The 144,179-nt window shown below is 45.6% G+C and overlaps 1 protein-coding gene across 1 annotated transcript; it reads right to left on the reverse strand.

The window, feature by feature from the left end:
• Nucleotides 1-15,806: 15,806 nt before the first annotated feature.
• CREG2 (cellular repressor of E1A stimulated genes 2) lies at nucleotides 15,807-84,743 on the reverse strand. The gene is made up of 4 exons (XM_078658036.1): nucleotides 84,255-84,743; nucleotides 81,902-82,065; nucleotides 52,648-52,761; nucleotides 15,807-16,724 (listed from the first exon to the last, which is right to left on the reverse strand). The coding sequence occupies exons 1-4, from the start codon at nucleotides 84,720-84,722 to the stop codon at nucleotides 16,577-16,579; spliced, it is 894 nt and encodes a 297-aa protein (XP_078514162.1). The 5' UTR covers nucleotides 84,723-84,743; the 3' UTR covers nucleotides 15,807-16,576.
• Between the last annotated feature and the right edge of the window lie 59,436 nt (nucleotides 84,744-144,179).

Here is a 144,179-nt window from a genome sequence, read left to right on the forward strand (position 1 = left end):
ATTGTAGTGGCATAGAGTGGGGTGGTGTAGAGTGGAGCGGCATAGAGTGTAGAGCAGAGGTCTTCAAACTCTCAGATGCAGAGACCCCCCCTGTCAAAAATATTTAGGCTAAGGGACCCCCTACAGACAAAATTTTCTAGAACTTCATTGACAACTATCGACAACCATAAATGCCCCCAATTCATTTAAAGGCGGGGCTAAAAACAAAGGGCCTCATTTACGAGGAATTGGCATAGGTCAACGCCGCAAGTCTTCTTGCTGCGCTACCCTACACCAATGTGAAAGGGCAGAAATGCACCTTATTTATTAAATATGGTGCTTTCCTGTCCTTTCCCCCTGCTTTGGAGCACAAATTGCTGTCTAACGCCAATGTAGGCAGAATTGTTTTTTTGCAGGAAGGGGCACCTTACCGCACAAAAACAATCCAGAGAGGGGGTTTCCTCTTTCCATGTGTACTGCAGAATGCAGCACACATGAAAAGAGGAAATAACGTGGAGAAATAAAAAAGTTCTCCTAATTTCGCATGCTATGGGGAAGAGTAAGGTTTTGCCGCTGCCCCAGGTTTACATGGTTTCGTAAATCTGAGGCAGCGTCAAAATCCAAATGAGTTGTGTGGCAACACCGATCGCAAAGCCCATGGAATGCCAGCTTGACATAGAGTAAGGCAACATGTTGAGTTACTCCATATCTATGAGGCCATGCAAAGCCATGCAGAGTGACTTTGCGCTGCCTCATAGGTATGATTGAGACGCTTGTGCTGCAGGAGGCAAAAACAAAATGTGACGCTCCGGCTGCGCAAGCCTCTCATAAATCAGCCCCAAAATATTTTGTAAGTTCTTTAGGTCTTTCACCGTCAGGTATCTACATATAATATAATGGGTAGCTTAAATGAAAAATACATTTAAAAAGTTGTTGCTCAGAGGGAAATGCACTGTACAACATTATGAAACCTCTATTAGTTAATGCACTGTAGAGGTCTGTGTATAACCAGCGCACCACTGAATTAAATTTGGTCGGTGCAGAGAATAGTGACTTGTGTATTTTTAGTGCTACTAGGTCACAGCCTGTGACAGAAAGCACTTTGAATGTCTGAGTCAATATTTTATGCTTGCAATAGACACATTATAAGGTAGACTGCAACACATTGTGCAAATAGTTTTAGGATAAAATGGAGCTTCCAAAATGTGGATTTTAGTAACACATGACCATAAGTAATGCATTTGTATTTGGCATAACTATCCCTTCAACACCTCCTCAGGGGTACTAAGCGCTGTGTAAATATAATTATGGTTAAAAGCATGCACTTCACAGCCCAGTTGTAAAACTCTTAGTACTAACACTCAAAAAAATAACTGAAGCTGAAGCATTTTAAAGATCAGAATGAAGCATCCCAGACCGTGAGCACATGTTCTGGATTCCAGGCAGAAACAAGGCCTTGAAATTCTCGACCCCCTTCCCAAGACTCCACGGCCCCCTTGGGGGTCCCGACCCACAGTTTGAATACCTCTAGTGTAGAGGTGTGTCATAAAGTGGAGCTGTGTGTGGTATGCTGGAGTGGCATGTTGTAGGGTGGAGTGTCGTAGAGTGGAGTTGTGTGGCATGTCACACAGTAGAGTGGACGGTCGTAGAGTAAACTGGTGTGTTGTACAGTGGATTGGTATACAGAGGAGTGGTGGGTCATAAAGTGGTGTGTGGTACAGTGTCTTAGAGTGGCGGGACATACAGTAGAGTGTTTAAAGTGAACAAGGAAGTTGCAGAGCAGTGTGGAGTAGAGTCGGGTAGCATACAGTGGAACACCGTAGAGCGAAGGGGCATTAGTAGAGTGGAGCAGAGTGACGTAGAGTACAGAGGATTGTAGTAGAGTGGAATAGCATAGATTGGAGTGGAGTACAATGGAGTGGCATAGAATGGAATATCATCAAGTGGCATAGAGTGTGGCGTAGAGTGGAGTGGCCATAGCGAAGTGGAGTGGTATAGAGTGGAAAGGAGTGGAGTGGCATGTCTTAGAGTAGAGTGGAGTGTTATACAGTGGAGTGGCATAGAATAGAATAGCGTACAGTGGAGTGCATAGAATGGAATAGTGTAGAGTGGCGTAGAGTGAAGTGGCATGTTGTAGAGTGGAGTTCCTTGTGGTAGAGCAAAGTGGCATTGTAACATTTAGTGGTGTGGAGTGTCCAAGTGGACTGGACTGTTTTAAAGTGGAGTGGGGTGTCATAGAGTGGAGCCACATGTCAGAGTAGAGTGCGGTGTTATACAGTGGAGTGGCGTGTCGTACAGTATTGTTTAAAGAGTGGCAGTATGAAAATAGCAGAATGATTGTAGATGAAATGTGTTAGAAATATAGCTTGAAAGTTATAGTGACTGATTCACAAAGGTAAACTTACAGTTTTGTGTAAGAGTACGATTGTTTAAACACAACTAAAGTGTCATTAAAACATGGCGGCCTTTAACTTTTGTATTTAGCCAATCACATAATGCCTTGGCAACAACATGTACTGCAGTAGGTTCGCAAAATTTCACAAAACTATAGCAGCCTGATATATCACTAAGTTTAAACCCATATAACTTTAAAAATGCTTACCCTACTTACCTGTACTACTACAAATGATCATCTGCACACCATAATCTATAAACCTGCTAAATTTCATGAAACTTCAACTGGCCATTTGGCTGCTACACATGAGAACAAAGTCTCTGGAAAATGCATTGGGGGAAAAATGTGTTTTGGGGCCTTTTTATTTCACTAAACAGGGATGGTAAACAAGCATACAGAAAGACCGGCAATACAGCACCCCACCCTAGCCCCCACACACTCCCCACCTCCCCCACCCATATGCTCCAAGCCCCGACATGCGACTCCCCCTTTTTAGTCCCCAGGGGAATCATCAGGCGTAACCGGGGAGTCCAACCACAACCCCCTATAATCCGCCCACCTCTTCCATATTTTGTAGTGTTTGCGTGGGCAGCCTCGGGCCACGAAGATGGGCTGTTCTAACCCCATCTTGAAATCAAGGCCATTTTTCCAGGCAGGCAACGGTGGGGCCCGGGCATCCTTCCATCCCCTGGCAATATCCCGTTTTGTCAAGGTAAGCGCCAGGAGCAACAGATGGCGCTTGTAGGCATTGCCTCCAATCCCATCCATCACATGTAAAAGAGCGAGCTGTGGTGTGCGTGGGAGTGTCCACCCCAAAACTTCCCATAGACACGAAAATACCCCCCGCCAGAAACGATCTAAGGCGGAGCAGGACCATACCGTATGCAAAAATGTGCCCTCCTCCCGGCCCCACCGAAGGCACTCCGGGGAGGCAACCAGACCCGCCCTCCACAGCCGGACCCGCATGAAATAGACTCGATGTAAATATTTAAATTGAATGAGCCGGAGACGCATGGCTATTGCTGCCCCCCGCGGAGCAGCCAGGGCCTCCCTCCAGTCCTCCTCCTCAAGAGCGCCCACTTCCTCAAGTTTTCAACTTTTTAAGTTCTTGTTTTGAGAGGTGAAATCAAACAAGCTGTAACAAATGCAGTTCTTCACTCATTTTATTCTGAAAGGTGCATCACTTCTGAATAACTTTAAAAAAACCCTGTCATTAACAAGTTCTGTATAGGCAGTATCAATGGCATGAGAACATCTGACATGTTGATCAATGGGCGTCATTTATGTGATTCAGTGCCAATGCCACAGCTGTAAAAAACAATATGCAGGCCAAACTGTTAATGACATCTGAACATGCTTCAGGAATCTCAAATTAGCAATACTTAATTAGAAACTTGAACCTCGTGGTAGAAAGTGGCTGTAGCTGCCACCCATCTAGAAATTCCTTGTTTTGATACTGGAGAACCTTTACATGAATTAGAAAATAGCACAATAAACTGATTACATTCTCTAAAGTCTTTTCTGCTTTCTAGATAAACTTAAAACGTATTTGTATGTCGGATGAGTGTAGTGCTCTTTCTGCTACACCTGAGGGGTTCTGGAAGAAAGTCTTGACAATTATTGACTCTTTAGTGTAAAAGTCTGTCAGGACCTTAAAAATGAATCATGGATTATTAAGTAAGATGACCTTGTCCTTGGTTAACTGAAGGTTAAGGCTGGTATCTCACTAACTCTTCTCACATAGGTGATGCACAGTAGTAGAGCTGTTTTCCGTAAAAGCGATTTGAGGAGCTTTTTCGATTGGCTCATGTGGCCTTCTCTTTAATTGGGATAATTTCCACAACGCCTCTGCCAAAGGCCTCCCAAGCTCCTCCACCAAACCAACCCAACCCTTAAGCATAGTTACCAGCATCTCATCCTGTATAGCATGATATAGATTAGAAATATGTTGTTTAGGGGATATAGCAGACCATATTTTATGTCGTTGTTATGGTAAATTGATTTGTATAGAGCACTAATCCCCTGCAAGGGTATCCAAGCACTTGGGCAGGTGTCTAGGTTTGTGGTCCCCAGGGTGCTTATTCGAAGAGCCAGGTCTTCAGCTTCCGCGGAACTTAAGAAGTGAGGAGGAGGCCTTGATGTGTTGAGAGAGGTCATTCCATGTCTTGGGTGCAACGTAATAGAATGAGCGACTCCAGTTTTGCTTTTGCAGAGGTGGGGAAAGTGTGAGAGGCAGAGCTTAAGTGTCTGGTGGGTTGGCGCAAGTGTATGCAGTGGTATTCTGGTCCTGTGAGGAGTAGGGCTTTTTATGTGTGCGCAAGAAGTTTGAAGTGGCTGCACTTGTAAATGGGAAGTCAGTGAAGCTTACTGAGGTGTAGTGTAATGTAGGTGTGGAATAGAAGTCGAGTACGAGTCTTGCAGCAGTGTTCTAAGTGGTCTGGAGTCTGTGTAGGAGTTGTTTAGAGATTCTGGCATACAGAGTGTTGCCTTATTCCAGCCTGCTGGTGATGAATGCTTGTGTGGCAGTCCCTTTGGTATTCTGAGAAAAACATTTGAAGATTTTTTGCATCATGCATAGGATGTGGAAGCAGGAGGTGCACACTGCGTTTACTTGAGTCGTCATGTTCAACATGTCGTCTAGGAGGATCCCTAGAGCTCTTGCGTGGTCTGTGGGAGTGGGCACCTGATGGAGTTCCATCTTGTTGGAGAGGAGCTGCTGGCAGTTTGGTTTCTATCCAGTCTGCTACCATGGTCATGTAGTTGGTGAAGTTAATTGTGGTGGTGTTTTTTTTATCTGTCAGGGGGAGGATGAGTTGGGTGTCATCGGCATAAGAGATAATGGTGATGTCTTGTGATCGGATGATGTTGGCTAGCAGTGTCATGTATATGTTGAAAAGTGTGGGGCTGAGGACTATCCTTGTGGAACGCTGTATATCAATTTCTTGGTCTCTGATGTGAAGGTTGGCTGCGATGAGTGCTGTTTTGGTGCTGTGGTTCTTTCTGAATCCAGATTGAGTGTTGTCTAGATGATGGTAAAATTTGAGGTGGGTTGTAAGTTAGTTGTTGATGGCCTTCTCCATCACTTGGATGGAACATGGAAGCAGGGAGATGGGTCGGAAGTTGCTCAGTTGATTTAGGTTGGCTGTGGGCTTCTTGAGGAGGGTGTTGATTTCTGCAAGTTTTTATTCATCCGAAAAAGTGGCGGACGTGATGGACGTGTTGATGATGTGGGTCAACGTGGTGCTGATTGGTGATGCTCCCAGATTGTAGGTGTGATGGGGGCATGGGGCCATTGGGGCCCCTGAGTGGATGATCTGCATGATTGCTGCTGTGTCGTTTCTGGTGAGGATTGTCAATTAGGTCAGGCAGCCGCCATGGTTCATAGTGAGTAGATTAGCAATGATTTCTCTGGGGATAAGGCCAGTGTGCGAAGTGGTTTTAGATATTTGTGATTTATTTTGCTGTGGAAGAAGGTTGTTGCTGGGAGGTAGCTATGTTAGTGACAGTGACTGAGGGTGAGGTGAAATCAGATGCGGGACACTAATGTTGTTTTCTTGGTGATAGCGTCTGAGTGCAGCCTTTTAGAGAATTCTGTCTGTGGTGTCGTAGCCGGACCTTCATTTCCCTTCTAGCTGTTTACAGTGTTGTTTGGTGTCTCTAGAGGTCTTGAGTGTACCAGCTGGCCTGCTTGTATGATCTACTCTGCTTGTAGCGTGTGATGGGTGCAAGGGAGTTTGCGCAGTCCTTGATCCAGTTTTTGAAATTGTTGGTGGCCTTGTCGAGGTTGTCCATGGGGTTACATTGATCCGCCCCAGCTTTGATTCGGAAAGCTCAGCCTAGTACAGGTGTTGACATTGAGGTGTGTTGATTTCGAAGTCAATGATGGATTGGTCGGTCTACATGACCGGTGTGGTGGAGTTGTATATGGTGCTGTCACTTTTGGTGAAGATGGGTTCCAGTGTGTGTCCTTCGATGTGTGTTTGTTCTTGGAGGGGCAGAGTGAGCCCGTTGTTGCTCAAGCGTTCAAGGAGTGGTAAGAAGCAGTTTTTGTTTCAGTCTTCCAGGTGAAAGTTCAGGTCTTCTGGTCGCCGAGACGAATGTAGGCTCAGTAGTCCATGGTGAGCAGAGCAACAGAGTTGGTGATGAAGTTAGTAAAGGTGGCTGGTAGTCTGAGTGGTCGGTAGGCAAGGGTTTCTGTCAGGGTGAAGTTTTCTGAGATTTGCAACTTGAAGTGCAGGTGTTCCATGAATGGGGTGGTGTTCTCTGTGGATGTTGTGCATTTTATGGTTTCCTTGTAGATGATAGCGAGTCCCCCTGGCTTGTAAAGATGGTCCGGTTAAGCGATCTTGTAGCCTGCTGGTATTGTCTTGGTAATGTCGGGACCTGATGAGGGGTTGAGCCAGATCTCTGTGATAAAGAGGATGTCAGATGCGTTGTTACTCAGCAGTAAGCATGAGCGCAAAATCCGCTCCGATCGCGGATTTTGCGGATTTTCGGTAAATCCGCGATCCGCGAACTCTCGCGGATTTACCGAGAATCCGCAATCCGCGATCGGAGCGGATTTTGCGGTCAAAAGTTCAAGCCTGCATAATTTACGATGGCGCCGGCAAGCTGCCAGCGCCATCCTCAAATGGTTACTTAATTAGCTTCGACAGGAAGCTCTAATAGATAAGATACAGCAGGGGCTCGAGCGCCTGCTTTATTTTAACAGTTAGAGCTTCCTGTTGAAGCTAATTAAGTAACTATTGCAGGATGGCGCTGGCAGCTTGCCGGCGCCATCGTAAATTATTTCACCGGTGGTGTCTTCTTGAGTAAATATGAAGGGCAGGGTTCATTCGGGCACGACGGTCCTGGCACAAAAAAATAAACCTCAACAGGAAACACTTGCAGATATCAATAAAGCATGTGCCCTAGTTGAAGCTTTAATTCAGTGACTCATTGATCAGCCCAAAAACTAATCTGCTGATCGGTCTCTGCCCTTTTATACACACAAGAGGCATGCTCGCATGGACGCCCCGTCCGTTTGGCCCCGCCCACACACTCGAGGTGTGCACCGTCTTCCCGCCATTTACCCACTATGATGGACATTTCACTAAAGGGACCCCTGCGCACTTCGGCGCGATTGCATAGTAACACACACTTGGTCGCTGGAACTAGTTGAAGCGCAAATGTAGTGACTCATTCACCAGCCCAAAAAAAATCGTGAGCGTTGGGAGGCTGGGCAGATGTGCCTTCTTCCCAAATATCCCCGGACACACAAGAGGCATGTGCGCTCGCGTGGAAGCCCCGTCCGTTTGGCCCCGCCCACACACTCGAGGGAGCCCCGCCCCCAATCCGCAAATCCGCTGAATCCGCTAAATAGGCGGATTTTGCGGATCCACGATCCGTGGATCCGCTAAATCCGCGAATCGTGGATCCGCAAAATCCGCCCATGCTTACTCAGCAGGTCCCATAATTAAGTTGTGTGTTTGCCGGGTGATCGTGGGTTGAGAAGCATGCATGCGAATGGGCTTTGATGTGTGGGTTTGCTGTGGCATGTGGTGTAGTGATGTAGGCGTTGTTGATGCTTGTGTGGCATGTGTGTTCAGAGGGGGTGTTAGGCGCAGGTGTTGACAGCATTGTTAGTATTTGCATGGGGGTATGGGTTTTTGAAGGTACTGCTAATAAACCTAACCATCCATCCACCCTTTCACTCAGTCATCCATTCCATTACTTATACATACGCATTTCATCCTTCCTTCCAATCATCCATCCTTTTGCTCATTCACCCACCCTTTCACTCCATTTATACTTTGACTCCATCATCTCCCCTTTCACTCATCCACCCAACCTTTGACCCATTCATTCATCCTTTCTCTCATGCATTCATCCTTTCACTAATCCGTCCATCAATTCACCCTTTCACTCATCCATCCATCCCTTCATCCAGCCATCCATCTACCCTCCCTTTCACACATCCATCCATTCTTTCACTCATTCTTCCATCCACCCTTTCACTTAGTCCATCATCCATTCTTTCACTCCAACCATCCATTCACTCATCCACACACCATTTATGCTTTGACTCATCCATCCTTTTACTCTCGAATCCATCCATCTATCCATCCTTGCTCTTATCATCGGTCCTTTCATTCATTCATCTAGCCTTTCACTCATCCATCTGCCCTCCCTTTAGCTCATCCATCCTATGACTCATTCATCCATGCATCTTTCCATTCACCATTCCTTCCATCCATCCAATCCTTCACCTTCCCACCCGTTAACGTTGATTATGAGCCTTTGTCTGCCAAGCTGCAGACAGAAGAGGCCCATCAAGAACCCCACCACCGCCTTAACTGCTAAAGCGGGAGGGGAAGAGGGATGGTTGACAACGCGCCTTGCCTGTAGATGTATATAACCCCTCATACCATCATGCAAAGACACCCAAAATATTGGGATTGTCTTGCTGCGTGCTGAGCTGACTATATCTGACTCCAGGACAGAAATCTCAACGCTTGGGAGTTTGATAAACATAGCCAGTGATCTTCCATAAGCCCTGGCCAGGACATATTTGCCATGAAATTTACACTCTCTCTCCGCCACTTCTTCAAATGCTGTTAATTTAGATCTAATTTGTATAAATGTCAGATTCCCCACCTCCCGCCAGCACCCACTCCAACCCACTAAGCTTGCGCTCTAGGCGATTCAGATCATTCAGAAGAGATTTCCAAATACCAGTTTGGTTTGATATCCTGACACCCAAAACTGTGACCTTAAATGCCTCCCATGCTGTAAACATAGACTCCATGGTCCGCAGGTTGAATTGAAAGTAGTTTTAGATTTCGGATTTTAATTTGTCAGCGAAGGCCATGTCTAGTAGTGTCACTAACGCTACCCTTGGTTTTTTGATGAATCGACGTCCATGCCTAACGATGCATCACAAAATCCTAGTTCAATAATATATGTGCCGTAACAATTGATTATTGTGATGCGAGTCCCTCAAATTCTACCACAGAGAATAATATATTTGCCACCATCGTCCCTCAGGGACCCGTGAGCAGTAATTTATGGGCCTTTTTTAAATCAATATGCCCAACCCTCATGCGTAAGTGGAGTTGGATGAGTTAATGCAATAAGAAGCCCATCTATTTGCTATATTATGGCCATTTTTGGGCGAAGTGTTGGTTTCCTGTCCAACTATGAAAGTATTTTCCAAATGTTTTGGGGATTGGTAAATCTCCTAATATTCCAAGTTAGAAAAGTTAGTATTGGCTTAGCCAGTGGGGCTGACATGCAGTTAGTTGTACAATGATTACGTGGTGTAGAACAATGTGAGTTGGGAGTGCATTGCTTTACCTGTGTCCCTTGACTACAATAGACAACCTTGCTAGTTGGTGATATAAATCCCCATAAAACACCCCAATCAACTCCACCTCCCTAATCCTCCCACACTGGTGGCCCAAGCCCTCCATGTCTGAGCCCAAAACCAGTCAACTAGCAAGTAAAGGAAAAAAACACATCCCCCTACTCAGATACCAGGAAAGGAATTAAAGATCATCAAGGAGCACCAATAATGGATTTTGACAAGGCATAGTAACAAGAGCAGTTTTCCTTGTGCCGATTTTTCATTTTTGACGCTAACTGTTTGCGAATGATTCACCTTAGCCAGAAACTTTTCATAGGGTGCCACATATACGCATCACTAGCAAAATCATGCATTGGTTATAGAGACGATATGCCCAACCCAAGAAGGTTGACTAAATCCGGGAAGAAAGATACCTTGTATCCCTCAAAGGATATTTTATGTTGTGGTTGGGCCAGTTTCAGAGAACTGTCCCTATACCTGAAATTGAGTAGAAGGGCAATGATAGGTTGTGCAGGTGAGCCCGGTGGCGCTGCCAGAGACCTGTGTGCCAGCTCAACTACCAAGAGGCGGGGCAAGACCCCGGTGCGAAATGGAGTCTGAAGCATCCTGTCCATATAATCTTCCAGTTGGCCAATGTCTGCAGATTCAGGCATGCCCATGATTCAAAGATTGTTCAGAGATCAGGCCTCGAAGTCCTAATTTTTTATGGCAATGATGCACAGAATCTTTTCCATGTTGGAGAGTGGATCCCCTCTAGCCACCAGAATGTCTTCTGTGTTTGAGATTCTTTCTTCTGCCTCTGTCAGCCCAACATCATGTTTCTTGAGCTTGCAGGAGATAGTATCATTGGGTGTATTAAACATATTTATCTTTTGTTCTATGGCCATTAGACTCACTTGCATAGCCATAAGGATTGATTTTACGTCTTCTTCACGGTCTGTGTTCTTTGCTGACTTAGGAGAGTCATCATCATAAAACCTTTATTTGGTTGACTTAGGGGAGTCCAGGGGTGTCTCATCTGCCATGGATATCCTAGCACCCCTGCACGGTTCAAATGGCAGTTGTTGTTTTCCATTGATTTTGCCCATGGTTGTTAGGAGTATGTGCAATATGGTCTATGTCAAGGGGATTGGTAGTCTCTGTAACGAACGGATAAGCACATACTTATACCTGCAGCCCAAGTATCAATCATTAGGTCTTAAACAAGACACAGCCATGCAGGCAGCTGCCTCGTTGTATAGACAGTGGGCAAGCTGTGGGCCAGCGAGGAGGAGTGGACTAGCTAAGTGTTGTCTATGCCAGCTGCCATCTCCTTAGAGCAATTGGTCTGAAAGAGCCTGCAGAGAAGCACACAGTATCCAGGCTGTAACACACGCCCAGCACTCCTATATTTTGGGCACATCAGGGGGGCATGGAAGTACTACGAAGGCGTTCTCAGCCACAGCTCGATCCAGTCTGGCGGGTCCCATTGCTACGCTTCCCCTCACCCAAATGTGTGCTGTGCTCACCTTCAAAGTCCACTGTGGAAGTAGGGGCGCATCGGCTTCCTTGTCCCTGCAGTGTGTGGAACCACTAGGTCTGCCAGCCAGCGCCAAACACCCTCTGGTAGAGGTGTGGCGCAGCGGCTAGGGCGACTGACTCCGGAATCCGGAGCTCACGATTCGATCCCTGGCACCGCCGGCAGATTAGCCCAGCACCATGTGACTCTGGGCAATAGCTTGCTTAATCTTCTTGACGGCCCGAGCGCCTAGAGACCCTTACGGGTGATTGTGCGCTTTACAAAATGCTGATTATCTAGAGGCAGCACTACAAGGGGAATACCCCAAGCAGCAACCACCTACCTTCCTGGGGCCCCTACCAGCCACACCAATAGCTGCTGCACCTTGCCACTGATCTACTCCTAATCAAGCCAATTTAGGGTATACCGCTCCGTTGCAGCCTGGCACTTCCATCCGCAGGCGTGCCCCACCCCTGCCTCACCCAATCAGTCACCGCAGTGCACCTTTGGCTCAGCAGACCTAGTGTCTCTGGAGGTCTCCACCGGGAGGAACTCTTCCCCCATAGGTGAAGCCACAGTCCGCTAGCAGAATGAACAAATCCAGGCCACTTTTACTCTGGCCTCACAGTACTAAGTCCTGTCGGGGTTCAGCAGAAACCCGTCCCAGCATACAGTGAGCAATTTCTGGCATAATTCTGTTGTCAAACCCCTTGCTCTTTTGGTCATTTATCGCACAGCTAGCTTTGTGGCGCTATTGTTGTGGATCTAGCCAAATTTTGGTCTCCAATTGCACGAGCCTCACAGCAGTGTGCCAATCTTGCTCTGCTGTTCTCCAGCACCACCAAAGAGGAATAATACTGTACTAAGTTCTCACTTAGGGGCATATTTAGAAGGAAAGTGGCGAAGCGTGTCATTAAGCCAGGAAGGCTAACAACACACTCTGTGACTTTAGAAACGCAGGGCTGCACCATATTTACAAGAATATGGTGCAGCTCTTCGTTTCCGCCTACGCTGGTGCTAAATTTAGCTGTCTAGCACCAACGCAGACAACCTTGCACCATAGTGCAAGGGTGCCTGCGTAGAGGGTAGTGATTGTTCATGCTCCGGAAGGCACAACTTGCTGCACATAAACAATCTTTAAATGGCGTTTTGTAACTTCTATGTGTGCTGCTTAATGCAGCACACATAGAAGTTGCCAAACGTCATTTAATTTTCTTTTTTATTGTTTATGTAGAAAAAGGGACACCTTCCTGCACATAAACAATCAATGGCCATTTGCTGTTTCTATGTGTGCTGCACAACGCAGCACACATGGAAACAGCAAAAATGAGGAGAAATTAAACATTTCTCCCAATTGCGCCCTGTTAAGACCAGCTTTTCCCTAGTCTTAATTTTGGCACTGCTCCATATTTACGCCACCCTTTTAAAAATATGGGGCAGCGTCAAAATCAATGGGTGTTGCGGTGGAACGCCCACAGCAACACTTATTACCCTCCCCTTTCACACTAAGTATAGCGAGAAAGGGTGCCTTATTTACAAGGCAGCGTTAAACCACGTTAAGTGTCAAAACACTGCCTTGCCCCTAACGCCACCACAATGTCGTGGAAAGTGACATTGTGGTGGCGATAGGGGATTGTATATATGTCCCTTAGTTTGTTAAAATATATATAAATCATTGATACATCCTAAATTGGGGTAGCCCTTATAGAGTAAGCATAACACAGACATATAAACCCCGGAGTCTTTTAATAAATCTGCACATGAGCAGGTGCACATATCCTTTTGTTTTGGGCTATTTATTATTTTAATTTGATACTTATGTATTTTCAAGTCAATCATCACTGTGTATTTCTTCAGTGAATAATACTATACAAATATTTTTCTGATACTTCACACCTATAATAAAAAAATATATGTCACCCATGGACATTTAAGGTTTAAATCTTCACAGAAAGCTGTTGTTTGTTATTATATGCATAAATACATTTAAAAAAAAGATGAACAGACCTACATAGTGTAACACTGCCCTTCTTCATGGGTAACGTGATTTGCACTACTTGTAGCTGCCTTTAAAATATGTACATCGAATGTTTCTGAGTGTAACAATGATAGAGTAACTTTTTTGCACATTTATGTTTTTACAACAAGTCCCTGCTTGTCAAGGACGGATTAATTTTTCAGGACGATACAACTTACTACTTACCAAGATGGCAGCTTTTCCGCAGTCATACATTCAGAGTCTGGGCACAAAAATGGCGTGGTCAGGTAAAGGGATAGGAGATTTATACTGGGAATGTGTTGAATACTCGCAGTTGTAACTTTGTGGCTATTCAGTCAGTACCAAAGGAGGTTCACACCTAATTTGTGCATTTTAAGTTTGTGCTAAAAAAATGAGTAAAAATACTAAATTGGGTGTAAAAGTGCTCGAACCCCTCCCTCCCTTATTATTATGGGTTCTGGGAAAGCATTTCTCGATGCTCCTTAGTCCCTTCTTTACTGTCCTCAGACCCTATCATCTCTTTCTCCAGCACCCACCAATGTTTTGTGTTGACCTGAAAGTAACATTAAAGTGCTATACAAGTAAGTTGCATAGCATTTCATATTAAATATTTTCCAAGTGGAGACAAAATGGTGGAAATTTACAAATGCATCCTTTTTGTACACTTATATCTACCAATTAACCTCCCTGTAGACAAGCTGCAGGACCAAGTATAGGGTTATAAGAATGCTCCTGAAAATCTGGGGCTAACATAGGTTTTCCAAGAAGGCACCCAGGGATTTCTGTGTATCTACACGCATGTAGATATCTATGCAGATGGTGCAAGTGAATCTCTGCGATATGAGATTTCTGCATTTATTTTGACCTGTGACCAGAATAGTCAGCCATCGAAATGAATGAGGTATGGATAACTGACAGCGGCCGCCAGGTAACTCACTCCTTGCAGGACTAATCCTAAAAGAAATAGAATCAAGCGATATACCGAATACAAATCAGTTTGGGCCTCAGAGCAAACCAGTATGAATGCAGCAACGCACTGAAGTTAAAAGAAAAGAGTACAACATTTCCCTCGCTTATGGTCAAAGCAACTCGTCAAAAAATATGTCTAATCTTTCCACCAGTTACAAATATTATGGTAAAAAAGGCCAGAAATTTTAATTTGGATTTTTTATACCCTCCTAAATAGGGTTGGTTGCTGCTTGTCTCCATCCTCAGTGACTCGCCTTGTCCAAACTTCTTCCCTGCTGGGTGCTATTAATAAGTTCTTTTTCTCCCTTTCTGTGTACTGATCAGTGTATGATAAATATTGATAGTTTGAGCTTCAGCAGTTTGACTGATAAACCTGTGAAGATCATATACTTTAAGTTCTTTCCTAAATGATACTTCTACTTTTTACAATAACCCAACAACTGTGTGAGAAATATTTTTCAAACATAGTCTCCCTTCTTGCAGATGCTGGAGACCGGTAATAACAATGTATTTTTAATCAGCTTGTCTAACAAGACCATTTCCAAAGATTCTATGCAGCTAAAATTTGAATAAAATCATCTTTTAGTTGGAATGGATGTAACTTTACATTTTACAGTACAATCCTCTTAAACAATGAACACTGACAAAGCCTTTCGATAGTGCAATGCAATTTAAGTTATAGGCTATAATAAAATAAACCTGAAGTCTTTGTCAGTTTCACGACAGAAATGATAAGATGTGGCTTTTCACTGTTTGCTCTCAACCTCTTCCTCTGCCCAATCCTGTGCTTCAGGGTGTTAAACTGGTTCATGCAATTAGTTGCAATGCACAGGTTGGGGTTGTGAAGCACTTTTTCTGAACAACTATAATAACAGCTGCAGCAGAAAGACCTGTCTATTTGAAGAGAAGGTGCTTATACTTTGGAACACAAGTTCAAGATGAAGAAATAATTAGTGTGGCATGTAGATGATGTGACAGAAGTCAGACGTAAATGAACAATATGACCACCTCTGCAAGGCTTTCTTCCAACGCGTAGAGATCCATGGATGCCAAATGACTTTGATGATAATATTTAACACTTAGGAATTGAAAAGTGATGGGATCCGATTCATCCAATCCACTCACGCCCCAACATAGCAGGATGATACCTATTGATGAAACAGACCATCGATCAGCAGCTGTGCAGTGCCATTTAACTCCTCTACCTCTACCAAACAACAAAAAGACAAACTTTTATTTCCTAACATTCAAGCCTTCCAGCAGCTCAGCCTCCAATAAGCTCCTTTGTATGGGTGCAGTGAGTAGACCACAATATTTAACCCTATCCCTCCCTGCGTCCAAAAGACCAAAAAAGAACAAGGCGTCAAGGTAAAGCATAGAGAGTTGAACAAAAGTTGAAGTATTAATGTGCAGTATTTGCTAATGCTTTAATTTGAGAACTTAAAAAACAAAGAAAGGCGTATAAACTGAATCACGTGACCCTTTTATCACGATCTGCTTTGCACGTTGACTTCCCACTCTTTCCTGTTTCTATAACAGAAAAGAGGGTGATTTGAGCGCTCTATAAAACTTTTAACATAACATGAGTTCATGTTTCTGTTTGTTATTTATTGAGTCGCCGTTAGCGGCTAAAGCCTGGAACAACCTTTATTATTCACACACAATACAAAATAAATACATAGCGCATGACTCGCCTGCAGCAGCACTGACAGATTTAATACTCTTGTGAAACATGCTAAACAAGAGCAAGCATGCAGAGAGAACACTTTTGTGGTGTGGTTGACGCATAACCACGCAATGTGTAGGAATGACTAACGATTGAGCAAGTCCATCTGCATCAGTATGTGTGACAAGATGCCTTCCTTACCTGGTTGCAAAACAATGTTAGTCACTCCAGTAATTGAATTCAAATGGCAAGGTGAGAACTGGTTCCTACAATACTAGGTGGCATGAATTCCTGCTGCAGCTCCACAGGATTTCCCAGCTTGGTGTCACTACTTGAATATTTTGAGGATTCCCCCAAAATTGTAAATTGACACTGTAACCAGAAGTTAACCTACAAGAGCAAGTGCACATTTTGTTTGGGAACCAGATCCCAAGTGAGAAGCTCCTTTCGGTAGGTAGAACAGCATAGCAAATGTTCAACAACATTCATTAGAGTGCTTATTGGTGTTTTTTTTTTATGGGAAGGTGCACTCTTTCTTAAATCGCAGTTTCACACTGAGGTTTCATATGCTCCTTTAAACATGTCCATCTTACCAAATCTTTCTTCTTTTTGCTTATAATACGAAAGACAATGTCCCACCAGGGTCTGGAGACAGTCTTCAATTCTCAACACTGTTTTCAATCGTACAAGTAACTCTTTGGAGTAGGCTACTTTGGAGAATCCCATTAGCCACTACTTGGCACAGCGCTGAAATATTTGTCTGTGTCGATGGTGGCCACCGCTCCATACCAGTTCTGGAGACAGACGTGTTCTATGTTCATTTTCATGAATAAGCATTCGTAATTGCGAGGCCACTTTCTCATGCCTGGATGCCTGAAAGAGTGGAGACAAGGAATGAAGAACGACACATATAGGCATGGAAAAATTAGTTTAAAAATTACACAGTCTAATGTTAGCCATACTGGAGTAGTTTATAAGACGGTTCAGGAAGTCCTATTAACTTTTAGGGAATCTCTATTTCTTACATATCCAGAGCGTAAGACTCTTCCTTGGGCAAAGAGAACCATAAAACCGAGAAATTCACAGTCAAAATTGTTCTGCAGGAAAGAATATTAGAGTGATTTTTTTAACAGTCATACTGCAAAGAGCATGATCTGGATTATTAACTGGTCATGTGATCTAGATAAGAGATATCGCTGACTGGGTCAAGGGCTGCGTTTAAAACATGTCCCAATTCCCTTAAAAATTTTGATCGTTAGTGAATACTCTTTAAAACTCTCTTTCATACATTTCTTTCACTTGTGCAATAGCATTTCGTTTATTTTATGCTATATTATTTGAAATTTATATAGAGCTCTGTTCACCAATTATCAGGCTTCTTAGTACAGTTGTGACTCACCTAGTTGAAGTTCTACATTGGAAAATTTGGTTCTGAACTACACTGGTGTGTTTAGGATTTGAGTGCTGTTTTTTTCACCTTGGCGCTCTGTTAAGGGGATGTGCCCCTCTAAACAAATTAGATGGTTGCTTGTCAGAGTCTTTTTAGTGCAATGTTTGTGGATCTTGCATTTCTCATCCAGGTTTACGGCTCCTAATCTAGGTTTTATTGGAACCGTGCAACCTTGGGTTCTTGTTTGCATGTCTCTTTGTAGTTGGGACTGGCCTTTTCCTATCTGGTACTGTTTCTGGTGCGGTTCAGTGCCACCTGTTTTCTCAGCCTTCTGTTGCTCTTTGAGAGACATTCTATCCCACTAACCCCTGAACCCGTGTCTACCTGTTCCCTCGTTTTTCCTGTCCCTCCAGAGTTGTCTCAGATTCTCTTTCTCACCTGAAGTTCTCGTTCTCCATGGCCTTCTGTTCCCTTGTTTTATTTTAAATATAATCTGAGTAAGGACTTCTACAACAGATTTAAATCCGTGATTTGAGGTCAAGGTAACAGGCCTACTAATAGGAGAAAAGAAAGCCTTCTTATCTGCTGAAAGGGCACGCTTCTGCTGTCTTTTAGTAGCTACTGACAATAGCCATTGGAGCCAGAGAACAGCATACTCACAAAGCCGTTTGCACAGTTGGTTAAATGTAGGTGCCCAAATAGCTTGATTTATCAGTTGTAATTCCTGTTTGGTCTTAAAAAAGGGAATTTACACTTCCAAATTGATTTTACCTTTGTATGTATTTACTCATTGGGCTTGGAGAGGACCTTCTAGGGAGGAGTGTTAACGAAAGTTTTATTTTAATTTATTTTTTAAACTTTATTTTTCAATTTTGATACACAATAATCAGTAAATCAATACTAGAGCGATACATTGTTAGGCATTCTATCATACAACAATGATATAATGTGATATACATGACATAGCATATGGAAACAGTAGATACAGTCTTGACGTCTGGGCCATACAAAATCACTAACAGTCAGCTCGCATGTCTCGGGGTCAGCAGACTAGAGAACCAACCCAGTTACGGGTATAACCACAAATACATTACTCTGGATCTAATGGTGTCCTAGAGACAGGCCTTGTACAGAAACATGAATACAGTATACAATATCAACTGGTGAGATGTTCCCACCTATCATTTCCTTAGCCCACCCCCTCCGGTACAATGCCATTCTCCGCCTGTGTATCAGAGTCCCTATTTTTCTCAGCAATATACACCCTATAAGGGCCCCAGATGTCCTTAGGACGTGAGGAACTGGGCATTAGGGACGCATAAACTTCACAATTCACATTGCAATATACTAGGCTTCGAAGCCAAGCCTGAAGTGTGGGTGCCCGTTTCTTGCCCCACATTAAAGCAATCTCTCGTTTAACTAACAGGAGCCCAAGAGCCGCAAACCCCCTCACTTTCTGGGGAAAGTTAATCATGTAGCCCAGAAGTGCAATTCCAGGTGTGGAGGTTAAAGACAGGGAGACCATGTCACCGAGTGCGGCATGTACCTGTTCCCAATACAGTTGTAGTCTTGGACAGGTCCAAATCAAAAGTATGAAATCTGCATGAGGGGCAGAGCATTTCCGACAATGATGTGGCCTAGATAGGTCTATCCTGTGTGACCAGGCGGGTGTGTGGTACATTCTACGAAGGAATTTAAAATGCAGAACTTTGTGCCTGCTGTTAAGGACACCCCCCCGTGACCCTACAACACTGTTCCCATTGGCCGTCCGAAATGGGCCGGCCCAAATCACGTTCCCATGCCGTGCGAGATTTAACATCACCTAATGGGCGGGCAAAGACGCACAACTTGCACATTTTAGAAATCAAATGAGCGCCCGTTTCACTTTCAATAACTAAGGTTAATGGAGCAGTAGGTTCGGGTGCAATGGGGAACGTGGGAAAAGTGGCTCTCAGTATGGAATGCATACGACGTAGTACGAAGGCGTCCATGAAGGAACAGCCCTGGAACCGAACATCTTCTGCCACCGAGAAGACATGATCTTCTGGAAATAGATCACATATCCTTTGGACCCTGAACTTAGTCAGTGTGCGTTGTACTAATGTTTCACCCATGATGGGAAGCCATGAGGGGTTCGGGAGCAGCAAAGCTGGTGAGTACAATAGGTCCAGCACCAAAAATCTCAGTAGCTTCATCCACGCCCAGCTAGTGGTGGAAACCATCTGTATATCCAGTGGATCCCTCTGGATCCCTTTGGGTAGAACAGTGGCTAACTTCTGCGGGAGCACCAAATCTGCCTCTGGTCTCAAATAAGGGATACGGGCGTCCGGATGGTACCAAGCAAAGGAATAACTGCACTGTGACGTTAAATAATATAAGTAGATATCTGGGACACCAAAACCCCCCCTCTCGTAGGGGAGAGTCAGAGTCTGCCAGCTAACCGGTCGTCTCTTACCACCCCACACCAATCTTATAAGGTGTAGTCTCAGCTGCAAGAAGAATGGCTGAGTGAGGGGAATGGGAATGTTATTAACCGCATGCGTGCGGGCGGAATTCCGCCCGTACGCTGGGTTTTGCGGATTCGCATGTTACGTGACGAGCTGGGCTCGTCATGAGCGTGCGAGGAGGCTACGCCATGACGAGCCCAGCTCATCATGAGCGTCGAAGGGGTTAAAAAGATATAAAAATCTCGGCAAGACAACTATTTTAATAATGGCAATTCTACCCGCCATGGATAATGGGAGGTGAAGCCATCGCTCTATTTGTGACTCCAAGGAGCTAACTGCCCATCCATAATTTAACCTGATGATAGAGGTTGAATCTATGTGAATGTGGACACCAAGATACTTGACCGTGTCGTGACACCATTCAAGTGGAAACTCACTGTCCCAAGGAGTAGAACTGCGTGTTAGCGGAAAAATTACAGACTTGTGCCAGTTAATCCCAAGTCCTGAAAACTGGCTGAACCGTAAGATATCCCTGATAATTGGTTCAAGGTTGAGTTGTGGGTCAGCATAAAGGGACACTAACAAAGGACCAGTTTGAAACTGCAGACCGCGATGTAAAAGTGTCTAATCAGAGGGTTCATTCCCAAAATAAACAATAAGGGTGACTAGGGGCAACAACCCTGTCTTGTTCCTCGAGACAAGCAAAAAGGTTGGGATATCGTTTTGTTAAGGCGCAGTCTGGCAGAGGGCACAGTGTATAAAAGGGCGGTGGTGGAAACAAAACCCTCGGGCATTCCCATGCGACGCATCACTGAAAGAAAAAAAGGCCATTCTAAGGAATCGAAGGCCTTTTCGGCATCTAACAATACCGCCGTTGCTGGAATCCCGGGGCCTATTCTATGAATTACAGCAAACAGGGTCTGTAGATTTAGTGAGGTGGATCGATGGGGGACGAACCCAGACTGAGCCGGAGAGATAATATATTCCATTAATAAAGAGAGATGGATTGCTATCACCTTAGCCAATATTTTATAATCCAGGTTCAATAGTGATAGTGGCCTACGCGAGCCACACAGAAAAGGATCTTTGCCAGATTTAGGGAGCAAAATTATGACGGCTTCCCTGCAGGTGGGTGGGAGAATACCTTTCTCTAGAGCCTCCGCGTAAACTTCTATCAAACGTGGGACCAAAATATCTTTGTATGCTTTATAAAAATCAGCGGAGAACCCATCCAGACCAGGTGCAGATGAACCCCGGAGCGCCTCAATGGCCTCCACAATATTATCCTGGGATATGGGAATAGCAAGAAATTCCTGCATGTGCTTCTCGAGATAGACTAACGCTATTTCTGAAAGATAATCTTCATGGGCGCGAAGATCGCTACTTATTCTGGAGGTGTAGAGGTTTTTAAAGTGGGACAAGAATGTGTCGCAAATCTCCGGAGTGGAATACACCAACTGGTCATCTGTTCGTCTGATTTCGGTTATATAAGCTTTACTGTAAGGGGGCGAAGTATGTGTGCTAGTATTTTGCCAGGACACTCACCTTCTCCATACCTTCTGGCCGTGTAGTGTTTACCCAGAAATAATAGCTCCCTCTCTCCAGTGTCACGGAATTCTGCCATCAGAGCTATTCGCCGAGTCTCCCCTTCAGCCGAGGCGTGCTCAAGCAGTTTCAAATTCAAGGCCGCTATATCCTTCTCAATGGGGGATAGTGTATTACGTAGGTCCTTGAGGACGCCAGAATTTTTGGCGATACAGACCCCCCGAATATATGCCTTAAACCCCTCCAACAGCACTGCCCATGTATCCACCGATCCAGTATTGATGTCAAAATAGTCCTCTATGGCAACCCTTACCTCTTCGAGAAACACCTGATCCTGCAGCGCTCCCCCCTCCCCCCCCCCCCGGGAAATCGAAATTGCCTCTCAAAACTCCCAGGACGCGGTACATCAAGCCGCAGTACCACAGGAGAGTGATCTGAAAAGGTCCGTGGCAGTGTATTCAATGCCCTGAACAAGCTGGCAATGCCCGGGGAAACCAACCAGTAGTCAATTCTAGTCTAGGTGTCATGAAACCTAGAGTAGTGTGTATATGCAGGGGAGGCCAAGTGGTGTGTAAGCTCTATGTCAACCAGCGAGAATTGCCGTCAGATATCCTGCAATACAAGGCGAGAGCGGTGCTTAGTGTCTGGTGATGTGGAGGTGCTGTCTCTGGTGAAATCGAATAATAATTTAAAATCACCCCCCATAATGAGCAGACAAGGAGCTAATGCCAATAGGTGTACTTGTAGCAAATGAAAAAACTCTGGGGATTCGATGTTGGGGCCATAGATGCCTATTATTGCAACCAAGTGGCCCATTAGTGTGCCTGTAACAATCAAGAAACGGCCTTCACCATCATCTATCACCTTACTCAGGGAGAAGGGGACCCTTTTATGAATAAGTATGGCCACCCCTCTAGCATATCTGCTATAACTGGAAAAATATCTATGGGCACCCCAGCTCGCCGTCATAGATGGAGCGTCAGATTTGGACAGATGGATCTCCTGCAAGCAGGCAATATCAATGTTGTGTCGTATTATGTAATTGAGCACCTGACGCCTCTTACGGTTGTTGTTCAAGCCCCTGACATTCCATGACATAAGTGACAACCCGGAAGGACCAGGCAAGGTACTTAACTGTGCCATTCTAGGATTAAAACATTAATCATGTGATTGTGGAAGCCAAGTAAGTGCCCTAAAACAATGACCTGCGTACCAATCCCTAGACAACGATAAGCAAGCAACAAGTATCCCCCCCGCCACCCACCACCCAGCCTCACCCATCCCCTAGCGAGGCAAAACCATGCCCCAAAGACCATGCGACGGTGCAAATGGAATGAACTTGTAAATATGAGAACAGCGCATACGCACTGTAATTTCAGCACATACAAAAACCAGAACCAGGTATACACCATGAGGAGCAGCAACACCACATCGGCCGGACAGCCAAAAGTATGACACTAGCAAATAGTAGAAAACCAAAAAGTAAAATATACATTACAGAAAACTCTAATCTCAAAGAAGGATCATCCAGTCCAAGGGTTAGAGAAGAGTTCCATACTGGCTTCGGAGCCGCTATGAGGAGGAGAGACGGCTCGCCCAGCTGTCACTGTTCCATTGTTATCTTTCTTGTAGTTATGGCAAAACTCCTGCGCTTCAGTCGGAGGTTCAAATATGCGTGATCTGCTGCCCACATCCACCTTAAGTCTGACCGGATATAGCATTATGTACCGCAACCCCAGATTCAGTAAAGTGTCCTTCACTCCATTGAATTTTCGACTAGCATCTTGGACCACGACCGTGAAGTCTGGGAAGAACGATAGTTTATTCCCTTGCCACTGAATTTCGCCACGTTCACGAGCGGCGCGTAGGGCCGTGTCTCTGTCTCTAAAGTTCATGATTCTGACAATGATGGGTCTCGGATGTAGGCCAGGGTTTGGACGGGGTCCTAATTATCTGTGGGCTCGTTCCACCACAAAGCCTTGCGTAAAGGTCTCTCTGCCAAACAATTCCGAAAGCAATTGTTCCACAAAAACTTCAATACGACCTGTATTGGCAGTTTCCAGTACGACAAGGATGCGCACGTTGTAGCGCCGACTGCACGCCTCCAAGTCATCGTTCTTGATCGCAACCTCCTTCAAAATGCGCTCCACCCTGTCCAGCCTTTTCTGCGACTGAACCGCACCATCTTCAACATCCGATATCTGTGCCTCAGCCACATCCAAGCGACGGTCATGTGCCTGAACCTTGGAGCTCATGTCCGTCAGCCTCTAATCCAGTGCATCAAATCTGCCCTCTAGGGTCTTGAATCCAGCTCTCATTTCCTTAAGCATTGCAGCTGTGAGAGACGGCGTGTCCTCCATCTCCTCGGCACCGTGGGCTCCCTCCGTCATGTCTGCTGGATCTTCGGATACGTTATCTGTGACCTTTTCGAAATGTAGAGTCCGTTGTTTGGGATCTTTGAGTCCCATGTCACAGGGTGGTGAATTGCACAACTGAGGCAGGTACAACGTGGTAGAGGCACTCTCCTGGAGTAAGCACAGCAAGGATGAGACCTGTCAGGCAGGACCGATCAGTATGGAGGCTTAGGTCGGTCCCCAGGCACTCAGCCCACCAAGCCCAATGTCAGCGCAATGTTTGCAAGGGCTGCACCCCTGTTCCCAGGCCGTGCGAACACACAGAGTACGAATAGGCAGCTATCCAGCCTCACTGTCATAGGGAGGGAGTGCAGTAAATCAGAGAGGCCTGCCCACAGGGTGAATCAAAGCACGTCCCGGACAGGGAGAGCAAGCTGCCGGTCTCACAGGCCTAACAATGTCCACTGGTGCTCAGTGGTACCCACAGTCGCCAGGCAAGCTCTGTATACAGTGTGGTCTCTCCTGGTACTCAGAGATGGGTGAGCGCCAGACCAATCAGCAAATACTAGAGGAGATCTCTATGCCCCTCTCAGCAGAACAGCCTGCGGTGCAACCAAGAGAGGCATCATCTACAGCCCCCTACTGATTGTGCGGTGCGTAGGTATCAGGCAGAGTGCGCCCTCTTGGCCAGCTGTGCAGGGAGTCGCCTCCAGTTGGCATCGGCACCGATGACCCCCCCCCAAAATATGCTTCCAGGATAAAGGTGTCTTTCAGCAGCGGGCCGATCTTGCCCGATTCAGAAGTCCGCCGAAGGGAGGAGGGAGCCCTCACTCCCCCCCCTCCCCCCTCCCCCCTCCCCCTGGACCCAGCGCAGCACCGGCTCCAGAAGCGGATCCAAACGGGCTCCCTCTCCACGCTCGCCTCACCCCCAAGGCCGCACCGAGACCGGAAGGCCCTATCCCCGACACGGTCCCTTGGGTAGGCCATAATCGCAGGGCTGGCAGCGCCCCACCCCACAGGTGACAAGCACACCGCTCAGCCCACAGCACTGAGTCAGCGGGGTGTGGGGGGGGTCAGCCACACAGCGACTGGGGAAATGGAACCAGCACAGGCCGCCGACCAGGGGCCACAGCTCACCTCCACTCCCGTGTTCAAAGGCCCACACATCAGCTCCTGCCAGGCGTAGGCCCAAGGCTCGGAGCTCCCCAGCACAGACGCTGGGAAGGGGGATCGGAACGTCACAGCGGGATGCGACGGATATAACTGTAGTCCTCCTCTCCTCCTGGGCACAGTGTTAAGGTTTCTGCATTAGAAAATAAGGCGAATCATGAGGAAATCCGTCTTTGGTCTAGTCCGACCGACGGAGCTTCAATTCCCAGGTGGCCATCTCAGTCGCCTGCGTGGCCATGCCCGAGTGTTAAAAAATGTTTGTAATGTACACTCACACACAGAAAAAGCTTGGAGAGTCACTCCAGTTAACAGCATGATAAAGACTATGGGCCTGATTTAGAGCTTGTCAAACGGGTTACTCTGTCACAACGGTGACGGATACTCAGTCCACTGAATTATAAATCCCATAGGATATAATGGGATTTATATTTCGACTAACCCGTCCGCCAAGATCTAAATCGGGTCCTATATCCATGATGGGAATGATGAGGGCAATTTATGGGGATATAGGAAAAGCTTTTTTCGCCAAAGGTAAAATATTTGCCGTGTGTAAAAATCGTTTAAAGTGCAAACAATCTTTTCTAAGTATTCACACACACATAAAAATAAAACTGCTACTTTTACTGCTATATATACTCATTCCTAATGCTTACATTTGTGAGTGATCCCGTCTCAGCTTTCTAGTGATACTCCAGGAATTTTTTGAGATTGGTCCCTGAAAAAATTACAAACTACACTAAAAAGAAGAAGTAAACTTACAGTGAACATACAATTTTGTTTTTGTGAATCAGGCCATAAGCGAGAAGCTCGCTTCAGTAGAACAGCAATCACAATTTCAACAACGTTTGAGTGCTTTTTAGATGGGACAGAGTTTTCTGGAATGAGAAGTTGTTTCTTTAATAAATCGAGCTGTTTCAATGTGAAGCTTCATGTGCTAAACATTAGTCCAGTTTTTGGAGGTACTATTTATGTATGGCTTTACATGCGGCTTGAGTACATGGCTATTTTTTGAACATGTGTAATTTAAATCCATTATGGACACTTATTCGCCTGGATATGAACTCATCATCAGAAGGTGATAGTATGGGTCTCGTTATGAGCATTTTCCTAATCCCAATTATTATTACTAACTATTTATAGAGAGCAACTATCACCCAGCGGGCATCATGGTGCTAGTAATTTATCAGTAGGAGTAGGTTACAGAGCACTAATTGGTATAACGTTACTACTGGGGGGGGGGGGAAGCCAGGTTTTTAAATTCCCCCTGAAACTCAGCAGATTAGAATCAGTTCTCATAGAGAAAGGTAGAGTATTCCACAGTTGAGCCGCTTTGACTTCTAAGGCATGTCTTTTTAAAAGAGGGTATACATACCTGGCGAGCAGGGGAAGATCTTAAAGTTTGTGTGGGTTTATAGTAACTAACTTTCTGTTGTAGAGACCTGGGTCCTTTGCCATTCAGTGGTCTGTGCATTATGCACAGAGTCTTAAAAATACACATTTCCTTCATTGGAAGCCAATGAAGTTCTTTCAATGTCCAGTTGCTGAGTCAAAGCTCGATTTATTTAGTGCTAACTTGGCAGTCTTCGCCTGAATCCTTTGAAGCCACCTGATCAGATAGTTTGGACTTCCTATATGCAATAAGTTACAGTTTTCCAGTCTGCTCGGTACAGTACACTGTACTAATAACTTCCTAGAAGGCTGTGGGGGAAGAGGGGCAATTTTCTTCAGATTTTTAAGACATCTGTGGCTGACAGCTCCAGTTTTATTGACGTGAGCCTACATCAATTTGGATTCCATGATTCCGCACAGAATGTGCTATTTCCAAATCTGTATTATTGGCCTATGGCCAGAAGTTAACTGGGAGTTGCTGTTGTAAATTCCCTGGTGAGCAGCACAGAAATTCCGTTTTATCTCTGTTGAATTTTAATGTGTTTTCATTGAGCCATTTGGTGAGCTCTTTCAGACAACCATGAAGATTATTTAGATGAATTGGGTCTGATTTATCCAACGATAAATTTTAATTATTATCTGCATAGTTTACAAATGATATCCCAAATGACTTAGTAAAAGTCAGCAATGGCCTTAAGTAAACATTGACTAGGATGGGGCTTAGGGCCGAACCTTGAGGCACCACATGGCAGATTTCTTTGTAGTCAGATACAAAAGGGGGAAGAGATATTGCTTGTGATCTTTCAGATAGGCAAGATTCAAACCACTTAAGGAGTGTGCCTCCTATCCCAATCTCTTTTAGGAGGGTAAGCAGAATTTGGTGGTTGACCGTGTCGAAGGCGGCATACAGGTCCAAAAGGATCAGTATTGCCATTCGACCACCGTCAGCCTGTATCCTCCTCAGTTCATCAGTAGCTAAGACTAACATCGTCTCTGTCCCATGGACTGGCCTGAAATCCATCTGTTCCAGTTACAGCAGGTTATTCTGTTTGAGAAAGCCCGCCAAGATCTTGCTAAGATACTTTTCTAGTATCTTGATTGGAAAAGAAAGTCTCAAAATTGGACGATAATTACCGGGGCAGGTTACTGGCTCCAGCAGGGTCACACATTTTCAAGATTACTACTGGGCTGTGGTTCTGCACTCAGACACCTTGCCCACTTTCTGCCTAGGTGAATTCTGTGGCAGCTGAAGCGAGCAAGCACAATTTATTCTAGGAGGGCTCGGAGGTACTGCCCTGAAATAATCAGGGGAATCAAATCAGGGACATCTTAAGGATTTGTGGGACACTGGACAATATATATTTTGGGGCCCCCTATTTAAAACAATTTCAAAAGAATGACCCCATTTCTTCTTATTCAAGCCCTCATAATGGCAAGCAATATTTAATTATATGTTAAACCTTCAGAAATGGGTTTACCCCAAAACACCTGAAAACTCAAGCTGCTTGATTTCCGCCAGGTAAATAATACCAAAAGAAACCTTGAGCATGCATGCAAGCACTTCTTTTTTAGATTAGATCAGGATATTTTTATTTGCAACAACAATATTTTATGTGGAATTCAGCGTCTAACCAGCTTGTTACTCCCATTTTAGTAAATACATGCATGAGGGTGACTTGTTAGGTATTTAGTGGATCAGTGCATAATATAAAAATAAGACCTACACACATAGTACTTGAAATTGTACAATTTATAGCTGAATATTTGTAATCACAAATATAACTCCCTTTACTATTGGTGTTCTTGTGCAACAGGGAAAATCAAATCAAAGCACTGCTTTGAGAATATTCATCACGCAATTGGTTAGGATCTAACACATTTTTACTCATTTCTTTTCCCCTTCTTGTCACTTTTCTCTTATGTGTATGTAGGCACTTCTTCGGCTAGACCGATATCTGTGACCCTGGTGAATCTGATGGGACAGATTAAAGGAGATGGACAGAGAATAGTATAGCGAGACACGTGAAGTAGAGGGAGCATGACGTATAGATAGAGATGATGTAGAAAGATACATGAGTTAGGAAGAGAAATGACACAAATAGAGAAGGAATGATAAAGATGGGCAGAAAGAGGATGATGTAGGTAGAGAAAAAGAGGTAGAGAAATGGGTAAAATTTTAGAGTGCAGTAGTGAGAGATGAACTTGGTGAGAAAGAAAAGTAGAGAAGGGAAGCAGAGGAGAGCAATACTTCAAGTGGTGAGGTAGAGAAGGGAGAGGTAAAGTAGAAAAAGAAGTGAAATAGAGAGAGGAAGGGCAGCAAGAGGTAGAGGTACAGATACTTGAGAAAAACAAAATGCAAAGTAAAGAGGGAACAATGAGAAGTGGTGTCGACAAGTAGGGCTGGAAAATAGTGATGGGTAGAGAGAGAGCTTGCATTAATGAGTATCGTGCCACAGTATATCGACATGACAGAATATCGTGGTATTGTGACACAAAATACTGAATGGTAAGTGCATTACTCAAGCATAGATATATTAATCCTAAAACCACATCTACGTACCTTGAAGATATATATCACTAAGGTACATATATATGGAGTTAGGTATAGAAAATCTATATTTACCTTTCAATACTTTGGATTCTATATTTTGTCCTTGATATTTGCAAGTCTCAATGTTCTGGGTTCGATATTCAGTGTGCACACCTTAAGAGAATTATGGTGTAGAGCAAAAAGTGGAAGTTGAGAAATGTGTGTGAAATAGGGAAAAAGGAGCGAGGTTTACACAGATAAAGAGGTGTGAGAGGAAGAGATGATGAGGCAGAGAGACCCATAAGGAAAGTGGTGCAGAGATATTTGAAGTGGAGGGGGTAAGCTGAAATAGTGAAGGAGGTTCAGAAGCATTTATGTTTTTGTGAGAGAGAAAGAGACAGAGATAGAGGAATTGATGATAAAAATGGGTAGAGGTAAAGAATGAATTAGAGTTAAAGGAGTAAGACATTAAGGGGCAGATTTATGTTGGTAATGCGCCACGTTTGCGTCACGCAACTGCGGCGTAAACGTGGCGCATTCCTACGACCCATTTACAACGTGACGCATCTAGGCAGATGCGTCATGTTGTAAAGCCCTGCGCCACTTGTGGGCGTTCCGGCGCAGGGTGGGCGTTCCGGGGCAGGTGTGCCTCGCAAAAGTGGCTGAGTGAAATCCATAAGATTTCACTCAGTCACTTTCAGGCCAATGCTGCGTCAAAACCCTGCGCCTGCTTGAAGCAGGCGTAGGTTTTGACGCAGCATTTGTCAGATAGGGCACCCCCGAGCCTTGCTGGAGCTGCGTCGCGCTTGCGACGCAACTCCAGCAATGCGCCACCTTTACGGCACAGATGCGTCATGCATCTGTGCCGTTTTTGCCCCATGGTGCGCCGCATTGTAAATGCGGCGCACCATGGGTGGCGGAGCAGCGGCGCAAAGTAACTGGCGAATCCCTGGGGATGCGCCAGTTATCATAAATCTGCCCCTAAGAGAGGGGAAGGAAAAGGAAAAGAGGTATAACGAGAGAAATGTGAGGTAGTGAACTAATGTGCGGTAAATTGAGATTTTAGGTAGGGAGGCAATGGGGTAGAAAGAAGAGAGGTTATGAGGGAGACATGCGGTAGAGAGAGAAATGAGAGAGTTGTGAGGGGGAGTGGTGGGGTAGAGAAAGGTCTGAGAGAGGTAGAGAGAGAGGGAAGGTAGTAGAGAGAATTGTAGTGTAGTTCCTATTATCCCAATAGGCTCTGCGCATTGGAATAATATCTTCAATAGTATAGACCTAGGGCAGAGGTTAACTAGGTCTTCTACCGACGATATTAGACTTAAAGGTTTGGTTTTGCCAGCTAGCTCAGAGTTCACTAGAAACTTTCTCGAATAGACAAGGAGGATTTTAACCTCCCTGGATAGACAAGAAGGGATTTAGTTTCTGACAACCATAGAACATGACAACTTTGCTCTCCCCTAATCAAGAGTGTATCTCTAGAGTCGTGTGAAAACAATAGACAACTTATTTTACTCAGTCAGTACGTGCATTCTTAGTTTCACCAGTTTGTAGAGAAATAAGAGATGGGCGTGGTTCAATAAAAGATGTTATTTATTGATCAGTCTCTTTTCTCATACAAGAGAAATGAATCGCTATTATTGCAATACTTGTAGTTAAGTAAAGTGCATACAGTAGAGACAGAATTATAAAATAATACTGTAAAAGCATTGATATGGTTTCTGAGCCATATGATACTTTAAAATGGATAAAATAGATACATACATATATACATTTGACTAATCGTACTCAACTGGTGCTTCTAACCACGCCTACCCCAATGTACCTGACCTAAGCCTAATACGTGGGCGGGAGTAGATAAGTAGCAGTTTAAGTTAAGTTTGTTTTGCCAAGGGACTGATTCGAGAATTCTCTGCAAGGGGTTATTCAGTTCTGTACCTGAGATCTAGAATGATGGAGGGCTGGTATCTCTTATCCCAGGTCTTGATATTCCAGCTGCCTGCGAGGGCTGCATGGAAGCGCCGGAGCTGGATTACTCAGCAGGAGAAAGACAGCGTCTCGTTCTCAGCGCGTCAGGAAGGCGGGGGAGCGTCTGTGGGCTTCGCTCTCTGCTGGGCTCCTCAGCACGTCTCGCTGCTCCGATCTCGTCACCACCGCATGTGTTTGCTTAAGGCAATGTCGGTAATATTTATACCTGAAAGGTGCCGAGATTGACGTAAGGATGGACATATATACGTCAATAAGGATGTCATATGAACGGGCTCGTTCGCACATTCTTTTGCTGAAGTTCTCGGTGAAATCAAAACAATGGTTATGGGAATTTCCCAGGTCGCTGTAGGTTTGATTTGTTTTGAGAACTCCGTATGCCTTATCAGGGGCTGGAGGAATATCGCTTGTCTAATTAGATGGCATGCGTTATGACCTAATCAGATAACGCGCTTCTGTGCCGTGGTGTGGCTTAATCAGATAACGGTTCTTGCACCGTTGGATGGCTGCTAGTTAATTATTAACCAAACCAGGGTCAGGAATAGGGGAATCGATACAGTACCTATAGGAATACATCACACCCACTCCACGTAGACTATGTCCATATTTACAAATCTAGGCATAGTGAAACCAGTAGCGTTTGTGTATACCGTACCACCCCAAAATACAATCATATGTACTATCACGTGTACTATATGCACAAGCAGTCTAATAATGCTAAACATATAATGCATATTTTTAAATTCAGCATGAATAAATGCGAAAACCACACATGAAATGGCTCTTAATACAGAAAAAAGAATGCGAGACCATTTCATCACAATCATAAAGTTATGTATAATAGTGCTAGAGGATAGCGAATGTCTCGTGACTACCTAAAATAGAAATTTAGTTCTCTAAGAATAATGTCTACTTTAAGCAGAAGATAAGTGTCCCAAAAATCGTAAATATTTTGGAATTGGGGAAAAAGTTCTTGCAGTCTGAAAAAAAAATGATGAGAACATTTTTCATATCGCTTTTCTTTAAAAAGTTGAAGGCCAAATTCAGGATGTGAGGAACTCCGAGTGCTAGTTTGCTCAAAGTTATTCCTGCTGCTCTGGTGAAAACATCATATCATTTAGACTGTTGAAAAAACTGTCAACAGCTTCTTGCGTAAGTTCCACTAATTCGGAAAAAGTTGTTACCATGCATTCATGAGCCTGAACATGATTGCCTCCATTGATGTTTTGATCAGCATAGCTGACTGAAGGTCGTACCTGATTGATGCTGCTTTCATCTTGTACTTCACTACCCCTCAATCGTAGTGGTGAAGACTCCACGAATGCCGTCATCAGGATTGGTAGCCGCTGGGGACAGCACAATGCATGAGCCGTTACCGGACCCAACAAGGTATCTGCGTCCATTGGCACATCCGATTGTAGTGCCAGACAGGTGTCCAACACGCATTCTTCGCCGCATAGCAAGCACCTTAATACAGGCATAACACAACTTTGCCACATTGGTCTGAATGAAAGAAACCAGGTCATGTTCAGGTCTCTAAGCCAGGATAGTCCAAGGATTTTAGTTACCCGGTCCCGGTAGCCAATGGCTAGGATCATTTCTTCCCTTGTCGCAGGTGTTTTGTCTGTGACATGGTTTGCCATAGCGAAATAACAGGATCAAAAATAGAATACCCGCTACTAGTCCTAAAAGGAGAGGAAGTCCGCCAAAAATGGAATGGACAAAGTCTGGAAAAATACCCAGAATGGCTTTGAATGGAGTTAAAGCACCCGAAAACACTGCTTTAAATACGCTGGAGATACCAGTGGTATCAGAAATATTTAAGATTTCGTTCAGTATTTCTGCTAAATGCATGGGGGAATTAGTTGATAATAATGAATGAATCTCTTCTGTTGTCCTTGCAACTTGGAGATCATACGTTTCTTTTGATGACGTGAGCCTTGTCGGCGTCTGTAGGAGCACAGTCTTCATTCTGCTTAAAGTATCTATTCGAATAGAAGCAACTTTCAAATCGGGCCATAACCTTGCCTCCCTGTCTGGAGAATCGCTGGGGAACAATACATGTTCACAGCACATGACCTTCCTAGTCACAGTTATGAGATAAGGTTTTCCGGGCAGCAAACTACAACATCTGCGATCTACTATTAGAATGTAACTCCCGTTCGAGAGTCTCCTAAAGAATGGTTCTATTCGTGTTGCAGGTGTGCCTAGCTGGTAACATGAAAGGTTATTTGAAGTCCCTTCACAGGCTCCGTGCAAACTAATACCCTGATACAGAAGTGTACCACTTAGTGATCTTGCACAATTATCGCCACTGAGAAACACTTTCTGGCCTTTATTACTTACACATTCGTGTGTATAGGGCAAGTTCCATATTGACTTAATGTATCCTTTACCCAACCTTTCATACTGGCCTGCCTGTATATATTTTTGGCAGAATTGAAACTGGAAAGTAGTTATCGGAATATTTATTATCCCATGTATTATCCATTCAATGACAGGTCGTTCTGACATTGTCAATGGTAATCTCTCAAGTTTTTCAATGCTCAGAATTGTATAGTCAGCACCCTTCTGTGCCAAACTGATTTGTTTATCAGTGAGGTTAAAGATATTAAATAATGACGTTGTGTTGATTAAACGCCAGGGCACATAGCCAGAACGCAGATTTTGTAACGTCCAGCCAAGCTGTACAATAGAACACAATTGGGACTGACCGTGTTGTAACATCAGTAAGTCTTGCGATATTATATTGATTGCTGAAGACACAATGCTGTCCAGAGAATATATTCTGGAGGACAGAGTCATTAACCCATTGTCCACCACAGAAAGTGATTTTTCCAAATTAATACGGTCAATTTCCCGTATTTTTTCTGCTGTCTCAATTTGAGTTACTTTCCAAACTTCGTTATAAGCTGCATATATAGAGGCCGCTATGAAACGTTTTTGACGCTGTTTGCGTGGTCCCAATATGAAATCACGCAAGCCAGCACCTTCTGTAAGTAAAGTTAGGTGTTGCTTAATTTCAGCCAGTGTGGACGTTTGTAGCCATTGAAGGCAGAGCTTGCCCACGCTATAAGTGGTTACTATCCCTGGATGTTGTCTTTGGGAATATCTAGGGTCTGGCCTAGTCAATGTGAACCCCTGTATTTTGTTCAGGAATCTGTCTTGACAGTTATTTGTATCTGTGGGCCAGATCAACCATTTTTTCCATTCAGGATCTGTTCTGTTTTGGTTTAAAATATGGTTTACGTCTATCTCAACATCTTTAGAGCTATTACTGTTCACTGTTGGCTTTGGAATAGACGGTTTGTTCAAATCTTTGATTTTGGCTAAGCCAAGACAGGTAGTTTGTTGAATAGTGTCGTTCAAAAATATAATTTGTTCTGGGATCATGCAGGCTCTAAACAATGATTCTATACCTTGTACTTGCCAATCTCTTGTACCCCAAACAGTTTTTGCTCCAATATTATTGTTCCAGAAATCAAACCCAAATGTAGTCATTTGTTCAAAGAATGAATCGGAATATATAAATTTTGTGTTTGTAAGCATGGTCTTCATACCTGTCTTATTTGACAATTTGAAATAAAATGTTTCTGCATTACTTATGTTAAACCCTGAAAAGTATGAATATTTATCATAAAATGTTTTCGATCTATCTTTTGGAGGAGTAGCACAATGTTCCCATTGGTTATAATTCAAAACATTTCTAGGTTGTGCAGATTTATGTAGATAATGGTTACCATAGTGGTTATAGCAGAACATCTGATCATAATTAGACAAACCCTGCAAATAATCATGTTCTGTGAATTTAGCAGACATCACAAGATCAGACATCATATCATTAATACTTTCAAAGTCCCAATCATCAGCAAATGAGCTCGGTTTTACAAAGTCACTCAATGAGATCTTGAATTGGTGTGGATACTTCAGGATTTCAACCGGACCATAGATTTCATAATCAGTTTTGTCCCATGCTACACCGCCTGGTATAGGATTGGCTGTGAAGTTCACTGAAGAAAGTTCTCTTTTCTCGATGTGTGAAGATGTGTGTGGTTTAAGGACCAAGTTGATTTTCTGGCTTGCTGTGTCCATTTTAGCATATTTCCCTTCAATTAAATGTCCCAAGCATAGTACTAAGATGAGCCAAAGAATGAGGATAAATGCACCGAAGGCCACCCAAAATTCAATCCATGGAGAAATCAGATAGGTTTCTTTCAGCTGTTGAAAAAGTTCTTTAGCTTTGTCTTTAAAAGTTTTTGCTGATGGCTGTTTCTTTGCTTCACTCAGGTCTTCAGATGAATCATCGAAGTTGATGAAGTAGCCGGATGCTGTTCTGTCAATTGTTCCAATTGCTTTTGGATTTTGCTTTGTTTCATTAGCAAAGACTGCAGTTACATCATCATAGGTTGTTGTTTCTTGATGAAAAGTTTTAATTTGGGTTTTAAGAGGTTCAAGTTCCATTGCTTTGTTGCATAGTCCTTGTTGATTCACTGTAGATTTTCCAAAGGTGATCAGTCTTCCAGTTTGAGCCTCTGTATTCGTAGCAAACATTGGTGTTCTGCTACTTCTTGGGAGTCCACTTGGCCTACTGTTTGTTATCGGCCACATGATTGTGGTTTAACCAGGTCGATGGATACAACTCGGTTCTCCTTTTTACCAGCAAGGGGCGGTAGTACTACTGATCTTGTCCCGTTGATAGACAAGACAGGAACTGCTTTTCTGTAAGAAGGCCCAAATTCCTTCTTTACCGCGATCTTTTCTCTGACTAGATCCCCGACTTTTGGAATCCAGACAGGCCTTGCTGGGACAGGTGGTTTCTCTTCAGTGGTTGTTGGCTGTTGTTTCAGCTTTATGTTGCTCAGGTCTTTTCTTGTTTCATTTAAGTCCTGTAAAATAGCCAAACGATCTTTGATATTAAAGCTTTTGTCTTTAACCACTGAAGTCTGACTATCAAGATCTTGGATCATCATTAGGGCTCCCGGTTTTCCGTTTTTACGGATATTTACATATAAATACAGACGGAAATCTATATTTCCTTTGTCTGTATTTATATATAGAAACGGCAAAACACTAGCAAATGTTGCAGCGCTGCCTGCAGTTTCCTTTGCACGCTGAAATTCATTTAAATCCCTTCCAATCAGGGTCTTTTAGCGCCCTCATGTGGACATATTGGCTGAGGGTCTTTCAAGGACGGCCGATCCCCTGAGGCAATCCTCGTCTGATCCAAGCCTCAGTGTGTGGGCGTGCCAACATCTCAGGCCTCTCCCTCATAACTTTTTGCCTTTATTTGGGGGGCTCACCTGACTGTATTTCTTCTTTCCCTGCACTACATACCACCAGCCTTTAAGACGCCTTCCTGTTGCCACCATCAGCTTCTGTTCCTGCACCGGCCCTCCTCTTTCGTTCAGCATCTCCAGGGCTCCGCCACTTATGTTAGTTAGCTCTGTGCCAGCCTGCCGCAGTTTCTACTGGCAAGGTAAGGCAGCAGCAGGGGATCGTATCCTCCGCCGTCATGTGGGTGGGGGAGGGGGGAGAGGGTGTTGCCTTTACAGTACAATGCTTCGATTTTTGATTACATGTACAAACTTAAATAGAAACTGTTTCGTGGTGGAGGGAAAGGCAGCGCCGTCACGCCATGCCATGATTGATTGATTGCTGCCTAGTTAGCCCGAGGGTTACCGAACTGGGGGGTGGGGGGCGGGATGGGGGCTTCTGCTTAGGGGCTCAGAGCCGGCCTTTAAGATAGCACCAACATTAGAGGCAGCAGGGGGTCCCTTTGGCGGTCACAGGTCACTCCTTGGCTGAGCAGGGACTGCACCCTGAATACAAACATCCCCAGACCTCCCTTAGCGCACCCAGAGCACCAATTGATTAGCTCATTAGCTGCCTTATGCTGAGGATGGTTTTGCTAATGTGTGTCAGCAGGGGTGAGACGGTGAGGGAGGGCAAGGGGTTAATGCAGTGTTAAAAACATTGTCCACACTATGATAGTGTAGGATTAAAACCACTTACTGGCAAAGGAGACAGAAACGAGCTCTTAGTGACACTGACAAGGCTAGAGCAAGACGACGGAAGTGCCGCTGTTAGCGTGGCCTTAATCCACACATCACCATGCGCCAATCAGAATAATGGCGCCCGGGGCCTGGGCCCAGCTCGTCCATGCTGAAGGCCGGCCCAGCTGGGGTGCATCAGTTTGCACAACACGACACCTCTGTTTAATAACTGGGAGTTAGCGGGGAGCAGCGTGCAATGGATAGTTTGACATCACTTCCAAAACCATTGCCTTTAATCCGATTACATTTATAGAGCTGACGCATATTTTCGTGTGCATGCTTTTCTTTAGTTTTATTGTGCACACTGTGAAGGCCATCCATTCCTTGTACTCTGCGAGCTTCACTAAAATCCGCTAGGAGTGGCTAGGTGACCATCGGGCATAAAGTTGGTTTGGGAAGAGAATAAAGCCAGTATTTAAGTAAATGTGCCTGAGAATTGCAGCCTATAATATTCACCTTTATGTTTTGTTTCCCCCTCAGAGAGACCTGCTTTTGAAGGTTTAAACGTCCTCATGCTGCAGCCAGGGATGAGAATGATTTGTGTTCTTCGATTCGGTAGTTCAGATAAATGCACAACTACATTTATACATTTCTAGTCAAACTGACATTAAACAAAATTAAGCATTACGTGACGTCCCTTCCCTCGATTGTTCTCCAAGCCTATGCTAAAGCTGTATTTTATACTTGACTGTAGTGCGAGTACTAAGTTGAAAATCAGTAGAGATTACAGGGAGGAAGTTAACAGAGATAACAAGAGAGGCTGCAAAACGGAGAGAGAGCAAGAGGGACACAGCAAGGAGGTAGCACAAGAATGGAGCATAGTGGACAAGAACAGCACTAGAAAAGAGAACGGGGGGTGGGGGCTGGAGCTGAGAAAAAGAAGAACTAAACCTGAGTGTACGGAGAGAGGCGAAATTCTATCAGAGCACCACACTGAAACCTTACAGCTACTGTCTCTCTAACTTCCTACCATCATTAACTCATTCTGGGCCCTCAAGCTGCCCTATTTTTCACACACTTTAATAGTGCTTGGAATGTGCCTCTAAACTTGAGTAGGAGGGGTGCTTTTTCAATCGTACTTGTTAGGTCTGGTGGCTTGGTGGACTAATGTGTCCACTGTAGGGGCATGTTGTTCTCGTGGTTACAGGTTTATATCTGGGTTGGCCCACTTCACAAATAGACGTTATGTTACTTAGGCTGCCTGCTTGCAAAATATTTCAGTTCCTGTTGAGGTTCCCCTATGAGATATTGTGGGTGCTTCTGTGGGCACGGGCATAGGGTTAGCATATTAGGCCTTTGATCTGTAAGTTCCTCAAAAAGTGCATTAATCAGCGAGTTCTCATAATCTGACAATCACTCTGCGTCTCCCCTGTCTTTTGAGTGAAATCGAACAGAATAACCCACAAAACGCTTTATGCTTAGATTCGGGCAGACAAACAGTGAGTTGGGGAAGCCAGTATTACCTGCACCACAGAGTAAAAAAAGACAAAGCACCCAGAATGAAATATTTTTCAGGCTAATATGAGTTATTGACATTTGTCTCCCAGCCATGGAGTTTCTGTCATCAGCAATTCTCCTCCCTTTTTTTTTCACAACCAAAGCAATTCTCCTCCCTTTTTCCACAAGAGTTTTTCAAACATGAAAGGCAAAATATCCTAGTTTGCAACAAAGGACTACAAGGTGTAGGAGTCACATGACAACCATATTAGTAGGCAGCATAGTTTAATAGGGATTGGTCTGGAGAAACAAACTCAGAATTTAAAACGTACTACCATGGTTGGGGAGTCTCTTTAATAATCAGAATTGATTTCCACCCAAATGAACCCTTTTTTACCACATTAGGATAATCAAAGACTGGGAGAAAAAACCATAACGCTCAAACTTATACCTTGCAATTTGCATGCAGCTCTTACATGACAGTTAATAGCTCACTGTTCTATGTTAATATTTTTACTTATTAACTGCAAGTAACAATAGGGGAAACATCCTTTACAACGAAACTTTTACAACGCACTACCATTACGACGCAACTTTTACAACGCAAACCATTACAACGCATAGCGCAGGGGGGCGCTCTAGGATAGGGAATGTATTTAATATACTATCCAACACCTTCCCTAGTATCCACGGGGACTGGAGTTGGAATAGTAAATTAAATAAATCACTATCCAGCGCCTAAAAACACTATGCGTTGTAATGGTATGCGATGTAAAAACCACGTTGTAAAGGTAGGCGTTGTAAAAGTATGCGTTGTAACGTCATACATCCAACAATAGGGTCTGTCTGACAAAAGCAGTAACCCACTGACCTATTTACATTATGTGTACCTCTCGAGAACTACTATGGAGTAAATTGTATTAGAAGCCAATTACATCTTGGAACTAGAAAGTTGTATTTTAATTTTTGTTTCAATTCAAGAAATATGTAACGCACCCTATCCCACAAAAAGACATCAGTGCAATGACATACTGGCGTTCTCAGAAGCAAGAATGGCCAACACTGTGTAATCTTTCTTTGAATCTCTTGGCCATTCCAGTGTCATCAGCAAATATTGAACGGGTTTTGAGTGGTCTTCATTTCATTAACAAACCAGAAAGACCCTCAGTGTCTGCAAAGTCTCTTAAAATGCACATGTGCTTGTACTACAATGGCAAAGTTTTCAGATGAATGTATTGTGTTGACCAATAACAACCAGGCGCAGGTGTGCTTTGTCAATTTAAATAAATGCGGAAAAATACTAGCTGTAGCGGCGTCTTTTGCGCGTGGCAAAAATAAATGTGGATAAATACAGAAAAAATGCCCAAAAAATAAATATGGATAAATACAGACGGAAATGGCCAAAAAATAAATACCATAAAACCGGGAGCCCTAATCATCATTCTAGTCCCGAACAATAGTTCGTACGGACTGAACCCTTTCAGAGAATTCCTTGGCAGGTTATTTAGACTACGTTGGACACTTATTAAATGTTTGACCCACCCAGCTCCCGAACCTAATACCTTTGCTGTTATAGATTGCTTTATGTCACGTTTTTTTCTTTCTACGATTCCGTTTCCCTCGGGATGAAATGGACAAGAGTACCGCAATGCAATGCCCATGCTGGTCATGGCCTCCTTATAAGCCCGGGAGCTAAAAGCAGGACCCTGGTCAGAATGTAGCATGCCAATTGCGTATGTGCCGATAAAGACTCGCAAATCTTTTATAACAGTTCGGGCGTCAGCCGATCGCTGGGGCCACATCCATATGAATCTCGTGCATGAATCCACTGCGACCAAGATATATTTATAGTTACCATCCCTTTGTAAGGGACCACAGTGGTCCAGGTAAACACAGGCTAATGGTTTATCTGAGATTAGAAGGGGCGTCTGTGCTGGTCGTTTCACTGTTGATACTTTCATTCGTTGACATGTTTCACATTCTAGAACATAGTTCCTTGTTTGTCTTCTCATTTGTGGCCACCAATATCTCTGTTTTAATAATGATACTGTGGCTGAAACGCCAGCATGTACAGAAGCGAGTCCTTCGTGTGCCGCTATAATGAGTCCTAACCTATGTTCCATGTTTGGAATTGCCCTATCCCCCACTCCAGGGATTCGAGCAAACGGAACATTATTTGCATCAGTTATGTATGAGTACTTTACTGGAAAGCCTTTCGGGAGTGTTTCTATCGCATCTTTTTCTGTAGCGCTGACAGCCTGTAATATTTCGCTGTCTATTCTTGTTTTTGACCGGGTGATAGCAGCTACGGAAGCCGTTTGCACTGCTGCCTTCGCTGCTTCGTCAGCCAAAGAATTCCCTGCAACGTGAACGCCATCACGTTGATGACTCAGTGTATGTATCACGTGAGTCTTTTGTAGTTCCTTTTGCAAAAGAACTATTTGTTCCCAAAGCATTTTATGTTTGATTGTGCTACCTTTTGCATCTTTAAAACCATTCTGAACCCAGATCTGCAAGTATTCATTGTAAGATTGGACGCAGTAATACGAATCGCACACAATAAGTGTGGGGAATTCTCGATCGGTATTTTCAAGCGCCATCTTGAATGCCAGTAGTTCTGCTCTTTGAGCTGTACAGTCTCCTAGAGATTGCGTTTTAGTGACCACAGGTTCAAATTTTCCTTCGTGCCAGCGACCTTTAACAATCGCGCACGCAGCACTGTAGGCTTGCTTACCCCCCACTGCGGGTTGTGCGGATCCGTCTGTATATATTATACAGCCGTAGTGTTCTAGAGGCAGAATTTCGGTCGGCGGAGGACATTCGAATTCATATTGGAGAAATTCTTGTGTTTTTAAATTTGGATCAAATTCGTATACCACGTCTGTTGCAGCAAGAGAGTTAGCCCACTGTATCCACCTTGGATGGAGTGCTTTAGCATTCGGAATGCTTGCCTTTGTTACCGCCTCTAGGGCTGGTATAGGTGTCACGATTATTATTCGTTTACCCTGTGCTAGGGCCCGCTCCTTTGCTACAGCAGTCTGTACCGCGGTCAGAATTTTTTCCGTTGGGCTAAATTTCATTTCAGCTTTTGTGTACAAATGTGATTTGTATGCTATTGGTACCTTCTCTCCCTCATTAGAGGTCAGGTATGTGAATCTGCATCTTCCTGGGATGACTCGAATCACAAGGTTGCGTGTGTTGTCACGTGTTTGTAGTTTTGTTTTAACTAACATATCTGTTTGTAATGATCTCAAAATTTCTGTGTGTTTTTGAGTCCAATTGATTCTTTTAAAATCTGGTTTTATTAGATCATAGAGAGGTTTAGTTCTCTCTGCATAATTTATAATGTAAGTTCTTCCGAAGTTTAGGAAGCCTAGAATTGATTGTAAGTTTTTCAGTGTTCTAGGTGCTTGGATTACAGCACATTTCTCTAGGAAATTGTCAGCCAGGCTTTTGCCTTCACTTGATAGTTCATATCCTAAAAACAGGACTGTTAGATGGGCAATTCTTGACTTTTTAAAGTTGAATTTGTAACCCTCTGCTGCGAACCCAAGTATTATGGTGTTCACTCTCTTCAAGTGAGTATCCAAGTCATCATCTGTTAGATTGATGTCGTCGACATAAGATAATGCCTCGTCATCATATGTTTGTAGTAATTCTGTTACTCTCGCTGAGAATAATCCTGGGCTGTTCTTGAACCCCTGGGGCAAACGACAGAAATTCTTTTGCGTGCCATTTATTGAGAACGCCGTCAAATATCTGCTCTCTGGTGCTATATTTTGACAAAAGAATCCATTAGAAATGTCTAATGTGGTTTTGTATTTTTTGCGCATTATGTTATTCATTAGTGCAGCACTATGCGAGTTTTGTACTGTAAATGTTTTGCAACATGAGTTAAGGTGTCTGTAGTCCAAAACAAGACGATATGAATTGTCTGGCTTGGAGACAGGAAACAAAGGATTATTCATTTGTGAGGTGCAAGTTTCAATCACCCCCTGGTATTCAAGTTGATCTAGGATCTTTTTTACCTGTTTTTTAGCTTCTTGCTTAATCGGGTACTGCCTCTGTGCAGTAGGTTGTGATTTTAACTGGATTTTGTGAGGAGGAGAGTCCTCATCCTATCCCACATGATTTTTATATAAGGCAGGGGCTTGAGCTACTGCCCACTTTCTTGCAAGTGTATATTTTCTATGAATTGGAATATGGTTTGAGAAGGCAGGCATAATTATTTCTTCGCCATGTGGGCACTCCCTGACAAACTCTGGAGGCCAGTCTCGTTCAGCTAGAAGGATGTCATAGCCCTTGGACAGATTATCCCAAAATAGTCCCCTTATTTTTCTAGTCTTATCCCCTTCTATACGCAATGTTATTTCATATATTTTATGAGGTTTGCTAACTCTGGTATCTGCAGTTTCCACCTGAATGTATTCATTCGTGTCCACTGTCTCCAGATGATTCATAAGGACTTTGCGAGCTATGCTCACTTCCGCTGCGCTGTCTAGCATTGTCTGAGCCCATTCTCCGTTTTTCAGCTGTGTCCTCAGTATTCTCGGCATTGTTGATTACTTTAATACTGGCTACCTTCTTTTTTGGAAATTGTAATTATTTATTCAGATGAGCAGGTTCTCTGTCTTTGGACTTGACGTGCTCTTCCCTTTGTTCTGATCGTCCTCTTCTTTCCGATTTCTGCGAGGAAGTCTGAAAAGATTGAGAGGGACGTGTATCAATATCTTGATATCTATCAGGTTTCTTTATATTATCCCTATTTCTAAGGTTGTATTTTTTCACAGAGGGCTCCCTTTGGGGAGACTTGCGTCCTTGGTCACGAGATCTTTCTCTCCGCCGAGGAGACCTTCCTCTGGACTGGAATCTTTTTTCTTTAGGATTGGATTGTTTATTTCCATCCCAGCTCTTTTTTTGAGTGTTTAAATTATTTTTTATAAATACCTTTTCAGGACTTTCAACTAGTTGGGGTTTCACTGGTATTCCACCCAAACTATCTCTTCCTAGTTCTTCATAGGATTTTTCTATGATTCTGGCAATTTCAGATGGTTGGTCTGCTATATTTGTCTCTTTTTTTTTTTTTTTTTTTGAAAACCTTTATTGTACAGAGAGAGCTCACAAATACGGGCCTACAACCCACCGGGCTGGCCACCACACAGCAAAAGTATCAGGAGCAATGCAGAAAGTATCACAGTATACAAAGGCTACGAAACAGGGGAAATAACAAGCATCGTAGAGCAGTCTCAGGAGCAAACAAATAGAAAGGTAGTTTTCTTTTTTAAAAAGGACGGGTTAGGGAGGTCAGGAGCATGGCGGGCCACGAAACAAATCAGAGGGGCGGGGTCGCGGCGGGCAGCAATATAGCGATCTCAAAAAACACAGGAGAAACAAATACGAAATAGGTATACCAAGAAGCACCGGTCAAAACAACGGACATGAGGAAAGGCCACTGCGCACACTGTCCAATGCCCGCCCACCGCCGCCACCACCCGTCCCACCAATCAGCACAGAAAGGACCCAAATACAAAAACAATACGAAACGCACCCCCAATAGAGAAAAAAAAAAACCCACAAAAGGGGGAGGGGGAAGGGAAAGAGGAAAAAGGAAAAGGAAGGGACTCTCACCCAAACACTCGCCCCCAGGCGACAAACCAGGAAAAACAAAAATCCGGTACAAAATAGACAACAAAAATAAGAAGACACACATAGCAAATCACAAACATCGTAATACCGAAAAAGTACACCAGAAAGACACCTGGGGGACAAACAACGAGACAGAGCCCCGAAAAAGGGGATACACAAGGGCCATAGAACCAAAACGGGAGAAAAAGGGGAGGAAAAAGACCCCTCCAAAAACAACAACAGACCCCCCCACCCACCCCACAAGCCCACCCTGCACCCCTGCAGAAGGCTACGGCCTACCCCCCAGCAGCGTGCCTGTCGCCCTAAATAGAACCCGAAATATAGAAGAAGAGGAACAGGGTAGAAACAAAGACAAAAGGGAAGGGGTAGGGGAGGGAAAGATCAGCACACACGGGAGAGGGCGAAAAAACAGTATTGTCTGCATCCATCCCGCCACCCGTAATAAGGGAGAGGTAGAGCCCACGGGAAGTTAACGATATTAGGATAAGTTTCAGGAGTCCCATGAAGTTACACAACAGCACAACAGCACATGTCAGTCACAGATCAAAAAACGAGACTACCGCATATAGAAAGTCATTTCAGCCCTGTCCACTTTTGTCCAAAGTTATAACCATCCGAACAAACAAAGAACAAACGGCGAGGGTCACAGGGCAGAGGAGAAAATCCCGCGGCAGCCCTGAGAAGAAACGTGAAAGAAAATACTGAAGATCCAGGAAAGTCATGGTACAACGTTCGCATCGCAGGCACAGTTCCAAGGACAGTTCCAACGAGGCAAGCCCAGCCGGGTCGGCACATGCGTCTCGGCCAAGGAGCCAACGCGATGAGAAACAGGAAGGATCATCGAGGTCAGGCCAGGATGCAAGCGGACCGCAGACCAGTGGCCGAGGCAACAAAGGAGGACGACGAGGGGCGTCGGAAACTCTCCGACCCAAGGATGCGGTCTCCGCCGGGGGCACAGAGTCCAGGAGCACACCAGCCGTAACCTGCAACGAGGAGGCCAAATCCGATGACGGGGGCCCGTCCAGTTCAAAATGAGGGTTCGCCTCCACAACGGAGACAGGTGCAGCCACGGCAGTCCGCCAGGATTTCAGTGCATCCAGGACAACTTGAAGTGCAGGAAACTCTTTACAAGATCCGACATCCGGGCCATGTGGCGGGCCCCCAGTGCTCGCCCAGGCCCGGCAGAGACTCCCAGGGTCGGCCGCCATCTTAGGAGCCCAACAAGTCCTCGGTCGTCGGGGGCCCCGGCGGGGCAACACCAAAGCAAAAGGAAGTCAGCCGAACTGCGGCAGGGCGCCCCAAGGCAGGAAGGAGACCCAACAGAAGAAGGATTTTCGTCGGCCCCCTCGTGCCGCCGGCTCCGTTCTCCGAGCCCGGGCGGAAATTCAAAATGGCCGGGCCGGGGAACAAAGGGGGGGACCAAGCCGGAGAAATGAGTAGGCTCTCCCGCGAGGGGCAGCGTCCGCACCCCAGGGCCCAGGCCAGTCGGGTCCGCCAACAGGCACAGCCGGATTATTCGCACATCAGCCTCCGCATCCAGATCCACAGCGCCAGCAAGGGCCGACCATCGTGTTCCGTCACGTCCCGGCGTCGCAAGGAGGTCCAGGCCAGTCCGCCCCGGAGGCTCCGAGCGGGATCGCTGCACAGGATCGACAGCACCCAGGATCACCGGAACAACGGGTAAGTGTCCACCAAGTGACTTCAATACCAAAACACAGCAAGGAGGGCTTCCCGGGGCAGGAGTAATACAGGATAAACGAAGAAAACAGGCGGTAGAACGGAGCCGAGTTAAAACGCGGCCATCTCGGTCGCGAGCTAGGCTCCTCCCCCCGTTTGCCATATTTGTCTCTTTTAACCTCTGGCGAATCGCCACATTTGCTGCTTCTCCCTTTATGTTGGCTAATAATATTGCAGAGACCTGCTTGAAGTCTTTCAGTAATTTCATACCGAGAGTTAAAGCGGGTTCTGGACCGTATTCATCTTGAATCTGTTTTAGCACATCTGGTATTACTGACATGGATGGTACACCATGTGTTTTTGAGTAAATGGAAGCAAAGACTGTTCCCCAAGTGTCACAGTCCTCCACATGTGGTGCGATTCCCATTGGAAGACAGATAGTCAGAATCCTATGTTTCTCAACAGGGGTGGTATCTGGAAACACTGCCTCTATTTGAGTTATTTTTTGTGCTAGCCAGAAAGGAATTTGTTCCCGTTTTGCGGGTACCTTACCTAGACAGGACTGTATGTTCTGTGGTGTAATTTTATTTGTGTTCCCCTGATGACTGGTCAACTGTGGAATTTTAATTGCTGGTTGGATAGTTGAAGTCCGCATTACATATTGGACTAATTGTCTATGTATTTTTATTAATTGTTTTAGCTGTGCTAAAAGTTCTGGTGCAGGCATTTCTTCAATGTCTGGATGTGGTGTGTATCCGGCTAGGACCGGCCACGTTGCTCCTGGTCTACCTAGTGGACCGAGCCTGGTGATGTGATTATTATGTTTTAGGGCGCCATTAAACAAGAGCAGGTGCTCTTGGAATTTGAGTGGTATTTCCACTTCCTCGAAAGGAGTGTACTCACTAGGAGGTTCCTCTATTTTGTAATAGTGGAAGTCCTTTGTTACAGCGTTTGCTGCTGGAAAGTTTATCCATGAATAGAATACCTCTGTTTGCCGATATTCGTGTGCCTCAATTACGAATATGACTGTACCACCTCTTGGTGTCAGTCCATTTTCTATAAGTTTTAGGGTTATAGATTTTCTTATGTTGACCGGGATGAGTATTATATCCGGGTCATTTTGCTGCAGAGTATTATCTGCTTCTAGGAGTTCAGCTGCTAGTCTAACTGTCTCCCTTTCTTCTTCACTTTCTGTCATTTTATTGACAGGAAGGTTATTCTGTTTGTTTGCAGATCAGGTTTCTATGGAAACAAAGATTAGATGCACAATATTTTGGAACAGTGTATCCTTCAACGTTGAGTAAACCATGAACCATACATAGGAGTCTCCTCCTGCGAGGTTTGGCGGATATGACCTTTCACCCACTCCAGACGTCTTTGGAGTATTATGGGAAAAAAGGGGTTCTGTGTGAAAAAGCACGACTGAGTTACTCTAATGTCTTGCGTTAGTTTTATCGCCTATCCAAACGGTTGGGCGCCATGTAGTGTAGTTCCTATTATCCCAATAGGCTCTGCGCATTGGAATAATATCTTCAATAGTATAGACCTAGGGCAGAGGTTAACTAGGTCTTCTACCGACGATATTAGACTTAAAGGTTTGTGTTTGCCAGCTAGCTCAGAGTTCACTAGAAACTTTCTCGAATAGACAAGGAGGATTTTAACCTCCCTGGATAGACAAGAAGGGATTTAGTTTCTGACAACCATAGAACATGACAACTTTGCTCTCCCCTAATCAAGAGTGTATCTCTAGAGTCGTGTGAAAACAATAGACAACTTATTTTACTCAGTCAGTACGTGCATTCTTAGTTTCACCAGTTTGTAGAGAAATAAGAGATGGGCGTGGTTCAATAAAAGATGTTATTTATTGATCAGTCTCTTTTCTCATACAAGAGAAATGAATCGCTATTATTGCAATACTTGTAGTTAAGTAAAGTGCATACAGTAGAGACAGAATTATAAAATAATACTGTAAAAGCATTGATATGGTTTCTGAGCCATATGATACTTTAAAATGGATAAAATAGATACATACATATATACATTTGACTAATCGTACTCAACTGGTGCTTCTAACCACGCCTACCCCAATGTACCTGACCTAAGCCTAATACGTGGGCGGGAGTAGATAAGTAGCAGTTTAAGTTAAGTTTGTTTTGCCAAGGGACTGATTCGAGAATTCTCTGCAAGGGGTTATTCAGTTCTGTACCTGAGATCTAGAATGATGGAGGGCTGGTATCTCTTATCCCAGGTCTTGATATTCCAGCTGCCTGCGAGGGCTGCATGGAAGCGCCGGAGCTGGATTTCTCGGCAGGAGAAAGACAGCGTCTCGTTCTCAGCGCGTCAGGAAGGCGGGGGAGCGTCTGTGGGCTTCGCTCTCTGCTGGGCTCCTCAGCACGTCTCGCTGCTCCGATCTCGTCACCACCGCATGTGTTTGCTTAAGGCAATGTCGGTAATATTTATACCTGAAAGGTGCCGAGATTGACGTAAGGATGGACATATATACGTCAATAAGGATGTCATATGAACGGGCTCGTTCGCACATTCTTTTGCTGAAGTTCTCGGTGAAATCAAAACAATGGTTATGGGAATTTCCCAGGTCGCTGTAGGTTTGATTTGTTTTGAGAACTCCGTATGCCTTATCAGGGGCTGGAGGAATATCGCTTGTCTAATTAGATGGCATGCGTTATGACCTAATCAGATAACGCGCTTCTGTGCCGTGGTGTGGCTTAATCAGATAACGGTTCTTGCACCGTTGGATGGCTGCTAGTTAATTATTAACCAAACCATCGTCAGGAATAGGGGAATCGATACAGTACCTATAGGAATACATCACAGAATGAGAGAGACAGACAATTTAGGGATGATTTAGTGTGAAAAGTAAAGTCAATAGAGGAGAGATACAGGGAGAACAGATGAAAGAAGCAGTGAGGTAACAGAGAGAGGGAGGAGGTAGGGAGAGTTGTGATAGATAGGAATAGACATAGGTACAGAGAATGCTAGTGAATGGGGTTGGGTCCTGAGAGAGATGTAGATGGAGATGAAGTTGAGTGAGTTATATTGGGTCTTTGAGAAAAAAGTTTGGTAGACAAAGCTGACATAGAGACAGCTGGGACAGAGAGAGGATAAAGGTACATAGAGAAGGAGGCATACTGAGGTTAAGTGAGAGGAATATTGTAGAAGAGGTTAGATGAATTTAGGAAGGATAAATGTCACTAAAATATATATTTTTTTATTTAATTACCCCCAACTGTCTTGGAGTGTGAGCGTTAAGGCAGGGCTGGTCAGGAATGCACATACAGATGTATTATTTGTTAGCGTAACTACCAAAGTGTGTGGGTGGGTAGGTGGGGGTGTGTGGTCTAGAATAGGAGACTGTGCTCGAGGCATACTCTTTTAGTGCAAAAACCTATGCCTAGACTGTTTTTTTTAATTCCACACATTGTATGTGTGCTGTACAGTGCAGTACATAGGCAATGTGTGTAATATTTGGAGACATTAAAACATTTCTTCATGTTAGCACCTGCTTCAAGCAGGCTGTTCTTTTAAGCAAAGCCCATCTGGCTATTTTAGCAAATTGGGCTTTACATTGAAAACTTTGGTTGCTTGCGCTAGCCTGCCCTAGATACATCCAAGTAACATACCCTTAATGCACAGTGGTGCAAAGCCATGCAAAGTCCTATTCAAACAACTGATAAATGGCACATTTCCAGCACAAAATACTTTTTGTGCTGAAAAGTAAATACCTTTGCAAGAGTTTGACCCACCTTTTAGGACTTTGCCCTGGCTCAAATTGTTCGCAAATCTGGCCCTAAGTTTCTGTTAAACATGCTCAGCCGTCAAATTAGAAAAAGAAGCTGGATTTTATGAGCAACATTTTTATGGTAGAAATTTCCACTTTCCCATTTACTTTATAGAGGGCCACTTGGAATGCTGAGGCTCTGGGCAATTGCTCGTTTTTGCCCACGCCTTAAAATGACAAAATGTTGGCAGGGTATGCCCAGACGCGTGTCCCTTGCTCGCTTTGCCACTGGATTCAACGGGTCTCGCTCCCTCCCTTTAGTTCAGAGGAGCGGAGGGTAGGACAAGGAGTACCTCAGGGCTCAGCCATCAGCCCGATACTCTTTAATATTTACCTCCGCCCCTTAGTCCAGCTCATTAAATCTTTTGGGATTTCCGCATTTAATTATGCGGATGATACCCAGCTGGTCTTTTCACTCGAGGGACAGGATGCAGTCCCGCGGGAGACCTTCCATCGGTGCATGCAGGCTACAGCGGAAGGGCTGCGCTTGAACTCGTTACAGTTCAATGGAACCAAGACAGAGGTCCTGTACTGCTCTAACGATCGAGTTCCCAGAGATCTCCCAAACGACTTCTGGCCCCAGTCTTTTTCAGATACAGTGTCAGCCGCACCATCGGCGCGTAATTTGGGTGTCATTTTTGGGCCCAACTTGCAGTTAGATCTGCACGTAAACAAGACTACGTCAACGTGCATGATGCTTATCCGCATGCTGCGCAAGGTTTTACCCCTCCTCCCTGAGCAAGCTAGACCTGAAGTAGTGCGGAGCACCATCTTGAGTCGACTCGACTACTGCAACGCACTACTTCTGGAAGCCCCGGTAACACTTCTGGGCAAGCTCCAAAGGGTACAAAACCTTGCTGCCAAACTTGCCTTATCCCGCCCCTACTACAGCTCCTCTACGGCCGCGTTACAGGTACTCCATTGGCTTCCGGTCCATCTACGTGTCCGTTATAAAGCAGCATGTATTGTGTTTAGAGCTATCCACGGCTTGGGCCCGATCCCTCTGCAAAGAATGTTTGCCTGGTATCTTCCATCTCGAGCTCTTCGGTCCTCTTCATCTAGGCTACTAGTAGTCCCGCGGTTCCAGAGAGTGAGGATGGGTGGTCGTTCGTTCAGAGTAGCGGCGGCCAAACTCTGGAACTCCTTGCCAATATCCTTAAGGAGTTTCGAAGATCTCTCAGCCTTCAGAAAGGCATTGAAAACTTACCTCTTCCCTAGGACAGGCTAGCTGCTGAATTCGCTGGATCAAGGTTCAAAGCGCCAGGATGCCCTTGGTGGTGACAGGCTTGCGCTATACAAATATACCACAATACAATACAATACAATTCAAGCTAGCCTGGCTGATGAAGGGTGTTACCCTGAAACCGGTCTCAGGATGCTGGCTTCTGGTCCAGGGAAGACCTGGCTTGGCAGTTCGGGCTGGACTGTTCCCATGAGGAACAGGGTCAAGACTGATTTGCAAATGGCTGGGACTGAACTGGGGTGGCGAAGAGAGCTAAAGAATGATGATGATGGATTCAACCCAGATCTGTGACTGGGGGTAAGTGTCAGCGCTCCGTCCATTATCTCCTCGTGTTTGCTTAAAATGACTTTGGCACCAAATTGTGCATTTTAAAACACAATGTTGACATATATTTATTGAAAAGAAAAAGGCTTTGAAAGGGCACCCATTAAATAATCAAGTACTTTTATGGTGAGTCAAGGCAATGCACCCCGACACTCTCCAGGAATTTACCTCAGCTTTTCAAAATGTGCAATGGGTGCCACCCCCATATGTCACTAATTATCTTCATTATGCCAGCAAGACCCCCATATGCAAGGGGTGCCCCCTTCTGACAAGAATTACATACAATATGTCAGAGCCAGAATTTTGCAATATATGCCATTCAGATTCCTAGGGTGACCCATATGTCACAAATGACTCTAGAATGCCAGGACCACCATTTTGTTTTGGTTGGCTGGCCCCTATATGCCATGGTTGTCCTCACTCCTGCCAAAAAGTGCCTCTAGTATGGCAGTGCCAGCATTCTGCCACTGGTGTTCCACATGCAATAAATTACCTCTTGTATGCCGGCACCAGCATTTTGCAAAGGATGTTCCATATTCCAAGAATTACCTCTAGGTTTCAGTATGCCAGTGCCAGTATTTTTACCATGTGTGTCTATGCCAGTCACAAACCACCACCAGTACACCAGGGGTAGCAGGAGACTTGCAAGAATAGCTGATACACACACATGCTCATTTACTCACACTCAATCACTCACTCACACACTCATTCATTCCCACTCTCTTACACTTCCTGGTATTCTCTTTCTCCTCATTCCCACTCATGCTCAGCCTCACTTTTGGAAAAAACAACACAGGGTTCTGGCTGTTTCCAGCAAGGCTAAGCCAAAAGTACCAAAAAACAAAACAAAGGCCAGTACTGGATACCCTTTACCAGGTAATATTATGGTCACCTTATGAACAAAACATAACGGTCCATATTACGTCACAAGTCCAAATTTTTAATATTTTCTTTAGTTGAACTTTCTATTTGAAAATTATTTCACAAATTAATTGTGCATGTATAAGCAGTTCAAACGTTAGACATAACAAAACAGAATCTTATTACATATTTACAATTTACAATTTACACACATCCTCTCTACAGCATTCATTCTTCATTCATACAACTGTACAAACATACACTAAAAACCTTTTGTCAAAAGAGCAATTGAAATAAACAATGAATGGTGATCCCTTTTCGTATTTAACAAATGTTTTCAATTAAATATGTAGAACATTAATTCATTTTTAAGGAAAACCAAAACCTATTGCAAACAGTTTAGTAGTATGACAAAAGAGTTCAGTCACTACTAATGAAGGTCAAAAGGTCTCACTTTTGCACACTCATTCATTCTTTCATTCTCAGTCACTCACATGCATTCATGCATTCACTCTTTCTTCCTCACACTCGTTATCACTCATTCAATCTAATTCACTCTCACTAACACTCATTTGCACTAAATCTTACTGTAACTCAGACCCACTCATTCTCACAACACTGTAGTTGTTCTTTAGCTGAGGCTGTATCTAGTGCATTAGCAGAGAAACCTGATCTACGGTACTTCCATCTATTCTGGGTTCTAAATAGTATTCCATTAGGGCCCTTGTCCCCCAGTTCTTGTGTTTCCTTGTGTCTATATTCCCTTTGTGTTCTCATTCTTTATCTGCTGCAGTGTGTTTGGTGTAATTTGGTTTCTTTTTCTAAGTTCTCTCTCTCACATCTTTCAAAAGCCTTCCTGATCTGCCAGCCCCCACCTCATATCCCTCTGTGACAGGAAATCAAGCGAGGTAGGGTCTATCCAGTGGTATTCAATGGTTCATGACTGACCTGGAAAACATTGCTTTCTTGGCGAAGTCCATCTCTTCTGGAGGCACCATTATCACCTGGCCGGTGAGGGTTAGCCTGGCACACCGTGGGTCATCAGGATCAATGCTGTACTTCCTGTGTGGAAATGGGCAATGCCAATTAATCTCGATTATTATAGCTTGTATAGTAATTCTATGCTGCAGTGCACAGTGGTACTATGTAGTGTGTGTGCTAAATACAAGTTCACGGTTAAATGAAGAGAAATAAAAACAAGCATTGACAAAGCCAATAGGACACACCATTGAGACCTATTGGCTTTGCCAATGTTTAGGCCATGTTGTACATTATCCCAGATGCTGTGCAGCATGACTACGCAAGAAAAAAAAACGATGACATGGCTGGCACCTTATGCGCCCTACAAAATGACGCAACTATTTTCATTTTTTTTATTAGCTGATCTGAGTTGGATCTGCATATAAAACAAATTTGCAAATGTGTTTTTTTTGGGAGGGGGTAGCAACAAGAAGGGCGTAACCAGCACCAAAGCCATTGCCTTTGATGGTAATCTGTGAGCTTCAATTAAACTAAATGCCTACCTACAGCCTTTAATACGATGTAATAACAATTCTACGGTTAAAGGCCTACTAGTTGAAACACATGCTTTTCAAGATAAGTTGGGCCTCCTATCTTTGGCGTAACTATAATCTATATAAATGGCTTGTCTTCATAACCAACTCAGGATTACTGTATTGAGCACATGGCAGACATTAGCCATATTATCAAAGATTTAAAAGATGTACAACATTTACAAAATTACTGTTTGTAAAACAATGCACCACCCATCCTAGTTGGGTCTGACAAGGGTTATCACAATGCCAATTTTCTCCCTCTAGGGTCCGTCAGGGGGGGTAACTAACACCAAAACTCTTGCCTAGTACTGGAATCTGCAAGATTCCTTCTAAGCACATACTTTTCTACAGGCTTAAACACAGTGTAATAAAACGCCATCATCAATGGCCTGTTGAATTTAACATAAACTTCACAATAAATAGAATAGGGCTGCTGTCTTGTTGTAACTTTTCATATTATCCAGATAAGATATGACATCTAACAAAATCTTTCCAACTGAACCAATCAAGTCTGTAGTCTTGATCATTAGCTTCTGCCATAACCAACTCAAGCTTACTGGATGGGGCGTACGTTTTCATAACATGTAAAATTAGTAAAATTGCAAAATGCTTTAGATTTTACCAATTTTTATGTATAACATACCGATAGAGGCTTTCAGCCAGCCCTCCTAAATCAAAAGTTTGTTGCGGTGTCATTCTCTTTTTTTCTCCCATCACAGCATATCATTAGGGCAGTGATTCAACCCACTTTAGCCATTGGCTAGCTTCACTGTGAGTGTTGGCATGTTGTCCTTTCACGAGCAGCACATGGATGTGCAAAGTACCTCCCTTCAGTGCCAGAGACTACTTTGGTAATGTGTGCTTTTGGAGACCATGGAAGTTTTACAAAAACAATGAGAAAACAAATCATGCATCTATAAAGCCAAAAGACTGACAGACAATGCCAGACCTATTGGCTTTACCAGTGCTTCCAATGGAAGCACACACCTAACGGATCAAAAGCTTGTAGAAACAAGCATTGGCAAGGCCAATACATCTCACCTATGCAGGAGCTTTTGGCCAATATGTTTTAGACATGGTGTACACCAGAGTGGCTGCTGTTCAGCATGGCCAAAACGTAGTGGTGTAAAGGAGAGTGGTGTGGAGTGTCAAAAGGTGGGTGTTGTCAGTGGAGTAGCAACGGGGGTGGTGGGGGTAGTCCGCCCTGGGCAGCATGAGTTTTGGGGGTGGCACTTACCTGCGGCCATCGCTGGGGATTCGCCAGCACCCCCGCTCTTACATTTGCCGCCGTGGGCGTGAAACGCAGGGGCTGCGACAGGTGGCAAAAGGCCTAGCACGCCATTGGGTGTCATAGAGTGGAGTGGCATAGATTGGTGTAGAGTAGAGCTGAGTGACGTGGAGTGGCGTAAAGTGTTTTAGAGTGATGTTGAGTGTCGTGGTGTAAGTAGAGTGGAAGGGTGTAGAGTGGAGTAGAATGCCAAGGAGTTGAGTGGCGTAGAGTATCATAGAGTAGAATGTCATAGAGTAGAGTGGCATTGAGTGGAGTGGCATAGATTGGTGTAGAGTAGAGCTGAGTGATGTGGAGTGGCGTAAAGTGTTTTAGAGTGATGTTGAGTATCGTGGTGAAAGTAGAGTGGAAGGGTGTAGAGTGGAGTAGAATGCCAAGGAGTTGAGTGGCGTAGAGTATCATAGAGTAGAATGTCATAGAGTAGAGTGGCATTGAGTGGAGTGGCATAGATTGGTGTAGAGTAGAGCTGAGTGACGTGGAGTGGCGTAAAGTGTTTTAGAGTGATGTTGAGTATCGTGGTGAAAGTAGAGTGGAAGGGTGTAGAGTGGAGTAGAATGCCAAGGAGTTGAGTGGCGTAGAGTATCATAGAGTAGAATGTCATAGAGTAGAGTGGCATTGAGTGGAGTGGCATAGATTGGTGTAGAGTAGAGCTGAGTGACGTGGAGTGGCGTAAAGTGTTTTAGAGTGATGTTGAGTATCGTGGTGAAAGTAGAGTGGAAGGGTGTAGAGTGGAGTAGAATGCCAAGGAGTTGAGTGGCGTAGAGTATCATAGAGTAGAATGTCATAGAGTAGAGTGGCATTGAGTGGAGTGGCATAGATTGGTGTAGAGTAGAGCTGAGTGACGTGGAGTGGCGTAAAGTGTTTTAGAGTGATGTTGAGTATCGTGGTGAAAGTAGAGTGGAAGGGTGTAGAGTGGAGTAGAATGCCAAGGAGTTGAGTGGCGTAGAGTATCATAGAGTAGAATGTCATAGAGTAGAGTGGCATTGAGTGGAGTGGCATAGATTGGTGTAGAGTAGAGCTGAGTGACGTGGAGTGGGGTAAAGTGTTTTAGAGTGATGTTGAGTGTCGTTGGGTAAGTAGAGTGGAAGGGTGTAGAGTGGAGTAGAATGCCAAGGAGTTGAGTGGCGTAGAGTGTCATAGAGTAGAATGTCATAGAGTAGAGTGTCAGAGAGTAGAGTGTCAGAGAGTAGAGTGGCATTGAGTGGAGTGTCATTGAGTGGAGTGTCATTGAGTGGAGTGGCATAGAGTGGAGTGGCATAGAGTGGAGTGGCATAGAGTGGAGTGGCATAGAGTGGAGTGATGTAGAGTGGTGAAAAGCAGAGTGGTGTAGAGAGTAGTGGCTTAGTTGAAAGTGGTGCAGAGTAGAACAGAGTGGCGTAGAGTGTAGTGGTGTAGAGTGTTGCATGGTATCATATAGTGGCGTAGTGTGCAGTGGTGTAGAGTGCAGTGGTGTAGAGTGCATTAGTGTGGAGCACTTTGGCGAGAGTGCAGTCATTTTAGAGTAAATTGTAGTAACAGAGGAGAGTAGTGCAGAGTAAAGTGGAGTGGCTCAGAGTATAGTGGCACAGAGCCACATGACGCAGCATAGGTTGCAGTGGCGTGGATTGGCACAGAGTGGAGAGGCGCAGAGTAGACTGTTTCAAAGTAGAATTAAGTGGCGCAGAGTGGAGTGGTGCGCAGTAGAGTGGAGTTGTGCAGGGTAGAATGCAGTGGCCAAGACTGGACAAGGTATAGAGTGTAGTGGTGAAGAGTGTAATGGTGCATATTAGAGCAGATTGGGGTAGAGTGCATTGGCATAGAGTAGATTGGTGTGGAGTCAAGTAGAAAAGGCATAGAGTGGAGTGGTGCACTAATGTTTTAGTCTGAAAGCCAAATGTTTGCTGGCACTGCCACCAGATTCCACTGACTGCTTTTGACCACATCATGGCAAATGCACCTCTTTAATTTAGTAAACTGACTTACCCACAAGCTTGATGGGCATTGTGAATTTGATAATTCATTTCATTATGGGATTCCCAACAAAAGCTTGACATTTTTTACTCTTATAGACTTACACCTTGGTTCGGGATAAACATCCTGCTTTTCTGGAATTTTTAAATAAATTTGAACTAAAGTGACACTGCGACTGTTGCAGCTTTCCAGCAGTACTCACATGCGTAACTAGTCAGATACATGCAAATCTAACATGTGCAGGTATAACAGGGAAGTGGATTAAGTGTAATGTTTATTTACACATCTGTAAATATAACTAAAGATTGCATTTGAACTTCCAAACCTTTTTTATGTCTCTTAGGAGTTGTTTTTACCCCATGGAGAATACTTCACATTGCAACCCACAACGTTGTGGTGTTCTTTGCCCAATGCCTCTCTCCATCCGACCATCTTTTACATGACATGAAACATATCCCCCACTGCATCCAGGGATTTGTGCCTATCGTAGTTGAGTAACCACAAACGAGCATGTTTGTGTATATTTACCTAGAGAGCCAGGCATTTCCAGCCTGGCATGCATGCAACCTACTTGGTAAGCAGATTTAAAATCGCATAAACTTGGAGCACACTGGTATAAACTACCCACCATCATCAAATGACCAGAAAAAGTAGGATATTCAGGTTTCAGAAACATCAGTGAGAAAAGCAAAGAGCATAATAACGACATCACTGGAAATGACATCGCTGGACTTTAGGTTTGATGATATTACAAAAAATGAAATCACATGGCATTGAATCCAGATCACAGGAAGTGACAGTATGGCTTTATATCCAGATGAGATCATTGGAAAGAGGTGACACAAAGGAGTGGCTTTTGAGCACGGTGGCTAGCCTTAACCTTATCAACACACATCCTTAACAGTAAACATGGCAGTCGTTAACTCCAGAAGCTACCATGAGGAATGCATTTCAGGGTGCACCGCAGCTTTCAGAAGGTTATTGGTACATGGATAAAAGGGACGGACTTTCATCTTCATGGCAGAAGTATGTAAAAGAGTCCCTCTTTGTATTGGGATTGTCTGACCTGTGGGCATCACTCTGAGTCTATTACCTCTTTCTCTGCCAAAAAAGTAAACCTAGTGTTCAGCAGGGCTCGAGTCGGGGTACCACGCGGGTGGACGGCGTCCCCCCACTTATTTTACCAGGAGCTCGATTACTGGAGCAAATGGAGCCACACATTCACTCTTTGGCCTCTCTGGGGCGAGATCGGACCTCATTCAGAACGCTGCTCACGCGCTGGCTCGCATCTAAGGGGTGAGCGAGGGGTGGCAATGAGTCTGATGGTGCAAGCCACCTTTCGTGACGTCACTTCCTGTTGGGACGTCAGCGTCCCCCCACTCCTTTTTTTAGGACTTGTGCCCTGGTGTTCAGAGACAGCAAATGGTTGAAGCTTATGTTATCCTGTCATCCACAAGCCGGGGTAGGCTCGCAGAGTTCCTCTTAATACTTGAGTACGAACCAAAGTATGAAAAGTTTCTCGATGCGAATGACGCTCCATTCACTAGGTCACTGTATATTAAATTTAGGCTGGGCACACTACCATCAGCGTTCTTTATTAGCAACTGGAGGTGCCGACTTGAGGACATCACTCTTTGCCCTGCCTATAGGGAAGCTGATGAAACGGACGACCATCACATTTTTTCTGTCCTAGATATGAGAGGCAGCCTAGGCGTTGGATTGTACCTCTGTGTAGATGCTTGGGAATAACCACTATAAGATGGCCCTGAGAGTTAGTAGGTCAGAACCAGGGCCATGCATTCTGTTTTCTGTTTCCAAATATCTAGAGTCAGTTTGGCCCATTCGCTCTAAACTTGTAAAAGAGTCAGTAGCTGCTAGCCACGGCCGGCAGTGGGAGTACCTGCAGGGTGGTGACGTAGGGAGGGGGAGGGGCAGGGTGGGGGGTAGTAATGTATGGATTACGGAGTTTCACAGGTAAGCAAACATTTAAATAAATAAAACGAATTTCGTTGCGCTCACTGCATCGCATTTGGGGTTGCAGTGCACTCAACGAAATTCGTTTTATTTATTTAAATGTTTACTTAGCTGGGAAGCTCCATAATCCATACATTACTACCCCCCACCCTGCCCCTCCCCCTCCCCACGTCACCGCCCTGCAGGTACTCCCACTGCCGGCTGCGGCTGGTAGCTGCTCCTCCCATCAATGAGATCTAACTAGCCACTAGGAGAAAAAAAACATCTGTTGGGTCTTATAGTCTATGCCACTGTGCTATCTCATAACAAACTATTATAATCACAATGATTTGTTGTCTGCACAGAACTACTCCCGCTAGACAAATGGCTGGTTCCCCTTTTCTAAAACAATTGCTTTTTTAAGCACTTTTATATGTCAGTTTTTTTTAATATAACTCTTATGGAAGTACAATTATATATTGTTTTATGCGTCGGTTAAATGTGGCATAATCTTTCATATAAGGCTTAGGAACCTGCAAACATACTTTTAAATTCTGTTATTTGCGATTGTTATACTGCTGTGTTTTAAATCATGTGGAAATGTTTTATATACTGCCGCTTTTATGGTTTCTGACCGAAATAAGGTAATTGGACTGACTGACTTTCACCTGTAAACAAGTTCAAATCGCAGCTTCCCTAAAAGCAGTATGATGACTCCAATAAATGAGTAGACTGTAGTCTGTTGAAAAAGCAGAACCCCACCTTTTAAATCAGCATGGTTGCACATATATATATATAAATAAATAAATAAATATATATATATATATATATATATATATATATATATATTTTTATTTTTATTTTTTTTAAAACATTTTTATTGAGCACTGCGCATTATAAACATGTGTACACAGTCGATAGTATGCTCTTGGTTACATTTTCAAGATCAAGTTAACTTTAATCTTACATGTGTTCTAAAGCCAAGCATATCATGAGTGAACCCACTCATCATAAATGGTTGGCACATATAGTGCAGTTTTGCACATAAGTAAATCTGTTTAGTGTAACGTCAAATTTTGTAAATAGCAAATATGATTTTACTGAGGTAAATAAAGATATTTATTAAACCAAATTCGATATGGTTGCAGAGCTAGAGGAATGATTGTTTCCAAAACTGGTCCGAAATGCCCGCGGCTACTGTGCCCGGTATGGCTGAATGGCAGGGCAGTCCCATAGTGTAAGCTTGAATGTACCTCCAGCATCCCCACAGGTCGGGGCGACTGCCCTCCCCATGCAAGGCAGGCAGGCCCTGCCGTAGTAGACCCAAGGTCGGATCTGAAGTTGGATCATATGCAGTTGTGACTTTATGGTCACTTCCCTTGGGTGCATCAGTTCAGCCTCCGAATCAATACCCGCCAATTTACCCACGTCCACCTCCTATATGGCCCTTAGCTTAGTCAGTGTGTCCAGCAAATTCTTGTTCAGCGTCTTATAGGTGCGAGAGATAGCCTTGTGTTCTAGTTCTTAAAGTAACAACCTACCCTCCATTGGGGCTTGTCTCCCATTGTCATCACATTTATTTTTTATTAGCAAGCTGTCTGATGGCAGTAGTGCTATTGAGTGGATGTATTGCACAGCCTGGCAGTTGGTGAACCTAAATCTCTTTGGATCTAAGAGCTTGTTTGCAAGTTTCGAACAGCTTAACTTAACCTCCCTCGTATAAACCAACTAGTATTCTGCAGTTGCCTTGACACCAAGCCTACTGGATGTACCTTCATAAACTGGTGTGAAGTCTTTGTTACAGTAGATAAGTGCTGGTGGCGAAGGAAAGGTTGTAAGTTTCAGAGGCAGGCTATAGAGTCCCATATTTCCAATACAGTTCTTGTGATCTGGCTACAGAATAAATGTTGGATCTGGTCTATACATGTACACACAAGATATCCCACAACATCTTACCAGTCATTGCTGGAGCCACATGGGCTCGGTGATGACAAGATTGTCACTGGGACCGTTCCCCTATATTTGTAAGTTGTAATGCCCTATTATAGTTTTTAACATTGGGATACCCTAAGCTACCTCTACCTTTTAAAGCCCTTAGGATCTTTTGTGATATTTTGTTGGCGTACTTTGTCATACAAAGGCTAACATCATTCTTTAGAAGTTTTGGAAAATGGAATCCTCACTCATGTGGAGAGACTGGAAAACATAGATCAGTCCTGACATGATCATCTTTTTAATTGCAGCTATTCTACCTAATCAGTAGGATTAAAGAATATTTCATCTATTGTGAGTGTCTCTTGATGGCTCATATCTCAGGTATTGTTTTAGTCATGAATAGGTTTGAAATCTTACAGATTAAATGAACACCCAAATATTTAAGGAAGTGTTTGTTAATTTTGTCTCTCGGAGTGTTTTCTTACCTCAGGGCCGGCTCTAGGCTCACGGAGGCCCTGAGCAGGGAGTGTAGGTAGGGGGCCCGAGGCCGCCAAATCCCTGCCAGGGGCCGCCACGCAAATATGTATCTAAGGATATATATTGGCGTGGCGGCCCCTGGGGTTTGGCGGCCCTGTGCAGGTGCACAGCTTGCACATGCCTTAGGCCGGCCCTGCTTACCTTCTTTAGATATACATGTTGGTAACAGTTCTGAGTTATCCAATGTTATGTTATACCCTAACATCATTCTAAATCTTTCCAAAACAACTGAAGCAGAGTTGATTAATGTTTCAGAGTTGGTCAGTGAAATTAAAACAATATTCACAAATCGAGACATTTTATGAACTGTTCTTCCCAAGTCTAGCTCCATAATTTATTTTAGCTGTTTAATCGTACGTGCCAGTGATTTGATGGCCATGACAATGAGGAGAAAGGACATCGGACAACCCTACTGGGTACCTCTTTGTGTCTTAAACTTCTTGGAGGAGACGCCATTCACTAGAATTCAAGTTCTTGGTTCTATGTAAGCCAGCATGACCATCGTAATTCAATTCTCCCTCCAACCAAATTTCAGCATCACTTTCCTCAAAAATGCCTAGCTTACCCTGTCAAAAGACTTTTTTCACCTCAAATTCTAGAAAAGGTAGCGGTATCTATTTTTTGTTAGATTGTTCGATAAGATGAGCTGTCTTGATGTTATCAAATGTTTGTCTATTCTGGATTAACCCATATTTGGGTTTTCAGAAGAACTGTTGCCAGTCAAGTGGCCAAAAGTTTCCGAGAGAGTTTATTGTGTAAATTCAATAATGCTATGGACCGGTATGATGAAAGGCCAGACCTCCAAAAACAATAGGTACCTCCAAAATTACACTGTATACAAAATCAGGCCAAAGTTATGTACCTCAGGAAACCTCAGGAAACCTCAGCAAACCCAACACCAGAATGCATGAGTCGAATGCCAGGTAGTCCTAATCACTATAAATAGCTGCACCTCTTAAAAGAACACAAAACAAAGACGCATGGTAGTGAATAAGGGAAAGGAACGCTCTCATGGGGTACACATTATTTCATTTTTATCAGTGTGAAATGTGAATTAGAGTAGAGTCTTTACCAACTAAATGTATAGAAAATTGCGACAGCTTGACAACCCAATTCATCCCAATAACTTTAGGTAGATAATAGTCAGCTCACAATAGACTCCACTCCCCTTCATTACAATCATACAGTCCATGATAACGGCAATAATAAATAACTATATTACAGGCAGTCAGCAGTAAAGTAGCAAAAACTAAAGGTGCACCAACTTTCCCCATACTTAAGAAAATGGCTGAAGTGATGAATAAAGAATCATATTGTTGGTTCAGGTAGGATCCTCAAAGTCCTCTCGTCGAAAGACTATACCAATTGAAGCAGTCTCAAAGGAAATGACGTAGTCCTTCCCTACGGACATTGTTGGAAACATTCTTCAGAAGACAGTCAACATCAAACATGTACAAAGATTAAATACGTAGTCCTGATCACAATGGTGCCCAAAGCAGGATTATGGTGAGTAAGCAAATTACAGGGCTGTGCTCCTATGAGTTTTGGCTGGGGAATCCTTGTCCAAGTCAGGGGAGAAAATAGAGGAACTACACTATTTCACTCACTCAGACAAGGTGGAACAAACATAGGCTATTTGCATGGTATTCTCCATTGCTGCATAATTGCGCACCTGCACATTTACAGACCCCCTCCTTGGCCTATTCAGTCTGCTCCAGTAAAATGTGGCCTAATTCGTATTAAACTGACTTTTCAGGCTGCCAGGCACTTGTGAAAGCATCTCTCTAGAGCGTCTCCTGAAGTGTCTTCTGATGTGTGTCTCTTTTGATGTCGGCCCAACTTAAATGCGTTATTTGGTGATCACGGGCAGAGGTGATTTAGACAGCTGGCACTGATAAGTAGGCAGTTTCTTGTTTGTGACATCAGTGTTTTTGAGGACATTTTTGGTGAAAAAACTGTGAAATTAATGGTATTTCTTTTCCAACAGTTTTCCATAATGACACAGTTTGTACCCTCAAATTTGTTGGCCCTTTCCTGCACGGAGGACCCTTGTATTGTCCCTGCCGCTGCTGGAGTAACTACCACAGGGAAAACACCATAACGTGTCTTACTGGGGTATTGCTTCTTACATCAGAGAGTTTGAGATGTGAGTGTTACAATAGTGTTGTTTTTCGCACATAAAACATCCGATACCTTGTGAGTTTAGTAGAAATATCACTTGAATAGGTCTAGACAGTGGGTCATGAACCCCCCGCTTTAGCAGCTAAAGTGGGGGTAGCTGCTGGACACAATGTCCTGGTAAAACGACCCACTCAAAGGTTTATTAGTTACGTTGTAGATTCTGCAGACAAAAGCCCATAAAAGCGCATTATGGGAATACTTGGTCAAGACTGAGACGGGGGTCAAGGGCTGTAAGCGAGCCAAGTTCATTTAAGGAAACAGAAAAAGAAATAGGGCAAACAACTGAAACAGGGAGGTAGCAAACGGAACAAAAAGAGAGCGAAAGGCAACTGGGGACAATAAGATGAGAAAATAAATAAAGATTGGAGGTAGAAAGCGCAAAGACAAAAAGAAAGGGTGAAAGTAAGAAAATGTGAAAGGAAAGAACTAACACCGGAAATAAGGTAAAGAGAAAGGACAGATGAAAGGAAGGAAGGGTAAAAAGAAGAAAGGGGCAAGGCTGGATGGAACAATGGATGGATGGAAGGGTACTGGATAGAATGGTAGATGGATGAGCGTAAGGATGGATAAATGTGTGAACTGATGTACAGAATAGTGAAAGGATGGATGAAAGTGTGAAATGATGGAGGAATAGAAAGGAGAAAAAGATGCATGAATGGAAATTGGATGGAACTATTCAAGGAAGGGTCACTTTTCTCACTCTTTCATTAGAGGTGTAGTTATAAGTGGGGGGTATTTTCATTTTCTGGCTACTCCCTTGGTACTAGACGTAGCCAGTGCTTTGAATGGGCTGGTAATCGCCCCTTTATAGTACCAACAGTAACAGCAGAACATATTGCCTTTCTCAATAAACAAGCCATAACACCTTAACAGAGTTTCAGTCTCTTATATTGCACAACTGGTCACTAAGCTACAACAAAAAGACTGCTTATTATTAATTACATAGGTGAAACTTATTGCATTTACCAATGCTTGTTCTGGCCTACACCAGGGCAGCGGACATCCTTGCTACGCCAACGTACTTTGTCAAAAACGGAGCCACGTTTTCAAATAAAGTGCAAGACGTGTTCAGGCTTCTTGGTGAGTCAAAAAGAAGAAATATATATGGGCATGCGATGGAACCGGTTTAATTAAATAAAGACTTTCTTCCGGGAACAGTTACGCAATGTGTCATACGTATGTTTTTGTTGTAGTTTCAGCTCCGAGGAATGTTTTGGGCGTGCATCCCTGCCAAACCTGCATGCAGGAAACTCACTGGCTGGATGTCTGTCCGTTGACTGTTTTGCCAGAAGCAAACTGTGAAAAAATACCTTCGCAGGTGGAACTCTGGCAGGAAGATTATGCCTTTGGAACTGGTCAAACTGAACCATTAAATTAGAGATGGGCTATTTAACGTACATCAGTCACAGGTTACCTGGATTTACAAGTAATCCTCGATAGTTTGTGTGCTGCACAGAAACCGAAAAGTTTAATTTCATGTGTTTTTTTTAAACAAAGTTTTTTTTATACAAAGGATAACAATTGTGCCAAAATCTACAGAAACTTCAAACTGCCGGTAGAAATCAATCATAGTTATTTGCATGGATATCTGTGCAGGGACCAAAATAGTAACATGCATTGGGACTTCTTTAAAGGGGCCATCCAGTGAGGGATGTCACAATACTTCAAAAAATCTCAGTGGACGTCATCAAAGCAGCATTCTAGACTGCCTACTGTCGGTGACTGTTTGTGATGCAAGACTAGAGGAGCAGGATCATTTTTTTTCTCTAAACATGTTTTCTCTAAACTGCATGCTCAGTTTAAGGGCACGCACTGTGAACGAGATGCTGTGGAAAACGTCACAGATGTGTAAAGTGGAAAAGGACCTAGAACTGCAGCAAAGCCTTAAAAACTGCTACTGCACTTTATGGCAGTGAATGTTTTGTATACAGGAGCATTGACGTTTTAACTCCTTGGCTGCGGCGGTAATTCCGCCGCGGCACTAGGGGGGAGGGGGGCCGTGCGGCGCCGCCATGCTCGTGACGGAACCACTCCGTCACGAGCCACAGTGGCGCTGTGCTTGTGACGGAATGGTTCCGTCACGGCCCCGCCCGCCTAATAGAACGCTCAGCGCAGGCGTGAAATCAGCACCGCGGCGGCCGGGCCGTGACGGAACCATTCCGTCACCAGCACAGCACCACCGTGGCTCGTGACGGAATGGTTCCGTCACGAGCATGCAAGGGGTTAATGCATGGGCAAAGTGGGCCCTGGCCCAGGGCCCCAGATAGATTCAGCTCCGTTCTGCCCCAATGACCTTGAACAATTCTTAAACAGATTACACATTATTCTTAAACAGAATACTGTTTTCCTTTCATTTATTTTTAATGTGAGTGATATGACCATGCAATATCCATAACAAAGCTTGTTTTAGATCAAAACAGGACCTTACATATGAGAAATGGGATATCACAATGATTATTTGCATTATTAATGACCTGCTGCTGCATTATAATATTGAAACAAAAATGTCACTATGCCTGAATATTAGATGCAAACAGATTTTGAATTTGGACCAGTGTGCCTGGGCACTGGCCAAAGATGGAACCAAAGAGGTGAACTGGATCATTAATTCCAAGCTGGTCCAAACAGGGGGCCCCCAAAATGCCTTTGGACCCTCAAATCCTTAAGATGTCCTTGTACAGGAGAGCATATGAGTGTGCCAGAGGTACAAATGTCCTTGAAAGTTAATTTAGTCCTGGAAAGCAAGATTCTGCATGGTTTGCTACAATAGAATCCATGCAGGGCGCTGGCCCTGCTGCCCCAGCATAGCAGATACACTATTATTTGAGAGGGCTCAAGCATGGGTAGGGCACTTGTGGTAGGAGGGCACAATCCTGAGGGACCAACAGAGATGGATGTGTACCACTAGGCTTAGTATGAGCCTCCAAAGGGCAGTGTCCTGGGGCCAGCCTGATCCCCCAGACCGTCTGCATGAGGTGCACAGGAGAAAGAGTACTTGGAGAACAGCCCAGATTCAATGACGTCAAGTGGCATCAAGCAGTCATCTTCCAGACTGGCTTAGGTGAGGTAAAGAGGGACCTGCTCCACTGTCCAGGGGTGAGCCCTGTAGTGGGCACAGGAGGGTCAGACTCACACCAACCCACATATCCTCCACAACTGCTTCTCTATTCATTAAGGCATAATAAGGTTATGGAAAGAGCTGGGGCGTGTATGTATCTATATGGGGTAAAATGCGAACACATACTCCGAGACAGCACTCTGACCTGGGACGGCGGTGGTGTCCTGTAAGGAGTAGAGATCAGGGCGAACACACCACCTACGGAGGGTGTCCCCAAGAGTGGACAGCAGGGGCTGCACAGTAATAGGCACTGTTTTGGTGATTTACTTCCTCAGCTTTCTGCTGAGGCCCAGAGTCTATCAAGAGGTCCACAGAGCACTGGGGTTGGTCAGTGTGCATGTGTTATGCAAGGAGAGGGTCTCTAGGTATAGGGTAGGTGGGTTGCATTGGATTTTAGTCAATGAATACCTTAGTCATGTAATCTATGCTGTACCCTTATAATGAGGATATATTGGAAATTGATCCTGGTGGAATAGTGTGACTCTGCACATTGACAGATGAATATCCTGCTTCACAAGTGTGTGACATGATACGTCTATGCTACGTGACTTGTATTAATGAAAATTCATTATGTATGGAGTACTTTCCAATAATGTAAACCTTGCACCCAAAAAACCCAATACAATTTGTATTAAAAATATTAAAATACTTTACACATTGTCTCCGACAGTACTAAAGTGAAAACACAACACAAGAAGAACCCCACACCAATTTAGAAAAATAGAGTAGAATTTTATAAATAATTGGATAGCAAAACGAAAGAACTCCAATCAGTAGAACCAGATATTTACAATTTTAAAGATTTAAGTTAAATAGCACCAAAAAGCACAAAGCGCCACTCGCTGCTATCTGGTCGTGTTAGGTCGGGTGAAAGTTACAAGTTCAGGTGTACTGTGATAGTCGTGTGAGGTCGTGTGAGGTCGTGTGAAAGTTACAAGTTCAGGTGTACTGTGATAGAGTGTGGGCCAGACAGAGGGGCCAGGTTAGTCCAGCTGAAAGAGTTACCTTCAAAGTCCAGCGCAAAGAGTTCCGTTCACGGTGGAAAAGGCTGCGAGGAGCAGGCTGGTATGAGGAAGTACCATCTTTCTTGCATGGTATGCCCCCACTTTTTGCTGAATTGCTGATGTACTTTGACTGAGTGTGCCCTGGGCTCCAGCAATTCAGGTGCCCAGGGCCTGTGTTCCTTCCCTAAAACTGTTTTGAAACCTAAACCCAATGTGCATCTCTGGCCACAGGTCAGCCCCTGGTAAATGGTACCCTAGGTACCTAGGGCACTGTGACCAGAGAAGGCCCCTAAGGGCTTCAGCACTTATTCTGCCACCCTTAGGGGTCCTGTACCCAGACAACCACAGACTGCCTTTGCAGGTTGAGTGTCTTGGTGCAGAACAAAACAAAGTCGACATGGCACACATCCTTGTGTGCCATGCCCACAACACACTGACCTGGCATACCTCAGTCACCCCTCTAGCTGTGTGCCCTATGCCAGTGGTGTGGGTACAGGTGCATGAGCCCTGTACCCCTACAGTACCCAGGTCCATTCCTGGGCACTGTAAGTGCAGTGCTGCCATTAAGACTATATGGTGCTGGCAGGATTTGCTTCACTTCATGTTTTATTGTAAATATTATGAATTCCCCAGGGCTTTTTATCTTAAACCTATTTTAAAAAGGATGAATTATGCACAAGCCCGTCCTGCGTTATTTTATCTACAAATGTTGAACCCAGAAAGTATACCTCATGTGGCTGGTTTTTTAAAATGTACTATGAAGTATAGGAAATGTTTGGATATGTAAGACTGTCAAGAATAAAACCCTGTGTCTTCTGCCCCCCTTTTGATAATCCAACAGCTGAATATTTATGTTACGAATAGCCGTTTTTTATAAATTGTAACTTGTCTTGTGTATTTTTATCTGCAAGTTTGGATTGCTAGTTTTAATGTCATGTGCACTTTTATGGTTTTTGTACAAAAAAACCCGAATAAAGTACTTTTGAATTTGAATTTGAATTTGAATTTGGTGCTGGGAGGTGGTCATCACGAACTCCACAGCACCATGATGCCTACACTGAAGACTGAGAAGTTTGGTATCAAACTTCTCAGCACATTAAATCCACACTGATGCCAGTGTGGCATTTAATGTACAATGCACGACTGAGGGCAACTTAGAGTTGCCCCCTGAAACTATCCCACAACCCGTGTCCTGACTGAGAGGTTGTCTAGGCTGCCACCCAGCAAACTTGTTGCTGGACCCCTGGTTAGAGAGCCACCCGCTCTGTGGGCCTGCAACAATGCACATTCTGGGGTGAGGTGCTAGGCCTCCGCCCCCAGGATGGGCAGTGGGAGCTTCAAAGGCTTGCAGCCTTTGTGAGCTTCTCCAGGCCACTTTCTGCACTCAGCAACTGGCCCCCACCGGTTCTGACCCCCACTCTGGTGGGAAGACAGGCGGGAAAACCTAGGTGAGGAAAGGGGGTGTGCCAGCCTCTGCCAACCCCATCCCTCAGGTGGGGGAGGCGAGGTGAAGCACAACTCCAGGCTCTCGCCATCTTGAGGATGGGGAACCCTACCCAATCAGAGACAGGCTCCTGCCCCCCTCCCAATGGAGAGTGGCAGGATAGGGGGTGTACTCACCCCAGGTAAGGGACCCATTGGCCCCGGACCTTCCCCTACCTGTAATGCCCCTACATTTAGTATTTAGGGGCACCCTGAACCTTCCTTCCTCAGATCCCGATTCCGATACAAGAAGAAGAACAAGAAGAAAGAAAACCTGCTGTGCAGCTGCTAATAAGAGGACAACACCAACTGACTTGGTACTCAGCCCTACAGGCCTGTCGACCCTCGAACCTGCTCCTGCTAAATCGTGCGTCTCCTGTGGTCAGCAACCTCGAACACCCCAGAGGAGCTGACTGCCTTGCTCATATAAAGACTGGGACTCCCACGAGCAGTGGTTCTGCTCAAACAGCAACAACCCCTGGTGCCAGCCAGAAACCGCGAATCCAGCACACTCTGCACCCATCGAGCCCGGCCTGTGCCTGAGTGAACAAAGACCAGGAGGACGTCCCCCGGCGATTGTGACCACAAATCCAGCACCCAAGGACCCTCCTCGACCCTCCTGACGACGCCTGCATCCTCACAACCCGGGACCCCTCCAACCGCGACCAGCTGAGGGTAAGATTTCCCGTCACCAAAAACCACCCCTGCACCCGGCGCCCCACGGCCCCCTGTGCCCAACTCATGGGTGGCTACCTAACCTACAGCTTCCCAATTTACCTCTCGAAGTGGTGGTCGCCCCTGAAGAATCTTCATCTCCGAGCTTGCCCGCCTTTGTTCGTCTTGCAGCTTTCCCATTGAAATACATTGGGCGCCCGACGGCCCAAAACCACCCTGCACCAAGCCGCCCGAGTGCCACTGGAAGTGCAGCATCTGTCCTACACTACTTCCCCTCTTGCCCTGTGTAAGTGACCAGGAGTTCAGCTCCCACAGCCGCGTGGCCTGCCTGCTAGCAGCCACCAACTAAAGGCCCCCAGCCCGCTATAGGCTAACATTGGGCCTCTTCACTCTGCACCCGGCTGCCCCTGTGCCACTGAGGGTGTAACAACTGTCCCTACCTGACCCTAGGAGACCCCTGAGTCTTGCCCCAGAACCTTAACTCTGCCAGTCGAGCACTTACCCAAAGACCGATAACTTGATTTTTTCCATAGGGTAACATTGGCTGTTTTCCACTTGGAAATTCTTCCAAGTGTCAAGTTTTGCAACTTCGAAATATTCCTTAAAAATCACCCGATCAGCGAAAACAAAATTACTCACCTGCTATTAGGAGAGATCCTAGTGCTGGATCTTTGTGCCCAGATCTGACCATAAAAGGTAATTACAACTGTGATGTTCCGATAACCTGATTTTCTCCCTTAGGATAACATTGCCTGGTTTTTGCCAGAAATTCTTCAGTCGACTTTTGAAACATACAAATATTCCTTAAAAATTGCCTGTGTAACAAAAACGATTTCTTTAAACTGTTTACAGGAAATGCACCAGGGCTGAATCCAGGATCCAGCCCTGAGTAAGAAAAACATTTGTAAAGTGGTTTTATTGCATTTACTTAAAACTTCCCGTTGAGCTCAATGTTATAATTGTGTTTAACTTGTGTTGCATATTGCAACAACTGTATCTATTGCATTTAAAAGTCTACTGCTATTTGATAGTATTCAAGTGCAACATCTCATTCGGAGAAAGTATTTTTATACCTACTTGTGGTTCTAAAATAAAACAACAATATATTTTTATAAACAAAACAATTTGTCCAGAGTGTTTGAGACCATTTGCTGACTGAGTGTTCACAGCAAATGCTTTACACTGTCCTCTAATACTGCCTTACTGCTTGACCAAGCTACCACTTTAGAGAGTAAGGTTATATCTAACTTTAGCCTCTGCCAAACCTCTGGGGACTATGGACCCTGTGCACACTGTACCTTACTTTGGAACAGTACATACAGAGCCACTTTCTTACAGCTGGGCGTTGCGGACGGTTGGTGCCAGAGCTTCGCGTTGGTGGTCACTGGAGCTGTTGATGCTGTAGCTCAAAGTGCAGGCCTCGCGCTGCCAGGCATAGTTGGTGTTCAACGTAGCACGAAGAGTTGGGTTTGCTGGAACTTCGCTCTACCGGACGGGCCAAGGGGCAATATCTTGGTGCAAACAGGCCCGTTTGCATTCACAAAAAGCCCAAAAACTTCAGGGAAGCTCAACTAAGGCCACACCAAGGGTCCAGGATCTAAAGGTCACCACTTGGGGGTCAGCAACTCACTCCAGCAGAGGCCATCAGGATTCAGGCCGGTCCAGTTGCAGGTCCAGGCAGCAAATCAGAGGGGCAGTTGCAGAGAGCCTCTGGAGCTCATTATGTCCCTGTAGCACAGAACAGGTGGTCAGGTGGCTTAGAGTCACTTCTGCCTGGAATGAAGGGTGCAGGTCCCACCTTCCTTCTCAGCAAGCAGGGCAGCAGGCAGCAGAGTAGCTGTCCTTCTAGCAGCAAAGCAGCACATCAGTCCTTCTTCTGTAGTATCCACAGATCCAGGAGTGTACTGAAGTGTTGGTGTCAGAGTCCAATATTTATACCAGATGCCCACTTTGAAGTAGGTGAGTCTTCTAGAGGTTTTCACCCCCCAGAGGTGCTTGGAATTGCCTGTCTCCCTGTCCTGGTCCCAGATTGTCTGAGGTCACAATAGATTAGTGTCAAACCCTTTGTGACTATACCCAGCCTGGGCATTTGTGATGTCCACGTGTGGCAGGTGACAGCTCCTTTCCCTTGTTGAGTGAGAGTGGGCCCTGCTACCAACACCTAGCTTACCTTTGTCTCACTGTCTGGGAGCAATGCGCTATGACAGACTGCCAAGTACACATAGTCATGTGACCCAGGATACAGGCAACAGACACCAAATGGTTGGGACAAGAAAATGCTAACTTTCTAAAAGTGGCATTTTCAGAATGGTGAATAAAAATACTGCTTTATCATTAAAGAGTGCTTTTTTACAATTCCATAGACACCAAACTCGCCAGTCATACCTGCTCCCAATTGATAGTTATCACTTATTCAATGTAATATGGAAACCCAATGCTATCCTGTTGTAGAGGTAGTCCTTGCAGTAATGAAAATCGAATTTAAGAGTTATTTACTACCAGAACATGTATAACTTTAAATACATGTCCAGCTTTTTAAATATGTTGCACCCTACCGCTTACCCCAGGGTTGACATATGTATTAAATAGGAAGGTTTGGGCTTGGTAATAGTTCTACTTAAGTGGTTGGCACCATAAGTGCTGCAGGCCCACTAGTAGCATTTAATTTAAAGGCCCTGTCGACATGCATTACCACTTTACTAGCAAAGTACAAGTAAATTAGATATGCCAATTGGGTGGAAGTCAATTGTACCATCTTTAAAGGATAGAGCACAAGCACGTTAGCAGTGGTTAGCAATGGTAAAGAGCACAGAGTCCTAAAGCCAGCAATAACGAGGTCAGCAAAAATGGAGGAAGAAGGCAAAACATTTGGGGATGACCCTGCAGAAAGGGCCAAGTCCAGCAGGGGGTCTGCCATGTGTGAGTTTGTTGAGGTTTGCGTACGAGTAAGAAAGCCTGTGAGTGTCTACAGAGAATAGGCCAAGGCATACACATAAGCGTATTCAACATTTATCTGACTTGAACTAGAACTAGAGAGGGAATTGACTTTGGGTTTATCGTGGGACTCAACTTGTGTTTACAGGGCACCCGGATGTGGATACCTAGTATCCAGGTTGGATGTCTTTCATTGGTGTGGGAAGAGAGGATTTGGAGCTACAGTGGAGGTCGTGGCTGATGGCTAGGGTGAGATTCTCCTTATAAATCCCATAAGATTGTTCATGCCTGTTCTGATGGTTGAAGAGAAGCCTGAAAGCGGAAGGTGCTGTGGAGAAGGTCTGACCTATAGTTTGTTGCCTAGGTCAGTTAGGGGATATGCCTGTGCAGAGGAGAGCAAACGTTATAGATTGTGAGTAGCCTTGTCTTGTGGGTTCAGAAAGGTCTTTGCGAATCCGAGAACCCTGGAGAGTAAATAGAATATCTGTTGTGCTTGTATATAGCCAGAAGAAGGTGTAATTTAGGGCTACTTGGGGGTCTGTTGAGACTTGTGACCATAAAGAAATGTGGTAAATTTGATAGTAGGTATAAGCATATAAGAACACTGAACTTGTGCACTGGCTCGGAGGCCCAGAATAAAGGGGTTTGGGCAGTGTGGACCTCTTCCTAATGGTGTGGGAGAATGCACATGGAGACCAGGTGTGGACCAGTTTGGTTGGTGCTTCTGCAGGCCCACAGGTGCCGAAAAGGGAGGGACGGAGGAAGGGAGGGAGGGGAGCGTCTAAATCTGACAGAAAGTTTTAGTTTAGTTTAGTCCCAGAGGAGGGAAGGTTTGAAGTTGAGTTGCCAGGATGGACAGTCTTGCACGACTCTGGCCCTGCTATTCCAGCATGGTTGGCGGGGGAAGGGAGGACTACTCTGGGAGAACCCAAGCATTGATGGGCCTCTCCTAAAGGCTGGACAGAACTCTCAGGGATGCAGAGGTTGATCGGAGTAGCAAAAACGTTGGTTTGAACTACTGGTGAAAAGAACCCTTTCAGTCCGTACTAGACTGGGTTTCCTAGTTTTTTTAAACAAGCACTGGCAAAGCCATTGGGACCTATGGGCTGTGCCAATGACTTTTGGTGATGCTGTACAGTATGGGCGAAAAACACTTTGTCACTGATGTGTAGAATGGCCAAAAGAACAAAAATGTATGGTGACACGACCAGTAGCAGCAGTATCATTTTGAAGTTGTGAGCATGTGTGATGATGTATGCAGGTATGCATCATCACACAAGCGTGCATGCATCATCACACATGTGCACCTATGAAATGACTAAGGCACCATTATTTTTATTTACAGATCCGAGATAGGTTGTACATTTTTTGTTAATGCACCTGAAGTAGCGTGGAAGCACTATTTTAAGGGGGAGCGTTCAGCAGCTATTTGCTGCCAGGCCACCCCCCAAAATAAATAAATAAATAAATAAATATATATGTATATATATATATATATATATATATATATATATATATATATATATATATATATATATATATATATTTAAATATGTTTCACAAGGAGGGAGGGTGATACTAGAGGAGTGGGTGGGAGGGGTAATAAAAGAGAAGTAAAGCCAGAGTGTGGGGAGGAGAAGGGAAAAATCAGCACACAAGGGAGAGGGCAATAAATATGGTGCAGGAGAAGCATTAGAGGGGGCAGGGGAGAAGAACACAAGTGAGAGAACAACATGTGAGACCTAGGGAGAAGAAAATGTGGGAGAGAGAAACATGGAGCGTAGGGGAGAAACATACATGCAAGCAGTATGGATTGTGGGGGGGGGGAAGAGAATATAATGGAAGAAAAGAGCTACAAAACACAGGCACACTCATGGAGTGCTTAACCAACAAGAAAAAAGTACTTCCTTAAAAATGGTCAGTGGAAGAAAACAAGTCAGCCAATCAAAAGGATTGTAAAAACGAGATGTTCCAGGGGAGGGACAACACAGAAGTGGTAGGAAAGCCAACAAATAAGCAAGCAAACAAATGAGACTGTCAATAATGGTAAGCAATTGGGGGGGGGGGGTCTAAGCCCACTGCAAGTTCACAATATGTCATTCATAACCAGACAGCTTGTGCAGTCTGGTAGGCGAGACCTAAAAACATAAATGTGTTAAAATGTATTATTTGCAAAGCTAAAAGAGGCTTAGAAAATACCATAGGGCTGCAATTGCATCTCAAACCGCGATGGGGACATTAGACCCAAAGAATTATCACTCTAAAAAATACACTTAGACAGTAACGTAGACAGTGTGACATGGGCCCTAGTGCAAGGAAGAAAAGGGATGTTTATAAAATAGAGCAATAATCAGGCTTCATCTGAGCCCCTGTATCTGCAGCACCACTGGAAGCTATACCACTGCACACAGATCATTTGGTTACTCAGTGGAAAGGGCACTTAAAATGTACAAAGTGTCCCTTAAGTTTGTTTTAAATGTTGTAACTTTCAACTGCTTATAAACGGAGTTATCCCTGTTTGTTAGGAAACAATGCATGTCTATATACAAAAATATTTCAAATGTCTCTTTTTTCATTTCTGTGCGTTACTATCCGACCTATTTTTCATGTACACATAGGACAAATTAGCCACTCTACAGTTATTGTTAGGATTTCATGAGATAGAAATTCTTCAGATTTTTGATGGGTAATAACTTTGCCACCGTTTGACGAATCTCCATGAAACGTTGCAGACTTATTCCTTTTTCTACATTGGCTGATGGTGCAAAATGTCATGATGATTAGTTAAAGGGGTGCAAAGAAAAAACGGGGGACCCAAAACACGTTTTTCTACTAATGCATTTTCCATAGACTTTTTTAGAAAGATGTAGCGACATAAGGGATGAATGGATTTTTATGAAATTTAGCAGGAACATAGATTATGGTGTGGAAAGTTTCCTTTTTCTAATTTGATCAAAACGGGTTCAGGAGTTTTTCCGCAATAAGGGACAAAATCTTAGTGATCTACTGGGTAATGGTATACCGTAGTACTTTTGAGGTATAATACAGTACAAAGCAATGACAAACGTTCATAATATTATTTATTAATAAAAACCATTACAAAATAAAAAGGCAGCTATTGAAGAAATGTGGCACTTTACCAAAGGCTGAATAGTTAGTAGAAGGTATTTTTATTGTTGTAAATATTTAGTTTACGGAGTACCACGGTACCACAGTACCTACTGAAATATATATATTTTAAAGAATTTATGACAAAAGACACTTGAGGATGTGCCACTCCACTCTACGACACCCCACTCCACAACCTGCCAGTTCACTCTACAACACACCACTCCACACTGTGCCACTGAACTCTACGACACCCCGCTGCACTTTATGACACACCACTCCACTGTATGACATGCCACTCCACTGTACGTCACTCCACTCTACGTACCTACACTCAGCAAAGGTTCTGTAAACGGTTGCCACATGGATAATATTGCATTCATGGCCTCTAGGACTGAGAACCACCAGCTAAGTGACACAGTTGGGATGACTCTTTCAAAGTACAAAATCAGAATTATTTGTGTTTTATTGTCTGTGCATAACAAAACAGGGCACCAGAATGGACTAAAAAGTCAATAGAATTCTTCATTAACTCTGTAGATTGTAAAGATGCTTTCCGCATATCATCCAACAAGTGGCAAGGACCTCTTACAGGGAAGCACTTCAGCTCAGGTATTGATTTTGACAGGTCCTCACACAACTTTTTCATATACGTAGCTGAATCACTGCAAATACAAACAAAATCACTCCAATCTTTTTTGAACTTAGTAAAACTTTTTACAGCATCATTCCAAGTGACACTGAATTCCATGTTTTCCTAAGGTCTGGTGTCATGTTTTCACCAGTATCCCAGATGCTTTGTGACTGCACTCTTTTCACATATACCTGTCACTATATCTGACATTGAATGACATGCCTAATGCTTAAAGCCTGGGGTGTTTGGCAATTCACCAATATCAATAATGACTCACTAGAAAAGGGGGCTGATGTATCAAGGGTTTTTACTCATTCTCTGTGGGTAAATGTGATGGTACATATTTGGAAAGATTCTTATGAAACCTATATTTTTCTTAGCAGTTAAAGACTCAAACGTAGCCAAAAAACTCAAATATGATTTTGATATTTCCTGTTTCTCTACAGTTTATAAAATAAATAAATAAACAACAAACAACCCCTGTATCTTTGGACCAAAGCCCACAAAACTGAAAAAAGTAAGAAGAATCAATATTTTAGTGACATCCCTAAACAACAAAACTCAAGCAGAATAATGTTTGCCAGTCTTTCTTACTGCTACCATATTTAACAAAGTTACATTGTACTGGCCGCTTCAGGAAGAAATAAAAATGCATCTTTCACTCTCCTTTTCCTTTCTTTGAATGACATTTAGTTTGTGGTTGTGAAGGGTTTTTTCAGTGTTTATATGTTTACACTGGTGAGGGCTATTTCCCTTACGGTGGGGTTTTATCAGTTATTATAGGTTTAAACCTAAAACCAGACTGGCTAGCCATAGCCTAAAGCAAGTGACCTGTTGATTGTTTGTTAAGTGGAACTAAGAGGACTACGGAAACAGGTCGGATTTACGTGATACACAGGGGCAAGGTGAGGGCCCAGGGATTTACGTGATACACAGGGGCAAGGTGAGGGCCCAGAGATAGGATGTTTATGTCACGCATGTTAAAAGGCACGACTTCACTTGAGAATGGTGGTGGGGTAAAGCCTGGAATTTCAGATAGGTAAAACACCTCCTTCTGTTTCCCCGAGGGTCCGCTTTCACTGAAGGTGGAGTACAAGAGGAGAGACCTACTGCCTTAGAAAGATAAAACACCCTAAGGAAAAGAGGAGTGACGTAACTCCAGGCTGCCATATCCACAGATCTTTTGTATTTCCAGCCTTTTTTCCCCAAACTATAACAATACCAATGCTACCATGGTGTTTTCAATAAATATCTCAAACTTTCATACTGTCTGTGTAGTGTTCTGTTCAGCTAGCCTGTTACAGTGAGGTAAAGCTTCATACTATTTTTTAAGCGTTATATGAAGAAATAGGGCACTTTACCAAAGGATGAATAGTTAGGGAAAAGTATTGTTATTGTTGTATATATGGTAGCAGAGAAATAAAAAGAATTTATGACAAAAAAAAAACTCGACGACACGCCACTTCACTCCACGACGCACCACTCTACAACATGCCAGTTCACTCTACATCACTCCACTCTACTGTATGATATGCCACTGCACTCTAATGTATGCCATTCCACTGTACAACATACCACGCCACTCCATTCTACGCAACTCCACTCTAAGATACTCTATGACACACCACTCCGCAGTACATATTGAAATGAAAAAAAATTACTTATGACAAAAGACACTCTGTGACGCGCCATTCCACTCTGTGACACACCACTTCTTTCTACGCCACGCCACTCCACTCCACTCTTCGACATGTCACTCCAGTCTATGACATGCAACTTCACTCTATGACATGCAACTTCACTCTATGACACTCCACTCCATGTCTTCTACTTAAAGACACTCTACGACAAGCCACTCCATGACACACCACTCCACTCTACGACATGCCATTTCACTCAATGCTACTCCACTCTACAACACTTTACTCTGCTCTGTGAGCCTCCGCTATATGTGACTCTACTACACTGTATGACACTCTACAACATGCTATTCCACCCCACTCTACCATACACCTCTCCACTACACGACACTTCACGCCACGGCACAACATGCTACTAAACTCAGCAACATGGCACTACACTCTACACCTCTCCAGTCTACGCCCCTCCACTCTAAGATAATCTAAGACATGCCGCTGTATGACATGGAATTCCACTTTAATGCACGACATGCAACTCCACTCTACTCTACAACACACTAATGCAGAGGATCCGCAAGCTCAACTACCCATTGTGATGTGCTGGCCGCAACCTGAACGAAATGTTGCAACCACATTCTGAAGACTCAGTCCAGAGTCCTAAAAAATAAAAGAAAATAGATGTATGGGGTAGGATAGGGGCACCCTGACCCCCTGGGCAGCCTTGTGGGGGGTTACCAGAAGGATCCCCTTGCGTCAAATTGGGAAAAAAGGTTTTTATTTATAATTTATTTAGCGACCCTTGACCCTGCTTGCAGGTCAGGCCGAGCCCCACACCGCACAGCTCCGCCTGTGTGTGCCTGCCTGGAGCCAGCTGCTGCCGCCTCGTGAGTTCTCCGCTCCCCCCTTACCCTCTGCTGGTAAAATTGTACTGTGCCGCTATTTTCCTTGTTCTGCCGTTCTGCTCTAAACTGTACTGTGCCATTTTATTTTTATCACTGTTAACTGTTGCCCTGCGTTGTTGACTGGATAGCGCCCCTGCCCCCGCAAGATCGCAGACATCCACGACAGCTTCAGCGCCACGACGGCCCCGCCAACCACTGAGACCCTCATCGCCAACACCACCTGCCGCCTGATTGCATGGTCCAACGTCAACGACGATGACACCATCAAAGTCATGAACTCCGTCCACTCTGGATCCCCGTCTGACCCATGCTCACACCACGTCTTCAACAAAGCCAGCACAATCATCGCACCCCATCTCCGGAAAGTCATCAACACATCCTTCGAGACAGCAACCTTACCAGAGAGCTGGAAGCACGCCGAGATCAACGCCTTACTCAAGAAACCCAAGACGGACCCCAAGGACCTCAAGAACTTCCGTCCCATCTCCCTGCTCCCATTCCCGGCAAAGGTCACAGAAAAAATCGTCAACAAGCAACTGACCCGCTACCTCGAGGACAACAACATCCTGGACCCATCCCAGTCCGGTTTCCGCCGCAACCACAGCACCGAAACCGCCCTTATCGCTGCCACCGACATCAGGACCCTGCTTGACAATGGAGAAACAGCAGTCCTCATACTCCTGGACCTGTCAGCCGCCTTCGATATGGTCTGCCACCAGACACCATGAACACGCCTACACGACGCCGGGATCCAAGAGAAGGCCCTGGACTGGACCACATCCTTCCTCTCCGGCAGAACACAGAGCGTCCGCCTCCCCCCCTTCAGCTCCACCGCGATAATCTGCGGCGTACCCCAGGGCTCCTCCCTCAGCCCAACACTATTCAACATATACATGGCACCCCTCGCCCACGTCGATGGTCAGCACGACCTCAACATCATCTCTTACGCTGACGACACCCAGCTGATCATCTCCCTCACCAAAGACCCTCACACCGCCAAAACCAACCTCCACGAAGGAATGAAGGCCATCGCCGAATGGATGAGGAACAGCCGACTGAAGCTGAACTCGGACAAGACGGAGGTCCTCATCCTCGGCTCCACCCCTTCAGCCTGGGACGATTCCTGGTGGCCAACATCACTGGGAACAGCCCCGACAGCCACTGAACACGCACGCAACCTGGGGGTTATCCTCGAGTCCACCCTCTCCATGACCAAACAGGTCAACGCCGTCTCCTCATCCTGCTTCAACACCCTACGAATGCTCCGCAGGATCTTCAAGTGGATCCCCACCGAAACTAGAAGAACAGTAACCCAGGCCCTCATCTCCAGTAGACTAGACTACGAAAATGCCTTCTACGCAGAAACATCAAACAAACTCCTGAGACGGCTGCAACGTATCCAGAACGCCTCGGCACAACTAATCCTCGACATCCCCCACTGCAGCCACATCACACCCCACCTGAGAGACCTACACTGGCTCCCCGTCAACAAGACGATAACCTTCAAGCTCCTCATCCACGCACACAAGGCCCTCCACAATGCCCGCCCAGTGTACCTCAAAAAACGACTCAGCTTCTACGCCCCTACCCGCAAGCTCCGCTCCGCCAGCCTCGCCCTCGCCACAGTGCCACGCATCCGAAGAACAACCGCCGGCGGCAGATCCGTCTCCCACCTCGCCGCCAAGACCTGGAACACCCTCCCCACCAACCTACGGCAGACCCAAGACCTCCTGGCCTCCAGACGACTTCTCAAGACCTGGCTCTTCGACTAGTAGCAGCACCCCCCCTCTCCCAGAGCCTTGAGACTCTCAGGGGTATGTAGCGTGCTTAACAAATGTCCTGATTGATTTGATTGATTGATTGATTGATAGGTACTCTGTGCATGTGCAGGGCTAAACATGATACCAGATACGCTCTGGAACAGCGGGATCCAATAAAAGTGAGAACAGCCACTGGATTTATAAGTCTACTTTCGAGATATGTGTGTGTGTCTAATCTATATGCCACCGATCTCAAACCTGATAAATTAGCTTCCTTCCAGCAACCTACTGCCATTATGAAACATTGTGTGAATGTGTATTAAGATCTGCAAGCTTCTCACATGTTGCTTGTGTTCAATTGTCAACAATATCTGCTTTACAAATCAAATAAAATCACGTTTAACTCGAAAATACAACTTAGAGGGGGTGAGGGCACACAAACATACACACACACCCATGCATACAAAAACAGACATGTGCATACACACCCGTTCACAACACTCACTCACAACTATACATACATTCATACATGCACCAAACAATCAATAAAAATACAACACTCACCTGCTACAGCTCTCGGGGAGGTAAGCCTTGGAAGTGCCAGGAGGGGTGGGACTGCTGCCTCCCCTCAGAAGCAGTCCCTACCTTGTCACAGAATAGTACTGGGTCAGATAGACTGCTGACCCCACTCACTCTGTGATGAGGTGTCAGTGACAGCCTCTCGGCCCTGGGCACTTCAGGGCTTAAAACTGAAGAACCTAGGTACAAGGCTATCAATGACGCTCCCCCTTGTCACGAGGATGAGGGCCTCAAGGACGTTTGCCGAGCTGAGGAGGTCACACCCACAGGAGCTCTGACATCCTCAGCCCAGCAAAGTTCAGCTCAGGCAGTCAGGAGCCTGTGCATTTAACGCATGTCTAGCTCCTGGCTATCTGACCTGAAAATAAAGAATATCTGTCAGGCTGACTTTGCTCAGTCTGACAGACACTCTTTATGCCCAAAAGGTGCAGGTGTGGCCCCTCTGCTCATAACCCCTTGGCTGCGGCGGTAATTCTGCTGCAGCGCTAGGGGGGAGGGGGGGGCGCGCGGCGCCGCCATGCTTGTGACGGAACCACTCCGTCACGAGCCTCGGGAGCGCTGTGCTTGTGATGGAGTGGTTCCGTCACAGCCCCGCCCGCTCAATAGAACGCGCCGCGCAGGCGCGGCGGCCAGGCTGTGACGGAACCACTCCGTCATCAGCACAGCGCGTCCGTGGCTAGTGACGGAGTGGTTCCGTCACCAGCATCGATGAGGTTAAAGATGGGCCACTGCTGAGCATGTAGCTGAACCAAAAATGTTAAATGCAGTTACCCTTAGATGAAAGGCTTACACAATTATTACACTTAACCTTTTTCACCACCCCACTAACCCTCCCCCTACACCCTCCATTGCACTCCAATTTTTATACATGTTGACTAGAGGGCATGGACTTTCCTGGGCAAGGTCCAAGTCCTAACAAAGAAATGCAGCATCACCAACCAGACAATGTTGTTGCTACACAGCTACCTGCAGAAATCGGTCTCAGGCAGTGTCAGGGAAGCCATGGGGTTCTTCATCAGGTCGGACATGGCACTGCCTTTTGGGGTGACACAGAAGAAAGGGATTCCTGTGCTGTTGTCAGCAGGGCCGTCACTCACAGATAAGACTGTCCCAAAGGGCACTCCGCGGATCTGTACAAAAAACACAACTGTTGGTTAAAATATGCATATTAAACCAGCCTTCTAACCAATCCAGAAACGTCTCTAAGGCCAAATTGTGAACTTCCCCCACACACAGCCACATGGCGAAGGCCTGTCTCCCTCCCACAAATTTCACAACCTGCCATTCCTACACACCCTAGTGCCACAATACCTTGGTGAATGGACTGCCTATCTGCCAACTCACACGATGCCACCGTGTGACACGTGATATCCAGGGGCGTAACACAGGCCCCCGCAGCGCACGCGGTGCGGGGGGCCCCTAGCTCCAAGGGCCCCCCTCGGCACTGAACTCTGGCCGGGAGAGCTCCTGAATGAGCCCGGAGGGGGCCCTCTTAAGTCCCGTGCAGGGAGGCCCCCTCACTTTTCGTTACGCCAGTGATGATATCGGTTCCCATCACACGGTCTCCAGGTGAGGAGCCGATATCACACAGTGGCAGGGAAAGTGAGCTGAAAACCACAGTGGTTTTCCAGCTCGTTTTCCGAGGCTTTGAACTGCTGACGTCCATTAAGGGCTGTGCAATCACCCCAGGACACCCGCACCAGACTCAGCAAGCTTTTTTGTTTTTTTGGGGAGGAGGGGGCTTGGGGCGGGGTGGGGTTCAAAAGTGCCTCGCAGGTACATCTTGGCATGAGGCCCCACCCCCTTTAAGGCTCCGCCCCCTCCTCACAGGTGAGATTGTTCTTCAAGTCGGCAGGCATGGGGCTGCGATCCACAAATAAATGCAAATACTCATAAATAAATAACTCCTGCCGCGCTTCTTTCTGTAAAGTAGTACTGGGTCTCCCTTGCAAGTATGAATGTTGTGCAGATTTGCGGAGCACATTATCACTCAAGGGTATCCTGGCACTGAGCAGTTGTGAGCCTAGGCGCTCCTAGTGGGATTGTGGGAATACTCAAAAAGCCAGGGGGCATATTTACAAGGACCTTGCGTGATTTTTGCGTCACATTTCCCATGTTAAAAATGACGCAAAAGTGGCGCAAGAGCCTTGTAAATAAGCCCCCAGGGGGCAGATTTACAAGCCCCTTGCACCACTTTTGCATCACTTTTAACATGGGAAATGTGACGCAAAAGTGGCGCAATGGCCTTGTAAATAAGCCCCCAGGGGGCAGATTTACTAGCCCCTTGCACCACTTTTGCATCACTTTTAACATGGGAAAAGTGACGCAAAAGTGGCGCAAGGGGTTTGTAAATCTGCCCCCCCCGCCCCCCTCTTCAGCTTCTGGCGAATTCGAGAAGTGAGGAGAAGGCTCTTTATGTAGCAGCAGCTCGTTCCATGCTTTAGGAGCGATTTAATATAACGTGGAGAGGATGTGGTCCGTCCACTACACTACCGACTTTGGTGCTGGAAACCAAGGTTCGAGCCTCGGGTCCTGTCCGCATCTTGTGATTCTGGGCAAATCATTTAATCTCCCCATACCTGAATGCGCCCTTTAATATAAATCTGCATAAAAAAAATCCTGCTTCACGTGACACAGAGGCGCTACATAGTTACCAATGGGCGGCACGTTGTAGTTTTACTCCAGGATTTATCTGCTGCGCGGCTACCATGGCAACAGGCCCGCTTGTGGCTTTTGCTTACAACTAGGGCAGCCTGTCTCCAGTGCAGGAGAGGGCGTTATTTATGTTGGAAAAGCTCGAGACAATGGTGAAAATTGATTAGCTACAATACGAGTGTTGTTTAAGTATTCTGGTGTAGGAATGTGCTCTATACGCCCCGGAGGGCCGTTTCGTCGAGCAGTGGCTTGCTCTTCTTAAGGCATCCCGGTTAACACTCCTCTAGTCAGAACCATGCTACCCTGCTAAAAAAAAAAAAAAAACACACAATTAAACAGCTAACCAAGACACCCATGTGATTGCTAAAGGCTAGGAGCTAATACACCTGCTACGAAAGATTTAAAGTAACGCAGGAAATAGACATTAAAAGGTAGTGGGGCGCCCCAGCATAGCCAGTGAGCTCAGGAACACTAATACACCAAAACAAGTGGGTTATTAGGTCAAGAACATAAACATAAACCGACTTTATTAATCAGAGTGCCTGAAACACTGCCTCGTTGTGCCACCTGTACCAGCACCGACAGCCCACATACACAGGCTCGAGGCGCTGCATTAAGCGCTACATGATGGATATAGATTTTCATTTTATTGCCCCTTCCGTACCTTTTCCTGAGTAGACTCGGTCGCCAGGAAGCCCCAGTTGTTTGACTGGGCAAGGAAGCGTGCGGTCCTGGCCCCCTGCTCCTGGGGGGAGCCAGGGGCCCGGGAGGGGCTCGCAGTCTCGCTGGCACCTTCCCTCTTGTAAGAAAACATCCTGGAGGGCGAGGACGCCTGCTTGGAGCGCTCAGGGCCGGGCCTGGCCTTGGCCTCCCCATCTTCCTTGTACAGGGAGGCCGGGTAGCTGTGCTTCCAGATGCCGAGCGTGTCCTCCAGCAGCGCGGGCAGGGCCTCCTCGGTGGAGGCGCTATCCAGCTCCTCTTCAACCTCGTTGGTGACAGACCACGAAACCGAGTTGACAATGACATACCCGGGAGCAGACGACAGCACCACGCTGGAGGCCAGAAGCCACAGGAGCCAGCCCCCCGATACAGCCCCCTTTCTCGGTTCTGCAGGATAACGGGGCTCAGACATTTTGCAACCAGGAGCTGCCCACGCAGGGATTCATAGGTAGGGAGACAAACTGTCAACTTTCGAAGGGAAGCAGCCCCCTCGTGTGGTCAAATGTATCAAAGACATGCACATTTTTGCACCATACTGTATAGGTGGGCTGCAGCAGTGAACTTGATTTTGAAAACCTGCAGTTTGCGGTCTACGACTGTTTCGAAAATTAGGAAAATCAGCAGATTAATAAAGTATATATACATAAAAAAGAAAAATATAAACCTGGCATTTTTTAAATTCTCTTTTTTGTTTAGGAATTTGAAACTGGAAGCCAAAAATTCAGTGGGTATTCCTTAGCTTGATTGGGGGAGCAGCGCAGATAAAGCAAACACAATGTAGTAGGGCAATTTGAATTGGCAATGGTATTCACTGGAAAAAAGAGAGAACCTATTAGGAGCAAAAAAAATAAACTGATATGCTGGAGTCCCACACATTGCTTCACCTTTTCGAAATAAAATCACATTTGGAAAAGCTACAATCTTCGAATTAAAATTTAATTTGTTAATATTTTTTGTTTGTAATTAAAACTTTTTTGGGTGTATTTCTTGATGAATACGTGTTTCTGTATTGTATTTATTGTTTGCCGGTTCAAATCATAGAAACTGCTTTAGGCCGTGTTCCCTGTCTTCCAGAAGAGATCAAGTCGGGGACCACAGATTGTCAAAAGTTTCGGGGACCACAGATTGTCAAAAGTTTAAGAGCCCCTGAAATTTAGCATCTTTCAAAAAGATATATATATATATATAATATTGCAGTTTTCAATAAGAATATTGCGTCAATTCACAATATGTGGGTAGGCAGACGGTACAAATCAAATTATTTATTGTCGTCAATAAGTACTTTCTATGAATTATCCAAAAAACAAAGGGACTCATTTATAAAAAGTGACACATCGCTGCATGAAAACATCGCTGCGTCACTTTTCACTGCGCCCTCCTTGCGGCACCAATGATGCGTCATATTTGTAGTATGACGCATCATGGCGCAAGGAGTTACAGATACGTCAGTATATCTGACGTATCAGTATGGCGCAAAAGTGACGCATTGCTGGAGTGTGTCACAAAAGTGACGCAACTCCAGCAATGTGTCCTTTCACATGGGCAAGTCCCATGTTGTTGGTGCCTGCGTCAGTCTTACGCCTGCCATGAGGCAGGCGTAAGATTTTGACGAAATAGCGGCCAAGAAATGGCACAGTGAAATCTTATAGATTTCACTGGGTCACTTCTATGACTCTTTCTTGCGTCAAAACGCCCCCCCTTGCATACATTATACCTGGCGCAGGTATAATGTGGCGCAGGGGTTTACAAAGTGACGCATCTACCTAGATGCATCACTTTGTAAATATGGCATAACTAGGCGCATTTTTTTACACTGCTGGTGTGCCACAAACAGTGACGCACCAGTGGTGCAAAAGTGACGCAAGGGCTCATAAATGAGCCCCAAAGCCTGTAAAATAGTCACACTTTCCACATCAAGTATAATGACGACATGTGTATTCGTTACGCAATGGACAATAAAAGATCAAAAAGAAAAAATAAACCAAGTCAAAAATCTCTACCCCCTTCATAACCCCAACCACCCATCCATCAATCATGCTCATCGGCAAGTTGATATGACATGTGCATAACCCCGAATATAGATCTAAGGGCCAGTCAGTAGGGCTTGTCCTAGTGGATCTTATAAAACCTTTCAATATTATCAGGTGTCGTGGGTGATGAGGTGATAATGGTTTCACTTAGTTATAGGCAGGGCACAAGTCATAAAAAAAGAAGTGGGGCGACTAACCAGGTTAGGCAGTATGCAAGTGAAATCATGACGTGTCGCATCACAGCGCATGATGTCACGACTCGTGACATTGCACGTGACCTTACAGGAAGTGACCTCACTGGATGTGACATCACTAGAAGTTTAATCAGATATTTAGTCCTAATACATGTTCAATAGGTATAACATGAGTATATTTAAGCACATTATGGGATTTAACAAATTAGATTTGGCGTCGGAGTTTTGCCAAAAATGGAGCAATCCAACGCAAAATCTGGGCCTCAACTAATATATACATTTTTTTAAACCCTGTCACAAAGAAATTGACAACAAGGAGAAGCATGGCAGTAGATCTGTTCTGTTTAATTGGTTGCAAAATCTGCATCTAAAAATATTTTATAGGTTAAGGCATCTGCTATAAAGGTGCCCAGTAAATCTCAGTGAATAATAATAATGGTGAGATAACTCTGGAGGTTAATGCACTTGCTGGAGCGATCTGTTTTTTGTGAAGTCCAAGATTTGAATCACAGTAGTATAGAAAGTTCATGCATTTCGTGCAAAGCAAAATCTGCTGCGTGCAGATGACAGATTTTTATTTTATATAGATAGTAAAGTGGGTTACTTCTTTGAACACAGATAATTTTGTTACCTGCAGTTCATAAATTGTAATCCTTGTAATATAGCACAGTGAGCTATGAAGGACGTTTGACTCTTACACTTTGTAACCCTGTCTCATGTAACTCATCTTGTACATTGATTTACACATGTACATGATTTATTGTCAATGTATAATGTGTATGTTACGTAAAGAGCTCTGACACCCTGAATTAGTTTTCATAGCGCTATAAAATAAATAAAATAGTGCTATTGAAATTGTTATTTGTGTAAATACTGGGACAGACCAACACACCTGACATTCTTATAGTGCCCGCATCTCTTACATACAAGGACTGAACAAAGGCAAAAGCATGCCTCTCTTAAGTACCTGTGAAGAGATAACAAGCTATGTGTCTTTGTTTGCCCTTTGTGGCATTTACATTTAAGTGTGCTGTTACAGGCTGCCTCCAGTCAGGATATTCAAACAAAAGGAGGCCTGATGGCCCCTTTAACTTCGAACCTGCGGGAGGTGAATAAAAGCTCCAAGGTTGCCTGCACGTTGCTGCTGGGAATGTAACGCAGACAACATGCCGGCACAGCTGAACGTGTCCCGGTGTCTGAAAATTACACCAGGACAAGTTCAGCATATTTCTGTGGGGCCCAAGTTCTTGGCAGGGGGACTGTGTTCATTGTGTAAAAATAGTGGGTGGACGCCGTGTACCTGCGTGTACCCCCAACTTGTGCCCTGTTTAAAGACTACTATTCATTATCTTTCTGGGAGCAAAAGGACTCCAGGACGTCATCGCAAATCATCGCAATAGGTTGCTTACAGAGGCTCTTGTAACTCTTTGCTATACTCCAGTTTATAACCTCGTCTCTCCAGTAGGAGGTACGGGAAGCACAAAAGGATTTCAAAAGTCTCCTAATCTGACATTTCGCCAGAAGAAGCGCTAGGTCTGCAAATCGTTCCTTGGTTTTGTAATTCTTAGGTTTGGGGTATAGGCCCATGAAGAGGCAGTGCTACAGTATCCCAGTGGGAGTCTCCTGTAAGTTTATTTTGAGTGCTTTATTGATATCTTCCCAATAAGGTGTCAGAGAAGGGCATGCCCATAACATGTGGAGCAGATCTGCAGTGTCCGCCCAACAGCAAGGGCAATTAGGTGTTGATGTATGAAAGTGAGCACTCAGCCTTCTATATAACCATTTAACGACAAATCTACCTGTGTCCATCTCATACACCGCTTTAATCAATGCATGTGTATCTGGTTAAGCCCCTCTTGGCGCCCAATGTGAACGTATATATCGGAGAAGTGTGGCATATACCAAGAAGAGGTAGCCTGGCACTCCATGCTGTTGTAAAACATCTTGGAGGGTCTACTGGAGAAGTGTGGCTCAATGGTTAGAGCGGCAGACCCTGATGCAGAGGTCTGGCTCGGGACCAGGGTTCAATTCCCCGCCTCGGCGGGTCTTGGGCTCAAAAATTCCACGGACCTGATAATTCTCGCCTCGGTGCCTATTCCAATCATGGAGTCCCACTCTGCAACTCTGGGCAATAGCTTGCTTAATCTCCACAACGGCCCCCAAAACGCTAAGGATGCCTGGACTCCACCTTGGGGGTACCCAGGAGTGGACACCTCACAGGGAAAGCCAGGATGGGTTCCACAGCGGTATTCGTACAAGCGCCTTGAGACCCTTGCGGGTGAGTAGTGCGCTATACAAGTATCAATTTACATTTACTATGTGACCTCCCTGAAGAGGTCTCCAATTGTGGTTACCCGTTTGTCCTCCAAAGGCGCCAGGCTGATCGAGGTGAGTATCCCCATAGGTGTGGGTATACCACGCAGTGGGACATGGGGGGCATAGATTGGGAGGGAGACGCATACCAGAGAGCACATTGCCAGTATGTCAAAGCATTACTAAGCAACTATGGCAGGTTAGGGGTTTGAGTTACCCCAGGCAATAGCAATCTAGGTAGTGAACCTTTATGCAGTTCACCTCTAGAATCAAGAGATGAGTGTTACGTTGATGTGTGCATTCTCAAAGGAAAAGGGGCACTGATTTTTAGCTTTAGTCAAAGCAAAAACTCAATACGCCCTAGTTCATTCAAAGGCAGCACCATTTTAAATGTAATTTTCTATATTTAAGTTAGGCACCTAACAAAGACATTAAAAGAAAGCGGCCTGAAGAGTATTTTGCAATGCATGGAGTTCTTCAGTTTCATACAGCTGACATAAATTGAAAGTGAAGAGGCCTAAGGAGGAACAAAACTCCAAACAACCTGTCTATAAAATGTACAGTTTATGGACGGTTATTTGTTTAAAACTGTTGTTGGCACTGTTTTAATTCTCGATCTTTGGGAGGTATTAATAAATCATTTTGTCTCTCATCGGTCAATTTTAATTCACGTTCCACAACACCACTGCACTGCACTTAGCATTCCAACACGAATTGAGTACTCACATCTGCAGGTCCAAACACAGCGTGTTTTATCGCAATAGTTTATATAGTCATAAAGAACATCAGTGAGCTCCCCTTTCCTTAACCAAGGATTGCAGCCCTTAGACCCAGATGATGAAGCATGTCACCACTGGTGAGTGACGGGAATCCGTCCAATTCAAGGATTTTTCCTTTGTTGTTCTGAAAAAGTTAGATACGTTCAGTTGAGAGTCCTTTTGAGGATTCATTGCCTATTAGACCCGTGGATATTATTGTTGTTTATTCATATAAAATGTTACACACCGCTTACGTTCAAACCCTACCATCTCTGTGAGAATACATATATTTAGTACATCGTCCCTCTTTCTCCCTCATCAAAAGGATACTCAACATCAGCCACGGCCCTTGTAGGACGTGCCACCGGGCGATGACGTTGGGCGGGGGAGGGGCAGGGTGGGGGCTTTGTAATATGTGGGAAACGGACGATTTCAGGTAAGTACCGAAAAAAATAAATAAAATGAATTTGGTTGCGGGGGCTGCATTGTCAAATGCAATGCATCACGCGCAACAACATTTTTAGGTCTCGGCTAGAAACGCGCTGAAAGCGCGTTCTCGCCAGAGAACTATAGTCGGCGTTTAACAGAAAGAACGCGACTAAGGGAGACAAGAGCTGGCCGCGCGCCCAGCATTCCCTATGGCGGCGTCGGATTCCAACGCGCGCCTTCGGATCGGGTCGCGCGCGTGAGCTTCTACCGTAGACAGCTCACGTGACGTCGCGCGGCCCAATCCGAAGGCGCGCGTCTGAATTGGCTCTCGCAGTCCCGCCCCTTCTCGCCGGACCGGCACTCGCCATAAAGTACCAACTCCCAGTTGATTGAAGCAAAGGGGGCTTGCTGGGCCAGACCAGCGCAACCATTTCTAGGTTTTGTCATCAAGCAAGATCAATGCAAGTAGCATGATGTAGCTTTGTGCCAAATCCTCATGCAAAGTGAACCTATGTGCAATCAATGGAGCAAGTGGGTACATCACTGATATTCGCAGGCATAATATGTATCTTACACACCTTACCCTTGGGCGGTTTTCCCTTCCCAGAGATTATGTACTGGTTCCGGCGCGCGCCTTCGGATCGGGTCGCGCGCGTGAGCTTCTACCGTAGACAGCTCACGTGACGTCGTGCGGCCCAATCCGAAGGCGCGCGTCTGAATCGGCTCTCGCAGTCCCGCCTCATCTCGCCGGACCGGCACTCGCCATAAAGTACCAACTCCCAGTTGATTGAAGCCAAGGGGGCTTGCTGGGCCAGACCAGCGCAACCATTTCTAGGTTTTGTCATCAAGCAAGATCAATGCAAGTAGCATGATGTAGCTTTGTGCCAAATCCTCATGCAAAGTGAACCTATGTGCAAGTAATGGAGCAAGTGGGTACATCACTGATATTCGCAGGCATAATATGTATCTTACACACCTTACCCTTGGGCGGTTTTCCCTTCCCAGAGATTATGTACTGGTTCCGACGCGCGCCTTTGGATCGGGTCGCGCGCGTGGGCTTCTACCGTAGACAGCTCACGTGACGTCGTGCGGCCCAATCCGAAGGCACGCGTCTGAATCGGCTCTCGCAGTCCCGCCTCTTCTCGCCGGACCGGCACTCGCCATAAAGTACCAACTCCCAGTTGATTGAAGCCAAGGGGGCTTGCTGGGCCAGACCAGCGCAATCATTTCTAGGTTTTGTCATCAAGCAAGATCAATGCAAGTAGCATGATGTAGCTTTGTGTCAAATCCTCATGTAAAGTGAACCTATGTGCAAGCTATGGAGCAAGTGGGTACATCACTGATATTCGCAGGCATAATATGTATCTGACACACCTTACCCGTGGGCGGTTTTCCCTTCCCAGAGATTATGTACTGGTTAGTGTGTCTATAGTAAACAATCTATGCTAGACAATGGTGGTTCGCATTTGATCCACAGAACAAAGCCAAGCTTCACATAAAACAACCATTTTCAGAGCGAGCAGTGGGAATGACATCAGGTGCGTGACTCGTTTTAAATCATGGACCGCAAACCTTTCTGTCGATTGCTGAGCGCTGCAGTTTATTTTACTCAATGTTTCATTGGATGAATGATAGAAAATCTGGGTTTCAATTTCCTATATTTGACCTTTAATATTTGGTCTTCATCAAATATGCCACCCGATTCAAGGTTCTATTTAGCACAAACCATCATTCTGACAGGGTTTTGATGGAACTAGTTTACATTCTACCAAGCAAGTTAAAAACTAGTGTCAATACCCTAAGGATGCTTTTCTCATTGATACTTCTAATCAGAGATTCTTCACCTTGTGAATCTACCGGTTCTAGGCTGGATCCAGAAACTATCGCAATAGTCAAGAGTGCTTCCGGCCATAATTGAGCCTATCCCTTTACACTGACATCAATGAACTCCCCTTTTTCCGCCTCCAAAGACACAGACCCAGGAGCTCTGTTTCTACCGATTTCTGGTTTGACAGACTTCTCAAATGCTTACAAACGTTGGCAGTGCGCAGTGACGTCAGCCCCAAAGACATTTGGCTTCAAACTGTGCTGTGTGTTGGTAGCACGTGTTTGACAGACCAACATGACGCCAAAACTTGCAACAAGTGGTCCTTGATGCAGCTGAAGGCCAGCAGAGACAACAGCCAAGCTCCAGCTCGTAGAACACAAGAAGTGGGCGTCTGACTCTCAGTTGTCAGGTAGGTCCAACCTAAAGTTGATGAACAAGTCGAGGAAGATCACAATTCGGCTCCTTGTCTGGGGGGGGGGGGGGTCCGGGTGCCATATAAGTCCCCTCTGGCGTGCAGACGTCAGTTTCCTCTTTTCTGCGCTGCATTGCGAATCCAGAGAAGCGGGTCCTCGGGCTGTTTTTTTTGGCCTACTTCGACCCATTTTGCATCATGAAGCACAATGCAGACACGCCCAAAAGGGACTACTTTGCTGGTACGGTTCTTTTACCTTTTAAATGTATATGGTGGGCGTCTGCATAGCCTATGTCCTTCTGCTGCAACTGCCCTTTCCAACGCTGTATTGGGTGTTGTGATTGGTGCTGTGGTTCCAGAGATTACCTGCCTCAAACGTTTGGGCTCTCTCTTTATTATATTAGTATGGATTTAAAAAAAAATATATATGTCATGAGCAATGCCAATAGCTCTACCTTTAATAATGCCGAGACCATTGCATTGTAAATGCTTGTTTTTTTCCTTACTTACCTGAAATCGTCCGTTTCCCGCATTTTCCAACCCCCCACACTGCCTCTCCCCGCCCAACGTCACCGCCCGGTGGCACACCCTACACGGGGCCGTGGCTGCTCAACATGTGTTGTTGTTTAGTGGAAAATAGTGTAGCAAACTGTCAGTGCAAAAAATATTAACCTCACTCCATAGGCGAGTATGTGACAACTTTCATTTTTATTCTTACAATGAGTTCCAGTGCTAAAGATGCACAGAAAACAACAGAGATTGGAAAGACATTATCCCCTTGTCCGTCTTCCGAGTCTGAGCCCTTGTATACTTGAGGTGAGTACTCACTCTTAGACAGATTGCAGTACCTTCTCCCCGCCACACACCCAGAATGTGAACTGTGACCAGGTCAGCCAATCAGACAATATTGGTTCTGTGGATCCTTCTCAGGGTACGCGGATTACAAATGGCCAATGGGATAAATATCTCCCTCCGCCGATAGGATTTGACTATTATTTGAATTCTTAGATTCAGGAATATCTCTGGATCCTTAATGGCCCAGATAGCACAAAGAAGTCTTGAAGTTTAACTATTGATTCACAACCAGAGCCCATTCTTAAACTCTAGTTTCTTTGAAACTCCTTTAGGGATTTCTACCAAATAAAAAAAGGCACAATCCTTGATTAAAGTTGCACTTTTGTGACATTTTGTTTAGCCAATTTTTCTGAAATAAAGAGCAAAAGTTCCTATCTATAGGAATTAAAGTGGGAAATGGTACTTTTGCCCCCTCCCTTTTTTCTCGGTCCCCATTTTACCAGTTGATGTATCTGTACAAAACAAAGATTATTCAGATCCTCTAGGTACAATCCTCACATCAAATACTCACACTATACATACAATTCAAATGCCTAGCATAACACCACCAAATACCACATATGTTTAGAAAAATATATATAACTTTAATCCTGTCATGCAAACAAAATACAATTTCACATTTAAAAGCTCATATGTATAATCACCCATTTATAAATACATTTTTATATATAAACACACACACACACACACACACACACACACACACACACACACACACACACACACACACACACACACACACACACACACACACACACACACACACACACACACACACACACACACACACACACACACACACACACACACACACACACACACACACACACACACACACACACACACACACACACACACACACACACACACACACACACACACACACACACACACACACACACACACACACACACACACACACACACACACACACACACACACACACACACACACACACACACACACACACACACACACACACACACACACACACACACACACACACACACACACACACACACACACACACACACACACACACACACACACACACACACACACACACACACACACACACACACACACACACACACACACATCCATACTAATATAATAAAGAGAGAGCCCAAACCTTTGAGGCGGGTAAGCTCCGGAACCACAGCGCCAACCGGAACACCACATACAGATTCGGAACGGCGAGTATAAGCAGATGGACATAGGCTGTACACCAGCCTAACATATACATTACTAGGGAAAAAGACCGTTAGGGACAAAGTAGTCCGTTGTGGGCGTGGGCGTTGTGCTGTAAAGCGAAAGTAGTCCGTTGTGGGCGTGGGCGTTGTGCTGTAAAGCGATGGGCGTGTGCTTGAAGTGGGCATGTCGTACGGGGGGATAGCGTTCTGGGGCATTTGACGTAGACGCGCTGTGTTGCGTCTAAGTGCACCACGCCGTGTTTGGAGTGCGTATTGTGCATGCCAGGACCGATCAGGGGCGTCGGTGGGAGCGGACACACACGTTCGCCTCCTGCGGCAAGGACACAAAACCGCAGAGCACACGCTCACCGCACCGCGCAAACGATTGACGGATTCTGAGCATCACTGGGGCGCTATTCAAAATGTCACAGACTGTTGGTGACACACGCACAGCACCGCGTGACCGCTGTTGGACACTGTCAGGCCAAGGGTCAAAACTGCATCCACACGCGCTAAACGTTGGCGCTGCAGAGGCACCTATCACTGTGGCGCTTCCTCACACTGGTTGGACAAGCGGAGGCACATGTTCGGCTGCAATGGACACCTAGCGTTACCGTGCATGCACTGCTCGACTACACAGGTAATAAAGAACTTTCTAGACTTTCATTTTCATCCCCGGACAACGTCGGGGCGGGCCGCTAGTATATCATAAAGGAGATCATCTGAGACAATACAATTAGTCTTCACAAAACAGCACATCTGCTTTCCGTGTTACCAGGTATCAAAGGATTCATTTAGTAATAGGTATAGATCCTCAGTGCCCTGCCGATTGTGCTTTTAAACTCACTTGACGTGTTTCGGTGGACACTAAAAATGACAACCACCTTCTTCGGGACTATATGAATATCATTTCCCCAATATATTTGCATATGATGTCTAGAAGGAAAACACCAATAAGAAAGCATTAAAAACAACATACATAGAATACAGTACATCCCCATACAATCAATTCATGGTCATCAAAGTAAAACGAGACATTTTCTTTTTTAGAATATTCTTTTATTGGCATTTTGTTGTATTACATGTCAGTACGCTGGTGTGCATAACGAGATACAGGAGAAGATCGTCTTCTTACGGCCTTTAGGTTTACATTTATCAATATGCTTGCATAAATTAGACCAATCAACATATACAGTAAATGTCTATACGTGCACCTCATAAGAGCTTTTTCTTACTTTTACCTGGGAATAATACACAGATTATTTATGTATGCTATAAGTAATTGCATAGTGATTACTTGGGAGCCAGCTGTGCATATAATATCTGCATTAATACTCTAAATTGTAATAATACTTATGAACGTAAAGAAAACAAAACACAAAAACAAACGGCTGGGCTGCGTATATCTGAGTCTGCCATTTAGCCTTTAGTCTCCACTATGTCAGTGTCTAGTCCTGGGTACTTTCCACATGGCCAGGGTACACGCCTCCCCCCACCTGGATTTCACTAGGCATGTGTTCACCCCATCAACCTTGGGGGTGATCAGTGTCGTTTGAGTAACATCTATTGCTCACTATGCATTGTCTGGATACCTCTTGACCTCTCTGCTTCAGGTCCACTGTCTGTGTGGAGAGCCCTTGTTCAATGACCTAAGGTTTATCCACTACTTCAAGGTCACTTCTTCCATCTATCCTCTTACTGTAGTGGCTCATTCGTCATCCAACCCCTTGACACCATCTGTGGAGTCCCCCTCCCTGCCTATTTCCGGCGGGATCCAATTTATCAACACATCAGTGCTTAATTTGAGCCAGTGGTTTCCAGGGTTCAGCGCCAGCACTTAATTTTCAGCACTGGCACTTATTTTTTCACAAATTAAGCACTGCCGGCAGCACGTCTAGTCCGAGGCCGCTCGCTATGCAGTCGCACCACAGCCGTCAAGTATCGGCTGTACAGCCACCGGAGCTCGCCGGTAGCTGCAAAGGAGTATCCCTAGGCACCACCAAGTCTCAGAATGAGAAAAAGTATATGGATGATGCAGGATTAATGGAGGATTAATGTCAGGTTATGGGAGCCTCGCTAAGGGGCGTCCCCATGTTGGACCGCCAAGCCACGCCCCCTTCCTATGTATTTTTAAAGAATAAAACATTTTTGTTAGTATGATACATAATAAATGGCACTAGCCAGATGCTTATGACTATTAGTCAAAGAAAATGCAGCATGACAGGTCTACTTTTATTTAGAGTAAGGGAACATCCCCTCTTGTGCCCCATCCCTCCCTATGAAACCCCACCAAGCCCAATCCGTCACAGCTCTTGAGGTTATCACTTCCCTGCTCCCCTTTCTGACACCACCCACCTTGTGCCCCCCAGACCCTTCCTGAGTAGAGTGCCTTGTTGTGCATCCATGACCACTTTCTCAGGTGGTGGGGCATGTGACCTATAGGCAATGCTTAATTTGAGCCGGTGGTTTCCGGTGCTCGGCACTGGCACTTATTTGTCAGCTCCAGCGCTTGCCAGATATGTTGCCACAAGATGGCACTGTCTGGCTAATTTAGACAAAACGAAAACAGTTAATTAGATAAATATTAATTCAATATCCATTAAAAATTACTATTACCTGCCACCCAAGCAATTCTTATAGCTTTGGAGACTTGAAAAAGCCTGAATTGTCCCACTTGTAGGAGTGTGCTAGTTATTAGTTGTGTTGTTACTATCACTGGAAGTATTGTAGAAGCAATGTGTGGTAAAAACTGCAGTGGCCTCTTGACGAGAGCCCTGGCACTTATTTTTTTTACAAATTAAGTACTGTCAATACTTCCGTCCAGAGGTCTGCAATGGGTCGGTTCCGTACCCCACTAGCTTCCTCTCTAGTCAATGCATTTTCCTCAGCTTTCGCCCATCTTGTGACATTGTCTCTCCAGGTCTGTATTCCCGGGCTCTTGGATGATTTCCAGGCCATGTAGGGTCTCAGGATAGGGCAATGCCATATCATATGTATGAAGTCTACATCTAGTTGACCACATCCAGGGCATGGGCGTGGCTCACCACCATACATCACCTGGAGTCTGTGTGGTGTCATGTACGCCTTATGTATATAATTAAATGTGGAGGTTAGGATTCTCTTCCATTTTATATCTGTCAATTCCCGTTGGAGGATCATATCCCACTTGGCACATAGGCCCAACAGGGGAGGGCGTATCATTGTCGTAAGGGATTTATTTATCCATGTTACCGGATGTCTAGTTAGTCCTAATGTAATCAATAGCTGCAGGACCTCGTGTGCGGCAGATTCCTCCCTGTCTCCCGCCCACAGTTATCTGAATGTTTGTAGCAGTGCCTTATATGTAAGGAATTGCCCTGGAGGCCGTGCAGGTGCATACAGGCTTGTTCCTATTGTCTTTAGGGTGCCTCTACATCAGCATTTTGGTGCTACAGAAAGTAGCACTGCTGGGTTTTGGGGGCCATCTGAGGAACAAGTAATCAGGCTATCGGAGTCTCAGTTCTTATCCTGTGTCCAACGACTTCCGGCTCTCCCCCATCTGCCCTTCAAATCCATGTCACGAGCCACTGAAGCTGTGATGCCAGATAATATTACTCAAAATCCAAAGCTCCTATACCTCCCTCATTCAGGGGACGTCTAAGTGTGGCCAGCGACACTCTTTTATGGCTGTCATCCCAGACTAGATCGCTCACTAAGGCATCTAGATGTTTAAACCATGTGAGTGGCACTCCCACAGGGAGGTTCACAAAAAAGTAAACTAATCTTGGGAGCATGACCATTTTGGATAGTGCTACTCTGGCCATTACTGATAGTTTGAGGGACCTCCAAAAGGCGTCACAGGCTGTCAGGAAGTGACGAGCCTTCCCCAAACTAGCCTCTCCAGCTGATGGAAAATCTGGATCCCCAGGTATTTGAAGGAAGTGGGTGACCATTTCAAGCCTGAGGGGAAATCTGATGGCCTTGCCCATCCGGGAGAAATGGGGAAGACACAAGTTCTGGATTTGTTAACGCGTAAGTCCGACAGTGTCCCAGAGGCCTCCAAGCACATCATGGCATGCTCAATGCCCCATGTCCCATTCTGGAAATAAACAAGTATATCATCTGCATAGAGTGAAATGATATGCTCGTGCCCACCCACCTTTATACCATTGCCTCTGTATTCTCGTCTGATCGACACTGCCAGGGGTTCGATAGCCAGTGTGAACAACAACAGAGAAAACAGGCATCTATGTCTCGTGCCTCTGCAAACCGCATATTGCAAAGAAAGCATATTGCCTGTTTTGACCCGAGCCGTCGGGGCTGTGTACAGCAGCATAACCCAACTGACCCAGTCCCGTCCCAGCCCCATCTTTCCCATTGGACAGTGTCTAAAGCCTTCTCGAGGGCAACCAACATAATCAATTAATTCATATTCTCTAGGGCCTTGGGATGGTGCATTATATGGTAGAGTCGTCTAAGAGATGTTACGTTTTGGGATAAAGCCATTCTGGTCCTCATGTAAGAGGTACAGCATATGATGAAGCAAATGAAGTGCCAGGACCTTACTAAGGATTTTAAAATCCGTGTTCAGCTTTGAAATAGGGCAGAATTCAGTGACCTTTGCCCCCTGTGTCTTGACCTTCGGGGGCGGGATAACCACAGCATCTTTGGTGGATTCTGGAAGCCAACCCAATTTCCAAGCTTCTTCGTACCTTTTCACTAATTACGTGGTTAATGTCCCAGCCTAGGATGCGTAAAACTCAGCTGGGAGGCCATCTGGGCGTTGGGTCTTACCCCTGGCCATATCTCTAATCGCCATATCTCTAATCACCTCCCGTACCTCTTGCTCTGTTATTGGTTTCCTCTGTTATTGGTTTCCCCAGACCTTCACGATCATCTTCTTGGAGAGGGGTCAACATCATAGTAGATCATAGTAGACTCCTGTGGGAGTGTTATAGGGGCAGCGTACAATTGCTAGTAGTAGTCATGAAACTCTTTACTAATAGCCGTCGCGGAGTATAGTGACCTACCATCTTCCTGTTTTAAGTGCATGATAGGGGCTCCCTGTGTATCTGGCTTAATAAACCATTCCCGTAGTCATCCTACCTTTCCCTCTTCCTCATGTGTTCTTGAAATATATAGTTTGTAGTCATGACTACATAGTCCTTCCAGAGTGGATTTGTACCTTTCCCTTGTCTCTCGAATCTCCTCCACTACGTTCTCCAAGGTGACTCCGGTCTTGTAAAATGTTAGCAATTTGTCCTTAATGGTTCGAAGCTCCCTCCCAATTCCCTACGGGCGCCCACTGTCAATTCCAATACATCAACCCCTTGTCACTACCTTAAAGGCCTCCCATTCCACCAGCCCTGTGGATGCTGTACCCCGATTCTGTGTAAAATATTCGGAAATCATCTTTGCTAGGGTATTACGATAATGTGTGTCTTCCAGGGAGGTGGGCCTGAGTCGCCAAATTGGGGCAGGTGGATGTTCTCCAACCAGCCTAAACCCCAGGAGCACAGGACTGTGATCAGTTGAGGTACGCCCTAGGTATTCTGAATGCGTGGTATATTGTGTTAACCCCTGAGAGCACAGAAATCTGTCTATCAGGGTGTGTAGCCTGTGAATATGGGAGTAATACGAAAACACTCGTTCTTCTACGTGCTGTGCTCACCAAACGTCTGCCAGTTTCCAGTGTTCGAGCCACTCCCTCAACCCTCGAAATAGCTTGTTTGCTCCTGTACCCTGTAGGGGGGTGGAGCAGTCTAATGTCACATTTAGGACACAGTTAAAATCACCCCCAATCAACAGGCTTTCAACTGGAAAATCGACCAGTTGCGTGGAGAGGGAATCAAAGAATGAAAGTTGATATTGATTTGGTGCGTATAGGCATCCCAGCACAATTTCCCTCCCAGCTAGTCCTTCTTCCACCAAGACAAATCTACCATATTTGTCTACGACTGAGCATGTGTGTTCAAACGGGACTACGGCCCTCACCCATATCAAAGCCTCTCTAGCATAGGCCGAATAGGAAGTGGCATAAAGTTGGCCTCTCCACCTATGTTTCAGCCTGTCTATCTCGGCTCCCACTGTGTGTTTTCTGCAGCATAGCAAGTTGCACTCCTCGTCTACAAAGGTACAGAGCCCAACCCTCTGATATTCCAAGACATAAGGGTCAATGCCTGCCGGTGGTCAGCCATGATCTCTCACAATAAAGCAATGTGGCCTATATCGTCCCAGGACCCCCATGCCTCCCATTTCCACAACATATCCCCCAGTCCTTCCAGCAACACAGTTAAAAACAAAGATAGACCGACGTTGGCAGATGTGATAGTAAAATGCTAATCAAGGCAGGCTCCAACCCTAACCTCCATAACCCAAGGGCAGCATGACAACGGCCAGCCATTTAAACTTAAGATTTAAACTAATTCCCAAGTAAGTGTTTTCTCAGATAGCCTGCAAGAGCTGCTCTGTGGGGTGTGAGCCAATTGAGGCTAATGGGCCCCTTGTGATTTCGACCTGCTTATGGTAATCAATACAATATTCTGTCTAGCAAAGGTTAAAGCCTACAGAGAGTAAGCTGATGACGGTTGGACTACTGGGCACCCAACCTGTACACATAGGTAGTGTGCCCCGCCCCCCACGGACTGCCCCCAATCATCCCGGTCCCCCAGGTCTACGTGTTCAAGGATATCACATGAGGTCATCTGTTGTATGCCGGAATGATGGGGATTCTGGCATCATTCCACTGCGATGACATGGAATCCGAGGGTGTCAACCTCCTTTCAGACGGAGAGTCCATCTCTTGTGACTGTTTGCAGTCCCGCAGGATGACAGCAACCACCTGCAGGGCAGCTGCCCATTCGATTTTCGTTTGTGATGAGCCACACCACAGCCATCTCTCAATGCAGGTCAGGGGTGCCTTCTCTTTCTCTTCATAGGTGCCTGTGATCGTTTATTCGTGGAGGGGAGATTTTTCCCTGCCCTGTAAGCCTCCAACCAGTTCCATGCTGCTTCCGGGTCATTACGAAAGTGTGTGGTGTTGCTCAGAACTATTCGCAGTTTAGACTTTTATAACAAGGAGTATAGAATGTCATTTTCTCGGAGGGCCCTCTTAATCTCTAGGAATGAGGCCCTGCTAGTTTGTACTGCTGCCGTGAAGTCTGGGAATATGGAAACATTTCTGTTGCCTATTGTATAATATCTCCTTTTTTAATTTTTTTTCTGGGAGGCCCTCCACCCTGATGTTATTCCTCCTGTTGCGGCCTTCCGGATCCTCCGCCTGTTGCTCCAGAACTCGCACCCTACTTTGCAACGCCATCATGTGGTTGGTGAGTCCAGAGCATTCGGGTTTAAAGTCCTCAACGGAAGCCGCCACCTCTTTGACCCTGTCTGCCAATTTGTAGTGTTCTATTCAGAGGAGGCCCAATCCCACCGACACCGCTCCTATATCTTGTTGTAGAGTTTTGTGTGTGTCCTCAATAGCAGCCAGGATCCTATCCAGTTGGAGGCTGATGGGTTCTTTGGTTTGTGCCAATGCCTCTCTGTTGGTCTCTGCTTCTCAGGAGTGGCCTCTTGCGTCTGACAGGGTCCCAGCTGATTTGAGTTGTGTCCTTCCCATCTGAGCTATGACGGGTGGGCTGGGCACGTCTATACAAGATACCTCCGTGAGAGGGTCACACCCAGAGACCACAGGTCTAATGTCTCCTAGGTCGTTGCAGCCAGCAGGGGGGGCCGCCATGCCGATTCGTCAGAGTCTCAGTCTCGCAACCACACCCTAATGTCCTAGTATGGGTCGCATAGAAATTCCTTGCCCAATGGTTGCTGTATGTGATAGTCTGTTCCTAGTGACGGTGACATCTGCCAAATCTCCTCCAATTGTAGTGGTATCAATGCATTATGTCCCCTCCTGTAGGCCTCAACTCCGTGGGGGGTTCAGTAGTGCATGCCGGGGGAGAAGAAGTCGCCACTATAACATCCTAGGTGAGTAGGTCGTGTGTCAATTGTTCCTGCTCCAGGCCCTCCCTGAGAGGTCCTTCTCGCGGACTCACAGCCACCCCTGGGGCTGTCCCGGGGTGTGGTTTACTCTGCTCGCTCACTTCCTCATTAGTTTTATCGTCCTCTTCAGTGGCTGCTACTGGTCACCAATTTTGCCTCCAGGCAGCACCCTGCCCTCCGGGGAATAGGCCTTTCACAGCAAGCAGGCAACACAGGGCTTCCTACGTGTAAGGGAGTGAGGGGCAATTACAACTACGGGCCTATGCGGAGCAACTAATAATTGACACACACACTAATGATAGTCTGTTGGACCGGAAGCCCAGAGCGACCTCTGTCCCTTTATTTATATCTTTCTGGCCACGCCTGGCCAGAAGGTGCTACAAAGTGTGTGGGTGCTTCCGGGTCTCAGCCGAGACCCGCGAAACACTAGAACGTCACATCCCTTCCCAAGTTGGTATTTTGTCCGGGACCTTTCTTCTTCCACAGTCAACATGCAAAGTCTGCCAGTCTCTGACTTGGCCTGGGATTTGGCCTGAGGTTGTGCCAACCTTGACCCCGAGCTGTCATGGGCTCCGGTTCTCTTCCTGCCGGGGATTGTGGGGTGATCTCAGGTTTGCCATCGGCATTGGGGTCACCAGCGTCCTCCGACTGGCTAGTAACTTCAGGAGTTGACCCGACATTAGATCCCAGGGTGTCAGGTCCAGAAGGAGTGCGTTTGAACCACGACACGTTCCTAGTCACTTCTTCTCCATTTCTCTGGGCAGTCACGGCCGTGCCTTTCGTTGCTTTGATGGTCCACGGCTCTGATTCGTATGGGGTCCAAAATTTCCCTCCTGGTCTGCGTGTCCGTATCAACACAGCATCTCCCGGGCCTAACTCTCTCCCTTGCTCGCCTCTTTCGGCTTGCCCGGTCGTTGGTCATTTTCCTCCGCTCTTCGGTGGCCGCTGGTACATATGGTTAAAAAAACAACAAGTGATGGACTGAATGTGGATCAATGTCACACACTCCCCCAGTCAAAAGATCTGGGCCCAAATCCATCGTTTTTTTGCACTCCACACCACCCTGGGTCAGATAATGGCTTTATGCAAATCAGCTCTGACCCTGTTGCCCCATGGGAACAGTCCAGTCCGAACTACAACAGCCATATCTTTCCCAGACCGGAATCAAGCATCCGAGGACCGGACCGGTTTCGAGGTAACACCTCTCTTCAGCCCGGCTAGCTTGACTCCAAGTGGTGTGGAGTTCGGACTGGACTGTTCCCATGGGGCAACAGGGTCAGAGCTGATTTGCATATCGCCATTGTCTAACCCAGGGTGGTGTGGAGTGCAAAAAAACGATGGATTTGGGCCCAGATCTTTTGACTGGGGGAGTGTGTGACATTGATCCACATTCAGTCCATCACTTGTTGTTTTTGCAATTGCCGCCCTAAGTGCGCTGGGGATGCCCAGACGTGGGTCCCAGGCACTCCACACCACTTGGAGTCAAGCTAGCCGGGCTGAAGAGAGGTGTTACCTCGAAACCGGTCCGGTCCTCGGATGCTTGATTCCGTTCTGGGAAGGACATGGCTTTTGTAGTTCGGACTGGACTGTTCCCATGGGGCAACAGGGTCAGAGCTGATTTGCATATCGCCATTGTCTAACCCAGGGTGGTGTGGAGTGCAAAAAAACGATGGATTTGGGCCCAGATCTTTTGACTGGGGGAGTGTGTGACATTGATCCACATTCAGTCCATCACTTGTTGTTTTTGCAATTGCCGCCCTAAGTGCGCTGGGGATGCCCAGACGTGGGTCCCAGGCACTCCACACCACTTGGAGTCAAGCTAGCCGGGCTGAAGAGAGGTGTTACCTCGAAACCGGTCCGGTCCTCGGATGCTTGATTCCGTTCTGGGAAGGACATGGCTTTTGTAGTTCGGACTGGACTGTTCCCATGGGGCAACAGGGTCAGAGCTGATTTGCATATCGCCATTGTCTAACCCAGGGTGGTGTGGAGTGCAAAAAAACGATGGATTTGGGCCCAGATCTTTTGACTGGGGGAGTGTGTGACATTGATCCACATTCAGTCCATCACTTGTTGTTTTTGCAATTGCCGCCCTAAGTGCGCTGGGGATGCCCAGACGTGGGTCCCAGGCACTCCACACCACTTGGAGTCAAGCTAGCCGGGCTGAAGAGAGGTGTTACCTCGAAACCGGTCCGGTCCTCGGATGCTTGATTCCGTTCTGGGAAGGACATGGCTTTTGTAGTTCGGACTGGACTGTTCCCATGGGGCAACAGGGTCAGAGCTGATTTGCATATCGCCATTGTCTAACCCAGGGTGGTGTGGAGTGCAAAAAAACGATGGATTTGGGCCCAGATCTTTTGACTGGGGGAGTGTGTGACATTGATCCACATTCAGTCCATCACTTGTTGTTTTTGCAATTGCCGCCCTAAGTGCGCTGGGGATGCCCAGACGTGGGTCCCAGGCACTCCACACCACTTGGAGTCAAGCTAGCCGGGCTGAAGAGAGGTGTTACCTCGAAACCGGTCCGGTCCTCGGATGCTTGATTCCGTTCTGGGAAGGACACGGCTTTTGTAGTTCGGACTGGACTGTTCCCATGGGGCAACAGGGTCAGAGCTGATTTGCATATCGCCATTGTCTAACCCAGGGTGGTGTGGAGTGCAAAAAAACGATGGATTTGGGCCCAGATCTTTTGACTGGGGGAGTGTGTGACATTGATCCACATTCAGTCCATCACTTGTTGTTTTTGCAATTGCCGCCCTAAGTGCGCTGGGGATGCCCAGACGTGGGTCCCAGGCACTCCACACCACTTGGAGTCAAGCTAGCCGGGCTGAAGAGAGGTGTTACCTCGAAACCGGTCCGGTCCTCGGATGCTTGATTCCGTTCTGGGAAGGACATGGCTTTTGTAGTTCGGACTGGACTGTTCCCATGGGGCAACAGGGTCAGAGCTGATTTGCATATCGCCATTGTCTAACCCAGGGTGGTGTGGAGTGCAAAAAAACGATGGATTTGGGCCCAGATCTTTTGACTGGGGGAGTGTGTGACATTGATCCACATTCAGTCCATCACTTGTTGTTTTTGCAATTGCCGCCCTAAGTGCGCTGGGGATGCCCAGACGTGGGTCCCAGGCACTCCACACCACTTGGAGTCAAGCTAGCCGGGCTGAAGAGAGGTGTTACCTCGAAACCGGTCCGGTCCTCGGATGCTTGATTCCGTTCTGGGAAGGACATGGCTTTTGTAGTTCGGACTGGACTGTTCCCATGGGGCAACAGGGTCAGAGCTGATTTGCATATCGCCATTGTCTAACCCAGGGTGGTGTGGAGTGCAAAAAAACGATGGATTTGGGCCCAGATCTTTTGACTGGGGGAGTGTGTGACATTGATCCACATTCAGTCCATCACTTGTTGTTTTTGCAATTGCCGCCCTAAGTGCGCTGGGGATGCCCAGACGTGGGTCCCAGGCACTCCACACCACTTGGAGTCAAGCTAGCCGGGCTGAAGAGAGGTGTTACCTCGAAACCGGTCCGGTCCTCGGATGCTTGATTCCGTTCTGGGAAGGACATGGCTTTTGTAGTTCGGACTGGACTGTTCCCATGGGGCAACAGGGTCAGAGCTGATTTGCATATCGCCATTGTCTAACCCAGGGTGGTGTGGAGTGCAAAAAAACGATGGATTTGGGCCCAGATCTTTTGACTGGGGGAGTGTGTGACATTGATCCACATTCAGTCCATCACTTGTTGTTTTTGCAATTGCCGCCCAAAGTGCGCTGGGGATGCCCAGACGTGGGTCCCAGGCACTCCACACCACTTGGAGTCAAGCTAGCCGGGCTGAAGAGAGGTGTTACCTCGAAACCGGTCCGGTCCTCGGATGCTTGATTCCGTTCTGGGAAGGACATGGCTTTTGTAGTTCGGACTGGACTGTTCCCATGGGGCAACAGGGTCAGAGCTGATTTGCATATCGCCATTGTCTAACCCAGGGTGGTGTGGAGTGCAAAAAAACGATGGATTTGGGCCCAGATCTTTTGACTGGGGGAGTGTGTGACATTGATCCACATTCAGTCCATCACTTGTTGTTTTTGCAATTGCCGCCCTAAGTGCGCTGGGGATGCCCAGACGTGGGTCCCAGGCACTCCACACCACTTGGAGTCAAGCTAGCCGGGCTGAAGAGAGGTGTTACCTCGAAACCGGTCCGGTCCTCGGATGCTTGATTCCGTTCTGGGAAGGACATGGCTTTTGTAGTTCGGACTGGACTGTTCCCATGGGGCAACAGGGTCAGAGCTGATTTGCATATCGCCATTGTCTAACCCAGGGTGGTGTGGAGTGCAAAAAAACGATGGATTTGGGCCCAGATCTTTTGACTGGGGGAGTGTGTGACATTGATCCACATTCAGTCCATCACTTGTTGTTTTTGCAGGTACATATGGTTCAGGCACCCAACCTTCAGCCCTCGGCAACAGGTCTCGTCGTGGTCCCGCGAACATTAGCGACCATGGGGACCTTTGCGTGGTGCTGTGTGGAGTGCTTCTGTACTCCCTCTGGAAGTGCTGGAGTGCCTTTTCTGGGTCTGTCCCTTCAGCCATAGCTATCCTTAGGGTCTTGTTGACAGTCCTCATAAATCTTTCCGCCTCCCCGTTAGCTTGAGGCCACTGAGGCGTGACTCGATGGTGTTTTATCCCAAGGCTGTGCATGAACTCCTTGAATTCACTACCTTGAAATGGCGGTCCATTATCTGTTTTGGTCAACTGGGGAATTCCGAACTTTGCAAAGACTTTGCTGAGTATCGGCTGCACATTTGCGAAGCTGGTGGATGATGCCACCTCAACTACCGGGTACTTGGTATAGCTGTCTATCAACACTACTGTCACTCTCCCATCCGGGAAACTGCCAAAGTCTAGGCTGAGCCAGGTCCAGGGTGATGGAGACGGGTCCTCTGTGATAACAGGTGCTGGTGTCTCAGGTAGACTAGTGAGCTGACATGCTCGGCAGTTTCGTACTACAGTATCGACTTGCTCATCCGTGCTGGGAAACCACCCTTTCTCCCTCATTCGGGCCTTCATCCTTCTCGTTCCTTGATGACCTTGATGTGCCAGCAAAGTCGCCTGGTCCTGTAGCGTGACGGGGATAACTACTCTGGAACCTCGCAGTATAAGTCCATTACCTGCTCTGCTGAGCTCGTTGTGTATTTTCCAAAATTGTGACAGGCGTGTGCGGTCTCCCTCGCTCCAGCCACTGACATTGCGCAAAAAGTTCTCCCATGATCCAGTTTCTATTGCTCCTTTTACTCTTATTATTACTGCATCGTTGTCATACTGAGCTACAATGACGTCGGCTGCTAGCGCTTGGGGGCATGACAGTTGAGAAATCATATCTACAAATTCTTCCGTCCGTGTTTCTTGATTTATCGCCATGCTGGTCTCACCCGAGGGATGTCTTGACAGGAAATCCGCTGGGTTTTTCGCCCCTGGTCTGTAGACGAGGTCCATTTGATAGTGCTGGACCTGGATGGCCCATCTCTCAATCCGAGGCGGGGGATGCGGAGCTGTTCCTCTAAACAACAGTATTAGTGGCTGATGATCTGTGACCATCCAGAAAGGATGACCCGTTATATATAGGTGGAAATGATTGCAGGCCCACTTCACCGCTAACGCCTCTCTCTCAATTTGTGAATACCTGGCCTCCGTTGCTGAAAGAGCCTTGCTGGCAAGCGCTAGAGGAACCCACACTCCTGGTTCTGCCTCCTGCGTTAGGAGTGCCCCCAGCCCTACGGGGCTGGCGTCCACCAATATCTCGGTCTGTCTCGCTGTATCAAAATACGCCATTGTTGTACTGTCTAGTAGCGCTGCCATCACCTTATCGATTGCCTCGGCTTCTGCCTTGGACCATTGTCAGGGATTCTCCTTTTTCATCAGGTTCCTCAGTGGTTCCGCTATGGTGGCTAGTGGAGGGATGAAACGGGCACAGTACTGTGCCATGCCCATGAAACTTCGCACTTCCGACGCTGTAGTTGGGGCTGGAGCACACTTTATGGCAGATGATTTTCGGGGGTCCACCCTGACTCCATCCGAATCAAAGACGTACCCGAAAAATTCTATGGATTGTTTGAAGAATTGACATTTCTCTTTGTGGAGTGTGACCCCAAATTCTGACAATCTCCGAAGCGTGGCTTTCAATCTTCTGTGGTGTTCTTCACTTGACTTGGCGTGGATTAGTATGTCATCACTGACGTTTAATACTCCCGGCAGTCCTGACAAGATCTCTTTGATCGCGTTCTGAAAGATTTCAGCAGCTGATGTTATCCCGAAGTTTAGTCTCTTATATCTCCTTAGGCCTAAGTGCGTAGAGAATGTCGTGATGTAGCGGCTCTCCTCGGCTAGCTTCAGCTGATGGTAGCCCGCATTTAGATCTAGTTTGGAGAACCACTGGGCTCCGTTCAGGTCTGTTAGTATGTCATCTACTGTGGGCGTGAGGTGCCTCTCCCGTTTGATTGCCTTGTTGGGCATCCGCATGTCAATGCATATTCGTATTTGGCCTGGCTGTCGGGGCTTCTCCGCAATCACCATCGGTGAAACCCATGGCGTCGGCCCAGTGACCTTCTCTATTACACCTTGCTCCTCTAGTTTCCTCAGCTCCTGCTCAACAGCTGATCGAAGATGAAACGGGATCCTCCGATGTCTCAGTGCCACGTGCTGTATGGCTTTATCAATGTGTAGTTTGACTGGTGGTCTTTTGATGGTTCCCAAACCTTGAAACAATGATGGAAACATTTGGAGTATTTCCTCCGTATGCTGCGCCTTGACTGCATTAGCAAAAACAATTAGCTTGAGGTCTTCCGCTGTGTGGCTTCCTATCAGCAAATCTGCTTCCTTGTCAATTACATGAAAAGTGGTCATCAGCTCCTGATCCTCTGCTCTCACTCGTACAGTCATTTTCCCCCACACTGGTAGCGGTGTCTTGCTGCCATATGTTAGGATCCGAGCTTTCTACGGTACCAGTTGTGGCCTTGGTTTTAACGCTTTGTAGTGCTGAATGCCCATCACATTGATTGTGGCTCCTGTGTCTATGACTCCAGTGACTGTCGATCCGTCAATTTGAATCTGACATTTCGGTTGCGGTCTCCGTCTTCTCTTGAGTTCGTTCACGAACGAGACGTAGTAGCACTCTTCTTCATCCTCGGTTGATGAGTCATCCAACCGCTGTGGGTAGCGGGACTGTGATTTGGCTCCTTTCGAGTGGTGGGCTTCCTCTAGGGAAAGTTGTCTGACTGCTTTAGTCGGTGCTTTCCTGCCTGTTGCTCCTTGTCCTCGAAAATTTCCTCTCGCACCGCTCCTGCAGACACTGGCAAAATGGTTTAGTCTTCCGCACCTGGCGCACGCCTTACCACGTGCTGGGCAGCCATCTTGGTTATGTTCTTCATACCCGCAGGAACCGCATGGCGTGCGGTGTGGCGTTCTGGTCAGCCATCTTCCTCGTCCCTCTCGTCCACTGTTCCGCACCGCATCTACCCTTTCCGTTTTTATGGTAACCTCGGTGCTCGCTGTTGGGTTTATGGCAGCTTCCATCGCAGTGGCTCGTGCATCGGACAGCTCGTGCGACCTGGCTAACATTAATATTTCATCAAGTGTTATTCGGGGTTGTCTCAGTATTAGTGTCCTGAGATGTTTGTTCTTGCAGCCTTGGATCAACTGCGCCGTTACCTCTTTCGTTTGATCATCATCGGGACACGTACTTATCAGCTCCCTCTACCTCGCATGGAAGGCGTCCATCGTTTCTCCTCTCCCGTTGCCTCGACTGCCTGAACTTGAAACGTTCATAATGGGGATTCAGTTGAGGGTCAAAATGTGCATTTAGTGCCTGTACTGCCGCATCATAGTCTGTTGCTATCCCAGTGTTCGGTAAGTGTGTGAACAATTTGTAGAGCTCATCACCCCCAAAATGCAAAAGCAGGGACCTTTTCACCTCATTGTCTTTTTCCCTCGTAGCAGTGAAGTAGTTGTTCAATCAGCTTAACCACACCGGCCACCTTGGTGCTGCTGTCCCTGGGTCAATCAGTGCACTGAATGGCGGTATAGGGTTAATTTGCGAGTGTGGTGACTGCTGGACCATTGGACCCGCTGCCTGCTGTCCTGCCGGCCCTGCCACCTGTGCTGGGGCTGCTTGCTGCTGCGGTCTCCTTTGTGCTGCATTGTCTTGGACAACCGACATTGTTCCTAAGGCCCGTTGAGACCTTCCTCCACACCTCGATTTTCACACTTACTGCCTGTTGTTCGCACCTTGTGCTCTGGCGTACTACCTCTTTTCCACTGCTGTCGCACTGTGGATGCACTGTAACTTTCACTGTCCCATGTGCCAGCGTTTACTCAATTTCGTTTCTTTCTATTATTTTATTTCTTTTTTTCCTCTTGCCAGCAACCGCTTTGCACACCTCAGTGGAATACCTAGAGCCACATGTGCATTTGCCAATGCTTGTTCCTCAGGCCCTCGGCCACTTTGTCTTTCTCTGTCCGTTTCTCACTGGCCTCATGTGGCTTCGGGGCACCTTTCCTCTCCTAATCCGGAGCTGCCACCTCAGGGACGTGTGGAAGGCGCTTCTCCTACGTTGGGGCCGGCTTCGCGCACACTGCACATGCTCACGCCTCGTGGCTGTTCCGCCGGGCCTTGTGTTCGTCCGGTCTGCCGTCTGCCTCAGTTTCGGGGGCTTTCTCGCACGCCGGTCCCACAAGCAGCTCTCCTCACGCTGCTTACCGGCACTCACAGTCTCGGCGACCTCCTCCGGCTCAGGTAACACTTTCCTTCTCTCGGCCCACGTGCACACCGGCGGCCACGCTGCGAAGCAGCGCCGGTAGGGACACCTCACTCTTCCTCCGGTTCCTGGGTTCGCAGGGAAATACGTCCCAAACCCTCGTCGCCAGTGTAAGGGAGTGAGGGGCAATTACAACTACGGTCCTATGCGGAGCAACTAATAATTGACACACACACTAATGATAGTCTGTTGGACCGGAAGCCCTGAGCGACCTCCGTCCCTTTATTTATATCCTTCTGGCCACGCCTGGCCAGAAGGTGCTACAAAGTGTGTGGGTGCTTCCGGGTCTCAGCCGAGACCCACGAAACACTAGAACGTCACACTACGGACCCAGAGCCAGCCTCCCACCCTGCCATCTTCTGCCACCACAGCAGTGTCAGTAAGGTGGGGAGCCGCAGGGCTCACCCGCTCCACCCCTTCCGCCGCACCACTCACCACTTCCTAGGCTGCCGATGCCGCCTCCTCTGCTGCCCTTCCAGGAGCGTCCCTCCGGGCCCTCTGGTGCAATGCCCTGTCGTGTTTGTCAGGCCCGATGGTCTCATCGTTCCTAGCCTTTGCCAGGGGCTTACATGCCCCTGCACTTCGCGCCGATCCTCTGTGGCTCAGAATTCACGGCATGAGGGTCTCTCAGCTCCTCGCTACCTCCTGGACCAGCTCGCTCCGTGCCCGCCATCCACACTCGGGAGAGGCCCCCTGGAGTGTCTGCAGCTGGCACCAACACTCACTGCAGTTCGTCACGTTGGATCCCACGAGCATCCAACCCCACAGGTAAACACCACAGTGGTGTATGACACTGGTCAGCGTCTCTGGCGTACCAACATTGCCAGATAACAGGATAATTGTCAGGCCTCACTCGGAGCTAACACAGAACACGTCAGATTCGATCACCATCTTGGCCACGCCCCCAAGTAAAACAATACATGTAAAATATTTACTTAAATAGAAATGCAAAAACCAGAAAAAGACAATTTTAGATTAAAACCATATACAGCCCTACAACCTCACATGGTAATAATTCATATTGCTGGATATCCCATCATTTTTTCTCAATTGCATGCACACTCTGCACCGTTTCTTCTAGCAACCATACCTTCAAAATTAGCACTCGCTCACTCATTTACAACTCTGAATCCATGTAGACCCAAATGACTCACCAAATGGTAATGTTATCATCAATAAACTTTTAATGCCAATATGATCGTTTCTCCTCAATAGGAATTGTCTTAGCTTGTATCTGCATCAAGGCTTTCTAGTACGGTTTTCTAACCCTCCACATGTTTCTAAAAGAAAAACGAAAAACAGTACAACCACTCGGTTGGAGAACTGTTTTTGCAATTGTGTGCAGTGACTGACATGTTAAAAACATTTGGTTTTAGTGAAGACCAATTTTTTTTAAAGTTTGAAAAGCTTTATTGAGTAGATTAAAGCAATGAAAAACATCAGTACAATAGCAATAAAAAAAATTAGGAGCAAATTTGAGAAAAGTAATGAAAGACATTGCACCAATAAGACTAAAAACCCCGGAGGGCGTGAACAATGTACTAAGGAGAATATGCTTTTATAAGTTTAAATTTTGGGGGAAAGGAAGAAGGAAGGAAGGAAAAAAGAAAGGAAGAGGGAAAGAAAGAAAAAATGCAGCAATGAAAAAATAATTACAATGAAAGTAGGGAAATGATATTGTAAAATATAAGTATAACAAGTAATTATGGGGTACATCTAGATAAAAAATCCGTTAAAGGGGACCATAATAAATCACGTTTGATCAACAGGGGGATGGATGAAGCACATGCACGATCTAATCTATGATGATGACAAAGTAAATTCCACCAAGCAATGTAAACAACATTCTTAGTATCTTTCCAGTTAGTTGTGATAATTTGAAAAGCAATAGCAATACAGAGATCAATAAATTTACGAGTATGGGGCGGGACATCCCAAACAGGGGCTATACCACCCAGAAAAACAGAAGAGATATCAAAAGGAACAGTAGTAGATAAAATATTGTTAAGTGTAGACCAAACTTGCGACCACATTAGTTGAACTTTAGGGAATAGAAGAAACATGTGTAGCAAATCACTGGTAATGCAAGAACAAGACCAACATTTTGTAGAGTCTAATAATTTTAATTTAAATAGGTCACAAGGAGTATAGAAAAGTCTATTATAGAAAAAGTAGAGGGTCTGCGTGGTGCTGGCAGAACGAGAAGCTGAGTGTAGTTTGGACCAAATGGAATCCCAGGTGAGCTCAGAGAAAGTATGACCTAGGTCCAACTCCCAAATAAGTTCAAGTTTAGTTTTAGGTCTATCAATTGGGGAGGGAGAGAGTAGTTTATAAATGGCCGAGGCTCTAAGAGAGATATGAAAATTTGGAGGGGAGGCAAGAAGAGGGGGAGAGAAGGAAGGAGGGATGTCCTGTAGGATATTAGAGGATAATATAGGGAGAAGTGCATGAAAGTGTGAAAAGTGTTTGTTGGAGATACCAAAAGAGGCGCGGAGTTCCTGATAGGTTAGTAAAGCCTTATTGGAAAGAAGCTGTCTATAAGTAAGAATTCCTTTATCGATCCATTCCTTCCAGAACAGTGCTCGATTGCGCAGTTTAAGGGATTTGTTATACCATAATGGAGTATCCAAGTGAAGAGAAGAGGGCAAAGAAAATGAACGGAAAAGGGCAAGTGTTAAAGCTTTAGAATGTTTAAAAATAGGCAAGGCAAACTTAGGGGGTGGCTGGGTGAGATTAGAAGCAATAAGAAAAGAAAAAGGGATCATTTGAGCTGATTCCAGAGAGCTCCAAGCTGTTATAGGTGAGGAGGTGGAGTCAAGAAGAAAAGGCCAAATTTGTTTGAGAGAGAAGGCAGAGTGAAAACGTGAAATGTTCGTGAAATTAACTCCACTGAGATGTTTAGGTTGTTGAAGGCGAATCAGAGAGACTCTAGCCTTACGCTTATTCCATAGGAATTTGGAAAAGAGACTATTAATGGACTTAAAAAAGAAATGAGGGAGGGAAAGAGGGAGCATAGAAAGACAAAAGTTCACAATAGGAAGGAGCATCATTTTGATTGTAGAGAGACGACCCCACCAAGAGAGGAAGAGGGGAGACCAGCGTTCTATAAGGGAAGAAAGTTTTTTAAGGATGTCGGAATGGTTGATTTTAATAGTCTCTCTAATAGTGTTGGCATAAAGGACTCCGAGACATTTGATGGAACTAGAATTCCACTGAAAACCAGAGCCATGAAACATGTGAGGAAGACAAAACTTATTAAGCGGGAGAACTTCTGTTTTATCAATATTTAATTTGTAACCGGAGACGGAGGAATAATCATGTAATAAGGAAAAGAAAGCAGGAAGGGCAACAGCAGGGTTGGAAATGTAAAGCAAAATATCATCTGCGTAAGCAGTGAATTTAATCTCTACATCCTTGTAGACAAAACCGGAATAAGAAGGGGATTGTCGGATTTTTTCAAGGAAAAGTTCTAGCGCTAAAATAAAAAGGAGAGGGGATAATGGGCAACCTTGCCTGGTTCCTCTGTGGAGGGGAAAATAAGCGGATTGCATACCATTAATCCAGATAGAAGTAGAGGGAGCAGAATATAGTATTTGGACATATTTGAGGAAAGTGGGGCTAAAACCATGCCATCTCAGGGCACCGAACATAAAATCCCAATTAACACGGTCAAAAGCCTTCTCGGCGTCCAGGGTAATGGCTGCTATAGGGTTATCCATTTTAGCAGAGAGATGAATAATGTTGAGAAGGGTCCTCGAATTGTCGGTAATAGACCTGCCTTTGACAAACCCAGATTGGTGGATATTAACTAAATCGGGGATAATAGAATTGATACGTAAGGCCAAAAGTTTCGCATATATTTTACAATCCGTATTGATCAGGGAGATGGGTCTGTAATTTTTGCACAGGGAAGGATCTTTATCTTTTTTAGGGAGTAGAACAAGCATAGCCTGCGTGAAGGAACCTTTAGACTCACCTGTATTAATAAAATGATTAAGTAATTGGAGTAGATGGGGAACCAAGACAGATTTAAAATGTAGGAAGAAACGAACTGTAAAGCCATCAGGGCCAGGCGTCTTATCTTTGGAGAGGAGAGAAAGGGCAGCAAGAATTTCTTTGTCCGAAATTGGGGCATCAAGAGGAGAGAAATCCACCAAAGGGGTGGGAGGCTTATTGATGGAATGAAAGAAGGAATCCAATTGTTCAACAGAAGGGTTCGACTCAGGGGTATAAAGGGTGGAGTAGAATTGAACAAAACAATCAAGAATTTTAGAATCAGAGGATTGAGGAGAGCCGTGAGGGTCCGTAATGGTAACTATCTTAGATTTTTGTTTTTTAACTTTGAGATAATTCGCTAAAGCTTTACCAGCCTTATTACGGCCACCATAAATTTTTGCATTGAATTGGAGAAGCTGATTAGAAGCAGAGTCCTAAGAGTGTTTATTAAATTGCATTTTAGCAGTAATGAGAGAAGACAACGAATCAGGAGAGTTGGTAGTATAATAAAGATGCTCAAGCTCCTTGATACGTTTAAGAAAAGAAGAGGACTGTGAAAGTGCCTTCTTCTTTTTGCGCGACACGAAGTCAATGATACAGCCACGAGCAGTAGCCTTGAAAGCATCCCAAAGGAAATGAAAATCAGAAGAGGTATGTAAGTTGTTAATAACGAAATCATCCATGAAGTGAGTAAAGTGTTCAGTGAAAGAGGGATCAAGTAAAAGGGAGTTGTTAAAGAGCCATCTGCGGGACTGGGGTGAGGGGGAAGGATAGTCCATATCCAAAATAACAGGGGCGTGATCAGAGATAAGGATATAGCCTATTTCAGAATTGGTCATGAATTGGAAGGCGTGATGGGAGAGAAAGATGTAATCAATACGGGAGAGGGAGGCATGTACAGGAGAAAGAAAGGAAAATTCAAGAGAATCGGGGTGTGAGATTCTCCATGAATCTATGAGACCTCTAGAAGAGATGGATCTGTGGAAGGACTTCTGCATTTTATTGGGAACATAACGTGCCTGTGATTTGCGATCCAGAAAAGTTTCCATCAATTGATTACAATCCCCCCCAACAATCATATCTTCATTAGCATTAGAGGAGAGGAGGGAGGAAAAGTCATTCCAGAAAGAGGGATCAATACCATTTGGACCATAAACATTGCAAAGGGAGAGGTGAACATCGTTAACCGTACAATCTAGGAACAACCACCTACCATTAGAATCAGCAGATTCTTTTTGTATTTGCACAGACAGAGCTTTGTGAAATAGAATAACAACACCATTCTTATGATTAACAGCCGGAGAACAAAAAACATCCCCAACCCACTGTCTACGTAACATTGACAAAATCCTGAGTAGAAAGATGCGTTTCTTGAAGAAAGGCAATTTGACATTGTAAACGGGCAAGATGGGACAAAACGCGTTGTTTCTTAATAGGGTTGCGGAGACCCTTAACATTCCAAGAAATGAGACGAAAACCTTTCATAGGAAGAGAGTGAAAAAGGAATAGAGTAAGAAAGTAGTACAGGCAGGAAGAGAAAAAAGGCAAGAAAATAGAAAGAGGTAACTTGCAACAAACATGATGAAATAAAAAGAGGAGCAGAATAAACCCCAAACATAAAAGGAAAGAGATATCAAAGAAAGACGATACAATACCATCATAAGGAGGTGAAAAGGGGGAATAAGAGAAAAGGAGAAGAAGGGATTAGAGGAACTAGTACCATTGTGTCGGAGAAGAGAAAAGAAAAGAAGAGTAATAGGGGAAGGATGAGTGAAGTAAAAGATGCTGAGAAAAACCAAAAAGGAGAAGGAAGGAAAGGAAAGTAAGTAGGAAGGAAGAAGGGAGCCAAAAGCAACCCTAGAGAGGACAGCAAGAAGAAGGATGGCGAGAAGAACCAAAAAGGTTCCAGCCATACAGAACACGTAACAAAAAAGGACAATGAAGTGAGAGCGGGAGCAGTGAGAAAAGACGACCGCACAAGAAGAAAAATATAAAGGTCGAGAACACAGTCCGAGGAACCAAAAGAAGAAAAGACTAGAAAAAGAAAAGAAATACAAAGAGAACCAAGGACCGAGCACAACATAAGAACAAATGAAGGAGACTTACCGAACAAGTATGCAGGGAATCAGCATACTGGGATGACGGAAACGAACGATGACACAATACAATGGAGAGGAGGGCAAACGAAACAGGAAACTGACCTAAGGAACAATAAAAACAAAAGAGTGAGGTGATATGAAAGGAGGCAACAAGTCAACACATGGTAGACAATAAAATAAACACAGAGACAGAGACATTGTAAGCTAAGAGCTACTTTGCTCCATGGAATCTTCTCTGTGGGAATACATGAATCTGCGGAGATCAGCCGGATCCTCGAAGCTGTAAGACCGTTCCTTGTATGTAACCTTGAAGAAGTAAGGATGAATAAGACCCAATCTAGCGTTCATGGAACGAAGCGTAGGCCGCAGATCCAGAAATTCTTTTCGCCGCGTCGCAGTCGGTTTGGAGACATCCTGAGAAAAAAATAGCTTGTGGCCTGACCATAGCAGTTGCTTGTGTTGTTTGGCTGAATGGAGAATAGTCATGAGGCCAGAATAGAGAAGAAAATAAGCAATAATGCCTCTAGGTTTTGAAGATGAGGAGGAGTTTTTAGGACCCAGACGGTGCGCTCGTTGAATATTGACATCCACATGTTTAGGCATACCAACAATTGGTACGACTTGAGTCTTCAAAAAAAGGATAATGTCGGACCCTTCAGAATTCTCCGGAACACCATAAATACGTAGGTTGTTGCGTCTATTTCGATTTTCCAAATCTTCAGACGTTTTCTTGAGGACCTGAACCTCCTTGGTGAGATTTTCCAGTTTGGCGGCAATATCTTGGGCGTCACTGATTTTTTGCTCAACATCAGTAACCCTTTTGTCAAGATTAGACCACTTATCATCCAGCCTTTGCAGGGTAGCAGTGGTGTCTGCAATAAAAGGGCGAATTAAGCGAAGTTCTTCCATAAGGTCCTCAAGAGTGACAGGAGGCAGAGACTTGGAAGGAGATGGGTGGTCCTTTTTGAGGCGTTTGCCCACAGATGTAGAATCCTTACGTGAGGTGGGAGCTGCATTGGAAGCTTTTGTAGTATGTCCGTGCTCCATATTGGCAAAGCCAAATAAAAGAAAAATTAAAGGCGTAAGTTAAAGTATGAGCAGCGTACCGTAGGATGAGGGCTGCAAAATACCAAAAGGAGCAGTGAAATGCTGAAATAATGTGCCACTGGGAGTCTGCAGAGCACAAAAAGGAAGTTGGAATGGGCCCAGGAGATGCAAAACCCCAACGGAACAATGTCAAGGCAAGTGTTGAGGTAAATAGTAGAGGCCAAGGTCCGACGACAAAGGGGAAGCAAAGAAAAAGTCACCAAATGTCACAAAAGAGTTCAAATGCCCTTAAAAACCATTGTAATAGTAAAAAAAAAACAAGGCCATTGGGCGATATTCCTGAAGTGGGCACATTCTGGGTGGTTTAGAAGCAAAAATAAAAAAAAAACGGAGAAAAATAAAAAACAAAATGGCGGCCGTTTCCGAGGTAAGTGCATTTATGCAAAAAAAATGTCCAAAACGATCAGGAAAGCGTGCAGAAACATACCCATGTGCTGGGGGGCAGTTCCGACGCTGGAAACGTCCGTTTCCGCCGAGAAACGCCTTCTACAAACGGAACCTTCAAAGCAGAAGTGCCGCGGAAATCGCGGAGCTCAGGGGGGAGCGGCCATATTGATCGCCGCATCGCGCGCCCTCCAGTGAAGACCAATTTAATAAAATAATTAATGGCAATATAAAAACGGGTAATAAGGTGACCATTATCCCAAATGATAACAATAAGTGAAATTAACTAATGAACTTAAAAAGAAATTGAAGAGAACAGAATTGCATTCCGATTTTTTTAAATGAATACTGTGAAACAGGTGTGATACCCATTGGTCTTCAGATTTGAAATGAGCCTGGGTTGTTTTTCAAAAAACAGAAATTTAAGCAAATGTGGACCTTAATTGCAAATCTTTGTAGTAGGGACTGGATGTTATTAACTTCACTAACTCTGAGGGCCTATGCACCCAGTTCAAAGCATTTGTTGCAGAACCTGTCCAAAAGAATCACAATCTTCAGGTACACCGGTATTGGCATGGAAAGCTATGTCAGTGGCAAGAGTTAGCAAATTGTGTACTGGTTGTTTTGGCGTTGCCCGTCTCAAGTGCCACTGTGTAGAGGGCCTTTTCATAGATAAAAGCTTAGATGGGAAGGAACGAGAGAATGCGCATGACCAAAGACTCACCGAAGAAGTATTGTAATGTGTACTACAATACGTTTGATTTGTAAATATGTATTTGTACCTCATATACATTGTACATGCACTGTCTAACTCTATACACAATGCACTATCAGTGGAGAAAGAAAGCAATAATAAAAGCAAACGTTCCATAAACCCCGGACAAACACTGTTCTGTTTTTTTTAATGGCACAAACATATGTAACCACTGATAGCCACTGTTTTTTAAAGGTATTGAAATCACTTGAAAACACTGAGAAAACCCCACTGGAATTTACCAAAAATAGAAACTGAAAACAGGAAAGCCTAACTATAGAAATGGCACAGGAGGTGGTCCTTCTTTTCAATCAAGATCACCTCCTGGGAATTCGAACACAATCTAAAGGAGAGTACACTGTTGAAAAGGGCCAAAAATACATTGAAAGAGATGAACTAAGAAGCTGATGGATATAGAGAGTATCTGGTAAAAAAAAAATACATTAATGTTGAAGAATGACATCTATATATTCAGTAAAGATACAGTCTATCCCTATTTATAGAAAGAATATGGAGTCAGATGTACAAAGCTTTTTTGCATTTGCACACGTCCCAAATTGCTGTTTGCAAGTGCAAAAAGATATTAATGTACCAGGCCCAAATTGTGATTCAGTAACCTGTTACCGAATCCCAATTTGGGATTGTGAATCAGTATTAGGAAGGGGCATGTTTAAAGCGTCCCTTCCTAAAACTGATTTGCATTGGTATGTACGCAAAACATTTGAATTTTACCACCAACTCGAAGTTAGTGGGAAGCCATTTGCAAAAATGGGACCCCTTCCTGTTTGAGAATGGGGAATTTTTTTTTTTTAGAGCAGGTCCAATAGACCATTGCCTAGTCTTAAACAAGCATTTACAATGCAATAGGTCTCGCATTTACGCAAGTTTAAGCTATTGGCATTGTAAATGACAATGCCTTATATTTATGTTTAAAAAAACAGAACATATATAAAAGGCATTGTCATTTGCAATGCCAAGAGCTCAAGGTCGCGTAAATGCAAGACTTTGTTGCATTACAAAGGCTTGTTGAAAATGCGAGCGAGGGGCTTTGGCTGGCTGTATGGCGTAGGGAAGCAGGGACAGTATCCAGGGGGTGCGCTGTGCCAAGATTTCAGCCAATCAATCGAGGCGCACTAGGAGCACGTGGAGACCCCAGAGCTTTAAACGGACTTTGAAAAGTCTGGATTGTCGTTTGCCACATCCAATATTAAACCAGCGAGGGAGTTACTAAATAAAAACATTTGATTGAGATGTTTAGCTACATTCATCTGTATATGTGTTTATATATATTTATTTTTTATGATTCTCACGTGAAACCTGCACTAGATGTGGCTGCATTTCCCACCCCACCAGTTAACACTGCTAACTGTTTTCATATTATGCAATAGCCACCTGTGGGTGACAGTTCGGTGTAATGTGTTTGCACCTCTAAATAAAGTTGGGAGGCAGAAACGCTTCCTGGGCTTACACGAAGAATCCAGGTCCGAGGTGCCATCACCAATTGTTTTATAAGGACTCCAAGAAGAAGAAGAAACGAGACACAGGAAGCCAGGCGGGACTGTCCGGGACTGACTGGTTGAGGGCGGGCCACCAGCACAGACAGGAAGCGGATGGGAGCCTACCCCGCGCTCCTGTGAAGGGAAGGGAGCAAGCCGCCTACGAATACCGTGCAGCTGCCACTACCGCGGGACAGGACGAGAGGAGTATAACAGACCCGGTGAGGGGGGCGTCGGTGCACATTGATGGTGCCCGCCCCCCCAGTGATGGAAGCCCTGCGTGTGCCCGGTGAGTGGGGTTGGGAGGGTGTGTGTGTGCACGTTTGTGTGTATGTAAGCCCTGCGTGTGCTGGGGGGGAGGAGAAGGGTGAGTGTGTGCGCGTGGGAATGTGTGTGCGCATGCGTGAGTGTGGCTGTGTGTGCGCGCGCGAATGAGAGAGGCGAGAGGCTGCTGAATGTTGAACAGGAGATGTGCACGTGCGCGCCCACGAGGTGAAATCCGCCGAGGGAAAGCGCGTGCACATCCCCTGTCCAACATTCCCGCAAGTCGGCGACATAAGGTCTTTCGCTGACGCGAGACCTAAACAAGGAAACAGAATTTGTATTTTTTTTAACACATCCCGTTTTCCTTAAAGGAAATCGGGCTGCCCTAAAAAAAAAAAAAGGATTGCTTTATTTAAAAGCAATCACAGACACGGTGGTCTGCTGATCCCAGCAGGCCACCATCCCTGTGATTTTCACGATTTCTAATGGGTCACAAACTGAGACCTACCTCATTAATATTCATGAAGTAGGTCTATTTGTGACCCTCTAGGAATCGCTAATGAAATTCATAAGAGTTTCATACATTAGGAAAATCGATGTCCTAATTGCGATACGGAGAGAGACATAATTAGGACATTGGTATTCCTAATGTTTCTACATCTGGTCCATTATGAGGAACACACAAATGAGCAATCATGGGACTGGCAGTTTAGGGCAAGACCATTCTAATATAGACCTAAAAAACATGTAACTTCTTCGGAATACTCATGTAGTGATGAGGATAGGTACTTAAGAGAGGAAAGAGAAGGCCTTGGCCCCAGTGGTGAGTTGCTACTTTTTTAGAACAGCGTCAGAAAAAGGATCAGAGGAACAATCAAAGCAGGGGAATGGGGCAACTGCAGAGAAGTCAACCTCCTCAAGAGTAAATAAGAATGAAGAGCCAAACATATTGACAATAGATAAGGCCCCTATTATTAATTTGTCCAAGAGGGCTATTAACACATCAGAAAGAGAGGTATTAGAGAAGGGATTTTGTTTTGTTCTGACCACAGGTGTTAAGAAGTTTGAGATAGAAAGGGGCCTGAGAATTTGTTTCAGCAAGATCCGACTCAATCGCTTCTTTGAATGAAAAGAAAGAGGTCTCACAGATAATAAGCCAGGCTTGGGGCCTAAATCCACCTACACTCCCACTTTATTACAAGTGGGAAGAGAAATAGAGATTTTTGAAAGTGTAATAGAAATAGGGGAGATGTTAGAAAGTCCCTCCCATCAACCTAATAATCTTTCCAAAGAACATAGAGTAACCCTAAACTCACTGAGAGGAGACCATTCTATCACAATTAAGCCCACTGACAAGGGCGGGGGTAGTTATATTTGAAACTCTGGATTATGAGGCCGGAGTAATAAAATTGTTGTTAAGTAAGGAATATTACCAAAGAGTATCTTAGGGTAGACTTGATAGATTGAACGGGGGCATTTCTGGAATAATAGAGGAAGCTAAAGAGAACAGTTGGATTTGTGAGGCGGAACATAGGTTTTTGAATCAGGAAGATTCTGTGAATCCTTCTAGACATGGATTATCTAAAATTCATTAAGATATAGGGATGCCCTCGTAGAACTATTGTTTAATGTCCGGAGTCAGTAATAGAACCTTTGAGTAAGTATGTGGACTTATTCCTAAAACCTTTAGTAAGCCTACATAGTTCTTATATGAAAGATTCAGCATACGATTTCTAAGGTGGAATGTCTTGAATTTGATAAACAATTGGCCAGGTAGGTTATTTTACGACAGAGTCTAGTACCACTTACCCAATTAATCTAAGTGGACACACTTGTGATTTAGTATTTTTACTTATTTTTTCATTTTTTAGCAGTTCATTCATATATGGCTGAAGAAAGGTACAATCAAATAGCAAAAAAATTCACATAAAGTTTACACTTTTCAAACATAAAATGTACAATCACCGTGAATGAGACATATTTACAAATATACAATTGATACAAACAAGAACAGTAAAAAACGAGAAATGCCTATTCTCATTGAATGTTCAAGGCACCAGTCCTAGTATACAACCTACAAGCAAGCAGGAGACTTTTTAGGTGTAATTACTAGCCTGCTCGCTTGCCTATACTGGAATTCGACAATTACTAGGGTCAGAAAATCAGGTTGACACACAAACTGACGTCAGACGCCGAAGTTGAAGCAGTGCGAGAGACAGGGTCGGAGAACGAACATCCGATCGGCAGGCTCAGGAGAGAGACGACGCTGATTTATACGCGAATTACCTCTGCGAGGAGACATCAAACAAGCGTGAAGACTGAAAAATCCCGCCTTGAGAGTTACAGTCTCACTGACAAGAAGGAGAACATTGTCGCTCAAAACACGCCACAGTTCAGTACAGGACAAGTTTCCAGTCCAGGGCCTGAGGAGAACCCCTGAATATCTTGTGGGTTCGAAACGCGTTGGCACGATACTGGAAGAAGTTTCAGGAAGGGCATATCAGGGGCTTCATTATAGATTAATCTAACCTGATTTTCTGACCCTAGTAATTGTCGAATTCCAGTGTAGGCAAGCGAGCAGGCTAGTAATTACACCTAAAAAGTCTCCTGCTTGCTTGTAGGTTGTATATTAGGACTGGTGCCTTGAACATTCAATGAGAATAGGCATTTCTCGTTTTTTACTGTTCTTGTTTGTATCAATTGTATATTTGTAAATATGTCTCATTCACGGTGATTGTACATTTTATGTTTGAAAAGTGTAAACTTTATGTGAATTTTTTTGCTATTTGATTGTACCTTTCTTCAGCCATATATGAATGAACTGCTAAAAAATGAAAAAATAAGTAAAAATACTAAATCACAAGTGTGTCCACTTAGATTAATTGGGTAAGTGGTACTAGACTCTGTCGTAAAATAACCTACCTGGCCAATTGGTTTTTTGTTGTTTCAGTTTGAGTGGTCTGGGCCAGATAGTGTATAGACCCAAGCCTTCTTTGTTTCCCTTGAATTTGATAAAGACATGGAGCTACTTCTCACTTTAGACTTAGAAGCTCTCAGTACGAATATCCCCCAGGACGACACAATAAGTGTAATTCAGAATGTGTAGGGTGAATCTGAACCCCAAGGACTCAGTACTGATTTTTTATTGAGATGCATGACTGTGAAAATCAAGAATAATATATTTTTATTCTAAAATGATTTGTATCTCAAACTAAAAAGAAGAAGCATGGGAGTCACATTTTGCTCCAAGCTTAGTTTACCTTTATGTGGGGGCCTTTGAAAAGAAGCATGTTTATAACAAGAAGGCCCTCTTTTTTAAAAACTGTAAAACACTGGTCCTTCCTTATGTAATTTTTTTTATTTGGAGGGAAACTGAGGACCAATTGGATGAATATATTGCATGGTTAAATTTAGGAGACTGCAATCTCAAAGTCTCCAAAAGTAAGTATAAGTGTGACTTCTTATATATATATATATATCCATCCATACTAATATAATAAAGAGAGAGCCCAAACCTTTGAGGCGGGTAATCTCAGGAACCACAGCACCAAGCACAGCACCCAATACAGCGTTGGAAAGGGCAGTTGCAGCAGAAGGACATAGGCTATTCAGACGCCCACCATGTACCTTTAAAAGGTAAAAGAACCGTGCCAGCAAAGTAGTCCCTTGTGGGCGTGTCTGCGTTGTGCTGTGGGTATGTGCTGGGGGCGTGACAAACGCTGGGGGCGTGTGGTCCGTTCCGCCCTTCATGCCATGTCTCATATCGTGTGCTGTGGGAGTGTGCTGGGGCGTGGGCGTGTGCGGGGCACGGGTTTACGGAAAAAAAAGTGAGCACTGTGCCCAATATTTCAATGTTTTTTCTTCCCAGGTTTTGTACATTCCTGCTCCGGGTGTCCACCCTGCTCCCTTTAAATACCCCTGCACCCCATAATCATAACCCACCCTTACTCCTTAAAATACCCCAACACCTTTAAACACTAACCCATCTTAACCCTATAAATATACCCTGTACCCCAAAACCCAAACCTATCCCTAAACCCTAAAAATACCCCTGTACCCCAAAAGCCAAACCTAGCCCTGACCCCTATAAGTACCCCTGTACCTCAATACCCAAACCTACCCCTGAACCCTAAAAATACCCCTGTACCCCAAAACCCAAACCTAGCCCTGAACCCTAAAAATACCCCTGTAACCCAAAACCCAAACCTACCCCTGAACCCTAAAATACCCCTGTACCCCAAAACCCAAACCTACCCCTGAACCCTAAAAATACCCATGTACCCCAAAACCCAAACCTACCCCTGAACCCTAAAATACCCCTGTACCCCAAAACCCAAACCTTGCCCTGAACCCTAAAAATACCTCTGTACCCCAAAATCCAAACCTAGCCCTGAACCCTAAAAATACCCCTATAGCCCAAAACCCAAACCTAGCCCTGAACCCTAAAAATACCCCTGTACCCGAAAACCCATACTTATCCCTAAACCCTAAATTACCCCTGTACCCCATAACCCAAAACTATATCTAAACCTTTAAAATACCCAAACACTCCAAAACATATACCTCAGTACCCCAAAACATATACCCCTATACCCATACTTACCTTATCCAAACATTAAAAAAAAACCATGCTTTTACCATTCATGCATTTACAACGAATTTCGTTGTAAATGTATGCGTGGTAAAAGCATATAAAATGTAATGCCATGCGTTATAATGGCATTGTGGAGTCAAGGTACTTTCGTAATGCAGTATGCGGAGTGATGGTATGCGGAAAGAAAGTTGCGGAATAATGGGTGTTTACCCTCCCCCGGTAAGTACATTGGTGGCACGGCGGCCCACATGTCCAGCAACATACTCATATTTTTTCACCACCGATTTGAAAAATGCACAGGTCTCTCTCATTGATGGCCAGCACCGACATACATTTTTAGACACACCTCCCGCCACAAGTTCTAGAATTGCGAACTTTAGAGCTGGGGAGCTACGTTCGAATCTCGGCATCAGCTCAACATCCTGTGATTCCAGGCAAGTCGCTTTGTCTCCAAGTGCCTACCACAAATGAATGTGTTCTTCTGTAATGTAAATTGTGCTCATGCCATGTTGTCGAGCTCGCGCTATATAATATTGCAAGGAAAAATAAAGTAGGGAAACACGAGTTCACACACTACTGAACGCGCATTCTTAAGTGCATCAGCAGTGCACTGTGAATCGGAGCGTTTCACGGGCCTGTCACAGATAAGAAATGTTATCAAAACGAAATCCTGCAAAACAATATCCTACTGGCCGGCAGCAATTCATACCCGGACAACGTCGGGACGGGCTGTAGTACTAATAATATAAAGAGAGAGCCCAAACCTTTCAGGCGGGTAATCTCAGTAACCATAGCACCTATCACAACACCCAATACAGCGTTGGAAATGGCAGTTGCAGCAGAAGGACATAGGCTATGCAGACGGCCACCATATTATTATAATTTTTTTTTTTTTGCAGAGTTTTATATAGCGCGAACTTGAACCGAACGGAATCAGGTATCAGAGTGCTTTACATAGCACCAGTTACGTTACATGAGTGTGTCTGGCCTTCATGCCATTAGAACGCAATTGCGCCGCATCAATGGGCACACTGGGGGCGTGAGAAACACTTGGGGCATGTGCTACGTTCTGCCCTTCATGCCATGTGGGTCGTACATTAATCAGAAGATCGTCTGCTGTGGCCGTGTGCTGGGGGCGTGACAAATGCGTTCACCTGGAGGCCTGGTAAGTAACGTTACTGCAGCCTCTCCTGCGCGCTGTTACTCAACTCTCTCATTCAACGAAATTACACGCCTACTACCATCAACCAGGGCTCTAGCCGGGCTCAGGCAGCGGATCAGTACACTAATTACACGCGCCTGATAACATCAACCTGGGATGCAGCTGGGCCTCAAGCGGGGGAACAAGCGCCTGCTAACATCAAACAGGCCTGCATCTGGGCCTCAAGCGGAGGAACACGCAAATGAGCGTGTCTGCGGGGACAATTACTGTAGCCTCTCCTACTCGCTGTCACTCAACTCTCTCATTAAAAGGATTTACCCGCGGCTGATAACTCTCTCATTCAATGACATTACACGCGCCTGCTAACATCAGCCAGGGCTGTAGCCGGGCTCAGTCGGCGGATCACTACACCAATTACACACGCCTGCTAATATCAACCAGGGCTGCTGCTGGGCCTTCTCCGTCCCCATTCTAATGAAACAAAAATGTTGTCTACCGCGAGATTTTAAAATAAATTGCCCTTGCCAAATGCATATATATATATATATATTCCAAAGCAAATTTTCCAATCGCAACGCTCTCAGAAATCAAAACGTCACGCACTAGATCAAGGTCCAAGGGTGTTTATTACAGTAGGTCAGTAGGTAGGTGTAATAAACACCCTTGGACTTTGATCTAGTGCGTGACGTTTTGATTTCTGAGAGTGTTGCAATTGGAAAATTTGCTTTGGAATTTGAATTCCGGCGTGCTCGGCCGGAGTGCGCGCCACCTCCCACGGGGCCGCAAGCAGTCCAGACGGAGCAACTTCGGTAAATATATACATATATATATATATATATATATATATATATATATATATATATATATATATGAAAAGCTCCTAAACTCCCTCCCGTCCTGGAAAGAGGATGAAAGCACTCCAGGTTTGACAAAAAGATGTTTTATTCTTCACACGGCAACGAAGAAAACAGACGCGTTTCGGACAATAGTCCTTCCTCAGTGTCGCCGGCATTAAGTCAATGACGCTTATTTGAAGCAAATCATAGAAACAAAAGGTGGACTATAAATACATACACCATCTAATTTTAGCGTTTTTTTGGCGTTTCTAGCAGTGATCAAGAATTGGGTTAAACTTGGCAGCCATATTGGACTATGCATAATAACAGCGGATATATATGCTGAGTAGAATTGATACATGTCGTGATACTCTCAAAGCAGTGTTTCCATATATATCATTACAAAATTGATAAAACAGTCATTAGCATAGTACAGACTGATTAATTACCATTGCCAGGAACTTTCATGTATATCGCCGTGGATCGGCGTTGCCCTGGCAATAAAACCCAAGAGACATAGTTCTCGTAGCCCAGTTGCCACAGTTGCTTCCAGAAACATAGGAGATACAAACAATCTAGCCGTGGATCGGCATGGCTCCGGTAACATGTGAAATGTTATCCGGAGAGTAACAGGTAAGGTAGCACATCAGATGATATTTACAAATCAACATTGGAATCATCATGCAAATTCTAGATATGTATAAGAAAAAAATCAAGCTAATCGAATAGCAAAATATCTATATATGCATATATACTTATTCAAGTATTGATTGGAATGACATAGTTCTATTTCATTTGTCATTCTGATCACATCAAGTCAATACGAATCATTCACTGAAGTGCTAAATTCCAAACAACAATTAGAACCAAAATTCAGTTTTGCGAAAAGAGAGGTAAAGGAAGAAATGAAAAGAATTATAAAGGCCATACTGTAAGGGATATGTGGTATCAGGAATTCATCATACAAGATCCAAACTAGGGGAAGTAAATAAATCGCTTTAATTATTCATTTACCAAGATGTACTGTCAGTTCTTCACCTATGTTTAGTCCCATTGGGTGCTTGGTTTGTAAATCAATAATGCATCTGGATTCAAGCCTACGGAGACGGAGTAATCTGTCTCCACCTCCGGGATTAGCAGGTACATGGTCAATGCCGAAATAGCGTAATAGCTCCCTATTACTTCCATGTTTCTCGGCAAAATGACGTGCCACAGGGTAAGCTGGATCTTTGTTCATGATAGCCCTTTGGTGTTCAAGTATTCGTAGCTTCACGCTGTTTACCGTGCTTCCGATATACTGAAGACCACAAGGGCATACCAAACAATACACCACAAAGGGTGTCGTGCATGTGATAAATTTGTTCATCATTTTGGGTTTATTTAATCCTGGTACATTATAAGATAGGGTCCTTCTGCTCTGATCGCAAGCCTTGCACTTGCCACACGGAAAGAAACCTTTCATTTCCTTCAGTGTGCCTGTAGATTTAGGTGGTAGTGGCATAAGATGACTTTGTACCAGGGTGTCTTTGATGGATTTGGACTTCCTAAAGGTTATGAGAGGTTTCTCTGGAACATCTTTACCTATAACAGGATCTGTTTTTAAGATGTGCCAATTTTTGTTCAAAATCTGTCGTAGATGCGAGACCTCATCTGAATATGTAGTTATCAATCGAAAATTGTTTTTGGAGTCTGCATCATCCATAGAGCGGGGCATTTGAGTGAGGAGTTGTGGTCTGGGAATTCTCAGGACTCTCTTATAGGTGTTATCAAGGAGAGTTTTATCATATCCTCTTACTAGAAATCTAGTAATGCTTTCTTGTGCCGCTTTAATGAATTCAGACTCCAAGGAACAATTCCGTCGAAGTCTCAGGAGTTCCCCATACGGGATGCTCCGAATCAGACTGGAGGGATGGCTACTCTCATAATGCAAGGTACTATTGCCAGCCGTTGGCTTGCGATAAAGGCCTGTTTCCAGTTTGCCTTGATGGATATAGACTCTTAAGTCCAGGTAATGCACTTCCTGTTTGCTAATATCAGCCGTGAATCTAAGATTCAAAATATTGGTGTTTAGATCTGAGATAAATTCCTCAGCCTGTGTGGAGGAGCCCCTCCACACCAGGAAAAGGTCGTCGATATACCGACGCCTTATAACGACATGACCAGCCCATTTGAGGTTTTCACCTCTTAGGGCAACCTGCTCCTCCCACCAGCCTACGAAAAGATTTGCGTAGCTGGGGGCGAAGCAGGTTCCCATCGCGGTCCCATTCAGTTGTTTAAATAGGGCATTCTGAAACAAGAAAAAGTTGTTAGTCAAGCAAAATTGCAGACATTCAATCAGAAATTGTCCATGTAGCGCATATTTGGCTGGTCTCGTGTCTAAAAAATGTCTGGCAGCCTCTACACCTTGTTCCCACGGGGCCGCAAGCAGTCCAGACGGAGCAACTTCGGTAAATATATACATATATATATATATATATATATATATATATATATATATTACCTACTGGCGGTCGCCAGTAGGTATATATAGTTAGGATTTTTTCTCTATGGGTTTTTTGAAAATTCTATGTCTAATAACTTTGGCGTTTGTGGACGGAATTGGCTGAAATTTTCAGGAAAATGGCACATTTTGTTTCTGAGCAGCCCCTGAAAATTTTGGGGGGGTTCGTCAAGGGGGGGCCGAGAAAAAAGGGGGGTCCCAAAACGCGTTTTTCCCATGTTAATTTCCATAGGGCGGTTGGCCTCACTTTTAGCCCGAACGGCTGAATGGATTTGCACGAAACTTGGCAAAATTGTAGGGACTGGTAGCCCGATGTGCCTTTTGTAGGTCTCAATATATGTGCTTCAGTGGATTTTGAGAAATTAATGTTCAAAAAAAGATATATATCTGTAGCAGCGGACTGGGCAGCGCTCCGCTACGCGTACTTTTCGCGCAACGGAGCTTTGTGAAGCGAAGCTGATTGGTTCTCCGGCGTCTGTCAACATTCCAAACAGTCCGTAGCGGCCGCCATCTTGTCTCTCGGTAGGATCGAGAGACAAGAGGAGGCCAAAGCGAAGGGGCAAATGACCATAAGGGGGCATAGTACATTGTCGCTCACCCCCTAGGTTTGATGTGGAGGTTTTAAAAGGGCCCCGCGGGGCAAAAAAAAATAAACATAATAATAATCGAACAGCTGAATGGATTTGCACGAAACTTGGCAAAATTGTAGGGACTGGTAGCCCGATGTGCCTTTGCTAGATCTCAATATATGTGCTCCAGTGGATTTTGAGAAATTAACGTTCAAAAAAAGGTATATATCTGTAACAGCGCACCGCTTCGCGTACTTTTCGCGTTACGGAGCTTTGCGAAGCGAAGCTGATTGGCTCTCCGGTGTCTGTAAACATTCCAAACAGTCCGTAGCGGCCGCCATCTTGTCTCTCGGTAGGATCGAACAGCTGAATGGATTTGCACGAAACTTGGCAAAATTGTAGGGACTGGTAGCCCGATGTGCCTTTGCTAGGTCTCAATATATGTGCTTCAGTGCATTTTGAGAAATTAACGTTCAGAAACAAGATATATATCTGTAACAGCGCTCCGCTTCGCGGAGATAAAATTATATGTGTATTACCTAGCTGTTGCTAACACCAGTTAGCGACGGCTAGTAGAAGATAGCGACCATCTTGGGCCCCACTTTGCATGTGAGTGATATTTATCACTAATGACATGCAAAGTGGGCATGCCAAGATGTTAGCGACTGGAAACAGTCGCTAACATCGCTATCTCCTATTATCAACTTTTGGAAATATTCGAGATAAGGGCGAATATCTCCAAAAGCTACCACCTGCCCTGAGCAGTTCTTAGCCATGTTATCCAATGGGAGGTGGATAACATGGCTAAGAGCATTAGCTCGGTAATGCATGAATATCGCTGAGTTTTCAGCGATATTAATGCATTGCGGTCGTTTTTTATCGTATTTCCGATAAACCTTGATAATAGCAAGGTTTATCTGCGATAATTTCTGACGGTAAAAAAATCGTTGCTAAGCATCGTTAGGGATAAATATCGCTTAACTTTGGTAATATGCCCCAACGTCTGTTAACGTTCGATTCGAAGGAAATCAGGAAGTGTTGAAAAACATTGTCTGCGCCATCAATCAATCAATCAATCAATCAGGTCATTTGTAGAGCGCACTACTCACCCGTAGGGTCTCAAGGCGCTGGGAGGGGGGGGGTGCCGCTACTGCTCGAACAGCCAGGTCTTGAGCTTCTTCCTGAAGGAGAGGTGGTCTTGGGTCAGGCGCAGATTGGTGGGAAGTGAGTTCCAGGTCTTGGCGGCCAGGTAGGAGAAGGACCTTCCTCCTGTTGTCGCTCTTCGGATGCGGGGGACGGCGGCGAGGGCGTGGTTGGTTGATCTGAGGAGGCGCTTGGGAGTGTAGAAGTTGATCCGGTTGTTGAGGTAGCTCGGGCCTTGGTCGTGTAGGGCTTTGTGTGCGTGGGTGAGGAGACGGAAGGTGATTCTCTTGTTGACCGGGAGCCAGTGCAGATCTCTCAGGTGTCCGGAGATGTGGCTGCGTCGGGGGATGTCGAGGATGAGTCTCGCCGAGGCGTTCTGGATCCGCTGGAGTCTCTTCTGGAGTTTGGCAGTGGTTCCGGCGTAGAGGGCGTTGCCGTAGTCCAGTCGGCTGGTGACGAGGGCTTGGGTGACCGTCTTCCTCGTCTCGGTGGGGATCCACCGGAAGATCTTACGTAGCATGCGCAGGATGTTGAAGCATGACGAGGAGACGGCGTTGACTTGTCTGGTCATGGAGAGGGAGGAGTCCAGGATGAAGCCCAGGTTGCGTGCGTGGTCCGTCGGTTTGGGCGCGGTGCCCAGGGCGGGGGGCCACCAGGAGTCGTCCCAGGCGGAGGGCGTGGAGCCCAGGATGAGGACCTCCGTCTTGTCTGAGTTCAGTTTCAGGCGGCTGGTCGTCATCCATTCGGCTACGTCTCTCATCCCTTCGTGCAGGTTGGCTCTGGCGGTGGCGGGGTCGTTGGTCAGGGAGAGGATCAGCTGGGTGTCGTCAGCGTAGGAGATTATGTTGAGGTTGTGTTGGCGTGCGATGGCCGCGAGGGGGCTCATGTAGACGTTGAAGAGGGTGGGGCTCAGTGAGGATCCTTGAGGGACGCCGCAGATGACTTTGGTGGCCTCTGACTTGTACGGTGGTAGGCGGACTCTTTGTGTTCTTCCGTCGAGGAAGGAGGTGATCCATTCCAGTGCCTTCTCCTGGATTCCGATGTTGCTGAGGCGCTGTACTAGGGTGCGGTGGCAGACAGTGTCGAAAGCCGCGGAGAGGTCCAGGAGGATGAGGGCCGCTGTTTCTCCGTTGTCCATCAGAGTTCGAAGGTCGTCGGTGGCGGCGATGAGGGCGGTCTCGGTGCTGTGGTTCGCTCGGAAGCCGGACTGTGAGGGGTCGAGGGATCCATTCGTCTCGAGGAAGGCGGCCAGCTGTTTGTTGACGGTCTTCTCGATGACTTTGGCCGGGAACGGGAGGAGCGAGATGGGACGGTAGTTCTTGAGGTCGGTGGGGTCTGCTGTGGGTTTCTTGAGGAGAGCGCTGAGTTCGGCGTGCTTCCAGCTCTCAGGGAAGGTGGCGGAGTCGAAGGAGGTGTTGATGATGTCCCGTAGGTGGGGTGCGAGGACAGCGTCGGCTTTGTTGAAGACGTGGTGAGGGCAGGGGTCAGTCGGAGATCCGGAATGGATGGAGTTCATGGTGCGGATGGTGTCTTCGGTGCTGATCGGGGTCCAGGTGCGGAGGGTGGTGGTGGGTGGTGTCGTTGCGGTTGTGGCTTGCGTTGGTTGGTTGTTGAAGCTGTTGTGTATGTCCGTGATCTTGTTGTGGAAGTAGGACGCGAGGGAGTTGCAGAGTTCTTGCGACGGGGTGATGTCATTGTTTCCGGCGTTGGGGTTGGATAGCTCTTTCACGATGTTGAAGAGTTCCTTGCAGTTGTGTGCGTTGTTGTCCAGCCGGTCCTTGTATGCATTTTTCTTGGTGGCGCGGATCAGTTGGTGGTGCTTCCGGGTGGCGAGCTTGAGGGTGGTCATGTTGTCCGTCGTTGGTTCCCTTCTCCAGGCTTTCTCGAGGGCTCGACAGTTCTTCTTGGAGCTCTTGAGTTCGTCGGTGAACCATGGTGTTTTTCTGCTGCAGGATCTGCTGGGTGGGGTTCTCAGAGGGGCGAGTTCGTCCGCGCAGTCGTTGATCCATTTCGTGAGGTTGTCGGCGGCCTGGCTGGGGTTCGCTGAGTTGGCGGGAGGGTGCTGGCTCAGGGAAGCGGTGAGCTGGTCGGCTGTGATCTTGTTCCAGCTTCTTCGAGCAACCTGTTGCTGGTGGTGGTGGATCGTCGTTCTTCTGAAGGTGAAGTGGACGCAGCTGTGGTCCGTCCAGTGGAGTTCTGTGGCGTGGCTGAAGGTGACGTCTTTGCTGGATGAGAAGACGGCGTCGAGTGTGTGTCCGGCGAGGTGGGTGGGGGTGGTCACCAGTTGCTTGAGTCCGAGGTTGTCGAGGTTGTCGAGCAGGCTGATGGTGTTGCGGTCGTTGTTGTTCTCCAGGTGGAAGTTGAGGTCCCCCAGGAGGATGTAGTCGGCGGAGGGGAGAGCGTGCGGGCTGACGAAGTCGGCGATGTCCTCGCTGAATCGTGTGCGTGGTCCCGGGGGTCTGTAGATGAGGGTGCCTCTGAGGGTGGTGGTCGGGTTGGTGTGGATCTGGAAGTGCAGGTGTTCAGCGGTGGTGAGGGTGTCATCGGTGTTGGTAGTGATGCGGATGGTGTCTCTGTGGATGATGGCGATGCCTCCTCCGGTCTGGTTGTCGCGGTCCCTCCGGGTGATCTTGTAGCCCTCTGGGATGGCGATGGCGATGTCTGGGGCTGAGGAGGCGTTCATCCAGGTCTCGGTGATGAAGGCAACGTCGGGGACGGTGGTGTCGAGCAGGTTCCAGAGTTCTACGGCGTGTCTGTGGACGGAGCGGGTGTTGAGCAGGATACACTTGAGGTGGGTGCTGCTGGAGTTCGGCTTGGCGGGTGCAGGGAAGGTCCGGATGCAGGTGAACTTGCAGGCGTGGCAGCTGAAGGGTCCGTGGGTGTGCTTCGGGGCGGCTCGGTGACATCCTGGGATGCGGCCGGTGTTGAGTGCGTTGAGGTCGGCGGCGCTGTAGATTCGTCGGGTCGGCTTCCGTCGGTGGGGGCCAGGGGTCCTGGCCCTGGGCACGGTCCAGGCGCGGACGGGCGCAGACGGGCTTACCTTTGGCGCGCCTTCGGCGCACAATCGGCGCGCCCGCTGCGCGTGACCGCTGCGCGTTCGCACGGTCGCCATTTAAGGCGAAGTGCGCGGGTGGGCGGGGCAGCTGGGAGGCGGGAGCGGGGAGGGATACAGAAGAGAAGAAAGGGGCGGGGCCAAGCGGCGGTGGCGGGAAGGGAGGGTGGAGGGCGGCGGACAACACGAAGGAAGAACAAAACAGGCAAAAATCTGCAACAAAACAAGGGGTATGAGGGGGAAAGATACCAGGAACACGGAGAAAACTACACAAGCACAACTGTTGGACAAAACAGGCAAAATAAGGAAAGAAAAAAAAGGAGATGCACGGAGTTTAAGGAGAGAAAACAGGCACAAATGATTGTCAAAACAACCCTACTGCGGGGGCAGCCGGCAGCCGGCAAAACGAGGCAGTAGCGAGGCAGAGGGCGGGCAGGGGCACACACAGCAGCTGGTGGCCGTGCGGCGCGGGGGTGTCCCACAAGTGGGTCACACTCACCTGCGTCGCACGGTCGCCATTTAAGGCCAAGTGCGCGGGTGGGCGGGGCAGCTGGGAGGCGGGAGCGGGGAGGGATACAGAAGAGAAGAAAGGGGCGGGGCCAAGCGGCGGTGGCGGGAAGGGAGGGTGGAGGGCGGCGGACAACACGAAGGAAGAACAAAACAGGCAAAAATCTGCAACAAAACAAGGGGTATGAGGGGGAAAGATACCAGGAACACGGAGAAAACTACACAAGCACAACTGTTGGACAAAACAGGCAAAATAAGGAAAGAAAAAAAAGGAGATGCACGGAGTTTAAGGAGAGAAAACAGGCACAAATGATTGTCAAAACAACCCTACTGCGGGGGCAGCCGGCAGCCGGCAAAACGAGGCAGTAGCGAGGCAGAGGGCGGGCAGGGGCACACACAGCAGCTGGTGGCCGTGCGGCGCGGGGGTGTCCCACAAGTGGGTCACACTCACCTGCGTCGCACGGTCGCCATTTAAGGCCAAGTGCGCGGGTGGGCGGGGCAGCTGGGAGGCGGGAGCGGGGAGGGATACAGAAGAGAAGAAAGGGGCGGGGCCAAGCGGCGGTGGCGGGAAGGGAGGGTGGAGGGCGGCGGACAACACGAAGGAAGAACAAAACAGGCAAAAATCTGCAACAAAACAAGGGGTATGAGGGGGAAAGATACCAGGAACACGGAGAAAACTACACAAGCACAACTGTTGGACAAAACAGGCAAAATAAGGAAAGAAAAAAAAGGAGATGCACGGAGTTTAAGGAGAGAAAACAGGCACAAATGATTGTCAAAACAACCCTACTGCGGGGGCAGCCGGCAGCCGGCAAAACGAGGCAGTAGCGAGGCAGAGGGCGGGCAGGGGCACACACAGCAGCTGGTGGCCGTGCGGCGCGGGGGTGTCCCACAAGTGGGTCACACTCACCTGCGTCGCACGGTCGCCATTTAAGGCCAAGTGCGCGGGTGGGCGGGGCAGCTGGGAGGCGGGAGCGGGGAGGGATACAGAAGAGAAGAAAGGGGCGGGGCCAAGCGGCGGTGGCGGGAAGGGAGGGTGGAGGGCGGCGGACAACACGAAGGAAGAACAAAACAGGCAAAAATCTGCAACAAAACAAGGGGTATGAGGGGGAAAGATACCAGGAACACGGAGAAAACTACACAAGCACAACTGTTGGACAAAACAGGCAAAATAAGGAAAGAAAAAAAAGGAGATGCACGGAGTTTAAGGAGAGAAAACAGGCACAAATGATTGTCAAAACAACCCTACTGCGGGGGCAGCCGGCAGCCGGCAAAACGAGGCAGTAGCGAGGCAGAGGGCGGGCAGGGGCACACACAGCAGCTGGTGGCCGTGCGGCGCGGGGGTGCCATCTTGTCTTTTTTCAAATGCCACACTTTTGTCGTGCACGGCAGCCATTTTAGATGCCTTGACCAGACCCACTCTGTGCACGCTGTCGATCCTTAGCATGGCTCCCCACCCTCGCAAGCATCTCCCCCAGGCAGTGGTCACCCCCGCTCTCTGTCTTATGCATGGGTAATAAACCTCCCCCATCTGCGCTGCTGTTCCCTGAGAATCACACCCTGTGCCCGCCCGACACCTCCCTTTCGCCCTATTCACTACCGCACCCTCTGACACTCCTTTTCCTCTGTGTCCGATTGTCCAGGCCGGTCCTAGGCTATCAGCTAGCCCTGCAGATGTAGTTTATGGCCACAGCTGTAAAGAATCACCCCTCTTCAAAGGAGTTATAGTAGATCAAGACCCACACTCGATGAGATCCGTCACAGCAGAAGCGTTGCTATTATCTGAAAACCATCCTGTATTGTGATTGGGGAGGGGACCGAGCCTGAAGCGGAAGATTCCAGGGATGACTGTTTGTACATCAAAGTTTTTACAATTATGTGTCACATTAAAAATATATAGCACTGCGACAAAGTAGTAAGATTATAAAACTTTAATAATTTATAAATATATACAAGAAAACAAAAATAGTAATAACATATAAACATTTTTAGGGAAAAACAACGAAGTAGCGGTCGGCTGTGCGAATAGTCCCAACGCAGCACAACGTCCAGATTTCCAGCGTGGGGCGTCGCGGGGGGTGGGTCATCAGTAGCAAACTGTTGTGCGAATAGTTCCAAGGCAGCAGAACGCGCCGAAATCTAGATGACACGAAAGTGATGTCTAGTAAGTTGCCACCCAGCAAATAACGGCATGGGGCGTCGCGGGGGGTGGGTCATCAGTAGCAAACTGTTGCGCGAATAGTTCCAAGGCAGCAGAACGATGGCACCAAGGTGATGTCCAGTAAGTTGCCGCACTGGTTTTGGTATCCTACAATGCTGCTCCGAATAACGGCGTGGAGCGCCCCGGGGGAGGCAGCGTGAACGGGCCTCTCCAGGTGGAGTGTCATCTGTTGTAGTGGGGCGCCCCTTTACCGTTTCAGTTGCCATTCCATCCGTTTTTGGTCCACTGTGTCAAAAGCCGCAATTCAGCTGAGTTGCGCCCACTCTTGCGGTGCAGCGATAGGCGGCTGTCACAGGACTCTCAAAATGGCGGCAGGCTGTTTCCTTTTTGGGCCTGGTCCACTGAAATGGCCCTGGGACACCTTGGAAATCGGACGCTTGTCTGCTAGGTCTTGGACCCCATTCTCGAAAGCGTCCCCTCCGCCTTGAGAATTCATCAAAAGTTTTGGGGGCTCCGACTCCTGCAGGCTTCTGGTGGGGAGCGGCTGCCATGATTGCTCGCGGAATGACCACGACGGAGCTACGAGATGGTGGTGCTCTCATGCTGACGCCAGTTTCAGTCTGAAACATCCAGAAACAAGGTGGGGCTTTCATCGTTTGGGGAAAAAAAAAAAGTTTTCATCCTATGAAAAGTGTTGTTTTTAGGTCACATGATCATGCCTTCCATCATTAGGAAACCAAAAGTAAAATGAACCAATGAAAAGTTTTATAAACAAGTCACATGACCTGTTATGCGGCATAGGGTATAAAATGCGGAGAAAATACGTTGGCACGTGAGGCGGCGTCAGTAGCGGACCGATGTGCGAATAGGCCGAAGGCAACACAACGCGCCAAGATCCGGATGGCACCGAGGTGGTGTCCAGCAAGTTGCAGCACTGGTGTGGCCATCCTACAATGCTGAAAGTCGGCGTGGGGCGCCCCGTTGGCCTGTGAGTTTGCGTCAGTAGCGGACCGATGTGCGAATAGGCCGAAGGCAGCACAACGCGCCAAGATCCGGATGGCACCGAGGTGGTGTCTAGTAAGTTGCCGCACTGGTGTGGCCATCCAACAATGCTGAAAGTCGGCGTGGGGTGCCCCGTTGGCCTGTGAGTTTGCGTCAGTAGCGGACCGATGTGCGAATAGGCCGAAGGCAGCACAACGCGCCAAGATCCGGATGGCACCGAGGTGGTGTCTAGTAAGTTGCCGCACTGGTGTGGCCATCCTACAATGCTGAAAGTCGGCGTGGGGCGCCCCGTTGGCCTGTGAGATGGCGTCAGTAGCGGACCGATGTGTGAATGGGGCCGAAGGCAGCGCAACAATATTTTCTACTATATTTCCGGAGTAGAAGACACCACAAGGCGCTGAGATGCCAAGATCCGGATGGCACCGAGGTGGTGTCTAGCAAGTTGTGGCACTGGTGTGGCCATCGTACAATGGTAAAAGTCGGCGTGGGGCGCCCTGTTGGCCTGTGAGATGGTGTCAGTAGCGGACTGATGTGTGAATGGGGCCAAAGGCAGCGCAACAATATTTTCTACTATATTTTCGGAGTAGAAGACACCACAAGGCGCTGAGATGCCAAGATCCGGATGGCACCGAGGTGATGTGTAAGTTGCGGACCGATGTGCGAATGGGGCCAAAGGCAGCTCAACAAAATTTTCTGAAGAGAATACACCACAAGGCGCTGAGATGCCAAGATCCGGATGGCACCGAGGTGATGTCTAAGTTGCGGACCGATGTGCGAATGGGGCCAAAGGTAGCGTAACAAAATTTTCTGTATGGAAGATACCACTAGGCGTTGAGATGCCAAGATTCGGATGGCACCGAGGTGATGTCTAGCAAGTTGTGCCACTGGTGTGGCCATCGTACAATGGTAAAAGTCGGCGTGGGGCGCCCTATTGGCCTGTGAAATGGTGTCAGTAGCGGACTGATGTGCGAATGGGGCCAAAGGCAGCGCAACAATATTTTCTGACTGACACCACAAGGCGCTGAGATGCCAAGATCCGGATGGCATCGAGGTGATGTCTAAGTTGCGGACTGATGTGCGAATGGGGCCAAAGGCAGCGTAACAATATTTTCTGTATGGAAGATACCACTAGGCGTTGAGATGCCAAGATTCGGATGGCACCGAGGTGATGTCTAGCAAGTTGGTGTGGTCATCCTACAATGCTGAAACTCGGCGTGGGTCACCCCATTAGCCTGTGAGATGGCGTCAGTAGCGGACCGATGTGCGAATAGGCCGAAGGCAGCACAACGCGCCAAGATCCGGATGTCACCGTGGTGGTTTCATAGTTGAGAGGCACTTCATCTGCAGTGGGGCGCCGAGATCCGGATGGCACCGAGGTGATGTCTAGCAAGTTGCTGTACTTGTGTGGTCATCCTACAATGCTGAAACTCGGCGTGGGTCGCCCCATTAGCCTGTGAGATAGCTGTTCTTTGGATTTGGGCCTGGTCCACTAAAATGGCCCTGGGACACCTAAGAACTCGAACGCTCGATTTTTTTTTCCTTTCCTGTACATGCAAAAAAAGGTAAATGCCCGGTATGTTACACGCTTCATCTGCCACGATGAACTCTCCAGAGGAACCGAAAAAATATATAGTTGTGGTAACTATACCATGCATCGTCATATGGAGAGGTGGCACCAATTAATTATAGTGCTGCATAAAAGAGAGATTTGGAGGAGAACCCCTGACCTGCTAGTACATTCATTAAAGAAGTGGCACTGAGAGCTTCAGAGGCAAGGGAAACGGTCCCAAATATTTAGAAGAACTTTGGAAAGATTAAAATGACATGTTTAGATTGTGGTAAATTAATTTCATGTGGGCAGATGAGTGTTACTCTAATAAATACAGCATATGAACATCATCATAGTCGATGGTTGGTAGAGACATTTTGACTATATCCTGGACCTGCCCGTCCTCGCCCAAAATGGCGCCGGAATAAATGGGACTCGTAACTCCTTGTTGTGTACTGGTTGCACAACCTTGATATCACGAGATACGTATGCAGTTTTGAAGCACATGGCAGGCGGGGACGAGAATTGATTGAATATTTCGACATCCCTATTGATATTAAGTTCTGATGTGTTATTGATTACTGTACTGTTGAAAATTCGAATTAACGTCACCCATGGTACTTGCCCGCAAATGTATATCTAGATAATTTTATTGTAACTGGCCCTGTCGTATTTTAATTATAAAATGTACGTCCACCGATTCCGTAGCTGTTAGACACCTTAGTTTTTGCAACCTAATGGCCCGCCCGTTACGTTCCTCTACAGTGTAAATGTCTATTCATCATATACGATTACAGTTTGCTCCGTGGCAGGCCCACGTGGTTATAGGCTCGTATTTGTATAATGAAATTTTCACAATAAAGGTTTTTAAAAGAAAACATGGTAGTAGTGTATACATTGGTAAAGTTTTTAATAATAGTCACTGTTTTAGAATCAGTAAAAGGCAAGTGAAATAAAGCAGACCAATTACATGAACGGTAAAAGGTATAATACGAAGGAACGCAGTAAAGATAAATGGTCAAGGGCTGTTGTGTTTTCTATTCCTGCAACATAAAGTGATCGATAAGAATCTCATATTCAGGCGTATCGGCGACTAAGACAGCAGGTCGACCCTCTTTTGCTCAACGGCTCCGTCATGGGACGAAGAAACGCTCTTTTTCTCGAAAAAAGAATATATTTTACTTGCAGGACAGTTGTAAAATTTCCGGGAAAGTACATTAGCCTGGAACATTATAACATATATTTAAGAGAAAATAATGTTCGGAAGTAATTAAAAGCGTAATTTTTAGGTGATATGACCAAGGCTTTCATCATTAGAATAAGAAAAGTAAAATGAACCAATGAAAAGTTTTATTAACAAGTCACATGACTTGTTATGCTTACGTTACGCGCTGCGCGCCCCGGATGACTTCCGGATGCGCTAACGCGGCGCGTCATATGACGCATTACGCGACAACGCAGGTCCAGAATATAGTCAAAATGTCTCCACCAACCAGCGGTCGAAACACAACCCCTTTCAGCAGGCTAAATAGTTCTGTTAAATGACAACAGAAGGGACAGGCAACAAGAACCATCAGTCAAAGAGGGGAGGGCTAGTTCTTCTCTACCGGGTTACATTGGGGCGCTACCGGAACTGATCGAATTGGTAGTCTACAGTGTTTCTGGATGTTTCAGACCGAAGCTGGGGTTAGCATGAGAGCAGCACCATTTCGTAGCTCCGTTGTGGCCATTCCGCAACCAATCATGGCAGCCGCTCTTTATCGTTATTTTGGGCGGGGTGGGTGGCGGAGCCGAGCTGTTTTGCAGCCATCATTGTGTGGAGTTCAGTTCATCTCACTAGTTTTGTATTTGTCATGAGGGGTTGTTCCTAATGTTTCTATTTTAGCGAGGTCAAAAAGAGATCCCATTAGTGGCCTACTGATTTTGCTCGATTCCTTTTCTTTTTTTTTACACGATTTTTCGTTATCTGCAAAGACTAAACAGAGTATTGCGACTCTGTGTTTGTTTGTAAATAGAGAATGAACCAAAGAGAACTAATTCTAAAACAGTAAATACTTGGATAACAATCAATCAAATGGAGAGAGAAGCAGGCACGACGGATTACAACGGGGGCAAAGGCCTGCGTTAACTACCTTTCACTATCTGCAAAGAGAGAGTACTCCTAATAGAAATGAGGGGGGGGGGCACCATTCAAAGCAGATCAGTGTGCATAAACACGAAAATGTTTTCACTTACCACGTACTTGACATTCGACAGCTTATGATATTTGCTATTAAAAAACCATTGAAATTCACTTAAAAAACCATAGGTTATAGACCATATATAGTTAGGAATTAGCATTTACAAAACCTTGAAAATTCACTGAAAAAACCATAGGTTATAGACCATATATAGTTAGGAATTAGCATTTAAAAAACCTTATTTTACTCACACAAAACCATTGAAATTCCATATATAGTTAGTTGCACTAACTATATATTGCGCACCCGCAATCCACTGCTGATCATGTCACATATTACATCATTCATGACATGGTCAGTGACATCACTGATGACATCACTGATGACATCTCAAATGACATCACTGATGACATCACTGATGACATCTCATTTGACATCAATGACCACATCACTGATGATATCATTCATGTGACAATACAATGCATCTCCTCACATTTTAATATAACCTCTGTTTCACCCAGTGTTAAATACAGAGTATAATTTTTGAAACCATTGACACACCAATACTAGTTACTACATACGTACTCACTGATTCCTACGTCTACACACACATTCACTCATTCACCCATACAATCATTCATACATACAATCACTCATCTTTACAACACTATCATATGCACTCATACACCTATACAGACACTCACACTCTGCCACTCATCCATGGAGTTACTCACACACCTAGTCAGTCCTGTAAAGAATCAATCACACTTCCATTTTCTTGTCTATACAGTTAAACATAGAGCACCTTACATTTTCAAACATATAGTAACACATACTTACTTTCTTATACAATCATTGATACAAGTACACATTGATCTGCACAGAGTCACACACCTCCCAGCCAGCCACACACACACTCAGTCTCCCATACAAATACTTGGACAATCAATCAATAACCCAAATAGTTAATCATATAGCTACTGATCAACACATGCAGTAGTTTACAGAACAACAGACATAATGATGCACAAATTAAGACAGTTTAGTCACTAACCCATGCACTCAGTGAGACACATTTAATCACTCACTCATACATTCAGTCATGCACCTACTAAATCCTTCGTCCAGACAGTTATACATCTACTCATTCTTCAATATCTAAAACATATTTAAACTTTACAGAAACACACAGTCACTGGATGATGTCATCAGTGATGTCATCAGTGATGTCATTTGAGATGTCATCAGTGATGTCATCAGTGATGTCACTGACCATGTCATGAATGATGTAATATGTGACATGATCAGCAGTGGATTGCGGGTGCGCAATATATAGTTAGTGCAACTAACTATATATGGAATTTCAATGGTTTTGTGTGAGTAAAATAAGGTTTTTTTAAATGCTAATTCCTAACTATATATGGTCTATAACCTATGGTTTTTTCAGTGAATTTTCAAGGTTTTGTAAATGCTAATTCCTAACTATATATGGTCTATAACCTATGGTTTTTTAAGTGAATATATATATATATCCATCACTGCAGGTTACCCATACGGATGAGGCAACACGAAGAATTATTCTTTCCGTAATTTATTTGGCACCCAGCAAACACAAAATGAATCAGCAGCATCCATCAAACAAAGTTCAAACGCCGGACGCGTTTCGGGAACTCACTTCCCTTCATCTGCGGCGTGTAGTTTTAAAGAAACCGCAGACATTTAGCATCGGGCACATC

This window comes from Lissotriton helveticus, chromosome 8, assembly GCF_964261635.1.
Source record: "Lissotriton helveticus chromosome 8, aLisHel1.1, whole genome shotgun sequence".
NCBI lineage: Eukaryota > Metazoa > Chordata > Amphibia > Caudata > Salamandridae > Lissotriton > Lissotriton helveticus.

Excerpts from the sequence above, each read along its gene's own strand:
- CREG2 (XM_078658036.1), bottom strand. The coding sequence starts at position 84,722 with ATGTCTGAGCCCCGTTATCCTGCAGAACCGAGAAAGGGGGCTGTATCG. Across the intron at positions 82,066-84,254 it reads CCGAGTCTACTCAGGAAAAG|ATCCGCGGAGTGCCCTTTGG; the intron begins GTACGGAAGGGG and ends TTTTTTGTACAG. Across the intron at positions 16,725-52,647 it reads AAGAAAGCAATGTTTTCCAG|GCATCCAGGCATGAGAAAGT; the intron begins GTCAGTCATGAA and ends CCACTCTTTCAG.